The sequence below is a fragment of the Nicotiana tomentosiformis genome, chromosome 11 (genome assembly GCF_000390325.3).
Source record: "Nicotiana tomentosiformis chromosome 11, ASM39032v3, whole genome shotgun sequence".
Lineage (NCBI taxonomy): Eukaryota > Viridiplantae > Streptophyta > Magnoliopsida > Solanales > Solanaceae > Nicotiana > Nicotiana tomentosiformis.
The window spans coordinates 99,956,117-100,100,295 of NC_090822.1; the positions used below are offsets into that span (position 1 = coordinate 99,956,117).

Here is a 144,179-nt window from a genome sequence, read left to right on the forward strand (position 1 = left end):
GAAATAAAAAATATTTTCTCCCAAAAATTTATTGCTTTAACTATTTGAGATGAAAAATATTTAATAATTTTTTATATCGACTTCTTCTAATAATTCTTTTTTCGAATGATAATATAGCCAATTCATTTAATTTTTCTTGAGAATTGTTGATCTTAGGTAAGATTTTATCATTTTTTTTATATTAGAAAACTTCTTTCTGTTGAGACAACTATTACATAAACTGTACTATTATATTATAAGAAATATGAGCATTTACAAACGAATCAAGTCTTTTTATTTGATTAAATATGTTGATTAGATTATTATTTTCTACTTGTACTATTTTTTTAACACTTTTAATTTAGAATAAGTCTAAACCATCATAATCAGAGTGACTATTATATTTTAAAGAACATTCAAAGTTAAAATTGTATTTTTAAAATTTTCGTTACCCAATAATCTCCAATTTTTACCACTAAACTTTTGAAGTATTAAACTTTTAAACTCTTGGAGGAAGAAAGTAGGGAAGAAACAAAAGAAAAAGTATGTAATCTTACTAGATAAGTAAAAAAGGATAATTATGACTTAAAAAAGAAAGAAAGAAAGTGTAAAAATTTACAACTATTCATACATCCCATAATAATAATTCTAATATTGATGGTTTGTTCATAAATATAACAAAATTATCTTTCCTTTTATATAAAAAAATATTTTTCTACTAAAAGTACTTAATACTTTTTTTTTTAAAAGAAAACCTATAATCTATTATTGTTAAAAAATGAGGCCCCTCAAATTTGGGGGCCTAAAGCAAGTGACCTTGAAGCCGGCACTGAATATTGCCTAATGATAAGATTTACAGCAAAGTTATTGTGAAGTCATTAGAATTCAGTTTATTGTTTCTAGCTTATAAGATTGTAAATTTATACCCCTAATAATATAATGCATAAATTAAAGTATGTTCCTCAAACTAAAATATTTGAAGTATTCTCTCCCTATTTTGTAATTAACACCAATATATAGTATATAAAAAAAAAATAGTGGAAAAACTCAAAAGAGACGACTATGAAGAGAGAAGAAATTAATTAAGGCATGAGGCGCACATCGGGATGGACGTCGGTGTTGCGTTGTGTGCCAAAGGCTAAATAATGTCTACCTTTTGACCTTACAATTTACTGCTCCCTCTGTAAACATATTTTCTTGGTACGTTCCAAAAATAATAATTTTTTTTTAAATTTAGAAACAATTTAGCTTAAACTTACAATTCTATCCTTAATAAGAAACTTTTATAACCACACAAATACTCTGAGATCATTTTGACTTGTTTAGGACCATAAATTTCAAAAGTCTTTATTTTTTTTAAATTTCGTGCCCAATCAACTAGGTTCACATCAACCGAGAAAACAGTACTTAGAGATGTACCAAATTTCCAATATACCAAGTAAAGTAGTGCTATTTTATTTAATTTAAAATTTGTCTTTCTTAAATGTAATAACGTGAACACATGCTGGATGTCGATAGGAGCCGATGGGCCAATGTGGGGTTCTTCCGCACTTTTTGGTTGCTGCCTGCCTCCATCTTTGATTATATATTAGGATTTAGAATTCTACCACATCTTATATGTCGAGTTAGCAACTTAGCATATGTATTAGACGCACTTCTGGTATTTCTAATGAAGGGGGAAGGATCTCGACTTCCTATTACATTCCTCGCGCAATACGCTTTAATATAACTAGTTTTTATTTAATTTTATTTGGACATTCAATATTCATAATTTATTGATTCGATTTGAATTTGCATCTAGTTGGCATATTAAGAAATGAAGTGTTTACTATAAAATTACTCTATTCTCATAACAATGTTAATAGAATAATTTAAAAAGAGAAAAGATATTCAAACTTAAATAATGTAATATTCCGTTAGTTGTCAGCAAAAGTAGGGCATTGTCCAGCTAACTTTTAAGCTTGAACTCGTCACATAAAATCAAGATTTGTCATGGCAGCAACAATAGTGGGTTTTCCAGAAAACTATAATTGGTTGGATTATCAAAATTTCCTCAAAAACAAAAAAACTTATCTCTTCAACTAAATGCTTAATTATATTTTGCAGTGAAATTTATTATTCCCATCAAACTATTTCTTTCCTTTCCTTTCCTGACACTGGGCCTCTCCCATAATTGCCTGTGGATATAAAGTTTATTTTGACAAATTCTAAAAGTTGGTTTCTTGATTTGGTCCATTACAAAATTAATGGTTCCACCTATCTACTTAATTTTGATGGACGAAAGAATTGACAAGCTTCCTATTTATTTTATGTTTTTTAATCTTTTCTCCTATTTATTTTATGTTTTTTAATCTTTTCTTGCTTTAACTTAATGCAATTTTTTATTAAGTAACGGTCAAGTAATTAGAGAAACTTCAGGTTTGATTTGATGATTTCCAAAAGAATGGGGTAAGTAGCCTAGGTTAGAAGCATTCTCAAGGAAAATTAATGAAGTCAAAGACAAGCCCCTATTCATCTGATCCAGTAAATAAATAAACTATCAACAGCTTGTTTGAAGGGGCATCCCTGCTAGACAACCCCTGGATTAAAAGTGAAGTAAAAGCAATTCCTTTTCTTTAACCATCCGCTATTCGGTGTTTACTGTCGTGACTAATTTATATTTACACGAGTCTATGACTTATTTAAAGGTAAAGTTCTTTGTCAAAAGTTTTTTCGTTTAAAAGACTCGAACCCGAGACATGTAATTAATGATAGAAAAATTCCATCCATTTTATCGTATCCCCGGTGGTTACTAAATTCCTTTTTGAGGGGAACAACTTCTTCATAACTTGAATTTTCCGAGTTTTTACTCTTGGGAGAACGAAACCTAATAATTTATTAGGTACTAAAATACCAGTGGTAAATGAAAATGAGAAATAGCTTTAGAAATTCTTGTGGTTGTAGGAGTACATGAGGGGTATTGAATTTTCCAGAAAGTCTTTGCAAGTATTGAACATAAATTTAAGTGGCTGTAAAATTAGGGTGGGATCAAAAAGTCTCACCACAAATTGGTACATATTGTCATTATGTAAGGAAGAACACTAGCGTCGAAAACGATTAAATTTGTACACGGTTTGATTCAACACAAATAATCAAGAATATTAGATAAACGAGTTAAAGACAAAATAAACGATCAAATCATTTGTAATGTTATGGCCTAGCCCGAACCTAGGTTGAACAGTAACTTCGTTCTCGATTGGACCCTTGGTTCGAGCCCAGCTATGAATGAAGAACAAAATAATTAAATAAGAACTTTAGCAGTAGCTAAAAAGCAGAAAAATAAACTTGAATTGCTTTGATTTGCGTGTTATAATGTGTGTTACAAAAGAGAAACTTCCCCTTTATATAGTAGGTGACTTTCATCCCTAGTATAAGTCTAAAAATGGTAAACAAAATCTTCCTTTTTCGTTAATTACTGATCCATAACCGACATCGAGCGAGATCCGTGCCGTGATATCCGGTTAGGTGCGAATATCACGGCCCTCTATCCATCGTGCGTAACCCTTTACCGTGTTGTCAGAGGTCTTAGAACTCATTCTGGGCCCGGGCGCGTTGCTTTATCCTACCCGATGATGAGCACATCATTCACTTTTCATGGATCTCGATACAAAGAGTTTCTATCCTCGATCACAATCTCGTGCATCCGTGCCCTTCTTCCGTTTTTTCATTGGGGAATCGGGGTAGACATTACCCCCGATTTTACCCGTACACATATAGTCCCCTCGTTTTTCGGAGAGTAGGTTTACCGAAATGACGGGAAGCGATAGATGAACTTGGTTCCTTTCTTTGTACGTTATAATCGATATGACGGGTAAATCAAAACGTCCCATCAGTCGCGTTGTTTTGACTTCGGACACGTGTCAGTCACCAATTGACTGTCCTCGAATGCGAAACGTCGCGCATTGATTATTTCCCCTCTATAAAAGTTTCGACCTTTTTTCATTGCTTCCACTTTTCGATTTTAGAATTTACCCTCGAACTTTCTAATTGCTTTTGAACTCCTTCAAATCTTCATACATTGCTCCTTGAACCTTCATATCTTCATCTTCAATCCTTATACATTTTCTTTGAATCTTCAACCCAGACCTTCACACCTTCATACCATCTTCAAATCTTTATATTTTTCTTCAAACCTTCATATTCTTCTTCAAACTTTTATATTTCCCAGATTACAATGGCAAAAACCTCCAAGTCAGTGCCTCAGCAGGCTACTTCTTCATCTTCCCACCTGGCCGCAGACACCGAGGTGGCCGTTCCCGAAGTGGCTCAGGAGCCCCCATGAAGAGCTTCGTACCTGGGGGCTGCTCTATCGGGAACAACTTCAATGTCGAGAAGGCCTCTAGTTAACAGGACCGAGGCGAGGGAGCATAGAGATATATATGCCCCGTCACTGAAGAAACCTTACCCATAGTCCGAGCAGACTGTAAATGGGAGGGTAAGAATGTGGTTGTCCCCGGGCCCAATGACGACATTTATACTCACGTGAAGGGATATTTAAGTGTTTACACTTACCCTTTCACGCTTGCCTCGGTAGACCCTATAGTCCTTGCTTTATGTAAAAGATACTAGGTGTGCCTTGGGCAAATCCACCTATCCTTTTGGAGGATCGTGATCCTCTTACGCCATCTCATGAGCAATACCGAAGCCCCTCAGTTCACCCTCGACCAACTACTCCGCCTATACAGTCCCTAAATATTTTGAGGGGGGCTGATCAAGCTTTTTCACTGAGAAAGCAAGCCTCCTTTCTCGATCACCGACGAGGATCGAGTCCGAGGCTGGCAGGGGAGGTTCGTTCGGGTGAAAATAAAATACCTGATCCCTCTCGAGTTTCTGTCGTTCCTTGAGAAGTAGAACACATCTCGTAAGTATTGTCTTTCTTGAGTATTCACTTCTTTGTATTTTGTCTCGCATTGCATATGTTTGTTAACATACAACTGTTGCCCAAGTTCCTAATGTAATTCCCTGCTTCAAGGAGTGTATCGAGGGGATTTGCAAAAAGATGTCGTACTCCGAGCGCACATGGAGCAAGCTCTCGAAGGGTAAATGGGAGGCCCGGTCCCATGGTGAGGTTCTTTCCTCAGTAATTACTTCCACGTTTTTAGCTTACAAAGTGCTAACTCTTTCTCCTTTCTCACATGTTTGCCTAAGACCACCGAACTCAAGCCATTGGATGAGGACGATGATTCGCCCTCACTCGCCGAACCCTACATTTCAGGGCTGCCCGGGGCTGCCGTGAAGGAGGAGAAGAAGAAGAAAAGAAAGTCCCCAGGTTCCCCGGACGCCAAGGCAAAGAAGAAGAAGGTGACCATCCGAGTCCAGAAGCCCAAAAAGAGCACCAAGTCCAGGGTACCGGACCCCGATTCCCTTTACCGGCCAAGGGATGAGCCCAAAGACGATGACCTTTTATTGCTCATGGGTCGACCCTTAATAAGGGGGAGTAGGCGACGACCGAGAAAGAGGACCATCAGGTCGATCCCCCTAACCCGAAATAAAGGGAGAGATGGAGGTTGCGCCCCCCCAGGGAAGCCGCTCCTATCCCGAAGGAGGCAGCCGGTGTCATTAACATCGTGAAGACACCCTCCTATACCGAGTCCATGCTCGAAGAGGCCCAAGTGGGAAGAGAGAACTCAAGCGAGGTGGTGCAGGGCCCAGATGATGCCCTTAATATGTTCTTTGACGGCATGGATATGGCCGCACTGGCGGATTTTTCCGACCTTGGTCACTTGGAGGTCTCGAAGAAGGATGTTCCATCGGGAGCGGGTGGGCCGAGTTCGAGCCCTAAACTAGTGAAGCAATTTCCTGCTCTAAGCGTAGACCTCGAGCGCAAGAGAATGATCGTTCTTACAATCCCGGAGGATGCTCGGGTCTTGTCTGTTTCGATGGATGTAGCCAGCTACCTTCAATGCCTAGTAACCGAGGAGGACCAGGAAAAGATGAACGAAGTGGGCAAGTCGAGCCTCTTCAATGAGGAATAACGGGCGCTGAACCGGGTAAGGCGTCAGCCTTTTGTACCCCATTGTAAATCTCACTTTGGTTTTTGATGTCCTCTACTAACTTCATTGTTTTTCAGGCTTCAGTGCTTCACCATGAAGGCTTCCTCTGGTACCGCTTAGAGATTAGCCGACTCGAGTTTGAGCTCAAAGAGCAGGTCCAGAAGAAGGACATGTACAGGACTCTTAGTGAGCAGTAGGACGAGGCCCTCAAAGACCTCCCGATTCTCCAGGACGAGCTTGAAAAAGCTCAGAAGGAGGCCTCGAACCTGAAGCAAGAACACGCCGACCTGGTTGCGAAGGTAAAGATCTTTGAGGCTAAAAACAAGCAGCTAGTCGTGGTGACTAACAACACAACTTCGCAGGTCTAAGCGAAGATAAACCTGATCGACTAGCTTCGGGCTGAGATGGATGAGGTCAAGGCCACGACCGAAGTGTGGAAGGGAAATATGGACCTACTGTCTTCGGAGATGGAGGTTGCAAAATTAGAGCTAGCATCGGTCAAGAACCAACTCTGGGTGGCGAAGAACAAAGCCAATAAGTGTTCTCGACTAAATGATGATCTCCGGGCACAACTGAGCTCGACCGTCACGAAACGAGATGCTCTCGGACAAGAATATGCCGCACTGAGGTCCAAATTAGATGCAACCTCTGCTGACGCTGAGAAATGGTGGCCCAGTATAAGGTTGATGTGGTAGTAGCCGAGACCCGCTTAAAGACGAAAATTGAGTACATAAAGCGGTTATCCCGGAGAGAGACCCTCGAAGAGATCCGTGCCTGAGGTTTTGACCTATCGGTCAAGATAGAGGAAGCTAGGAGGCTCGAGGCTGAGGAAAAAGAGCACAACGAGCCTGAGGGTTCCGAAGGCTCCGAGGGTTCCGAGGGCTCCGACAGTTCTAGGGACGAGTCGGGCCCTGGTGAAGACGAGGTGTAGATACGTTCTATCGTGCCTTTATATATATATTTTGGAGTATATAATATTTTCCCCTTTCTTGCAATACCGTGTCTTTACTTTTCCAGCATCTACTTGCAATTTTCTATTTGCGTATTATTTTTAATGCCTTAGCATACAATCAGATGTAGTTCTGAAGCATCCATTTTTTGGAGGTTCGAACGGAGCCTGATTTCGATGCAACTTTGGTTTACTTGTGGCTTCAAACCCTCGGTAAGACCGAAGGTTTTTAAGATGCTTAAGTATTTTTAGACGATGTTTTTTGCTGAGGGAAACCTTTTAGTAGGTTTCGATTTTTCATAAGGGCCTTACTTTCTGGTTACAAACTTCAGACGTCTCCGAGCTATTTTTAGGTTGGCCGTAGCCTTTTATATTTGGGCACCGCCTAGTAGGTTTGGTGCCTCTGAGATTCGGTAGCCCGGGTCGTCCGAATTTTTATCGGGCGACAGTCCCCGAGTAGGGGTAGCCCGTGGGCTTGACAGTCCCTAAGCAGGGGTAGCCCGTGGTCTTTAGGATCTAGGATCGAAGAAGCAAAATGCGTAGTAACAACGTGTAAGGGAAGTAGAAATTTCTTTCATTGTTTAATATGCAAGGTACGTGATCAAAGGCACATAAAACTTGTGCCGTGGCTAGAGTGTACTATGTGGGCACGGTTCATATGACCGTTTGACCCTTACAATGAATCCTAACTACCAAGCCTTAACTTTTAGCACATAATTTGTTTTCCTTGCTAAGGATCTTAATCCGGGGGTAATGTCCCCTAGTATTCGAGGTCGAACTCGTGAGGGATCGGATACTGTTGATATGATGCAAACGACCATCGATTCTAGTTTAAAACTGGTCTTCAAATCTAAGGTAACACATTTTACTGTTGCCTCATCAAAAATCTTGCCGAAAAGCCCACTTTGGGACAAAACCAGTTCAAGGAAAAAATAGTGCAACACGTGCTTTCAGAACTAATAGCCATATACGTCCTTGGCTGATTACCTGTATACGTTAGTCCAACTATAATATTATTAAAAAGTTATTGAGTTCGTACCTTAGCAGTAGTACTGCTTTAAGTGTGTCACATTCCAGTTGTTTGGTAGTTGTACACCATTTTGTGCTTCGAGTTTATATGAGCCTTTGTCGGTTATTCTGACAACTCGATATAGTCCTTCCCAATTTGGGGCCTAGTTTTCCATCGTTCGGGTTCCTAGTGTGTAATGTTACCTTTCTTAACACAAAGTCCCCGGCTTGAAAGTGTCGGAGGCTGGCTCTTTGGTTGTAATACTTTTCTATTCGCTACTTCTGGGGGCCAACAAGACCAGGGTGGCCTCCCGACTTTCATTTAATAGTTCCGAGCTTGTGATCATGGCCTAACCGTTTGGCTCTTCGATCGCATACTGAAACATGAGGTTCGGTTCTCCCACCTTGACTGGTATTAAGGCTTCGACTCCATAGACCAAAGAAAATGGGGTGGCCCCGGTGCTCGATTTCGAAGTCGTACGGTATGCCCACGGTATGCCCACGGGACTTAGGGCAGGATCTCCTTCCATTTCCCTTTCATACCGGTCAACCTCTTTTTTTAGTTTTTGGAGTATAGTCTTGTTCGTTGATTCCACCTTCCCGTTCCCACTAGGATGATAAGGCGTTGATAGTATTTTCTTGATCTTGTGATCTTCGAAAAACTTACTCACCTTGCTGCCGACGAATTATATTCTGTTGTAGCAAATAATCTCGGTCGGTATCCCAAATCGACATATTATGGGGTCCCAGATGAAGTCAATGACTTCTTTCTCTCGGACCTTTTCGAACGCTTGGGCCTCAATCCATTTGGAAAAATAATCGGTCATGAATAATATGAATTGAGCTTTACCGGGTGCTTTTGGCAGGGGACTGACGATGTCCATCCCCCACTTCATAAATGGCCACGGGGATAGGACCAAGAGGAGCATTTCTCCCGGTTGATGTATCATTGGGGCGTGTCTTTGGCACTCATCACATTTCCGCACGAAGTCCTTTGCATCTTTCTCCATTTCGGTCCAGTAATAGCCGACCCTAATTAGTTTTCAAACCAAGGATTCTACCCCCGAATGGTTACCGCAAGTGCCTTCGTGAACTTTTATCATGGCGTATTCGGTCTCTCCTGGTCCTAAGCATCTGGCTAGTGGGCCAAAGAAGGTTCTCCTAAACAATGCCGCTTCGACCAAGCTAAATCTGGCAGCTTTGGTGCGCAAGGCTCTAGATTCTTTGGGATCTGAAGGCAATTTTCCTGTCTTCAAATAGTCTATATATATTTTTCTCCAATCCCAAGTTAAACTCTTTGAGTTCGCTTCGGCGTGGCCTTCTTCTATCACCGACTTTATTAGCTGCACTACTGCTCCCGAACTGAATTCATTGGAATCGACCGATGATCCCAAGTTAGCTAGTGCATCAGCCTCGCTGTTTTGATCTTTGGGTACATGCTGCAGCCTCCATTCCTTGAATTGGTGTAGGGTTACCTGCAATTTTTCCAAGTACCCTTACATCCGTTCTTCTTTTACGTCGAACGTTCCGTTAAGTTGATTTACCACGAGGAGGGAGTCTCACTTAGCTTTGATCACTTCGTCCCCAAGGCTTTTAGCCAATTCTAGACATGCAATCATGGCCTCATACTCGGCCTCATTGTTAGTCAATTTCACAGTTCTAATAGATTGCCTAATTATATTTCTCGCAGGTTATTTTAATATGATACCGAGCCCGGACCCCTTCACGTCGGAGGCACCATCTGTGAAAAGGGTCCATGTTCCCGAAGTGGTCCACGAGGTTAATAGTAATTCCCATTCGACTTTGGGTATCAAGGCCGGCATAAAGTCAGCCACGAAGTCTGCTAAAATCTGAGATTTTATGGCGGTTCAGGGTCGATACTCGATATCGTACCCGCTAATTTTCATGGCCTATTTGGCCAACCGGCCCGAGAGCTCTAGATTGTGCATGATATTCTTAGCGAGTAAGATGTCACGACATATATGGGGTGACATTGAAAGTATGACCTTAGCTTCCTGGAGGTGCTTAGCAAAGCGAGCGCCAATTTTTCAAGGTGAGGATACCTTGATTCGGCCTCGCCTAGAGTTCTACTAACATAGTAAATAGGAAATTCCTTACCTTCTTCCTCCCGGACTAAGACTCTACTTACCTCTACTCAGAAACCGCCAAGTAGAGGTATAACTGTTCGTCTGCCTTCAGAGTATGCAGCAAGGGGGGACTCGATAGGTACCGCTTGAGTTCTTCCAAAGCTTGCTGGAATTTGGGGTCCAAGAAAAGTTATTCTTCTTTAACAGTGAGAAGAATCAATGTCTTTTATCCGAGGACCTCAAGATGAACCAGCCCAAGGAGACTATACGCCTGGCCAGTCTTTGAACGGCCTTGATATTGTCCACTATGATGATGTACTCTATGGCCTTTATTTTGTTGGGGTTGATCTCGATTCCCGATTGGATACCATGTACCCGAGGAATTTGCCCGATCCGACCCCAAATGCCCACTTCTCCGGTTTTAGCTTCATGTTGTATTTCTTTAGTATGTCGAAGGTCTCTTGCAAATGTTACAAATAGTCCTCTGCTCGCAGGGACTTGATCAACATATTGTTAATATAAACTTCCATTGATTTTCCTATTTGTTCTTCGAACATCCGATTTACTAGGCATTGGTAGCTAGCACCGATGTTATTTAATCCAAACGGCATTACGTTATAACAGTAGGCGCCAAATTTAGTGATGAAAGAAGTCTTTTCTTGATTGTCTGGGTCCATCCAAATTTGGTTGTACCCGGAGTAGGCATCGAGAAAGCTGAATATCTCGTGCCCGGTCAATGCGTCGATCATTCGATCGATGTTAGGCAAAGGGAAAGAATCTTTAGGGAATGCTTTGTTTAGGACTTTGTAATCTACACACATTCTTAGCTTATTACCTTTTTTAGGCACTATCACTATGTTAGCTAACCAGTCCGGGTATTTAATTTCCCGGATGGATAAAATTTTCAGAAGTTTAGATACCTCATCCTTGATGAACGCATGTTTGATCTCGGACTGTGGCCTCCTCCTTTTCTTAACCGGGTGCAAATTTGGGTCCAAGCTCAACTTATGAGTGGTTACCTATGAGATCTATGTCATGTGAAGATGGGACCAAGTGAAACAATCTATGTTAGCTGTAAGAAAATCAATAAGTTTTTTCCTAAGCTCGGGGTTAATCCCATGCCCAGTATACCTTTTGATCTGGTAGGTATTCAAATAATATGACTTGCTCTAACTCTTCGACCATCAATTTGGTGGTGTCGGCGCTATCAGGGGCTATGAATGATCTCAGGACACCATAATCGTCCTCCTCATCTGTGCCTTGTTCCTTCGGTTCGACCGAGACCGACAATAGTGATTGCTATTTAATTGTTTCCTTTCTGGCTGGCTCTGCGTTCCTTGATGTCAAAAACGCAGGAATCAGGATTACCTCATCGACAACGAACATCTCCTTTACGGTCAGCTGTTCTCCGTAGACCATCTTGACTCCCCCCGGTGTGGGGAATTTCAACGCGTGGTGCAAGGTCGAGGGCACCACCCTTTTGTTGTGAATCCACAGCCTTCAAAATAGAGAGTTATTTCTCATGTCCTCCTCGATCACATAGAATTTGTTTTCATGGATAGAATTTGTTTTCATGGATTTCCCGGCGGTGTTTACTAGAAATGTTATCTCCCCTTTAGTGGTCTGACATGCCATGTTAAACCAGTTCAACACCGGGATTGCCGGCACGATTTGGTCTTCTAACCCCAATTGCTCTATGAACCTTGATCTAATGATGTTGGCCGAGCTACCTAGATCAATCAACATACGTTTAGCTCGAGACTTATTGATAAGTACGGATATTACCAGCGCATCATTGTAAGGTTACACGATCCCTTCAGCATCCTCATCGCTGAACGAAATGGTTCCAACCGAGGCATAATCCCAGGTGCATTTTTCTCTTGTGATAGATACTTTAGTGCGCTTTATCATTGGTCCTTGGGGGACATCGACTCCTTCGATAATCATGTTGATTATGTGCTGAGGTTCCTCTTTTTCGATCTGTTTGTGGCGTCCCTATTCCTGAAGTAGTTTTTGGCTCAATCACTCAGAAATTATCGGAGGTGTCCATTGTTGAATAACCGGGCAACTTTTTCTCTCGACTGTCGGCAATCCTCGGTCCTGTGACCATGAGTGTCATGATACTTACATATCAAGTTAAGATCTTTTTGGGTAGAGTGGGACTGCAATGGTCGGGGCCACTTGGTCTCTTTGATACGCCCGATGGCTGACACGATGATGGAAGCATCAACGTTGAAGTTATACTCTTATAATCTCGGTGCTTCCCTACTCCCGAGCGGCTTATCAAAACCATTTTTTCTCATCAAACCTCGGCTACTAGGCCCTCGCTTGCCTATCTTCTCGTTCCTTGTGGGGTGACGCCCAAACCCATTTCCCCTTCGGTCCGCACTGTATGGTTGGTACCGATCCCGGACCGGCCTTGGCTCATGATCAATGGCTCTCTTAGACCCATCATCGACCCTGATGGAATAAACAGACCCAGAAGGAGCTCCGAGTTAGTCATCCTCGACCCTGATATTTGACTGTACTTGTTGTGGACGTCGGCCCAGGTCACCACCGGGTACTCTACCAAATTTTGTTTTAGCTGTTGAGAGGCCAAGGAGCTTCGGGGGTTAAGCCCCTAAGTGAATGCCTGAATGGCCCAATCATCTGCAACCAGAGGCAGGTCCATCCGTTCCATATGGAACCTTGGTACGAAATTCCTGAGCATCTCGTTGTCTCTTTGTTTAACCTTGAAAAGGTATGACTTTCTGGTCTCGACCTTGATGGCCCCGACGTGGGCTTTTACGAAAGCATCTACAAGCATAACAAATGAGTCAATGGAATTTGGGGGTAAGTTGTGATACCATATCATTGCTCCTTTGGGAAAAGTCTCCCCAAACTTCTTCAGTAACACCAACCTGATTTCATTGTCTTCCAAGTTGTTCCCCTTGATTGCGCATGTATAGGAGGTCACATGCTCATTTGGATTCGTGGTTCCGTTATATTTGGGAATATCGGGCATACGAAACCTCTTCAGGATCGGCTTCGGTGCCGCACTCGGAGGAAAAGGCTTATGGATAAAATTTTTGGAATCCGGCCCCTTCAATATCGGGGGTGCTCCCGGGATTTGATCGATCCTAGAATTATATGTTTCCACCTTCTTGTCATTAGACTTAATTTTCTTCTCACCTGACTCCACCCGCTTAGTTAATGCTTCAAGCATTTTCATTATCTCGGGATTGACCCCGGGCTCGGGTTCACCCGGTCTCTTGGGATTTGTTCGTTTCTTCGAGTGCTTTCCCGGGATTGTTCGGGCTCGACCCTGTTGAGTGCGTGACTTTGTTTCTGCAGCTGCGCTATTTCTGCTTATTGAGCCTGCAATATTTCGAAGATTTGTCGTAGCCTTGCCCTATCACCTTCGCCTTCAGGCGCTTCTCGAGTTGTTGGTTGGGGTCTCTTCACGAACACTATTTTCGGGATTAGTTGGCAAATTGACGTCGATGGCCACCTGTGAGTTAGCATTGAACGAATCGTCAACTGGGATACCGTTGAGATCAGCATGAGGCACCTCGTTGCTAGGAACCAAATTATTATTTTTGCCATGATGGCCAGACTCAGCGTCAACGTTCAACTGGGCAGACTGAGAGTTTGACTTTTTTGAGCTGGCCTGAAATTAAGACTTTAAAGAATAAGCGCAAAATAGGGTGTGTTATGGAGATTCGTATCACCATTATTATCCTTAGCCCCATGGTGGGCGCTAAACTGTTTGCCCTTAAATAGGATAACAATTAAATTTAACGCGGTTTTAAGGATATGTGGTTTGATTCAATACAAATAGTCAAGAATATTAGATAAACGAGTGAAAGACAAAATAAATGATCAAACCAGTTGTAGTGTTATGGCCTAGCCCGAACCTAGGTTGAATAGTAACCTCGTCCTCGATTAGACCCTTGGTTCGAGCCCAGTTGTGAATGAAGAATGGAACAATTAAATAAGAACTTTAGCAGTAGCTAGAAAGCAGAAAAATAAACTTGAATTACTTTGATTTGCATGTTACAATATGTGTTACAAAAGAAAAATTTTCCCTTTATATAGTAGGAGAGTTTCATCCCTAGTATAAGTCTAAAAAAGGTAAAAAATCTTCCTTTTTCTTTAATTACTGATCCATAACTGACATCGAGCGAAATTCACGCCGTGATATCCGATTAGATATGAATATCACGGTCCTCTGTCCGTCGTGTGTAACCGTTTACCGTATTTTTCGAGGTCTTAGAACTCATTGTGGGCCCAAAGCGCGTCGCTTTATCCCACCAGATGATGAACACATCGTTCACTTTTCATGGATCTTGATACGAAGGGTTTCTATCCTCGATCACAATCTCATGCATCCGTGCCCTTCTTCCGATTTCTCATAGGGGAATCGGGGTAGACATTGCCCCCGATTTTACCCGTACACAACTAGAACACACTGATGAGACAATCAAATCAAAGTTTGAACAAATTTCTCATCTTCTGAAAGAGAAATTCACATTGACTAATATTTTATGTGTCGTATGAACTCCTTCAATTTTCCATAAAGTTTAACATACTCTTGTAATTTGTAACGTTTACAAATTTCAAGAACTTAATTTCTTTAATTTTTAATTAAAAATTAATAGTATATTTTCTTTAACAAATTAAATTTTTAATAATTTTATTATTTGTTCCACCAATTTAAAATAATACAAAAGTCAAATTAATAGTTTTAACTTTATGCTCAATCAAATCGTATTACTACATAAAACTATTACTACATAAAATAATAGGATTCAGATACACTTGTATTTTTATTGCGGGTATGGATTTGGATGGGGGTAATTGAGAGGAATGGCCCTTTGTAACAAGCAGGTGATCCGGTCTGATCTCTATTAACGACGCCAAAAATTGGTGACGTTCTATCCTATGCCTTTAATTGAAGCATAGCACGGTCTTTAGCAATAATAAATTCAATAAAGGTCATCAATAATCCCACAACGAGTAGATATATGTTAAAGTGTTAAACTGTATACAAACTTGATAATTGTTAATGTAATCTCCAAACAGAAGAGTGTTTATTCAATTACTTCTAAAATTACTACAAAAACTAGGCTAGAAATTTTATGGAACACCTAGAATGCAAGTAAAAATGGTTTGTTTTCTATAGATAGTGCCACCGGGATTGTAACGTCAATACGACATAAATAGTTCATAGATATGTTTGGCTTGCCTAAATACTTTAAGATTAGTGGTTATAGTTCAGTTATTAGCTACGCACTAGAATTTTTCAATTCTAGAAACATTACTAAAGAGTAGAAAGTAACAGACAAATTCTATAGTTAAACAAAAAAATCTGTCGTTAATCCTATTTAGTGACTGATTATAAGAAAATTCGGTTAGCTATGAGCAATTTAGCGACAGATTAGCGAAGAAGTTCGTAGCAAATTTCAGGTTTCTTTTGCAGTGCAAGCTTATCTCTAAAGAGTTCTTTCAAACCCAAAGGAATGCCTTAAAACCCAATTGATAATGACCAAATAGAAATCTCCCAATTCTTAGTTTGATTGCATTAATTATCAAACTTCATTAATTCATTAATAAGCTTAAATCCTTGCTACTTGTTAACTACTTAATCTAATATTTACTCTTTCAAGAAAGAAATAGATAATAATGGACTCAATCTAGTCTTTGTAACTACCAAATTAACATTAAAGCATAAATCTAAGTTGTCACGACCCAAAATCCACTGTAGGTCGTGATGGAGCCTAACGCCGCCGTCAGGCAAGCCAACAATGATTAATCAACTTAGTTACTTATTTTATTATTTTCGAAATCATGAATTCCATTAAATAAGTAGAGTAAAATCTGGCACCCGTAGAAAACCCGTGATTTTATTTTCTAATTTTCGTATAAAATATAAATTACAAGGTGAAATGATAATAATTTCGTGAAGTACAATAATGAACATCCAGTAAAAATCCCCAAAATCTGGTATCATAAGTACATGGGCATCTACTAAGGAGTACAATAATAATACAACATCTGTCTCGAATACAAATCAGACAGGAGAATATAAATAACTCTGATGGAGACTCTTTATGTTGCGGATCGTAACATGGAATGTAACTCACCGTAAAGTCCCCGCAACAGCCGCGCTTTTGCGCTCAAAAGACCACCACACACACACACACACACACACACACACACACACACACACACACACACATATATATATATATATATATATATATATATATATATATATATATATATATATATACATGTATAATAAGTGCAGCAAGAGTAGCATGAGTACGTAAATCAACGCGTACCTAGTAAGTATGTAGCCTAACCCCGTATAAGTAGTGACGAGGGGACGACATCGGCACTTACTAGTGGTCTAATAACTCAAATACAGTAGGAAGTAAGCAAATATACGACAGGGTAATAAACAATATAAAATAGGTACATGGTACAATCCTCCTCTGAACAGTAAATTCAAGCTCTCAATTATCTGTTACCTCCTCAACCGGAGTATATATGAAATGAACCTCACCAGATAGGTCGTCACAACTCAAATAAGGAAAACACACACATACGCTGGTTTCTTTTCAAATACGAATGGCCCGATCCCATAAGAGTATTTTATAGAAATGTTGAGGCATACAGACCAGTCCCATAATAATGTGTACACCACCGAGGGTCGCACGACAAGAACTATAGATGCATCTATTATACTACCGAGGTGAACGACCCGCTCCCATAAGAGTGTAGTACATAATCATGCTGAGGTGATCGGCCCGATCCCATTAGAGTAAGAAGCTTTAATGGGTCCTTGACCAAACTCACAAATAAACATGTGAGTTATGAAGTTTACGGAAAGCTTTGCGATGAAAACGCACAACGTGGGAGGAATTCATAAGGGAAGCACAAATTATTCCACGAATTATCAAGTAGCTCGTCACATCTCTACAATAGCAAGTCTATCACTCTATGCAAGTCTAGTCTCAAGTCGTAATGCGAAATAAAGGAATTAAACGAACAAAGATGACTCAAATAGTATAATTATAGCATGGCGTGAACGTAAGTCTACCCGGACATAATCAGGAATTCTTGCATACGTACATATACTCATAACCTCATACGTGTGTAGCTCCCACAACATGTAGCACATAAGAATATAACACCTATGGGATAAATTATCCCTCACATGGTTAGACAAGTGACATACCTCGCTTCGAAGTACCATAACCGGCTCCAACGCGACTTTAACACCTCAAACTGATGCCCGTTACTCCAAAACTAGTCAAACAATGTGCAAACCAATACAAATATACTCTAATACTCGTAATAAATCAATTTATAACAATTCTCAACTCCGCTCGAAAAAGTCAATAAAGTCAACCTCGGGGCCCACGTGCCCGGTGTCACACCTCCTTTTTCCCGAGGGGGTAGGGGATAAGGAAGTTTTTTCAATTAAAGTGACATTATTCGAAATGAAATTATTTATTTAATTCAGAGTCGCCACTTGAAATAATTTATGGTATCCCAAATTACCGATTTATTTTAGAATCCCAAATCGAGAAAAATTGACTCTTATTTATGATCTGCGAACACAGAAGACCGGGTAAGGAATTCTGTTAACCCGAGAGAAGGTGTGAGGCACTCCCGAGTTCCGTGATTTTAGCACGGTCGCTCAACTATTAATAATTGGCCTAGTTATTTGATTTAATACATGTTTTAAACCTATATGTGCATTTTTATTCCTTTTACCGCTTTTATTACATTACTGCATTTTAAACTTTTATGGAATTAATATTAGACGAGTTACGATGTCGTACACTCGTTGTTTATACACATCGCAAATCGCGTCACGTGAAACGCACCCGCAATCTACAACACGCTTAATTTTATTTATTATTGTTTGAAGTTGTGGTCGAGTCACGTGAAACGCACACTCGAATTGGGGATTACGTATCGTGACCTTGCCACAGGAACCGTACCCACAATCACGATGATTTATTATTAATCGCGGCTAAAGCAAGCTACGATGTTCGAATATTATTCAATTACTAATTTTGAGATTATTGTAAGGTCATGAGATATGTAATTATTTGTCGAAGAATTGAATTTATTATTTATAGAAAAGTGAGCTAGTTTAGAGAAAGATGGGCCAGCTATGTTATTTATTACTTTGGGCCTGATGAGACTAAATCTTTTGGCCCAAAATCTTTTCTTCTCCAACAGCCCAAAAACCAATTTCCTTAGAAATAAATCGTGGCCCAAGCAAATTATCCAACCCATTATCCCATATTCTGTACATTTCTTAAACAAAACTAATGACACCACAATCTCATGAACAAAATTAGTAAATAAGCCAAATTAAAGTGATTCAATAGACCCTTTATCCGGTTAAATCAACTCAGAACAAAACTTTACAATTCTAAAATTAACATCATGGTCCAATAAACATATGAACCCGGAAACAATCAGATTCAAATGATCCAAATATCAATAGAGTGAACTACTACTTCATGCTACCCAATAATCACACCAATAAACAAGAAGGTACATGGACAATTATAATCAGTAAAGAAAGGGAAATAACAGACCTTTGATATAAATTAACAAGACCGGTGATTTAGTGGCTTGTTTTTGCTGGGTTTAAAGCTATTTTTTGGGGGGTGATTTTGCTGGATTTTTTGAAAGAAAGACGAAGAAAGAATGACACGAGTAGAAATTTCCTTATCCTAGAAGAAGAAAATAAATTTCTCTCAATTCCTTCCTCCTTATTTTTTCTCTCTCTCTCTCTCTCTCTTTTCCTCCTCACATTTCTCTTCTATTTATAGAAAATCTTTTGAAACTTTTTCCTCCTCACATTTCTCTTCTATTTATAGAAAAAATTTCGAAATATTTCAGATTTATTTTATTTTATTTTATTTTTTTTATTTTTTTAATTAAAAAGAATTCCCACTTCTCATTTTTTTTAAAAAATAAAAAATAATTTTCCACTTTCCTTTACTTTTATTTTTTAATTTCTTACTTTTTTTTTACTTTTATTATATTTAAATTCCCAATTTTATACTTTTTTTTATTTTTCACTTATTTTACTTTTCTTTTTTTAATTTTCACTTAATTTTACTTTTTTTTAAAAAAAATTTCAGCTACCCTTACTTTTATTTTTTAATTCCAACTCTCTTTTACTTTTTATTTTTTAAATTTCCATATTCTTTTACTTTTATTTTTTTTAATTTTCCACTTTCTTTTACTTTTTTTTATTAAACAATTTCCACCTACTTTTACTTTTAATTTTTAATTTTATATTTCTACTTTTACTATTTTTTAATTCACATCTAAATTTTTTTTTTAAAAAATAATTAATTAATTTTTTTCGGTTTTTTTCATTTTATTTAAAAATAAAAATAAAAACAAAAATAAAAATAATACTAATAGTAATAATTGACCTTTTAAATTATTATTAATTTTTAGCCTAAAAAAAATATAACAAAGCTAAAAATATATATATTAAGTTGATGAAAATTTTTACATAGTAGAAGGTGATAAAAATTCAAATATAATCAAAAATTAGGTGCTCACAGCAGCCCCCTTTTGCTTGGAAACATGAATAGTTAAAGACTAGGTGAGCCATGTGACTAATTTTTGACCAAACCATTATTCAAAAGGAAAACAAATAAAAGATAAGGTGCAACCGAGTCCTGATTTTGGACAACCTACATATTCCGGGTTATAAGGGAATCAGGTCGCGTATAGTTCAAGGAGAATGGTGGAATGATGAGTTGAGGAGTCAGGTGACGTTCCGGTCCGATGTCCTGCTATTATATCAAAAAAAAAAAAAAAACTAAACAAGCCTATCTATTATGAGTTACAAGATTCCTATCTATGAGTCTTCTGAAACTTTATCTTGAGTCTTGACTGGTTCTTCATGCAGACTCTGATCTAAACCTTGATGCTCACTAGCTGTTGATTCCAGTTCATTGTTCTATAGCTTCTTCTAATCAAAACGGGACTCCAATGCTCGTGGCTTCAGTCATGTCTTGAGCATTCCACTTCTTTTTAACTGCTTTTGCATTTTGGATTCACTTATTTTTTCTTTTCTTTTATTCTGAATTGAGACTTCTTCTTTTGGTCATCTTGAAGCATGTGCCTCGAGGTAAAACCTACTTAGACACCAAAACTAACAAACGAACAAAATTATTCTATTTGCACTGGGAAAATTTCGTGAGTTATTGTAACAAAATTCTAAACTACTTCTCTATTGAAAGCAATAAAATGGTCGGGAATGGTGTACCCCAAAAAGATCATGATGATTTTTTTTTGGATGGTGTTTCTTTATTGTCAAACAGATGTCTCAACTAAGGATTGGTGTACCTTATGTTGGAAAAATGTGGCCAGGAGATGTTATACCCTATATTGATAAAGATATCAAGGAGTGGTGTATCCTATGCATTTAAGATCAAATCAATTAGAGAGTGGAGACCCTATGTTGGAAAAGAAGACTAGGGAGTGGAGACCCTATGTTTAAAATAAAATCAACTAGGGAGTAGAGACCCTATGTTTAAAATAAAATCAACTAGGGAGTGGAGACTCTATGTTGGAAAAGAAGACTAGAGAGTGAAAACTCTATTTTTAAAATAAAATTAACTGGGGAATGGAGACCCTATGTTGGAAAAGAAGACTAGGGAGTGGAGACCCTATATCTAAAATAAAAATCAACTAGGGAGTAGAGACCCTATGTTGAAAAAGGAGACTAGGGAGTGGAGACCCTATATCAAAAATAAAATCAACTAGGGAGTGGAGACCCTATATTGGAAAAGAGACTAGGGAGTGGAGACCCTATGTCTAAAATAAAATCAACTAGGGAGTGAAGACCCTATGTTGGAAAATAGACTAGGAAGTAGAGACCCTATGTCTAAAATAACATCAACTAGGGAGTGGAGACCCTATGATGGAAAACATCAACTAGGGAGTGGAGACCCTATGATGAAAAACATCAACTAGGGAGTGGAGACCCTATGTTGGAAAAGAGACTAGGGAGTGGAGACCCTATGTCTAAAATAAAATCAACTAGGGAGTGGAGACCCTATGTTAAAAAGGGCGACTAGGGATTGGAGACCCTATGTCTAAAAACGTCAACTAGGGAGTGGAGACCCTATGTTGGAAAAGCAGACTAGGGAGTGGAGACCTTATGTCTAAAAACATCAACTAGGGAGTGGAGACACTATATTGGAAAAACGACTAGGGAGTGGAGCCCTATGTCTAAAAACATCAACTAGGGAGTGAAGACCCTATGTTGGAAAAGCGACTAGGGAGTAGAGACCCTATGTCTAAAATAACATCAGCTAGGGAGTGGAGACCCTATGTTGGAAAGGAGACTAGGGAGTGGAGACCCTATGTCCAAAATAATATCAGCTAGGGAGTGGAGACCCTATGTTGGAAAAGAGACTAGGGAGTGGAGACCCTATGATGGAAAACATCAACTAGGGAGTGGAGACCCTATGATGGAAAACATCAACTAGGGAGTGGAGACCCTATGATGAAAAACATCAACTAGGGAGTGGAGACCCTATGTTGGAAAAGAGACTAGGGAGTGGATACCCTATGTCTAAAACTATCAACTAGGGAGTGGAGACTCTATATTAGAAAAGCGACTAGGGAGTGGAGACCCTATGTCTAAAACATCAACTATGGAGTGGAGACCCTATGTTGGAAAAGCGACTATGGAGTGGAGACCCTATGTCTAAAATAATCATCAACTAGGGAGTGGAGACCCTATGATGGAAAATCAAACTAGGGAGTGGAGCCCTATGTCTAAAAACATCAACTAGGGAGTGGAGACCCTACGTTGGAAAAGCGACTAGGGAGTTGAGACCCTATGTCTAAAAATCATCAACTAGGGAGTGGAGACCCTATGTTGGAAAAATGACTAGGGAGTGGAGACCCTATGTCTAAAAACATCAAGTAGGGAGTGAAGACCCTATGTTGGAAACATTAACTAGGGAGTGGAGACCCTATGTTGGAAAAGAGACTAGGGAGTGGAGACCCTATGTCTAAAATTATCAACTAGGGAGTGGAGATCCTATATTGGAAAAACGACTAGGGAGTGGAGACCCTATGTCTAAAACATCAAGTAGGGAGTGGAGACCCTATGTTGGGAAAGTGACTAGGGAGTGGAGACCTTATGTCTAAAATAATCATCAACTAGGGAGTGGAGACCCTATGTCTAAGAACATCAACTAGGGAGTGGAGACCCTATGTCTAAAATAATCAACTAGGGAGTGGAGACCCTATGTTGGAAAAGCGACTAGGGAGTGGAGACCCTATGTCTAAAAACATCAACTAGGGAGTGAAGACCTTATGTTGGAAAAGCGACTAGGGAGTGGAAACCCTATACTACCGTGATTTTGAACTTTTTTTTTCTTTCATTTCATCATCATTTTTTTCTTTTATATTTCAAAGAATGAGTAAATGCGGGAAAGAAGTTTTGGAGGAGACTTCCCTTTTGGAGTGGTTGCTGCAAAACTGTTTCTAGCCTTTGCGCAATTTCTATTTTGTTGTACCTGCTTCTTGCAAGGTTGCTTTTGGATTTCACCTGTTTCCTGTATTTTCAAACTAAGAACAATTTGTCAGTATGAAATGGTGGTTGGTTTTGTGGCCTTGATTGATTCAATTACTTGGTCTCGGCCCTTTCAGCTGCAACTAGTTGTTTCCTGAATATCGATTGCACTTTTTACCTTGGAGAAACTCTGGCTTTTCCAGACTTTGCCACGACGGTTAGTCACGTAGGACTTAACCATTCAACTTTATTTTGCCTTTGTGGGCATTCGACTTTGATTTTCCTTTCTTTTCAAGAGTTTTGATTTTGAAACATCGGCCATCATGACCAGTCGGAGTCGACTCGATGCACCTACCGAGGCTGGGTGCCTTCTTGAATATTGGCTCGTATCAGACAAAAACCCTGTAAATCAATCTTGTCGTCCTTTCTTTGTCTCAGTTTTGGAACAGAGTTAGACCGAAAGGGATTCAAAGAAAAACAAGCAATGGAATGGACAAATGAATTTAAACAAGAGGTGTCCCTTTCGGGGAAAGAGAAAAAAAGGGACTTATCTGGAGTGCATGCGGACTTCAATGAACATGACATGCCTCTTGGACTAGATGTCTGATATGTGTAAACCGTCTAACACTCAAAAATTCATCATAACTTATACCTCAAAATTGAGAAACCTTGACAGGACTCTGTCGATGCCGATGGCTGTGAGGATCCCCTTTTCGATCAGTGGCGCCCTTCGTGGGTTTTCACCAGCTGACCTCTCTCATTTCTCTTCTTACCATCTCCTTATAGTGCTCTTTGCGAGTTTTCACTAACAAGACTCTCTCATTTTAATTTCTATACTTACCATCGCCTTACGGTGATCGTGAAGGTTTTCACTATTAAGACTCTCATTTTATTTCTCTCATTTGGTTGTATCATATCCAAGTGGTTGTATCCTTCAATTATTGAACATTTTCGTTGCTTGATCGGAAGGACTTTGAAAAGGACTTGGGTGAAAAAGGATTTGGATTGAATTACAACTTTGGAACCTTTCAGACAAAACCATTGCCAAACCATTATAACATCTGCCCCAGTTTCACTTTTGGGGGAATTTGGGTTTTTGTTTTGGTGTGACTGAACCCCAGAGAGAGGCTGCCTACGTATCCTTTCGGAATCAAGTCGAATGTAGTTCAAAGAACTTTGTTTTGTTTTTTTTTTATTTTTGATTTTTTTTATCTTTTTCTTTTTTCTCCTTTTCCGTAGTAACTTCAAGGTTCCAAAGAGGGTGATCAAAGAAACAAAAAAGGGTCAAATATAATACCTCTTGACCGCATCTGCATTGACAACTGTTTCAGGGTCATTTCCTTCAATGTCTCCCAAGTACAACGCTCATTTCGGCAACCGTTTTCTTATAATGTACGGACCTTTCCAATTTGGAGAAAATTTTCCTTTTGCTTCCTCATGATGCGGGAGAATAAGTCTCAGAACGAGTTGCCCCACTTCGAATTTCTTGGGCCGCATTTTCTTGTTGTAGGCACGGGCCATTCTTTGTTGGTAAATGCCCGTGGCAAACTGCGGCCATTCACTTTTCATCAATAATAGTTAATTTTTCCAATCGGGCCTTGATCCATTCATCATCCTCGATCTCGGCTTCAACAATGATTCAAAGAGAGGGAATTTCAACTTCTGCAGGTATTACAACTTTAGTTCCATAAACCAATAAGTAAGGCGTAGCCCCAACTGATGTGCGCACAGTTGTGCGATATCCCAATAATGCGAAAGGCAGCTTTTCATGCCACTGTCTAGAACTTTGAATCATTTTCCTGAGGATCTTCTTGATATTCTTGTTTGCAGCTTCAACAGTGCCATTAACTTTGGGCCGATAAGGGGTAGAATTACGATGCATAATCTTAAATTGTTCGCATACCTCCCTCATCAAGTGGCTGTTCAGATTTGTAGCATTGTCTGTAATGATAGTTTTAGGAATACCAAAACGACAAATAATGTTGGAATGCACGAAGTCCACCACCGCTTTCTTGGTGACGGCTTTGAAAGTGACTGCTTCAACCCACTTTGTGAAATAATCAATGGCAACCAAGATGAATCTGTGCCCATTTGAAGCTTTCGGCTCGATTGGCCCAATGACATCCATACCCCAGGCAACGAACGGCCAAGGTGCTGACATAGGATGCAACTCTAAAGGCAGTGCATGAATCAGGTCACCGTGTATCTGACATTGATGACACTTTCGGACAAAACTGAAGCAATCCTTTTCCATGGTCATCAAGTAATAACCTGCACGAAGGATTTTCTTTGCAAGGACATATCCGTTCATGTGAGGTCCACATACTCCTGAATGAACTTCGTTCATGATCTTTTCAGCTTCTAGGGCATCTACACACCTCAAAAGATTCAGATCTGGAGTTCTTTTGTACAAGATTTCTCCGCTCAAGAAGAAACCGCTGGCAAGCCTTCTAATGGTTCTCTTTTGGTCTCCACTAGCCTGCTCAGGATATTTCTTTGTTTTCAAAAACCTTTTGATATCATGATACCATGGCTGAACATCTGGTTCTATTTCAATTGTATTACAATAACCATGCCTTTCTCGAATTTGGATTTCCAGCGAGTCAATATGGACATTGCCCGGATACGGCAGCATTGAGGCCAAAGTAGCTAATGCATCAGCTAACTCGTTGTGGAATCGAGGAATATACCTGAACTCGACGAACTTGAATCATTTGCTAAGATCTTCCACATGTTGCCTATATGGGATAAGCTTGATATCTCGAGTTTCCCATTCACCTTGGGCTTGCTGAATGATCAAATCTGAATCTCCCATGATTAACAATTCTTCCACATCCAGATCAATTGCCATATTCATGCCCATAATGCAGGCTTCATACTCAGCAGTGTTGTTGGTACATAAGAACCGAAGCCGGGCTGTGGCCGGGTGCTGACCGGTGGATGAAACCAAAATTGCCCCAATCCCGACACCTTTTGCATTTACAGCTCCATCAAAGAACATTTTCCAAGCATTGGTGTCTTCTGGAATTACTTCAACTGAATTTACTTCCCCATACGTAAAGTAAGTACTTAGGGATTGGTATTCATCATCAACCAGGTTCTCAGCTAGATGATCCACCAAGGCTTGAGCTTTCATCGTTGTATGGGTGATATAGACAATGTCGAACTCAGTGAGCAGGATTTGCCATTTTGCTAACCTTCCTGTGGGCGTTGGTTTCTGGAATATGTACTTCAGAGGATCCATTCTAGTTATGAGATATGTGGTGTAGGCCAAAAGATAATGTCTGAGCTTCTGGGCGACCCAAGTTAGGGCGCAACAAGTTCTTTCCAACAAAGTATACTTGGCTTTATAAATGGTAAACTTCTTGCTCAAGTAGTATATGGCCTTCTCTCTCTTCCCGGTCACATCATGTTGCCCCAGGACATAGCCAAAGGCATTTTCCAAGACTGTCAGATACAAGAACAAAGGTCTTCCTAGCTCGGGTGGAACCAACACTAGCGGATTTGACAGATATTCTTTGATCTTATCAAAAGCCTCTTGACATTCATTTGTCCATTTGATCGCTGCATCATTCTTCAGCAACTTAAATATGGGCTCACACGTGGTAGTAAGCTGAGCAATGAACCTGCTGATGTAATTCAATCTCCCTAGCAGATTCATAACCTCTTTCTTGGTTCTCGGAGGTGGCAAATCCCGAATAGACTTTATCTTTGTCGGATCTAACTCAATACCCCTCCAGCTGACTATAAACCCCAGAAGTTTCCCAGATGGAACTCCGAATGCACATTTGGCTAGATTTAATTTCAAGTCATACCTGCGCAGACGCTCAAAGAACTTTCTTAGATCTCGCACATGCCCTTCTTGTGTTATGGATTTAATAATCACATCATCCACATATACCTGAATTTCCCGGTGCATCATGTCATGGAAGATGGCAGTCATGGCTCTCATGTAAGTTGCCCCGGCATTTTTCAAACCAAATGGCATGACTCCGTAACAATAAGTGCCCCACGGCGTGGTGAAAGCCGTCTTTTTTGCGTCGTCCTCATCCATCAGAACCTGGTGGTACCCAGCATAACAATCCATGAAAGACTGTATCTCATGTTTGGCACAGTTGTCAACAAGAATATGAATGTTTGGAAGTGGAAAGTTGTCCTTGGGACCTGCTTTGTTCAAATCCCGATAATTAACACACACTCGGGTTTTCCCATCTTTCTTCGGCACTGGGACCACATTAGCCAACCACGTGGTGTATCGGACCACCCGAATCACACCAATTTTTAATTGTTTGGTGACTTCTTCTTTGATCTTATCACTGATTTCCATTTTAAACTTTCTTTGCTTTTGTTGTTCGGGTAACCGGGATAAGTTGGCAATTTATGTACTACCAAATCAACGCTCAAACCTGGCATATCATCATAGGACCATGTAAACATATCCTTGAATTCAAACAAAAGTTGGATCAATGCATCCCTAGTTCTTTTATCGGCGTGAATGCTTATCATGGTTTCTCGGACCTCTTCTGGACTGCCCAAATTAACTGGCTCAGTTTCATTTAAGTTTGGCTTAGGCTTATTCTCAAATTGTTCCAATTCTTGATTTATTTCCCTAAAAGCCTCATCTTCATCATATTCTGGATCTTGATTCATTATTTCACAGTTAGATAGCGTTTTAGGATCTGGGCATGAAGTCCGCAAGCATGTCATGTTATTTAAGTCCGCATTATTAGAACTAAAAAGGAAAAGATAAGAAAAATAGCAAAATTAGAATAAAGAAAAAGGAAAAATCCATTGATAATGAAATATTGATTTCATTTCATTGAATTGAAGATAAGAGGATTTACATCGAAATCAAAAGACAATAAAATAAAAATATTCGAGTTACACTCTGAAATAACTCGTAATGTAGAAAAAATGGCAAGACTCGACTACCGGGATTACTGCCTGACAGGGAATGAGGTAGCTTTCCAATTCTGCAGCTCGGCATTTGGTCCCATGTATAACACCTCAGCAGTGCTCGTTCCTTCCCCCGGCTGGACCATGTGGGACTCATACAACATTTGTTTCATGGCTTCACAAATATCCTCAATCTCTTCGATCGTGAAGGCCTCTTCTTCTTCTTCTTCTTCTACATATTTGGGATCAATAAATGAATTGGCGAGATGCGGAACGGGCTGAGGTAGGACCCACCCATTTTTCTTGCGCTCATCAGCCCATTTTCTATCGGCCTCTATAGCTTGGAAACCTACACCGAAGAACTTTTCCTTGGCGGTTGAAGTAACGGGCTCTATGATGCTTTGTAGAGATACCCCGAGCCCCTTTTCGGGCTTGTACCCATGTTTAATCATTTCAGTAGCGACCATGACCGAGGCATTAGATAAGCAAGGTTGAGGGAACAGGGCCCCTTCTTTGCATTGGTCAGCGACCACAATTTCGAAGGCTTGGTAGACAATGTGCTCACTTCCTTCTCTAGCTTCGAGACATGGGACTGAAGGGTCCCTATAAATGGATTGTTCATCCTCCCCGTGAACAACAATTTCTTGGTTTTCATGTTCAGATTTGACCATTTGATGAAGAGTGGAGGGCACAGCTCCTGCAGCATGAATCCATGGTCTTCCTAGGAGAAAATTATATAAAGTATCCATGTCCAGAACCTGGAAAGTTACTTCGAAATCCACAGGGCCAATGGTCAAAATCAAATCAATTTCCCCTATTGTGCCTCGGTTGACACCATCAAAAGTGCGCACACAGACAATGTTTGGCCGAATTCTTTCTATTCCAATTTTCATCCTCTGGAGCGTTGAGAGAGGGCAAATGTCGACCCCAGACCCACCATCTAACATGACTCTCTTCATATAATAACCTTCGCATTTGATAGTCAAGTGAACGGCTTTGTTATAGGCGGCTCCCTCTTGGGGCAAATCATCACGGCTGAAGGAAATCCTATTGACTTCGAAGAATCGTTCAGCCATTCTCTCCAGTTGTTCAACTGAAGTTTCAACCAGGACATATGCCTCGTTCAATGTTTTCAGGAGTACCTTCTGATATTCATTTGAGCTAAAAAAAAAGAGATAAAAGTGAAACCTGGGAAGGAGTCTTCCTGAGCTGGTCAATTATTGCATATTCCGAAGTTTTTATTTTTCGGAAAAAATCTTCTGCTTCCTCAGCGCTCACAGGCTTCTTAGGCGAAAACCGTTTATCCTTGCTCAGTTTTAACATATTTTGATCTTCTGGGTTGTGGTACTTCCTAGGTTGGTTCATTTCGTTCACCTCTCCCATAATCTCTTTCCCCTTGTAAGTAACCACTGTTTTGCTATAATTCCAGGGGACTGCAGTGGGGTCTCTCATAGGGCTCTGTGGTGCACGACTAATAACCACGGGCTCAGTCAGCCTTGGTGAAATTACTTCCCCCCGCGCCACATAAGTCCCTTTTGGCACATACAACTTTGGCACATTTAGCGTGACTTTCCTCTGCTCAAATCTTTTGGGAGTGTTCAATATAAGTTGTTCTTTCCTTAGGGTCCTAGGAACATAGAGAATTGCGTCCTTAGCAGGTGCTGCCCAAGTATTTGTTTCCACAACTTTTTCTGCAACTTAAGGAGTTGGAGTGATTTTCTTCTCATTTCTGGCTTATTTTGCCACCGCTTTAGGTCTTGCCTCTGAATTGGCAATGGCGATGATAGCTTTCAAAGCTGGATAAAACTCTTTATCATCACAAATCATTCCAATGACCGGCCCGTTGTTGTGAAACAGTAATGGATTGTTAGTCACATTGGGGACTTCCTCGTCCCTCAGCACCACTCATTTTTGTTCTATCAAATTCTCAACGGCCCTCTTAAGAGTCCAACAATCCTCTGTATCATGACCCTCTGCCCCCGAATGATAGGCACACCTGGTACCGAGCCAGTATGATGGAGATTCCGGATTTTGCCGGTTTGGAGGCACAAGTTGCAATAGACACATCTGGACTAATTTTGGAAACAGGCTAGAGTAGGACTCACTAATAGGGGTGAAGTCGTTTCTCCTAGGATGCTCACGAGGGCGTGTATTATGTTGGTAATTGTTTTGTAGGGGACGGGGGTTATATGGAGCTTGGTAAGGATGGTTATTTCTGGGAGGTGGAGCTCGATTTTGGTTGTAGTGTTGTTGTGTCCGTGTATAAGGTTGGGCATTCATCACCATATAGGGAGGCAGTGCCACAGCATATGCTGCATCTTGATAGGGGTAGTAGTGTTGTGGGGTTCTGGAAGGCAGGTAAGAATGATCGCGGGATCGATGGGGGCCTCTCAAACCTGAAGCCATCATGGCTCCTTCTTCCCTCTTCTTTCGATTTGCTAAACCTCCCGAGCCGTTCTGGATGGCTTGGGAGGTGGCTCTCAAAGCAGATTGACTTATGATTCGGCCAGTTTTCAGGCCATTTTCTACCATTTCTCCAATTTTTATGGCCTATGCAAAAGGTTTGCCCATGGCAGACATCATGCTCTGAAAGTAATTGGCCTCTTGGGCCTGCAAGAAAACATTGACCATTTCTATCTCATCCATAGGCAGTTTCACTCTGGCTGCTTGCTCACGCCACTTGATAGCATATTCACGGAAGCTTTTCGCGGTTTTCTTCTTGAAATTGGTCAGAGAATTCCTATCTGGAGCTATATAAATATTGTATTGAATTTGCCTGACGAAATCTCGGGCCAAGTCATCCCATATATGCCAATGGGAGATGTCCTGGTCTCTGTACCTTTCTGACGCAGTTCCCGTCAAGCTCTCCCCGAAATAGGCCATCAAAAGTTCTTATTTTCCACCCGCCCCTCTCAGCTGATTGCAATATCTTTTCAAATGAGCGATCGGGTCTCCGTGTCCGACGTACTTTTCGAATTTTGGCATTTTAAAGCCAACGGGCAAATGAACATGAGGAAACATGCACAAATCGGAGTAGGAGACACTCTTTTGGCCACTTAGGCCTTGCATGTTCTTCAGACTTTGTTCGAGGCTTTTCATCTTCTGAACCATCTCTTCTTGCTCGGGGTTTCTCATAGCTCTTTCCTGTTCCATAGGAGACTCAAACTGCGGGTACTGAGGTTAAGAGTTTCGGGTAACATGAGCATTGTCTAGCTGAAATTGCGGGAATTGAAAAGTGAAAGCTGAAGGCTAGAAGCATGGCCTGGGAACTGTTGGTTGTGCCGTAGTAGAGACTGGTGGTGCGGTGAATAATGTAGAAGGTACCCCTGAAAAATGGTGCCTGGGGGCGAACCTCAGAAGGCATACCGGTGAAATTGGCCGATATAGTGGGTTACCCAAACGGGATGAATGGGTTAGTTACGGGGATGGGGACATTGGAGGTTCCACTCGTCCTAGGAAGCAGTTCAGGAAATTCGGGGATTATATTGGGGGGCTGGGCGGTTCTTTGCCATTAGACCAAGCGTCCTACATTTCTAACATGCAGACGCGCAGCCTCCTATTTTCTTCAATGACTGCAGACTCTAACTGTGAAATAGCCGATACCGGACTATCCCCAGGCTCAATAATTGGTAGATGAATTTCGGAGGCCATAGGGACACTGCCTTTAGATCTCGTGAAGTAAGGATGGGAAGCCAGATTACAACAAAACCAACCACCTAAACAGGACCTTTGATATTTGCACACACAACAACCTGGTTAGTTTGAGATATTTAAATTATAAGGAATCGCATATTGGGGATCCAATACACTTAAACAGTTAAATGTTTGTAAATGTCTTTGCAACGGCTGTATGTTTCATCCCGTCTTTACTATCTCTTTTCTCAAATTTCGAATCTTGATTTATTTTTCCTTCCCTTATTGCTGTTTTCGCTCTTTGTTTTTCACTTTTTTTTCTTTCTTGTTCACTCAATTTTTCTACTTTTTCTCTCTTTTTCTTTATTTTTCACTCAGATTGTCTATAGCTACGATTGAATCCGATGGGGATTGCCTATGTATCATTACTCCGCATGAATCAGATCATTACGCAGTTCAGGAAATAAATGCAGAATAAAAGAAAAAAAAATTTTGGTTTTTTTTTTTTTCATTAAATAAAATCTTTTTGGGTTTTTCTATTACAAAGACTTTGGAAATACTGACGATTAAACATACATACTTAAAACAAAAAAAAACAGACTCGAAAAGGTAAAATACAGACTCAAAGCCAAAAATAATAAATAAATAAAAATTAGGAATACATAAGAGCCTCCAATACTACTCCAAAGCCTTGTGGTACATCTGTCGGTCTCGACGCGGGCCTGCGTGCAATCTCTTCTTGAAGGTACTCTAAATCATCCATCACCTGACGGACAAAAGTCATCACAGAAGCAAAGAACATGGACCTGGTCATATCTTCGCATTCATGGCATTTCATTGCGACATAATCAGCGATTTCTTTAATCCTCATTCTAATTACGCCTTTTTCTTGGAGCAAGCGTCCAATTTGATGAGACCAGGCCTCTAACACCTGCGTGGCCGTATGGTTTTGGTCTTGCAATTGCTGTATGTCTTCTTCCAATCGGAAAATCAATGTATAGCAATGCTCTCTTTCAGCTTTGAAATCCTTTGTCTGTTGGACCATTTTATTTTCGAGATTAGTCAGCTTTTCCCTTAAGATCGCGACCCCTCTATCATACTTTTGCTTTAAATGCTGAACACACCTTGCCCGTTCTTCTGCATTATTCGCCAATTTTGCCCGAGCTTTTGCCAATTCATCCTCGGCCTTTGTCAAATCAAACCCATAATCATGAACTTTCCGCCTCAGATTGCTTATGAGTCTTTCATCTTTTTTGCTTCTTACTAGGTTTTCAGCAACTATTTTTATTTTCTGAATCTGAGCTCGGAGGGCTTCATTTTCTCGGGCCAACCTTTTCTTTTCTCCTTCATCCTCGGCAGCCTGCAAACTACTGTTGAATTTGAGGTTTTTGATTTAGTCCTCTAGCTTGCTTATGGTGGTCCGGTATTCCTTCTCTTTAGCTAACCAAACCCATTGTTCTCGTGCTCCATCAGTGAATTGTTGGACATGGGGTCTTTTGGCGGCCTGTTCTGTCTCTTGATCGACTCAAACTCTCTTACCATACCAGGCTGTGTAGTTAGATTCTACTTCACCCGAGGATCAATCCCGTACTTGAGTCTGTGGCTCCAGAAACCTACATTGGTGCCAAATCTGGCGAACCTTTTCTTCTGGGAATGCGGCTTTTGGGCATAGTTCAATAACCTGTGGACTCAAATCTTCATCATAGGGGACTGTTTGGTATCTTCCCAATTGGCGTAGGACCCGATGCAGAGCATATGGCTGAATATTCTGAAGTCCCATCAATAAAAGAAATCACACTCCGGCAGACATGTAAATAATCTCGTTGATCGTGAGCCAAATCAGTAAAATTAAAAGTGGTTAATTTTAAAAATCCAAATCAGTAAATTTCGTAACAAAAAGTTTTTTTTTTTTTTGCAAATACGGCCCTTCAGCACTTGAGGAAAGTTTTTAGGGTTGTTTCTGCCAACTAAGGTTGGTTATAGGAGAAAAGACTGACTTGGGTTTACATTGTGGCTATTCTTGTGAAAGCAGCCTTCCGGCGCTCCAGGAAACTATTTTAAGGCTATTTTGACAAGAACGGCCACGAGTGATGATCATGTTTCAAAAGGTTCTTATTTTGGTTAATTTTGAAAAAATATGGCCGGACCTGATAGGGATTGCCTATGTATCTCACATCCGGTGAGAATCAGACCCGCGTAGTTCGGTAGGTTTCGGTGCAATAGGAAAATACGACTTATTTTGAAAATGACATTTTTTTTTTCAAAATTTCGGCAGAGTTTCAGTACTTTTCAAATACCTGGATTTTCAAAACCGTGTAATTTTTTTTTCCTACTTCACTCTTTGTTTTTTCTTGGTTCCCTTTCCCTATTCTAGAAGCCAGTCAACATGCAAGTCGAAACAAACATATGCACAAGTAGCACGTAAAATACATCAGGATGGTCTTTTATATTGGGTACACCTGTCCTAGATGGATCCAACCCATGTTGAGTCCCCAAAGTCAAATGCACGTGATGCAAATAAACGTTCCTACTAGGGATCCAGCATGAGGCTATATTATTCTAGGTTTAGATCCTGGGTGTGTTGTTCTAGACCTGGCTTATCCGAACGGACTACTCGAGCCGGGGGGGGAGGATTGCGTACCGGGAATACAGAAGTTTCACCGGTTTTGCAACGTGTCTGATCCTCGTTCTAAAATTAGGGGTATGATTCTAACAGAAAAGAAGTCACGTGAAGCGCACGCTTCCCAGAAGATTTAGAAGACTCAAAGAGAAGAGGGTTTAGTATCAGTTTATATACAGTTCAAGCAATATAAAAGCGGTAAAAAGCGGCATTTAGCACATTAGGCTCAAACAAGTAAAAATCAGATAATAAATAAAAGCCAAGTATAACAGCTATTCTAAGCTCGAATTCTGAACCATGAACCAGAGATTCTGGGTTCTTTTCCCTAGCAGAGTCGCCAGAGCTGTCACACCTCCTTTTTCCCGGGAGGGTAGGGGATAAGGGAGTTTTTCCAATTAAAGTGACATTATTCGAAATGGGATTATTTATTTAATTCAGAGTCGCCACTTGGAATAATTTATGGTGTCCCAAGTCACCGATTTATTTTAGAATCCCAAATCGAGAAAAAATAACTCTTATTTATGATCTGCGAACACAAAAGACCGGGTAAGGAATTCTGTTAACCCGAGAGAAGGTGTGAGGCACTCCCGAGTTTCGTGATTTTAGCACGGTCGCTCAACTATTAATAATTGGTCTATTTATTTGATTTAATACATGTTTTAAACCTATATGTGCATTTTTATTCCTTTTACCGCTTTTATTACATTACTGCATTTTAAACTTTTATGGAATTAATATTAGACGAGTTACATTGTCGTACACTCGTTGTTTATACACATCGCAAATTGCGTCACGTAAAATGCACCCGTAATCTACAACGCATTTAATTTTATTTATTATTGTTTGAAGTTGTGGTCGAGTCACGTGAAACGCACACTCGAATTGGGGATTACGTATCGTGACCATGCCACAGAAACCGTACTCACAGTCACAATAATTTATTATTAATCGTGCCTAAAGCAAGCTACGATGTTCGAATATTATTCACTTACTAATTTTGAGATTATTGTAAGGTCATGAGATATGTAATTATTTGTCGAAGAATTGGATTTATTATTTATAGAAAAGTGAGCTAGTTTAGAGAAAGATGAGCCAGCTATGTTATTTATTACTTTGGGCCTGATGAGACTAAATCTTTTGGCCCAAAATCTTTTCTTCTCCAACAGCCCAAAAACCAATTTTCTTAGAAATAAATCGTGGCCCAAGCAAATTATCCAACCCATTATCCCATATTCTGTACATTTCTTAAACAAAACTAATGACACCACAATCTCATGAACAAAATTAGTAAACAAGCCAAATTACAGTGATTCAATAGACCCTTTATCCGGTTAAATCAACTCAGAACAAAACTTTGCAACTCTAAAATTAACATCATGGTCCAATAAACATATGAATAAGGAAACAATCAGATTCAAATGATCCAAATATCAATAGAGTGAACTACTACTTCATGCTACCCAATAATCACACCAATAAACAAGAAGGTAAATGGACAATTATAATCAGTGAAGAAAAGGAAATAACAGACCTTTGATATAAATTAACAGAGATAAAATTACAAGAGCGCTAAACAATTCGACAAGTGTTGACTGGAGCTTTCACCGGCCACGAAACCTCGAACAACAAATCGCGACTTGCAACCCCGATCGACCTTGCAAGACCGGTGATTTAGTGGCTTGTTTTTGCTGGGTTTAAAGCTATTTTTTGGGGGGTGATTTTGCAGGATTTTTTGAAAGAAAGACGAAGAAAGAATGACACGAGTAGAAATTTCCTTATCCTAGAAGAAGAAAATAAATTTCTCTCAATTCCTTCCTCCTTATTTTTTCTCTCTCTCTCTCTCTCTCTTTTCCTCCTCACATTTCTCTTCTATTTATAGAAAATCTTTTGAAACTTTTCAGATTTATTTTATTATTATTTTTTAATTAAAAAGAATTCCCACTTCTCATTTTTTTTTTAAAATAAAAAAATAATTCCCCACTTTCCTTTACTTTTTTTTTTAAATTTCTTACTTTTTTACTTTTGTTATATTTAAATTCCCACTTTTATACTTTTCTTTTTTATCTCCCACTTATTTTACTTTTCTTTTTTTTAATTTCCACTTAATTTTACTTTTTTATTTAATTTTCAGCTACCCTTACTTTTATTTTTTAATTCCAACTTTCTTTTACTTTTCATTTTTTAAATTTCCACATTATTTTACTTTTATTTTTTTTTATTTTCCACTTTTTTTTATTAAACAATTTCCACCTACTTTTACTTTTACTTTTTAATTTTATATTTCTACTTTTACTATTTTTTAATTCACATCCGAAATTATTTTTTAAAAAATAATTAATTATTTTTTTTCGTTTTTTTAATTCATTTTATTTAAAAATAAAAATAAAAACAAAAATAAAAATAATACTAATAGTAATAATTGACCTTTTAAATTATTATTAATCTTTATCCTAAAAAAATGTAACAAAGCAAAAAAAATATATATATTAAGTTTCTGAAAATATTTACATAGTAGAAGGTGATAAAAATTCAAATATAGTCAAAAATTAGGTGCTCACACCCGGAACCCAACAAAATCACACAATCTGACAACCCATTCAATTACGAGTCCAACCATACTAGTTTCACTCAAATCAAACTCCGAATCGACGTTCAAAATTCAAGAATTCACTCTATGAAACTTTAGATAAAAATCTCAATTTCTCTTTTTAAATCATCAATCAAATGCCAAAAACGAGGATAGATTCATGAAATATAATCAAAACCGACTAGAGAAAACTTACCCTAATCTATATGGTGAAAATTCCTTCAAAAATCACTTCAATCCGAACTCCATAGCTCAAAATATGATAAAATGGCCGAAACCCCCGAAATATAGCTTCTACCCAGGTATTTACCCTTCGCGATTGCGACTCCTCCAGACAACCTCTAGTATAATGGTCATAACATTTTGTACAAAACTCCAAATGACAAATGGTTTTACTTTCTGAAAACTAGACACCAATGGGCTACAACTTTCACGTTTAGATCATTTCCAAATGCCTTATAGATTGTAAGATATGAGCTTCCAAAGTCAGCCCTGTATAGCAGAAATTTCTTCTTCGCAAACGCAAATCTGTCTCCCTGAACGCGATTCACAGACCCATTTCTCCCAGTTTGCTCTTCGCGAACGCGATCCAATGTCCGCGATGCACATTGTTATAGCCAAAAACTAGCAATTAAAAATGGCCTAGAAACGGTTCGAAACCACCCCGAAACTCACCCGATCCACTCGAGACCCCTTCCAAACATACCAACAAGTACCAATACCTTATACAAACTTATCCAAAGGCGCGAAATGCCCCAAATAACATAAAAATCATGAATCGACGATAAAAATCTTCCTTTCAACTTTTAAACTTTTAAACTTCGACGAACGCGTCCGAATCATATCAAATCATTCCGGAATGAGGCCAAAATTTACGCACAAGTCACTAATCACGATACAACCCTATTCCAAGACTCGAAACCCCAAATGGACATCGATATCACCAAAGTCCACCTCAAACCAAACTTAGAAAATTCTTAAACCTTAAAAATGCCAACTTTCCACAGTAAGCACTGAAATGCTCCCGGGTGACCCAATACTCAACCTGAATATATGCCCAAGTCCGAAATCATCATACGAACCTATTGGAACCTTTATATCCAGATTCCGAGGTCGTTTACTCAAAAGTCAAACATTAATCAATTCTTCCAACTTAAAGCTTCCGCAATTAGAATTTTTCATCTGAATCAACTCTGAATTTCCCGAAATCCTATTCCGAATACGCGTACAAGTCATAAAACAAGAAGTGAAGCTACCCAAGGCCTCAAACCGCCGAGTGACGCGCTAGAGATCAAAACAACAGGTCGCATCATTATATTCTCTCCCACTTAAACATAAGTTCGTCTTCGAATATGCCAAGAACTATTCCGGAGTTGTCCAAAATCACTATTTAACACCTCGTACACCTGCCCGTGCCACCATAACCCATGTGAGCACATTAGCTCGAGCCAGACTGAAGATCCTTCCTATAACCTTAGCAAACAAGCCTTATAACCAATTTCCAAAATATGAAATTCTCCATGAGACCCGATTCTAACATACGAACACTGCATCAATCACTACACACTGTACCAAAACATGATCATACACCTTTGCAGAAATCACACCACGCACCGCATAATTCACATGCCCATAATAACATTCTTCGACCACAATAGCTATAATTTCATGAATCCAATGCCCGCAATACGTCTCATAATACATGTAAGCCCTGTTCCAACTCTTGCAATACCGCCACGACGAAAGAGATGTGTACTCATAACCACCTGCCAAAATGATAATTCATTGAGTCTCTTCACCTAACAAGAACCGTTATCTCATTCTGAACTGAATAACGACATTTTCTCTTTAATATACCCTACTTAAATCCGATCGCGCCGATCTCAGGTCCAATAACCTCGTCTCACCCCGTACAAGCTGCTCGGGCAATAAGCCACCTCTAACACCGTCTAAAATCTCATACAATGCTATCAAACGCCAACAAGCTACAACTCGAATATGACTCAAAGGAAAAACGAACTCCAATAAGGAATTACCCACTCACGTAACAAATAAAACAGCCAAAAATATGCTATGAACCTTTCTCAGCGAATGAGAAACAAAATACACAGAAATAAGTATAGGGAACCATACTCAACATCTCATTGTTGCAGCGTGCAACCCGATCCACACATGATACCGTTGCGGCGTGCAACCCGATCCAAACAACATACCCGTGGCGGCATGCCATCCTATACACAAAACAACCAACAAGGAAACACCCATCAGTCGTAATTCTTATACTTATGAAATTCCCGAATATCGACCAGAAACATGCCATGTGCATAATACAACCTTGGGGAGACAGATAGCGTCATACGCTACAAAACCCAAGCACGACTAAGGTGAAATAAATGACCTGCATCTCGAGAGCCATCCATCTCATATAACACAACAAGATACGCGGGATCACAACACACATGCGAATAATCAAGTCGTCCCACAACCCACCTAGCACAATAGAGTATTACATGGAATAGCTGGCGACTGGAATAACATCCAATGCCCGAAGATTCCTCCGTAAGCAATGCTAGGCCGAATGAACACATCTGACTTGACGTAGAGCACACATTCATATTACGACCTTGGTTTCGCAGGAGCAAGTCAGAAAGATTGAGAAAATCCAAAAACGGTCCTCAACCCGATTCTGATCATACCATACTGGGCCACAACCTTCCAAGGATCCACAATGGCCCTATTCATGACACGCACGAGCAGTCGTCCAATCCGGAACGAACCCCCGCAGTCCACAACCAACGAATAGAACGCCTTCCAGGCATAAACTCTCACATTAGCGATAGTGCCATGATCTTCATACTTGATTTCAATCCTTAACAATCAAGTGACTAACATGTTACACTTATACGGTATTCCCGTGGGTTATACTCCCACGACCTTCCACACCAGGTAGCATAGTCTGCACATCCACACCTCCAACCGTACAATTTTGTAGTGCAAATCAAGAATCTGCAAATTAATACACAATGCCTCTTCCACAGAACACCATTCTCAGGTGACACTGAGATAATGCCAGCTTACTCTGAACACCTGAATTCTCCCCTGCCCATCCGAGCTCATGATATTTTCATCAACACCGAGCCACAACCTTGATCCTCAACTTCCAATTCCCATGCTGCTCACTGCACCTGTCATGCCGCTACACGAGAGTACAAGAATTCATCATAACCCCTGAACTACTTGTAGAATAGACACTTCATTGGCTAGAAATCTTTCACTTAACTTATTTCAGAAGAACCATTGCAACACGCAACTGAATCCCCATAACCGCAGAAAATAAAAACCTCAAGTCGTGGTCCATAACTCTTCCGGGATCCATATACAAATAACAAAGCCATTAGAATCAAATACCTCCCAAATCAATCAAATTATGGTGCCTGTCAAGCCCGCACGTACAACCACCAACCACCTGTATAACTTATGCATCGAAGGAACTAAACATTGCCACAATCATGCTGATTCAAACCATTACTACCCGACCCCACTTCTTTCAATTTACTCTTGACCTAATAATTATAGCTCCATTAGATAACATAACGAAACTCAACAACACTCCTCCTGAGTGACCCAATTCATGAGACCACATCGTCTCAATACCCATGAACCATCGCATACCCCCCTCATGCGCATAATAGCATCTCAAACTGGTACACCCATTCTGAAAGACCTTCCGCGAATCCGAAACTTTTTCTCCTATTTTTCCAATACTTCCCCATATACCCGATGATAATATAGAAAATTCCCCAAGTATTCTTCATTCTCTGCTGCAAAATCCTGGTCTTCAACCATATAACGAACCCATTAGAACCACTGTTGAGATTCACCCACTCTGACTTGGTCCCGAATTTAAGCCAAACTCTAGTGCGCTATCAGCACATGAACACTCCCAAAGAAGTAATCGAATAAATTATTTTTCTTGTACATCACATCCACAAGAAGCATAGACTATGAGTCTTCCCAAAACCTGCACATGAATCGATAAGGCAAAATAGAGCACACATTCATCCAGTCCTTTGCTTGAATTACCCCTGATGTTTTCTTTTCTTACTCATACATAATCCACCAATACACCGATAACCAGAAATCGCACAAGCAGATAACCACACGATCCAATCGTAGATGGTGGGCTTCCCCACTTAGCTTTAAGCTACCATCACATAATGTAGAACCCACAAAGATTTCTCCTTCTCAATTACCATGATCTCGCACCGTCAAATCACCAAATTTCTCATAGTCCCTTGTCAAACTTTTCATGAACATTCCGAATTATTAGCCACAATCATATGTTCGACCCTCTATCGGGTAGTAGGTAGAACTCTTCGTAGAAACTTCATCAAAATCACGCAACCGCTAACCTGCTCACAGGAGATAACCCACTCTTCATAGAAACTTCATCAAAATCACGCAACTGTTAACCTGCTCACAGGAGATAACCCACCTGTGAAATTCCATACCGACATCTTCCAACGACATTATACTGGGTACGACAACTACGAAATCAGTAAACCCTCCTGAGCCCATGCTCGTCCACCGACTGTATAAGCCTGCTTCCCCATTGACATCAACTGAAAGTCTGACAATACATTCTAAACTCAAAGTCATGTTGCATCCAAAACAATAATCAAGTTTTCACACCCCTCTTCATTTCAAGAAAACTCCTTTATGCCATATTCAATCTTCCTCAGTACAGTAGCCTCCATCCCAAATAAAATCCGTTGACCTAGTCACTTTCCACCATGACTCCCAAATCGCTCTAAACTTTCTCAAGGCACGTGGCTATCCTACCATAGAATCCATATGCGACTCTGTCACTCCCACTTCGGTTAAACCATCTCCTTAAGCAACTTCTCGACCTCTGTTGTTCACACTTGACCTTCTAGAAATTAAACCACTATGGGACACCTCCCACCATGTCCTTCCTCCTCTTTTGTTGCCAAAATACTGCTTCAAATCATAATCCATCTTTGTAGCACCCGAACGGGTAAATTGCCACCAACTCTAAGCCTCTTCAAGATTATTTTTCCCTAGCCATTCACTGTCGTGATCCATAAACAAGCAACATACCATTTACAACAATACAATACGGTAACAACGCACGAATATCATAAAAATCTGTGCATAGCCTGAAAACCATAGGCAATACTGATACAGGGCTGAGATGATAGAATACCCTTCCACAACAAGACGATAATAACTCACTCGACTACGCAAGGAGAAACATCCTGCTCCACGTCTGCAGTACCACTGCAACTCCTCGATGCCCAATTGGCACGAGCTCTCAACATCGTATAAGAATGAGTAGGAAGGGAATGAAGGCATAAGCTTCAATTGAAATCAATCGCACGATGAGGAATCAAGAAGGGAAGTGCTCCTAACAGCCATGTAAATCTCGAAGATAAGTACAGACGTCTCAATACCGATCCGCAAGAATCTACTAGACTTGTTCATGACTCGTGATACCCAAGTGAACATAGAGCTCTGATACCAAGCTGTCACGATCCAAAATCCATTGTAGGTCATGATGACGCCTAACGGCGCCATCAGGCAAGCCAATAATGATTAATCAACTTAGTTACTCATTTTATTATTTTCAAAATCATGAATCCCATTAAATAAGTTGAGTAAAATCCGGTACTCATAGAAAACCCGTGATTTTATTTTCTAATTTCCGTATAAAATATACATTACAAGGTGAAATGATAATAATTACGTGAACTACAATAATGAACATCCAGTAGGAACCCCCCAAACCCAGTGTCAAAAGTGCATGATCATCTACTAAGGAGTACAATAATAATACAACATCTGTCTGGAATAAAAGTTAGACAAGAGAATATAAATAACTCTGATGGAGATTCTGTATGTTGCGGATCATAACAATGAACGCAACTCACCGTAAAGCCCCCGCAACAGCCATGCCTTTGCGCCCAAATGACCACCAAACACACACACACACACACATATATATATATATATATACACACATGCACAATAAGTGTAGCAAGTGTAGTATAAGTACGTAAATCAATGCGTACTCAGTAAGTATCTAGCCTAACCCCGGAGAAAAAGTGACGAGGGGTCGACATCGATATTTACTAGTGGTCTAATAACTCAAATGCAGTAGGAAGTAAACAAATATACGGCGAGGGTAATAAACAATATAAATAAATATAGGTATGTGGTACAATCCTCCTCTAAATAGTAAATGCAAGCTCTCAATTATCTGTTACCTCCTCAACCAGAGTATATATGAAATAGACCTCACCAGATAGGTCGTCACAACTCAAATAAAGAAAACACACAGATATGCTGGTTTCTTATCAAATACGAACGACCCAATCCCATAAGAGTATTTTATAGAAATGTCGAGGCATACTGACCGGTCCCATAATAATGTGTACACCACCAAGGGTCGAACGACACGAACCGTAGATGCATCTATTATACTGCCGAGGTGAACGACCCGCTCCCATAAGAGTATGGTACATAGTCCTGCTAAGACGATCGGTCCGATCCCATTAGAGTAAGAAGCTTTAACGGATCCTTGACCCCACTCACGAATAAACGTGTGAGTTATGAATTTTAAGGAAAGCTTTGCGATGAAAACGCACAATGCGGGAGGAATTCATAAGGGAAACACAAATTATTCCGCGAATTATCAAGTAGCTCGTCATATTTCTACAATAGCAAGTCTATCACCGTATGCAAGTTTAGTCTTAAGTTGTAACGTGAAATAAAGGAATTAAACGAGCAAAGATAACTCAAATAGTACAATTATAGCATGACATGAACTTAAGTCTACCCGAACATAATAAGAAATTCTAGCATATGCACAGACACTCGTCACCTCATACGTGCGTAGCTCCCACAACATGTAGCACATAAGAATATAATACCTACGGGGTAAATTCTCCCTCACAGGGTTAGACAGGTGACTTACCTCGCTTTGAAATTTCATAACCGGCTCCAACGCCACTCTAACACCTCAAACCGATGCATGTCGCTCCAAAACTAGTCAAACAATGTGCAAACCAATAAAAATATACTCTAATACTCATAATAAATCAATTTATAACAATTCCCAACTCCGTTCGAAAAAGTCAATACAGTCAACCTCGGGGCCTACTTCGCCGAAACCCGACAAAACTCATAAAATTTGACAACCCATTCAATTACGAGTCCAACCATACTAGTTTCACTCAAATCCGACTCCGTATCGACGTTCAAAACTCAAAAATTCACTCTATGAAACTTTAGATGAAAAACCCCAATTTCTCTTTTTAAATCATCAATCAAATGCCAAAAACAAGGATAGATTAATGAAATATAATCAAAACCGAGTAGAGAACACTTACCCCAATCCATATTTCGAAAATCGCTTCAAAAATCACTTCAATATGAGATCCATAGCTCCAAATATGCTAAAATGGCCGAAACCCCCGAAATATAGCTTCTGCCCAGGTATTTACCCTTCGCAATCGCGGAAAATACTTCGCGATCGCGAAGCACAACTTTTCTCAGCTCAAAATTTCCCTTCGCGATCGCAAAAATCTAATCGCGATCGCAAAGAACAAGCTGCCCAACTCCTCCAGACAGCCTCTAGTATAATGGTTATAACATTTTGTACAAAACTCCAAATGACAAATGGTTTGACTTTCTGAAAACTAGACACCAAAGGGCCTTTCACTTTTGGATCATTTCCAAATGCCGTATAGATTGCAAGATATGAGCTTCCAAAGTCAGCCCCGTGCAGCAAAAATTTCTTCTTCGCGAACGCGAATCTGTCTCCGCAAACGCGATTCACAGACCCTTTTCTCCCATTTTGCTCTTCGTTAACGTGATCGCGATGCACATTATTGTAGCCAAAAACCAGCAATTAAAAATGGTCTAAAAATGGTCTGAAACTCACCCGAGCCCCTCGGTTCCCCGTCTGAACATACCAACAAGTACCGATACCTTATACAAACTTATCCAAAGGCTCGAAACGCCACAAATAACATAAAAATCATGAATCGACGCTAAAAATCTTTCTTTCAACTTTCAAACTTACAAACTTCGACGAACGCGTCTGAATCATATTAAAACATTTCAGAATGACGCCAAACTTTATGCACAAGTCACAAATTACGATACGAACCTATTCCAAGGCTCAGAACACCAAATAGACATCGAAATCACCAAAGTCCACCTCAAACCAAACTTAGACGACCTGATACTCAACGCGAACATACGCCCAAGTCTGAAATCATCATACGAACCTATTGGAACCTTCAAATCCCGATTCCGAGATTGTTTACTCAAAAGTCAAACCTTAGTCAATTCTTCCAACTTAAAGCTTCCAAAATTAGAAATTTTCATCCGAATCAACTCTGAACTTTCAAAATTCGATTCCGACTACGCGTACAAGTCATAAAACATGAAGTGAAGATACCCAAGGCTTCAAACCGCCGAGCGACGTGCTAGAGCTCAAAACGACCAGTCGGGTCGTTACATATGTAGATAATCATAATCAAAGTAATAGTAAGCAAGATAATCAAACAGTTATTCACATTAATACCATAAGATTTTATAACCCCAGATATTGACTTGAGAAGATAAATATAATTAAAGACTAAATGAGTAATAAGAAAATTCAAGCACTATGGATGAAGATCCTTCAAGTTCTTGCTATAGGAGACTAAAAGTTGTTGTCTTACACCAATGAATGAAAGATGGCCTAAGAAAATGAGCTAAGAATCTATTTATAATAGTCTAAAGTCTTGACAAAATTGCACTTAGAGTACTAAATTGTGGAAATAATTTGTCTTCGCATTTTTGCTTCTCTTCAGTTCATGTCTTGCTTTAGCTGATCCTAAAGTAAGCAAATTGGATTGATGTCACTGTGAATGTAGCTTTTGGCATGAACCTGGCAAAGCCTAACAGAAGCGATTTTGCATGTCTTTTCACGTCAAACTCGGACAACCCATGCAGGGAACTAATATGATAAGCGAGTTATCCATAGAGAGCTTACTCAAGAAAAACATGATATAATATATCAACCCAAATAGCGAATGAAATACGAACAACTTTATATTGAAGTAGGGTCTTTAATATCTTTTGTGACACAATAAATGACGTACAAACATTCTTGAGTTGAAGCGGGATTTTTATCTTCCTTTGTGATGATAATGAACAGATCAGGATGGATTAGACAGTGATAGAAGATGTTATTTACAAGAGTCCGGAACTAAAATAATATATTTTTGGACTCAAAGAACAAAAATATGTGGAAAAAATATACAGTGACCAAAATATATATAGCATCGTTTTAAAATACGCTATACCTTAACGGCCGTTTGACCAGTTAGGTATAACGTCTTTTAAAACGACACTATATATAATTTGGTTTAAGCGGGAACTATAGCGTCTTTTGTTAAGACGCTATATATATAGCGTCTTAACAAAAGACGCTATACATATAAATATACATCGTCTCCTTCCCTTCTCCAAAACAGAATCGCCTCCCCTCCCCTCCCCCCCCCCCCCCAAAAAAAAAATTTAAAAAATCTAAATATCCTCCATTTTTAATCCAAAAAAATTGTGTGGAGCCCACCCGTCCCACAAAAAGTAAAGATTCTCGGTCCCACGTGCTAGCTAAGGTGTTATCTCGGACATTGTTGCTTGTTTCGGCTCCAAATCACAAAATCTTCGACTTTCTAAAAATCTTAAATCGAGGTATTCCGACTTAGGTTTGGTTAAAACTTGTATAAAAAATACATATTAATTATTTTTTATGTGCTCTATGTTATTTTATGATTGCTTTGCGATTAAACTAATTTATTATTTTTTATCTGGACTATAGTTGTAGTGTGCTAAAAATATTCATAAAATAGAGAAATTGTTATTAGTTGTTAAAAAAATATTAATTAGTTACTTTTTACTATGGTATATGTATTTTCATGATTGTTTTGTGTTTAAATTGATTTGTTGTTTTTATCCGGTTTAGATTATTTATTTGCTAAAAGACTAGTAAACTAGATAAATTGTTACTTTAGTTCCCTGTAGTGGTATCTTGTGGCCTAATGTAGTGCTCGTATTTGTAATGTAGTGACCTTTTAGCATAGTAAAGCGTAGTGCCCTTTAGCGTAGTATCCTTGTAGTTATAGAAATTAATCATTTAAGTATCTCTTATTCCCAAAAATACGACAAAAAGCTGACAGTTCAAATACAAACTATCTCCAATTATAGTCAACAAACGTAAGAACATAAGAATTCAGGATACATTGGTGCTTCTAGGCCTCAAATATTGTGTCCGGAACTAAAATGTGAATATTTAATAATTAAATCTTGTATAGTTATGAAAATTAATTATTTAATTTTAGTATAGTAAACAATAAGTCAGTAACAAACAAACAAACATATAAAATAATAAAACCAATATATTAAATAATAAAACTAATATATTAAATAATAAAACTAACATATACAATAATAAACTAACATATAAAATAACCGACTTGTTGAGTAAAAAATTGAAAAAAAAATTCTCATCATAAACATAAGAATTCAGGATACATTGGTACTACTTGGCCTCAAATATTATGTCCGGAACCAAAAAGAGAATATTTAATAATTAAATCATGTATAGTAAAAAATAGGTGAATAACTAACAAACATATAAAATAATAAAACTAACATATTAAAGTAACATATAAAATATAAAATTATAATATTGAAAATGTATCAACCTAATTAACAATAGAGTAAAAATATCGAATAAAATTTAATATTCAAGGTATTGCAATATATTTAAGCAATGGAAAAGAAAAATAATGTAATTAATTTTGTTCAATTTACAGTAGTCGTCATGGAGGTTCCGCCTTTGCATCCCAAACCTGCCTCTCTAGAGCTACTATTGCTACAGGCCGAGCATAGGTCTTCCTACATATGGGAGGGGCGGTTATTATCCCAAACTTTACGTTCTGGGAGAGTAGATGATATGTGGGACTTTCTTAAGACCCGCCAGCTCCATCCGCGTATAGTCAGACGCCTGCAGGATACGGGTTTCTATAGGATCATTGAGATCGGCCGGCTACAGCTGGATTGGTCATTGATCACGGCTTTGATAGAGCGGTGACGGCCAGAGACGCACACATTCCATTTGTCCATTGGCGAGTCCACTATCACGCTGCAGGACGTGGAGGTTCTATATGGGCTGCCATTTGATGGACTTCCTGTTGCTTTCTCAAATCTTTCCATTGGTATTGGCATAAATTCAACACCCCTCTCCATCAATTCTGATGCACCTCTATGTCTTTCAACAAATCTCTCTGCCATCTATTTGAATGACATCCGCACCATGGCAGTGACAGGCAATCTACGTGCATACTTCAATAACCCGTTGAAAGACTCTGACACATTTGTAGTCAGGGTTCCCCATCGTCTGCCACCATCCGCATGCAATGTACACTTGTCAAGATCTTGTTGCATCAATCAATGATAAGCTCTTTCGTCTTCCTGTCTGATAGATTCCATGCTCCTCCTGAATTTGCACTCCTGGTGATCAGTTACAGCCATCCACATTAAATCCTGCAAGTCCTTATTGGGATGTGCCTTCTGGAAATTGGCCTTCAGGTGCCTCACACAGTAACGGTAGTATGCATACGGTTCCTACCATTCAGGAAAATGTTGTGCAGAACTTAAAATACCGCCATGTCGATCAGATATTAGATAAATACCTGAACGTTGTTTGACAACGCGCTCCTTCAAATGGTTCAAAAATAGCGTCCATGTCTCTTGAATTTTATTGGCACAAATAGCAAAAGCTAGGGGAAATATTTGTCCATTAGCATCTACTGCAACGGTGATCAACAACTTAATATCATACTTTCCATAGACATGAGTGCCGTCTATGGATATTACAGGCCGACAATGCACAAAACCATCAATTGCTGGTTTGAAGGCCCAGAACACGTATCTGAATATATATTCTGTTATTCCCGGACTCTGATCAAGCTTCCATTCAACAACCGTCTTTGGGTTAAAGTGTTGCAATGCGGCCATGTACCTGGGTAGAGATGCAAATGACTTATCCCAGTCACCGTAAATAATTTCAAACGCATGTTTGCCCTCGAGAAATGCCTTTCTTTTGGTAATGGTACATCCATATTTCTGGTGGACAGATGTAATACACTCTTTGATCTTGTACCTTATGGAGGCTTCAATGTGTGAAATCAAGATAAGAGAAATCAAGTCAACATCCAAGTTAAAGTGATTTCCGCTGAATGTGTCCATTTCACAATTGTGGATGCCAATATATTTACCCACAACCCACATATTATTTTTCTTCTTCCTGGCACGCAGCATCTAATTACAACCCGTAAACCATCTACGGCAAACAACCTTGTATACATCCGGAGATGACTCCCATACCATCATCTCACAACACTCTTTTACGCTGTATATTTTCACTGCGCTGATTAGGCGTGTCTTATCAGGAAAAAGCATGCCCTTTGACAGCACTGTTGGTCTAGATTCATCCCACATTGCTGACCGAATTTTGTCAATATCCCTTGTGAGGGCATCCACATCCGACATACTTGGCAAATGATCAAGGTAGGGAATATACCTCGAATGAAACGGCACGTGGGACTCATATACTTTTGGTCTAACGGGAGGTGGAGCATGCTCCCTCGTCAAATCAATTTCGGCATTCTCTTCCTCCTCAACATCACCCTCGTCAGGGAAGGGTGTGTCATCTTCAGACTCATCAGCGTTGTTATCATTCACTATTCTCTTCCTGACTCTGCGTATATACCAGATCCCGATTAAATATGCCGTCTTCGGGAAATTGAGTAAGGACAGGATCATCAAGTTGCTCGTTTTCACTGCACAACCAAAGAAATAATGAGTTACTCAAATTGGTCCAAATAATACATATAACTTTATATATGTACTTACAAATAATAATGTGTTGATATCCTATGATGCACATTATCTTATTGATGCTGACTCCCGGATGAACCACCATGATCCAACACACCAAAATTCGGCATATTCCAACTGACCATTGGTTCATAACTTGTAAAATTCATATATGGTCGGTACCCCCTGTGGAATATATGAGTGTTAATACAAATACAATACACAAAAATATACATCGTAACACAGTAGGAAAATTAAAGTTTACCACTCTGCTTATGGATTATGTATACTAGAGGAGAAATTATTTTCTCGCTCCTCATTTGCCCGTGGAGATAAGTTTAGATCCGGCCAAACTCTTTCAGCTCGAATCTGTTCGGTTAAAACTGCTCCAAAATAACCACTCGATGATTGAGGGATTTCCCTACTTTCCGCAACCATATTATTGCGAGCGTCTTCAGCCTTGACGTACATTTCCAACATTTTTATCACAATAAATTCCAAGTATTCATCCGTAGTCCTCAAAACATCTCTCAGAGTTTCATCATCTTCGATGTTAAACTCAGTATAACAAGCAACCCTTTGCGGAGTCATAGAATACAGATATCTTCCAGTTATTTTAAGATTCACCGAACATTTGCTCACACTTATTTTTTTTTTTACATAACAATGATACCAATGTATCGTACTCCATTGTAAGTGACAACTTAACATGAGACTGTAGAGATAAACTATAGCTTATTGAGTTATTCACCACCATAACTTCACTCCCCTCCTCCCCCCTCCCAATATAATGAATCCCTAATTCTTCGCTCTTCAGACATTATGACAAAATGCAAAACAACTAAACAAACAAAAATTTCACTAACACTTAGAGTAATTCTGAATGGATTTTTACAAAATCCTTAACGTCCTTATATAAGGCAAAAACCATTCCGGGGGATAAATTAGAGGGATGGGGGGTGAATTATTTGAGGTATAGCGTCTTAGCTTAAGATGCTATACCCAATTAAATTATTGTTATGTCAGTTAAGCCGAGATAAATTATTTGTGGGCCCACAATAATACATATAGCGTCTTTTAAAAAAACGCTATATATAGCATCTTCTAAAGGACGCTATACTTAACTGGTCAAAAGGCCGTTAAGATATAACGTCTTTTAAAACGACGCTATATATATTTTGGTCACTATGTATTTTTTCCACATAGTTTTGTTCTTTGAGTCCAAAAATACATTGTTTTGGTTTTGGACTCTTATTTACAACCATTAAGGAAAGTGGCCAAACTCACAGACACTGAACCGCATGTACCCAAATGCAAGCTGGCTAAACAAAATTAACGGTCTAAAGCCAAATTTTAATAAGAGAACTGCCAGATTTTAATAAAAGAATATATATATATACTATATTAATGGCACAAAATCCCTTAACGAAATGTCGTTCGCCCTTTTTACCCTTTAAAAATCGGTTTTATATTGTATAAAATTGTAAATTAAATTATTTTTCCAATATTTAGGACTTTAAAATCAAGTTAAATTTTGCTTACCAAATCTTTCCTTATTTGAAATAGATAAGAAGTCCTAAACCTTTCCTAAATTTTTTGACATTTTCAATAAATAAAAGAATAATGTTAATATCAATTTATGGTACACATTAGGAATATAATGATGAAAACTTCGTTTCAAGTTTTCATGTTCACGTTAGGTTAGTCTATTTCTTTTATTTTTTCCTAAAATATAATTATCATTTAAATTAGATTAGAATAAATTTATTAATGGTAAATATATATACAATTATGAAAAATAAATATATTAGCATAAATATACATTTTAGATATAATGATAAATGCCATTCATATTTTATATGTTAGATATTACAGTTGATTTTTTAAATTTTCAATGAGCTAATATCTTAATTCTATATATTTTAAGATCTTGGTAAAAATAAAAAATATAAATAGAGAAATATTAAGTACGAAATTATAACTAAAGTCGATAATATTTACCAGCACTTCTTTGATTTTCCTTGTTCCTTATTATTAATTTATAACTGGTCAAAAAATTAAAACCAATTAAATATTCTATATAATTTAATTATTTTAGAAAAAATAAGAAATAAAATAGAGAAACACTTTTGTGAAAACATATCTTTTGATCCTCTAGGTATATATAATAATATGTCCATTACCCTCTAGTCAAACACAACTTTTATTTCGGGTAAATGATTCATCAGTTCGTCAGTTCGGGTAAATGATTTTTATTCTCTAATGAAAAATGATTATTATAAAATCAGTTCGATACTATTTCATATTCTTCATCATAAATATCTTAAGGAGTGTTAGTTTTAAAGGATGGTGCAAAAATTTCTGTAAGGACCCGATCGGTCGTTTTGCTTTCTAGATCCTCTTTCCTCTAATTAAGACTCTTCGTCTGTGCTTTTACTATTTTATGAGGTCCGATTGGGATTCTGAGCCTGGGAATAGTTCCGTGTGGTGATTCGTGATTTGCACGCGATATTTGGCGTCATTCCGAATTGATTTGATAGGAATCGGATGCGCGGGAGTGTTTCCAGAAATATTTGAGTTTAATAATTCGATTCATGCGTTTTGGCGTCCGATTCGTATTTTTAGATGTTATTTTGGTATTTCGGGCACACGAGTGGGCCCGTATTATGTTGCGGGATGTGTGAGTGTAATTGGGTAGGGTCCTGGGGGGCCTGGATGCAAAACGGATTGAAATCATACTCGGAATTTGACTTGGGGGAGCTGCTGGTGCTCCAGTTCTGGTGCGTTTGCACCTGCGAGGTTTTGGCCGCAGGTGCGACCTCGCAAAAGCAGCCCATCGACCGCGAAAGCGGCCTTGAGCGGTATGTCCAGTGGTCGTAGAAGCAGAGGCCTTACCGCACATGTGAGCTCGCTAGTGCGAGGAAAATGGTTACATGTGCGGGCTAGGCCAAGGAGGCCTGGATTCGCAGGTGCGGGCAACCTACCGTAGGCACGTGTGCGCAGATGCGGACTAGCTCCATAGAAGCGAAAGTGCATGCACGCATTCTTCTCCGCAGAAGAGGACTTGGCCAAGCTGGGCGAGGACCACACCCGCGATGGAGTTTTCCGCATGTGCGGCGTCGCAGGTGCGCCCAGGATCCGCATAAGCGAAAATCGTTGGAGCAGTGAGGTTCATTTAATGTCGGGACTTAGGCTATTTTGGTTCATTTTTTTCACTTCTTGGACGAATGTAGAGTTCTCTGAAGAGGAATTTTCACCAATCACTTTGAGGTAAGTAATCTCTATACAAGTTGCGTTTAATACATGTTTTTTGGGTACATTCTTAACACATAAATTGTAGAAATTATGGGTTTAGTTGAAAAACCTAGGTTTTGATAAAAATGAGATTTAACTATAAAAATGATTATGGAATTGGGTGAAACTTTTATATTTGAATTTGTGAGGTTATGGGTAACATTTATCTTCGAAAGTTTTCAGAATCCAGGCATGTGAGCCAGGGAGTGAATTTTAAGAATCTTCCAATTTGAGTTGGGTAATTACTCTAATATCTAAATTATGAACTTGTGAGTATATATTAATTGATTTATATAATATTTGGCTAGTTTCGGATTGTTCAGCACCAAGTTAAGTCTTTAGAGTGGATTCGTGGGCCGGAAAGTGAGCTTTGAGATGAGGTAAGTCTCTTGCCTCACCTTGTAAAAGGGAACTCATCCCCTTAGGTGTATCTTGTTGTGTATTACTTGTGTGGGGAGCTACATACATACTAGGCGACGAGAGTCCGTGCGTAGCTATATTCCATGATATGCCCGGGTAGTCTTAGATCCACATCATGCCTTAATTGTACCATTGTGTTTATTATGCATATTAATTATTTTGACTAAAGCTGAGGCTAGAGATTTTAAAGTTGCAAATTTTAAATTTAGATTTCTTATTTTTGGGAAGAATTGAGGAAATACATAATAACTCTGAGAAATCCATGTCCTCTCGCATCGCAAGTACTTCCGCGAGCGAGGTAAACTTCTCTACTCTCATGGAAGCGGGCCGTTCGCCTCGACAATATAATATATGCATCTATGGTTCGTGTCATTCGATCCTCGGCAGTGCACATAATATTTTTGATCGAGCCGTACGACCTTGGCATAAATCGTGCGTGATAATACTCGGAGCCCGATTACACTTGATATTATTTTATGACTTGAGAGGTTATAATTTGTTTAATGACAGAAATTGATTTGGAACTAGTAAGTGTTAGTTGGAGACTTTGGAATTTACTATCAGTTAAAGTATTATTTATTCACTGCTTGCTATTGTGTTACTATTATTATTCACATATTCCATGCCTATTTAGAATTTCTGTATTTTATTTGCTGGCCCATAGTAAGTGTCGATGTCGACCACCCGTCAATACTTCTTCGAGGTTAGAATGGATACTTATTGGGTACATGTTATTTATGTACCGCTACACTTCTGCACTAATCGTGCAGGATCTGAGGCAGGTGTATCTGGTGTCCATTCAGGCGCGCACCCCATTATCCTGAGTGTCACGGGCCAAAATCCGCTATTGGTCATGATGGCGCCTAATGCCGCCGTCAGGCAAGCCAACGGTGATTAATTAACTTAGTTACTCATTTTATTACTTTTGAAATCATGAATCCCATTTAATAATTAGAGTAAAATCTGGTACTCGTAGAAAAACTCGTGATTTTATTTTTCAATTTCCGTATAAAATATAAATTACAAGGTGAAATGATAATAATTACGTGAACTATAATAATGAACATCCAGTAGGAACCCCCAAAATCCGGTGTCACAAGTGCATGGGCATTTACTAAGGAGTACAATAATAATACAACATTTGTCTAGAATATAAATGAGATAGGATAAATAAATAGTACGATTGAGACTCTATAGGCTGCGATACGTAGCCTGGAGTGCAGCTCACCATAAAGTCTTCTCAGCAGCTACACCTACGCGCCAAGATAACCACCAATTGAACCTGTCAGATCCTGCACATTTAGTACAGAAGTATAGCATGAGTACGTAAATTAATGCGTACCCAGTAAGTATCTAGCCTAACCCCGGAGAAGTAGCGATGAGGGCTCGACATTAACACTTACTAGAGGTCCAATAAAGCAATATAATAAATCATAAACAGATATGAAACACACTGCAAATCACGATACGAACCTATTGGAACCTTCAAATCCCGATTCCGAGGTCGTTTACTCAAAAGTTAGACTTTAGACAATTCTTCCAACTTAAAGCTTCCGAAATTAGAATTTTGCACCCGAATCTACTCTGAACTTCCCAAAATTCGATTCCGACCACACGTACAAGTCATAAAACATGAAGTGAAGCTACTCAAGGCCTCAAACTGTCGAACGACGCGCTAGGGCTCAAAACGATCGATCGGGTCATTACATTCTCCCCCACTTAAATATATGTTCGTCCTCTAACATGCTAAGAACTGCTCCGAAGTTTCCCCAAAATCACTGTTCAACACCTTTGGCACCTACCCGTTCCACCACAACCCAGTTGAGCACATTAGCTCGAGCCAAACTGAAGATCCTCCCTTTTATTTAGTCAATAAGCCTTAGAACCAAATTCCAACCTCCGAATTTCTCTACAAGACCTGATTCTAACATACGAACACCGTATAAATATCCACACGCTGAACCCACACATGATCATGCACCCATGCTGACATCAAACAACGCACCGCATAACTCATTTGCCCAAGGCAACTCCCTCCAAGCACAACAACTGCAAATTCACTAACCTGACGCCCATAGTATACCTCATAACCCATATAAGCCTGGTTTCAATCCTCACAATAATGCAACGATGAAAGAGATGTGCAGGAACTCATGAACACACGTCAAATCAATAAATCATGGAGTCCCTTCACCTGACAAGAACCATTGCCTCATTCTAAACCGATTAACGATATTTTCTCTCTAATATACCCTACATGAATCTTATTGCACTGATTTCAGGTCCAATAACCTCATCTCACCCAGTACAAGCTGCTCAGGCAATAAGCCACCTCAAACACTGACCAAGGTCTCATATGACGCCATCAATGCGGCAACAAGCTACAACTGGAATGTGACACATAAGGAAGAATGAATTCTGGAAAAGAACTACCCCGCCGCGTAAGGAATAAAATAGCCGAAAAGATGTTATGAACCCTTCTCAGAGAATGAGAAACAAAATACACAAGAATAGATATAGGGAACCGTACTCCACATCTCACTGTTGCGGCATTCAACCCGATCCAACTATGACACTGTTGCGGCGTGCAACCCGATCCACACAACATACCTGTGGCGGCGTACCACCCAATCCCAACATAACAATGAGTAAGGAAACACCCAACAAGCCGTAATGCTTATACTTACGAAATGCCCGAATATTGACCACAAGCACGCCAAGTGCAAAATACAATCCCTAGGGAGACGGATAGAGCCATACGTTACAAAACCCAAGCACGACTAAGGTGCAATAAATGACCTCCATCTCGAAAGCCATCTTGCTCATATAACACCACAAGCTACACGGGATCATAACACATGTCCGAATAATCAAGTCGTCTCACAACCCACATAGCATAATATAGTATTACATAAGATAGCTGACGATAGGAATAACATCCAACACCCGAAGACTCCTCCAAAACAATACTATGCTGAATGAATACATCTGATCTGATGTAAATCTACTAGCGGACCTCAAGCTGATTCCGCTTTTCCCATACAGGGTTAATAGCCTTTCAAGGATCCACAATAACCCTATTCATGACACAGAAGGATAGCCGTCAAATCCGTAACAAACTCACACGGTCCATAACCAAAGAAATAGAGCGCCTCCAATCATAACCTCTCTCATTGGCGACAGTACCAAAATCTCCATACCTGATTTAAATCTCTAACAATCGAATGACTAACACGTCATATTTATACTATCTTCTCGTGGGATATACCCTCACAACATTCCGCACCAGGTAGTAAAATCTGAACATCAATGGACATCGACCATGCTACATCTATAGTGCTAGTCAAGCATCCGCATTTCAATACCCAACACTTCTTCCCCAAATAGACCATCCTTAGACTGACCGAAAATAATGCCAACATACTATGAACATCCTAAATCTCCCCCCGCTCCTCTAAGCTCGTGACATTCTTATTAACACCAAACCTTGACCTTGGTCCTCAACCTCCAAATTTCCATACCGCCCGTTGCACTTACCATGCCATTACAGGAGAGTATAAGAAACCTTCATCATCTAGACACCTTTCACTTAACTCATTTCAGAAGAACCATTGTAACACGCGACTGAATTCACATAACTACAAAAAATACAAACCTCAAATCGTGGTCTAACTGCCATAACTCTTTCGGAAATCCACTTACAAAACAAGGCCATTTGAATCAAATACCTCCCAAATCAATCAGATTGTGATGGCTTTCAAGCCCGCACGTACAATCATAAACCACATATATAACTTAACACGCCAAAGGAATTGATTATTGCTACCATCATGCCGATTCAACCATTACTAACTGACCCAACTTCGTCCAATTTACTCTTGACTTGCCTTATAAATAATAATAATAATAGTTCCATTCAAAACATAACGAACTCAATCAGCGCTCATCCCGAGTGACCCGAATCACGAGAGCACATCGTCTCAATACCCACGAACCATTTCATACCCTCCTCGAGCGCACAATAACATCTCCAACTGGTACACCCATTCTGCAAGACCTTCCGCGAATCCGAAGCTACTTCTCCCATTCCTCCAATACTACCCCGCAGACCCGATGATAACATAGAAATTTTCCCAAGTATTATTTTACACTCTACTACAAAATCCAGGCCTTCAGCCACACAGCGAACCCAAAATTCTTAGACACCGTGCCTACATCCTTGAACCCACTAGAACCACTATTGAGAGTCACCCACTCTGACTTGGTCCCGAATATAATCAAACTCCAACGCTCAGTTAACATATGAGCACTCTCAAAGAAGCAATCAGATGAATTCTATTCCTTGTACATCATATCCACAAGAAGCATAAAATTTGAGTCTTCCCCAAACCCGCACATGAATCGACAAGGCAAAATATATCACACATTCATCAAGTTCTTTGCCCGAATTACCCTAATATTTTCTTTTCTTACTCATAAATGATCCACCAATGTACCGATAACAAGAAACCGCAAGAGTAGATAACCACGCGATCTAATTATAGACGGGGGGGCTCCCCCACTTAGCTTTAAGCTACCATCACATAATGTATAACATACAAAGAATCCTCCTTCTCAATTGCCATGATTTCGCCCTGCCAACCGTCAAATTTCTTATAGTCTCTTGTTAAACTTTTCATGAACATTTTGAATTATCAGCCACAATTACCTATTCGACCTTCTGTCGGGTAGTAAGTAGAACTCTCCGTAGAACTCCATCAAAATCACGCAATCGCTAACCCGCTCATAGGAGATAACCCGTCTATTGAATTCCCTACCGACATCTTCTAACGACAATGCACTGGGTACAACTACCACGAAATCAGTAAACCCTCTTGAGCCCTTGTTCGTCTACCAGTTATAAAAGTCTGTTCATTCCCCATTGACATCAACTGAAAGTCCGACAATACATTCCAAATTCGAAGTCGCATCGTATCCCACAACGATAATCAAGCTCTCATACCCCTAAACACTCCAAGCAAACTTCTTTTGTCATATTCAATCTTCCTCAACACAGTAGCACCATTCCAAATAAAATTTGTAGACCTAGTATCCACCCTTATTCCCAAATTGCTCTAAACTTCTCTCAAGGCATATGGCTATCCTACCGCATAATCCATATGCTACTCCGCCACTCCCACTTTGGTTAAACCATCTCCTTTAAGCAACTTCTCGACTTCTGCTTTTCACACTTGACCTGCTAGCAATTCAACCACCACAAGACATCTCCCACTATGTCCTTCCTCATCATTTGCAACCCAAATGTTGCCTCAAATCAAATCCATCTCTATAGCACCTGAAATAATAAATTGCTACCAACTCTAAGCCTCCTTGAAGATCATATTTCTCGAGCCATCGACATTAGAAATACTGATTCGATAACTGCTACATATCGCCATCTCAGACAACCGCTTCTTAGGCACCAATTCACAACACCCTGCCCCGAAGGCAAATCCATGAAGACCACACCGGCAAACCTTAATGCATTCAAATAAGGATGACAACACCACGTCACAAATGAGAATTCCACCATGCTCGAAAATATCAAGTCTCGTCACTCCATCAACCAAAGCCTGAACATCCATAAACCGATTGTCTTTCCTCCACTGGAATTACATGTCGAACCCCTAAACCATGCATTGAGAAATCCTCTTTTCGAGTCATTCACTTCCTCGACACATAGACAAGCAATCTACCATTATACCAACACTGTGCTATAACAACGCATGAACATCATAACAATCTATGCATACCCTCAAAACCATAGGAAATACAGATCCTGAGTTCAAATGATAGAACATTCTTTCGCAAGGCGATAACATCTTAATCATATATTCAGGGAGAAACATTCTGCACCACATCTGCAGTGCCACTATAACTCCTTGATACCCTATCGATAACAAGCACTCCACGTTGTGTAAGATTGTGTAGGAAGGAAATAAAGGCATAAGCCTCAAAGGAATCAAACTGCACGATGAGGAATCAAGAAGGGAAGTGCTTCAAACTGCCCTGTAGCCTCTCGAAGATAAGTATAGATATCTCCGTACCGATCCGCAAGACTCTACTAGACTTGCTCATGACTCGTGAGACCTAAGTGAACCTAGAACTCTGATACCAAGCTATCACGACCCAAAATCCGTTATAGGTCATGATGGCGCCTAACGACGCTGTCAGGAAAGCCAACGGTTATTAATTAACTTAGTTACTCATTTTATTACTTTGGAATCATGAATCCCATTTAATAAGTAGAGTAAAATCTAGTACTCATAGAAAAATCTGTGATTTTATTTCCAATTTCCGTATAAAGTATAAATTACAAGGTGAAATGATAATAATTACGTGAACTACAATAATGAACATCTAGTAGGAATCCCCAAAATCCGGTGTCACAAGTGCATGAGTATTTACAAAGGAGTATAATAATAATACAACATATGTCTAGAATGTAAATGGGACAGGATAAATAAATAGTACGATGAAGACTCCGTGGGCTGCAATACGTAGCCTGGAGTGTAGCTCACCATAAAGTTACAAGGGGTCGACATCGATAATTACTAGAGATCCAATAAAGCAATATAATAAATAATAAGCAGATATGAAGTACACTGCAATAATGGGGTAAATCTGTAAGTCACCAAATCTTCCAAATATTTCTTTTAAAATATGAATTTCTCAGTCTTGTATTCTACCTCAACAACTCAGATGTATCAAGAGCCAGTATCAAATGGATAAGAAATACCATATAAAAATACAGGCATCAATATAAAGATAATCTCGTGAATGCTCGAACTGCCAATGATATAATGTACGATTATGCCGAGGTCGTTCGACCCAATCCAGAATAATGTGTACACTACCGAGAGTCGAGCGGCACAAACCATAGATGCATCTATTATACTGCCGAGGCTTTCAACCTGCTCCACAGTAAATGAAGGAAATTATCGAATTACGAAACACGTGCTTACTATACAGTACGTGATCACAAGGTGAATATAACTTTTATCGTTTCTCAAATAATTCGCCAACAACTCAAGGTGATAAGGCTCGACCTAATATGTACATATATATCTAAATCAATTTCAAATATAAATTCAATAAAATAAGTCAGCAGAATGAGTTCGAATAATTCAAATATTACATGATAAAGTCCTAAGTCTACTTGGACATAAACATGTTTTAGCTACGTACGGACTCTCGTCACCTCGTGCGTACATAGCACCCACAACTAGTAGCACATAACAATTACATCACCTAGGGGGTAGTTTTCCCCTCACAAGGTTAGACATGAGACTTACCTCGCTCCAAAGTTCCATAACCGGCTCCAACGCCTCTCTTAACTCTTCAATTCAAAGTAAAACGATCCGAAACTAGCCAAACAATATGCAATTCAATCAAAATATACTCCAATGCTTATAATTAATCAATTTATAACAATTCTCATCTCCGCTCGAAAAGTCAATAAAATCAACCCTCGGGCCCATGTGCCTGCATTCCGAAAATGTTTTAATATAAACTTTGCACATAACATTACGAACTCAAATATATAATTTATTCCAAATTCCATGTCTAATTTCGTGGTAAAAATCTAAAAATACCAAACTCTAGGTTTTTTTTCAATATCCCACAATTTTTCACAAATTTCCATGTCAAATCCTTATAGAATCCGTGCAATTAACTTACAATATGCGGGAATAACTTACTTTGCCATAAATGATGAAAATCTCCCCTTGAAACTCTCCAAAAATCGCCCAAACCAAGAGAGAAATGAGAAAAATCCCGATTTAAAACAATCTGCCCAGGCACGTCCTTCTTCGCGATCACGAGAGTACCTTCGCGATAGCGAAGGCAAAAAAGTCACTACCTACAAATTTACTCTACATGTTCACAATCTTCATGTCGCGTTCATGAAGCCTATTGACTCCTGCCCTTCGCGTTCGTATAGGAAGCATCGCATTCGCGAAGGCTAAACGGCTCCAGGCCCAGCTCTCGATCCTTCTCCGCGTTCGCGACCGCCCTGTAGCGTTCGCATAAGTTCCCCAGGATCTTCTCCGCGTTCGCGACCTCTGTGTCGCGTTAGCGATGAGCAATTTCCACCTGCCCAAAAATCCTTCTTCGCGAACGCGATAACCACCACGCGTTCGCGATGAACGACACCAAAACCTGCATCAGCAGTAGCAAAACATGGGGAAATGACCAGAAACCATCTCGAAACACACCCGAGGCCCCCGAGGCCTCGTCCAATCACACCAACAAGTCCCAAAACATAATAGAACCTGCTCGATGCCTCAAATCACACCAAACAACATCAAAGCTATGAATCGACGGGCGAAACATTTATTTAAACTTTCAAACTTTGACGAACGCGTCCGAATCATATCAAAACATTCCGAAATGACGCCAAACTTTACACACAAGTCACAAATCACGGTACAAACCTATTGGAATATTTAAATCCCGATTTTGTAGTCGTTTACTCAAGAGTCAGACCTTAGTCAATTCTTCCAACTTAAAGCTTCCAAAATTAGAATTTTCCACCCGAATCTACTTTAAACTTCCTGAAATTCGATCCCGACCACACGTACAATTCATAAAATATGAAGTGAAGCTACTCAATACCTCAAACTGTCGAACGACGTGCTAGAGTTTAATACGACCGGTCGGATCGTTACACTGAGGCTTAATGGTGAGCTGTTGTCTGAGTCCGTTCTGCAATACCCACAGTCTCTATCTTTTGTATTTACTTTCTGTCTATCTCACTTTCAGACAGTAGCTTAAGTGTTTTGTATATTTTACTAGTTGTTCATACACTTGTGACACCGGATTTTGGGAACATGCTAGTAGACACTTTATGACTTTTGAGTTTTTATTTCTATCATATTTGCTCTTTTATTAGTTTACACTTTACTTTATTAAATTTTCCACTTTTTACTTACTTAATAATTAAAAATCAAATACTTTGAAATTATTAAAAGAAATAAATATGTGGCTAGTTCATCGTTGGTTTACCTAGCGACGACGTTGGGCGCCATCACGGCCTATAGGAGGAATTGGGTCGTGACAATTTATGTCTTATAATACAAAATTTTGCTAATAACTATAATTGTATTGCGCACGAATATAATTTATTATATTTTGAAAATTATATCCCATTAATTAAATTTAGGGTGGCTGTAAATAAACTACTTATAAGAAAATCTACAAATAAACCCTTATTTGATATTGATATGTTAATTTGTAAATAAACATTCATTTGATATTATAATTTTGTTTTGTAAAATACACTTGAATACTAGACAAATCGAAAATGGTGGTCTATGTATGTTCAACTCATGCAAATTAATTACTGTATATTGTAACATCAATGTATTTTTTTAATCTTTTCCATCCTTATTTTTTTTCCAAGTTATTCTTTTGCATCTATATATATTTGGTTTTAATATGTAAGTCTGTAAAAGTTTTGTTTGATATAATAAAAAAAATATATGCAAATATACAACATTTAGACATTGGGCAAACTTGAACAAAGATGGTGTATTTTATTCAACTAATATGAACTAATAATTGTATATTGAGCCGCCAGTGCATTAGAAAATAAACTTTCCTAATCTCCTCAATCCCTGTGTTGGAAGTCTTCTTTTGAATCTATATTTGATATTAATACGTAAATCTATAAATATATTTTTGTTTGTTATTCTTTAAAAAATCCATAAATAACTGTATATTATGGCGTTTGTTTGATGCATAAGGCAATAAAGTTTCCTTATTTTTTCAATCCTTATTATGAGTTAAGTCTATATTCATAATTTATTATTTTTCTCTATATTTTATATGCATATAGGATGAGCATGTAAAATCTTTCTCTTCTCACAATCTATGGTAGAGGGATTTATACGTGAATTTACCATTTTTTAAATATCTCATACTCAAAAATCCTTGTTCAACAGTGGTGTCTTTTGTTTACATAATAAGTTGAACAACTTATTGAAGTTCTCTACTTCGCAAATCCTGCATGTTTCTTCTGAAATTCAAGCCCCAAATGAGGAAGTTCATGATGACACAAAGGTTGAGCTTCCAAAGTTGATTCCACTAGTTGACTAACCCACAGGAGCAGGGCCTCCTGTAATACGAGATACAGATTATCAACAACATAAAGATCAACACACATGGAATTGTGCAAAACGAATATGGTCGCACAGACAAGAATTCAAAAATTTCAGAGAGTATGCAAAACGATCAAGACTGAAGCCTTGCCTGAAGTGCGTACTGCATATGAAATTGTGCGGCCGAAAAAGCTAAAGTGCAGCCGCAGATAAATTGTGCGGCTGCAGAATCTCTCAACTCGCAGACTCAAGCAAAGTGCGAACCGCACATGAAATTGTGCAACCGCAGAACCTCCTGAAGAGCATTTTTGTCTGCAAATTTTGGGCCACTATAAATCGATGGGAATCATTTTTATAGGTCAAGTTTTGAAGTTTTTTTAGCTGTAGCCGTTGTAGTTTACCATTTTTGGTAATTTGTGATTATTTTGGGATAAAAACACCATAGTTTATCATTTTAATTTTATATTATGGCTTTAATTAATATTTCTTCTTTATTTTTTTCAATTTCTACTATAAGTAACTAGACATTTACTAGGGTTGTGACCCAACCCTAGTGTGTAAACCTTATGGGTAATCAATATAACAGAAAAGGGCTAAAACTACCCTCAGACTATTCGATTTGGTACAAATATGCCCTCCGTCCACCTATTGAGCCAAAAATGCCCCCACCGTTATCTTTCTAGCTCACTTATGCCCCTATGACTAACGGTCAATGCCAAACTAAAAAAAAATATTTATTTAAATTACATGTGAAAATCTTTTATTGGTCCAATTTTAAACTATGACCCCAATTAAATAAACCAACCCTTAACCCCTTTTTTACCCAACCCCAAAATCCGACACACCTAAAAAAAAAAAATGGCCAAACTCTTGATTGTTAAAAAATTAACTTCTCCATCTTTTTAACTCTACCATCACCATAGCTACCATCCCCCCCTCCCTCTCCCCTTTCCTCCATAGCAATCACACTGCCACCACAGCCATGATTCTCATGTTTGCTCCATTCCTCCATTTTCGAATAATAACAACGAGAATATTATGCTAATCGAAAGGGTTCGATTAGAAAATCTTTAATTTTTTTCGATTGGATATCCTTTTTCTTGTTGTAAAATTTGGATTTTGTTCAAGGGGGAGTACCTAGTCCATAAAAATTTTATTTTCTACAATAAATTACCATTTGGGTCTAACAACTTATTAAGAGTTTGCAAAATTTACAAATATTGTGAAGAAAAAACTGGACTATTTTGGAATTTAAAGCCCATGAATTCATAATGGATTCTTTGATTATCTCATGTGATGAGAAAGGAAAAAAGATTCACCATTGTAAGTGACATTTGAATGTGAAAATTAGGGTTTTTGACGAACATTTTCGATAAATGACAGCTCCAATGGTAAATGTAAAATAAAGATAGATGATAAAAATATGGAAAAGGACCAAAATTGCCCCTATACTAAAAATGTGGAGGCAATGTGGTTGCTATGGAGGAAAGGAGATGGTGGCAGCTATGATGGTGGTAGAATTGGAAAGATAGAGAAGTTAATTTTTTTGACAATCAAGAGTTTGGCCATTTTTTAAGGTTGGGGCGGATTTTTTGATTAGGTAAAAAAAATGGATTAAGGGTGGGTTTATTTAATTAATGGTCATGGTTTAAAATTGGAACTAATAAAACGTGGGGGCATTTTTGTCTCAAAAGGTGGATGGAGGGTATATTTGTACCAAATCGAATAGTCTGAGGGCAGTTTTGGCCATTTTCCGTTAATATAATGCTTGTTTATGATTGGGTGTTTGTTATTTAGCCTTGTTCATGCTTTAATTTTAGAATTAATGGTTACAAATATTGATTCATGTCTTTTTGACTTTGTCTTTACTTGAGAAAGAGAGACTTAGAGTAGGAAAACTTGGCTAACAAACAATTGGGCTAGTTAAGCTTTTGATTAACCTAATTAAAGGGTTTGAACTAGAGATAGGGAGAGCCCGACTTGAGCTTTCATATCAACTATTTGGTTTGATACTCATTTGGGCTTGAGAAAGCCAAATTCGGCAAAATCACTCTATGGCCGAGAGGTATTGAGTGGGTAACTTACGAGTTGAGAGATATAATACGCCCCAATCACTAAAATAAGTGTTAACATAATTAACTCATTAGGCTAACACCTAGGTGGAGGTTACATCCCTAGGCTTTTTACCTATTTGAAAACAACCAAAAATAATTAGTCAATTTATAGTTTCATCTCTCTAGTTAATCATTAATAGTATAGTTTATAGAAGTAATTTGCAATACCAACTTATTTGGAAGTGTATTTAAGCTATCGTTTCTACACGCATCAAGTGTACACTCTAACAACCACATTTAGCTCTCTGAGAAAATCGACCCCGACTCATATTTGGGTATTATTCTTCCAACTACCTCTTCCACTCATTATTGTGTGTGGATTGGGAGTGGATCAATTTTTGGCGCTGTTGCCGGGGAGCTTTAACGGTGTTAGCTGTATATTTGAATGTGTTTTTGGAATATCTTCTTTCCTTTCCGTGTTACTAATTTGTTTAAGAAATTATAGGTACCAACATGGCGAACAATGATCTCGGAAATATACCTTTGGGGGACTTGGACGGCAAGGAGGAACAACTCGACGAGGTACCTCAAGTGCAACAAGCTAATCGGAGAGGCCGGGTATCACAAGACAACTTGCCTGTTCCACACCCACCTCCACCACAAGCGGCTCAACACCGGATATTTTCCAACAAAGGTTATGCTAGTGTAATAGTCGATCCCCGTATTAGGGCGGGCAACTTTTAAATCACCAACGTGATACTCACTCTACTTGAGCAACGGGTTTTTTTCACCGGTGCACCAACCTAGAATGCTTACAAACATTTGAAGGTCTTTGTAGATACATATTGGGGTAGCAAGCAAACTAGTGTTTCCGAGGATGCATTGAGACTAAGTCTTTGTCCCTTCTCTCTACGAGGAAAAGCTTTAGATTGGTTGGAATGTTTGTCGAACCATTCAATTCACACTTGGGATGAGTTGGCGGCCAAGTTCATAGCTAAATTTTTCTCTTTCGGGCACATGGCTACACTTCGAGATGAGATCTTAACATTCAAACAAGAGCCGAATGAACCACTACATGGAATTTGAGAGCGCTATAGAACAATGGTTAAGGAATGTGCAACAACGATATAACCGAAAATATGTTGCAACAAACCTTTTATCGTGGGATTAAAACAACCCACCAATGTGTAGTGAATCAACTAGCCGGTGGGAACTTGATGACTATGCCTTATGCGGAGGCGTGTTACATCTTAAATGATATGGCGGAGACGTTATCGGCTTAGCAATCCCGGGCCAATGTTCTACAAGGTGATCCGAACATGATCCACCTCCACAAAGAATTGCAAGACCATGAGCAAGCCATGGCCGAATTGACCAGTACCATGAATCAACTAGCAAAGTCCTAACTAAATCAAGTGCAAGCCCCTAATCAAGTTCATGCTATGGAGGGAGTGAATATTTTGGTGAACAAGAAGAGGACCAAGGGTCCATAAATGCAAACCCGAGTAGAGAACTATGTGCAAGATGATGACGGTTTTGATCAAGATAATTCTTATAATGAGCAAGAGGAAGAATTACAATATGTGAACAATTTTCAAGGGCAAAAAAACAACTTCCAAGGCCTAAACCAAGGCGACCACAAAACAACCATGGCAATTGGAGTTCTAATAATCAATGGAATTGGCATAACAATAACAATCAAACAAATTGGAGTAGAAATAACCAAGGCAATTGGGGAGGCAACAACCAAAGTGGTTGGAAGGTCGGTTTTCAAAGGCACCCAATGTATCAACAACCGAGCAACCTACCTCATTATCCCTCCCATGGTTCAAGTTCTTCAAACAATAAAATGGGAAATATTGAGAATATGTTCAAACAAATGATAGAAGAGAATGCCTATTCGGATGCCCAACTTGCCTCACACAGCACATCAATCCGAAATCTAGAAGTTCAAATGGGGCAAATCTTTCATGCTCTTAATTCTCATCCTAAGGGTGCACTATCAAGTGACACGGTGGTGAACCTAAAGGGTGGTAACAATACAGGGCATGTTATGGTGGTTATCACAAGAAGTGGAAGAGGCGGGAATGCACCCACCTCAAAGGAAAGGAGACTTGTCGACGATGACCAAATGATGCAAGAAGAAGAGACCCCAAACAATGTGGTTCAAGCAAATGAGGAAGTTCGGATTGATATTGATGATAGTGTGAAGGAGACCCAAGAGGAGCTGAACCCGTCTAGGGAACACATCATTGACATACTGGAACCGGTAGTGCAAAAGAAAAAGGCACCATTGCCTAAGCGTCCACCTCCATACCCTCAAAGACTTTCCAAGCAAAATAGTGAGAATAAATTCAAGAAGTTCATTCAAATGATGAAGAGTCTCTCAATCAATGTGCCATTGGTTGAAGCGTTGGAGAAAATGTCCGGTTATGTAAAGTTTATGAAATATCTTGTGACAAGAAGCGGTCGATGAATTTTGAGACTGTCAAAGTCACTCATCAAGTGAGTGAGATTGTACATTCAATGGTTCCTAAGTTGGAGGATCCCGGTGCTTTCACGATTCCTTGTACAATTGAAAGTGACGAGTTTGTTAAAGCTCTTTGTGATCTTGGGGCAAGTATAAATTTGATTCCCTATTCGGTTTTCAAGACGTTGAGGATTAGACAACCAAGACCCACTTCTATGAGATTGCAAATGGTCATTCATACCATAAAAAGGTTGTTAGGTGTGACTGAAGATGTTTTGGTCCGGGTTGATAAATTCATTCTTCCGGTGGACTTTGTAATTCTAGATTGTGAAGTTGATTATGAAGTGCTAATCATTCTTGGGAGACCTTTCCTTGCCACGGGTAAGGCTATTTGTGATGTAGAAGTTGGAGAACTCACTTTCTGGGTTGGTGATGAAAAAGTGGTATTCCATGTGTGTAAGTCCATGCGGCAACCAAATAGCAATAAAGTGTGCTCTTCTGTGGACTTGGTGACCGATGTTATTGTTGATGATACAAGTGCTACTATCAATGTTCGTGATATGTTGGAGGCTGTTTTGCTAAATTTTGATGATGATGAGATGGATGGTTTCGTGGAATGCGTGAACTCTTTGCTAGGAATGGAGTCGTACAACTATGCACCCCGAAAATTATCTTTGGAACTTGAAAATAGGAAGACTACTCCTATAAATCCATCTATGAAGAGCCACATACTTTGGAGTTGAAGCCATTGCCTTCACACTTTCGGTATAAATTTCTTGGCCCTTGTTCTACTTTATCGGTTACTCTTTCCTCTTGTTTGACTAACGTGCAGGTTGATTCTACATTGGCGGCGTTACAAAAGAGAAAGAAGGCTATTGGGTGGACCTTGGCGGATATTTGGGGTATAATCCCCGCCTTTTTCATGCATAAGATCAAGTTGGAGGATGGTGCTAAACCGTCCATTGAACATCAAAGGAGTCTAAATGAGGCTATGCAAGAAGTTGTCAAGAAGGAGATTATCAAATGCTTGGATGTCGGGGTTGTCTACCCCATCTCCGATAGTTCATGGACCTCTTCGGTTCAATGTGTCCCAAAGAAGGGGGGCATGACGGTGGTTACCAATGAAAAGAATGAATTGATTCCTACAAGAACGATGACCGGTTGAAGGGTTTGTATGGATTATTGCAAGCCCAACAAAGTAACAAGGAAGGATCACTTTCCACTTCCTTTATTAGATCAAATGCTCTATAGATTGGACGGGCGTGCTTTCTATTATTTTCTTGATGGGTATTCAGGCTACAACCAAATTCTCATTGCTCCGTAAGTTCAAGAGAAAACAACCTTTACATGTCCCTATGGTCCTTTTTCTTTCAAGAGGATGCCATTTGGTTTGTGCAATGCACCGGAGACTTTTCAACGATGTATGATGGCTATTTTTACGGATATGGTGGAGGACTACCTTGAGTTTTCATGGATGACGTCTCGGTAGATGGAGATTCTTTTGATTATTCTCTTGCAATTTTGGACAAAGTGTTGGCTAGATGTGACGAAACCAACTTGGTACTCAGTTGGGAGAAATGCCATTTCATGGTCGAGGAAGGCATTGTTCCTTGGCCAAAAAATCTCAAGAAATGGAATTGAAGTTGACAAGGTAAAGATTGAGGTGATTTCTAAGCTTCCACCCCCAACTTCGGTGAAGGGTGTGCGGAGTTTTCTAGGCCATGCGGGTTTTTACCGGTGCTTCATCAAAAATTTCTCTAAAGTGGTGAACCCATTGTGAAAGCTCCTTGGGAATGATGTCAAGTTCAATTTCAATGATGATTGCATGAGAGCGTTTGAATTGTTGAAGCTTAAGTTGAAAACTTCTCCTATCATTACCACTCCAAATTGGAGTGTGCCTTTTGAACTCATGTGTGATGTGAGTGATATAGCGGTTGGGGCTGTTTTACCGCAACATATCAATAAGATTTTCCATCTGATCTACTATGCTTGTAAGATCATGAATAGTTCCCAAGTCAATTATACCATTATAGAGAAAGAGCTCCTTACTATTGTGTTTGCAATTGAGAAGTGTTGCTCGTACTTGATGGGTGCAAAAGTTATTGTCCACACGGACCATGCGACGCTTCGTTATCTTATGAGAGAAAAGGATTCCAATGCTTGGCTGATGAGATGGATGTTCTTGTTGCAAGAATTTGATATTGATATCCAATATAAGAAAGGTAGTGAAAACCAAATGGCAGACCACTTGTCTCGTTTGGAGGAGGGGAGGCCGCATGATGGCCTTGAAATCAATGACTCATTTCCCGATGAGCAACCTTTGGCGATTTCAATGAAAAATGTGCCATGGTTCGCGGATTTGGCAAATTTTCTTGTGAGTGAAATCATTCCGGATGAGTTCTCTTCAAACTAAAGAAAGAAGCTCAAAAGAGATTGTCAAGATTATTATTGGGATGAACCATACCTTTTCCGGATTTGTATGGATGGGGTGATTAGGAGGTGTGTACCGGAAGAAGAGCAAGGTGATATTCTTGGAACTTGTCATTCTTCACCATATGGTGGTCATCATGGCGGGGCAAGAACGACGGCCAAAGTGCTTCATTGTGGTTTCTATTGGTCTACTGTTCACAAGGATGCTAGTGATTTGGTGAAGAGATGTGATGAATGTCAACGGGCCGGTAGAATCTCAAAGAAAAATAAAATGCCTCTTACAACCATCTTGGAGATTGATATTTTCGATGTTTGGGGCATTGACTTCATTGGCCCATTTGTGAGCTCTTGTTGAAACACCTATATCTTGGTCGCAGTGGATTATGTGTCCAAATGGGTTGAGGCTGTCGCTTTACCCAACAACGAGGTGAGAAGTGTAGTGGCTTTCTTGAAGAAGAATATTTTAACAATATTTGGTACTCCACGTGCAAGCATAAGCGATGGGGGGTCATACTTTTGCAACAAAGCTTTTGACACTTTACTTAGCAAGTATAGTGTTACTCACAAGGTCACGACTCCCTATCATCCACAAGCTAGTGGGCAAGTGGAAGTCTCCAACCGGGAGATACAGAGTATCTTGTCTAAAATAGTGAATTCTAATCAGACGGATTGGTCCAAGAAGCTTGATGATGTGTTATGCGCTTATTGGACAACTTACAAAACACCTATCGGAATGTCTCCATACCGGTTATAATTTGGGAAAGCTTGTCATCTTCCGATGGAACTAGATCACAAAGCAATGTGGGCTCTCAAGAAATTGAATCTTGATTGGGATATAGCCGCTAACTTGCGGGTTACACATTTGAATGAATTCGATGAGTTGTGGTACCATGCTTATGCGAGTTCATCCTTGTACAAAGTAAAGATGAACTATCTTCATGACAAATACAATTGGAACAAATTGGGCAAGGTGGACGATCTTGTATTGTTGTTTAACTCAAGGTTGAAATTATTTCCCGGGAAGTTAAAATCCAAGTGGAGTGGTCCATTTGAAATTGTTGGTGGGACATATTTTGGTGCATTAGACTTGAAGAACAAAAACATTGAAGTATTTTGAGTCAATGATCACCGGGTGAAGAACTACTTGGGCAAGGTTAGAGATAGCCACGTATGGTAATTATTTACTTCACTTGAGGGTACTTTGCGTCGTGCCGCAACGTTAAATCGGGTGCTTCTTGGGAAGCAGCCCATGTTCTTTTTCTTTTTCTTTTGTAGTTAGATGTTATTTGTGTTCTAACTTGATTTGAAGTATGCTACAGGGTTGAGTGTGACTTGAAATAAGGGTGAACTAAAGAAATGGCTAGGTGTTGAAGGATATGCGGACCGCACTTTATTTGTGCGGACCGCACAATTCTATATGCCACAACAGAAGGACATTCGGCGCCGCACATTTCACATATGGACCGCATAATTGGAAACTTGCCAAAGTGCAAAAATGTCAACTCTCTAAAGTTTGAGCCTGTCAATGCGGGGATAATCTACGACCGCAACTGGAAATTTGCAGCCGCACACAAAATTATGCAGACCGCACATTAAGATCATAGAAGTCCGACCCAGGTGATAGAGTACAGACAGCACATGGAAATCTACGACCGCACTCGACCCCTTTTCCCTCTTAGGACTCTTGGTATAAATAGAAGTTTTGAGTTCATTTTTCACTTTTCACTCTCCTCACAATCACTGTTACTCTGCAAGTTTCCTGAGAGATTTTTACTATCACACACACACACACACCTACATGTGATTATACACCCAGTACACTCACTCTATCTGGTATGCTTCATTTTACATTAATATTTATGTTAATTTAATTTTTGAAATTTTAGTTTCTATTTAGGCCATATGTTATTAGAGTTCATCCATGTGTCCATGTGAGGTAGATCTGAACTGGGTAGTTGATAATACATGCTTTATGGGGTTGGGTTAGTGAGATTTCATGTTTATACCATGTTGCCATGTCAATTTTTACAAGTAATTGCAAAATCTAAGTAGAAAAAGACAACATGTTCGTAATTTTTGAAATATATGGCCGCACTTGAACTTGTGCGGTCCGCAGTTTTGGTGTGTTGGGCAATCTGGTGAAGGCAAGTGCTTCTGCAGTCACACTTCAATAGTGCAGCCCACAGAAATCTTAGAGTGGTTGCACTCAAAAATGTGTGGACCGCAAACGAATTTTGTGGCTGCAAAACAGCTTCCGCACTATCTTCATAGAGGAGGCTTCTGAGCCTTTGATGTTCCTTGTCAGAAGTACGGCGGCACTTGCAATTGTGCGGTCCGCACTTCCATTCTGCGGTCGCACATAAAAAATGTGTGGACTGCAGATCCCAATTCCTGCAGCCTGTTGTTTTTGTCGTAACCTCACTTTGTCCACAATGTTATTCCTTCCCCACATGAGTCTTGAATGTGTTGAATGATGACTTGCAACTAACAATTCCCTTTGTTTTGATACATACAATGGTCCGATTGCGAGCGGCGAACTATAAAAGGAAGAGGTGAATCTTCTTGGGGTCGAGGTAAAGGTACCTTGCCCCTTAGCCAGCCTAAAACTATCCGGAAGAAGACCACTGCAGACAGAGGAAGGGGTGCAGACCTCTCCGAGCCTAGTTCCTATGTCCTGTCTAGTGAAGCTTCCGAGGGCAACTCAGCCTCTATTTCGGAGGAGCATTCAGCCATACAGTCTAGTTCAGAGGTTCAATTTCAGCTCATGGATGAGGCCTCTTCATCTCCCAGCACTTCCGAGGGGTCGAAAAGTGCTAGCCAAACCTCTGAACCAGCAGCTGCCCCAGACACAGATACACAAACTGTACAAGATATCCCTGATAATGGTAGAGGGGGATATAGTATATCCACTGGTGTGAGGAGCTCAAAGAAAAAGGATATATGAGAGGATAGGTTTGTTAGCTTGGCTGCCTTTACTTACTTCCGTATGTGGTGGCCGGTAAGATCCCTGACACTTGAACAACAGTTTCTCTTGAAGGATTTGGATAGATACAACCCGGCATTGTTTAGGCAATTCAGAGCAAGAAAGGGTTGGATATGGTTTACTAAGAGAGTTGAAGATGCTAAGGAGTACCTCGTCCGGGAGTTCTACGCCAATGTTTCTCACATCAGAAAGGGGACGAAGGTGACTAAAGTACGCAACCTCAAGGTGAGGTTTGATCAGCACACACTAAATATGTACTTGGGGTTTGAAAACTTGTAGTCGAGGGAGTATCTAGAAAAGTGTGCTATGAAAGAAGAAGTCTGACCATGGCTAGAGGCGATCTTAGCACCACCAGGGCCACCACCACCATGGATCACTGTTGGGGTTCCCATTTAGCGGAACACATTGAGATTTGAGGCGAAGGGATGGCAGACCTTTGTGTGTAGTAGACTTGATCCTTGCTAGAGTGAGACTCATTTGCCTCTTCCGCGTGTTGTTCTTGTGTCTTCTATCATGGCCGTGTACCTAATTAATGTGGGTGTCGTGATGTCGACCAACATTTCATTGGTAGCACAGCAAACCAGCATGGCCTACCCTTATCCCAACACTGTCACAGAGTACCTCACCGATGCAAAGGTAGAGCCAAGATCATATGATACCAAGGTGAAGCCAAAGAATCCATTTGACTGGTATTCATTGATGTATGCGACCAACCCAAAGAAGAGAGCTCAGCCTTCTACCACCACAGGCCAGTCCGATGAGCCGACAGTGGTAGTCTCTGAGACAACTGACATTCCGTCTACCTCTGTTAATCCCTCTTCTAGTGTTGCTGCTATGCCTCTACCACCATCTTCAGGTCCTACCACAGCCCCCAGGGCAGCCCCTACTACAGCCTCGAGGCTGGTGCCCAAGCTCCATTATCTACTCTGCGAGTCTCCCAGACATTGATGAGTCTCAATAACTAGATGTAGATAGCTACTTCAAAGTTATCTGACATATCTAGTACTTGCAATGAAGTTATCTATGCAGGCACCACATGTCTCCACTGATCTTGATGAGAAGTTGAAGAATATTATGGACTAGCAGAAGATGATCACGGACACTCTGGTACAATACGGGTTGGTTATTTAGGAGTTGGCCAAAGAAGTGAAGAAGATGAGAAAGTCCTAGGCAAGTAAGAGATCAGTTGATAAGCTCCAGAAGTAGGTGACTAAACTTACGACAGCTGGGGATTTTCCTTTTAACATGTTACTAGACCCAGACCAGTCTGTCTCTGCACCATCTGCATCGGTTGCACCAGATGGCCAGTCAGATGAGCCATGCCTTGCTGCCGACACTACTGAGGTAGTGCGTGCGATGTATGCTACTCCAGCCACTCCCAGATATGATGATGATGATATATAGCCACTCCCAACGGGAGATGATGTTGTTGGGGACACTGAGATGTCCAAGGATATTTAGGGAGTTTTCTTCGCCCTCTATCTTTTCACTCGTATTTTGTTAAGCATTGGGGATAATTCTTACTTTTATTTGGGGGGGGGGGGGGGGGAGTTTATTTGATTGAAACATTTGGATACATTCAGACTGTAATATTTGGATGATTCTATTTTTAGTTTTTATTTTTAGTTTATCTATCTTTAGTAGTTATTGTTCATTAGCTTATTTAATTTTCCACTTTAGTTTTTTTTGTTTTGTTAGTAGTTTCTTTTTATATTTTTCATTGTAGTATAGATAATAAGACTTTGGTTTTCTTAATGTCACGGTTCTTTCCAAAGGTAGTTTTGTGTGAATCGGGTGACTCGTCCCAAAGATGGATGGCATGACAACCTTTTTAAGGGAATGAGTCTTTTTGTGTCTAGGTAAAAATAATAGTAGTAGTAATGAATAAAAGGCCTAATCAAGTCATTCTCAAAAAAGAGTTATTAATACTTCATTTGGTACCAACACACTTAACTACGTGCTTATGGTTTGAAACACGGTTTTTGAAAGAAACATTGCTCTAATTAGTGACTTTGAGACTCTTGAATTGACTTTGGTAATAATCGAGTGGTTTATTGGACCATAGTGATCTTTAACTTGATTATGGTTGTTGTAGGCTCTCGAATCTATCCTCTTTACGATATAGTTGCGTGAGGGGGGAGGTGATTTGTTGCTAGTCCAAGTACCCGTACAAATGGTCTAGAGCTTGCCCCGAGTGTACTTCAAGACGAAATCCTAAGTTTTGCTTGGTTGGGGAAATGATTGTAGGATTTCCTTGGTCCGTTTGAGCTTTCTATTGCAAACCAATGTCATTATTCCTTTGAGCTTCTAGCCTTTCTCATTTGATAACCATGATATAAGTCTTTACCCATTTTGTCGTGATCCTCTATTAGCACCCGGACCTTCCTTAACACTCTTGTGAAATAAGTGGCTTAAGGCATAAGTTTGGGGGGAGAGTTAAGGAATTTGAAAGAGGTAACAAGGTACCAAAAAGAGAAAAGAAATGATCTCTATGAAAAGAGAAGGCATAAAAAGAAAAAGAACAAAAAGAAAAATGCAAGAAAGAGAATAAAAGGAAGGGTTGATGGAATCAAAAAGAGGTAATTATCCCTAACATGAGCATCAAGGGAGAAAAAGAATGAAATAAACAAGAAAGAGTGATGTCAAGTCTCTCTAACCCCCAGGAGAAAAAAGAGAATGCCTTTAAGAATTGGTAAATGCGAGCCAAGAAATGAAAATGTGGAGTGCTTAAGGAAAGGTGTAACCACTTACCCATATGATTTCCTACCCCAATACAAAAGCCTTCATTACAACCCGAAAGAAGTCTTACTTTATTTCGAATCGAGTGAGCTTACATTAATGGTGATCTGCATGAGGGGCAAGCCTATGGTACTTAAAGCCATACTTGTGACATTCTCTTGAGAGATAAGAGTGAACCTTTCATGAATCTTAAGATTGAGTGCTAACCTTTGACGTGAGCTTGGAAAATGGAAGGTAGAGGAAGAAAAGTTTGGAGTCCACCATGATCTACATGATAGAACAAGAGTCCTTGTTGAGTAAAGTCAATTCTTGAAGCTCAAATGTCATATTAGAACTACATGTGCATGATACTTGACTTGTCACCTTTTTGATAATGCATGAGTAGTGTGGGTAATTGTTTGTCCCAAGTGAGTATGAATGGCTTACCATTGACTCGTTGTAATGACCTTTCACTCTGAGAAGGAGGGAACTAATCTATTTGCTTGAGAATAAGCACAAACTTAAGTTTGGGGGAGTTAATAAGTGTAGATTTTGACTACTTATTAGTACCTTCTTGCTTTAGTTTTAGTATGAAAGTGTTGATTTATATTCCTAAAACTAATGAAAGTGTGCAAATTGCACGAATATTGGAGATTTGGACTCTAGTAAAGACATCCAACTCAAAAAGGAGTGTTCTGACTCATAAGGCAGGAAGGGACACATCAGACCAAAAGTGCGGTCCGAAGAAGTATTTTTGCGACCGCAGAAGAAAGCGCGGACCATAGAATTTTCTCTGCGGCCACAGATCTGGTGTTGAAGCTCAGAGGTGGATTGAAGAGAAGTGCAGACCGCACATAATTTGTGCGGCCGCAGAACATGGTCGCACTGACAAGAATTAAAAAAGTTCAGAGCGTGTGCAAAATGACCAAGACTGAAGCCTTGCCTGAAATGCAGCCGCACATAAACTGTGCAGCTGCAGAATTTCTCAACCTGCAGACTTAAGCAAAGTGTGGATTGCACATGGAATTATGCGGCCGCAGAACCTCCCTAATGGCATTTTTGTCAGTGAATTTTTGTCCACTATATATAGACGGGAATCACTTTTTTAAGTCAATGTTTGAAGTTTTTTTAGCTGTAGCCGTTGTAGTTTACTATTTTGGGTAATTTATGATCATTTTGGGACAAAACAGCATAGTTTATCATTTTAATTTTATATTATGGCTTTAATTAATATTTCTTCTTTATTTTCTTTAATTTCTACTATGCGTAGCTAGACATTTACTAGGCTTGTGAACCAACCCTAGTCTGTGTAAACTTTATGGGTAATTAATCTAATACTTGTTTATGATTGGGTATTTGTTATTTAGCCTTGTTCATGCTTTAAATTTAGAATTAATGGTTGCAAATATTGATTCATGCCTTTTTGACTTGGTCTTTACTTGAGAAAGAGAGACTTAGTCTATGAAAACTTGGGTAATAAAAAATTGGGCTAGTTAAGCTTTTGATTAGCCTAATTAAAGGGTTTGAACTAGAGATAGAAAAAGCGAGATCATATCAACTATTTGGTTTGATACCCATATGGGCTTGGGAAAGCCAAATTGGAAAATATTGCTCTATGATCAGGAGGTATTTAGTGGGTAACGTAGAGTTAAGAGATATAATACACCCCAATCACTAAAATAAGTGTTAACGTAATTAACCCATTAGGCTAACACCTAGGCGAAGGTTACATCCCTATGATTTTTACCTATTTGAAAACAACCAAAAACAATTAGTCAATTTCTAGTTTCATCTCTCTAGTTAATCATTAATAGTGTAGTTCATAGAAGTAATTTGCAACACTAACTTGTTTGGAAGTGTATTTAAGCTATATCTTCTACACGCATCAAAACTCTAACACCCACATTTAGCTCCCTAAGAAAATCGACCCCGACTTATAGTTGGGTACTATTCTTCCAACGACTTCTTCCACTCATTCTTGAGTGTGGATTGGGAATGGATCATACACATCGATGATTGGTCTAGGCACCCCTACAACAAGATAGATGTATCAAAGAGTGAGCTATAAAATTATTGATTTTAAATAGGGAACTATACAATTGTATACATGTTCCTTTATATAATGATTTATGCATACTTTTTTGTTGCATCCGCACGAATCCCACACATAATCTTGGCTACCTTACATGGGCACCTCAACGTGACATCACCCCACATCATCCTGCATGTACTATGGTATCCGCAATTATAGTGAAGTGATGTCGATCTCCACTATAAAATACATGTTAAATTAGACATTGAAAAAACATATGATCACATAAAAAAAAATATAGTTTTACAAGGTGATTTTGAAGAGGCCATCATGTAATATGATCAATTGTCCTATCATCACTGAAGAGGAAAATGGAGTTTTACAAGATGAATTTAGTGAACACGAGGTGCTGTCATATCTGAAGATATGTGCCATGGACAAAGCTCCTGGTCAAGATGGCTACACAATGGGATTCCTCGTCAAATGTTGGGATGTTTTGAAGCATCATGAAAACTTTCAAAAACTTTCACATTCATGAAGTTTTAGAGAAAGCTATAATGCAACCTATATAGCCTTGATCCCAAAAAAGAATGGAGCTAAGGAGTTGAGAGACATTAGAGCCATTAGCCTTGTAGTCTACAAGTTGATCTCAAAGGTGCTAATAGAAAGGCTGAAAAGATAATAAGCAAGCTGTTGGATGTCCAACAGAAGGTTTTCATTAAAGAGAGACAAATAATGAATGCTATTTTAATTGCTAATGAAATTGTGGATTCCAGGATCAAATAAGGAAAGCTCGAAATCCTTTGCAAATTAGACATTAAAAAAGCATACGATCATGTCAAAAAAAATATATTGACCTCTCCGATCGACTCTTGCAGTTCTTTGATCATAGCATCTTACTTTTTGGGAATTGTTTTTAATTTTTAGCTCGCACCAGAACTATTTATATTCGTTGGCCGAAAAAGTATATAAAATTTGTATATTTTTTGTATATAACATACAGAATATATATATATATATATATATATATATATATATATATACAATATACATAATATATACATATATAAAATATATATATTTTCGGCTATTATTTTGAGAGCGGTTATACAGTATCTTTTTACATTATTCCTCAAGCCTCATTAGCTCCTCTCTAATAACAACATCAACTTGAAAGTTCTAACAATAGTTTTACCAAGAAATCATCTGAGTTTACACAAAAAGTTTGTAACAGAAGTTTTATCTGAAACTTTCAGGATCATCTTTTACGCTTGTTGCCTTATTGCTCTCCTGCTCAAAGCCATAGCCATTGTAACGTCCTGACCCATCGCTTTGAGCTCTATCACGTCGTTCGGCAGTTTGAGGCCATGAGCAGCTTCACTTTAGGTATTATGATTGGTACGCATGGTCGGAATTGAAATTTCGGAAGTTCGGAGTTGATATGAAAAGAAAACTCTCGTTTAGGAAATTTTAAGTTTGAAGAATTGACTAAGGTTGGATTTTGAGTAAACAATCTCGGAATCGGGATTTAAAGGTTCCAACAGGTTCGTATGATGAATTAGGACTTGAGTGTATATCCGGATTGGATTTTTGATGACCCGGGAGCATTTCAGTGCCTATTGTGGAAGTTGGCATTTTGAAAGAATTTCATATATTTGGGTTGAAGTGCATTTCAATATTATCAATGTCCGTTTGGGATTCTGAGACTGGGAATAGCTCTGTATGGTGATTCTGGTATTGGGAGCACGTCCGGAAGTGGATTCAGAGTTCCGTAGATCATTTTGGAGTCATTTGGCTAAAGCTAGAAAATTGAAGGTTTTTGAGAAGTTTGACCGGAAGTGGACTTTTTGATATCTGGGCCGGAATCCGATTTCGAAAGTTGGAGTAGGTCCGTAATGTCAAATATGACTTGTGTGCAAAATTTGAGGACAACCGAACGCGATTTGATAGGTTTCGGCATCGATAGTAGAAGTTAAAATTTCAAAGTTCATTAAGTTTGAATTGGGGTGTGATTCATGATTTCGATATTGTTTGATGTGATTTGAGGTCTCGAGCAAGTTTGTATTATGTTATGGGACTGGTTGGTATGATTGGACGAGTTCCCGGGGGCCTCGGGTGTGTTTCGGGTTGGTTTTGGGTCAATTTTCCCATATTTTTCTGCTGCTGATGTTGTTTCTGGTATCCTTCATCTCGAACGCGAGGAGGAGATCGCGTTCGTGAATAAGGATTTTTGGGTTGGAGGAAATTACTCATTGCGAACGTGAGGTGTAGGTAGCGAATGTGGAGAGGTTGACTGAGGAAACTACGCGAACAAGAAGGGGCAATCGCGAACGCATAGAAGAAATGATGAGTTAGGCCTAAGGCTATTTGGCCTACGCGAACACGTAGATGGTAATGCGAACGCGAGGGGTCTGGGAAGCTGGCCTTCCCAAACGCGACCGGTATGATGCGAACGCGAAGAGGAAATTTGGGTCAGGAACCTTTGGCCTTCGCGAACGCGATCCTTTGGTCGCGAACGCGAAGAAGGGCGGACCTGGGCTGGGCAGACTATTTTTAAGCGGGGTTTGAGTTCATTTCACCTATGTTTTACACGGCTTGGGGAAATTTTTGGAGCTTTTGAAGAGGGGATTTCATCATCAAGCATGAGGTAAGTGATTTCTACCAATTGTGAGTTACATGCAAGGATTATACACGGATTTATACATGAAAATTTGTAGAAATTTGGGATTTTGAAGAAAAACCTAGAATTTGATATTATTTTGACCACGAATTTGGGCATGGAATTGGGAATAAATCATATGTTTGAGTTTATAAGGTTATGATTATTGATTATCTTCAAAAATAATTTCGGAATCCGGGCACGTGGGCCCGAGGGTAATTTTATTAACTTTTTGAACAGAGTCGGGAATGGTTGTAAATTGAATTGTTATGAGTATTAGAGTATATTTTCATTGGTTTGCACATTGTTTGGCTAGTTTTGGAGCGTTGGGCATCGGTTTGAGTTGTTTGAAGGGCTCGAAAGCCGGTTATGGAACTTCGGAGCATGGTAAGTCTCTTTTCTAAACTTGTAAAAGGGAATTTACCCCATAGGTGAAATAAATCACTGTGTGCTCCTATTTGGGGAGGCTACGTACGCACTAGGTGACGAGAGTCCGTGCGTAGCTACTATTATGCCTAAGTTCTGGTAGCCTAGGACTCAAAATCATGCTTTACTTGTAATATTTGAAATGTTGTTGTCAATTTAAAATGCTTAAATCATATCGAACTGTGTTAATAAATTTCTAAAAGGCTAGACATTGTTTTCTTGACTTTTAAAAGAGAAATTGCTTTTTCCTTGGATAATTTCCCCTTGATGAATTCTTGATTGATTATTTGAATGTGTTATCTTTTGTGGAACAGGCCGGACGCCTCGGTAGATTAAATAGATGCATCTATGGTTCGCGCCATTCGACCCTCTGGCAGTCCACCGTTTAAATATTTGTTGGATCGGGCCATACGACCTCGGCATAATTTACGCATGCTTGTATTGCTTTACTTGAAATTTATAAATAACGATATTTACTCCTTGGTCTGAGATAAATTGATAATTTGATATGAACTCATTGGCCGGAGATATAAATTATTGAAAGATAAAAATAAATTTGGAAATCCCCTATTAACAAGAGAATTATTTACCTGTCTCATGTTATTGTGTTTACTGTTGCCTCAGAAAAATCCATAATTTATCATATCATTGGTATATTGATTATAGCCCATAGTAAGTGTCCGAGTCAACCCCTCGTCACTACTTCTTCAAGGTTAGGCGGGATACTTACTGGGTACGCGTTGATTTACGTACTCATGCTACACTTGCTGCATTTATTTGTGTAGGTACACATATATTTAGCGGCCTTATGGGCGCAGAGGCGCGATTATGGCGGGGACATAGGTGAGCTGCATCTTATATACGATCCGCAGCCAACAGAGTCTCCTTCAGAGTACTTACATTTTCCTATCCAATTTTATTTCGGACAGTTGTTGTATTTTATTTTAAATTTCTAGAAAAGGCTCATGCACTTGTGACACCGTGTTCTGGGATTATTATGGGATGTTCAGTATTGAAATTGGAAAAATATTATTATTTACTCTGTGAAGTTCATCATTTATCATTTATGAAAATTTACGATTTCAAAAATATTAAAATTAGGATTTAATTAACTATTTAGTATTGGCTTGCCTGACAGTAAAGTCTGGCGCCATCACGACCTTTATGGATTTTCGGTCGTGACAATATGGTATCAGAGCACTAGGTTCACTTTGGTCTCACGAGTCATGAGCGAGTCTAGTAGAGTCTTGCAGATCGATACGGAGACGTCTGTACTCATCTTCGAGAGGCTACAGAGCTGTTAGGAGCACTTCCCTTATTGATTTCTCATCGTATGATTCGATTCCTTTGAGGCTTATGCCTTCATTTCCTTCCTATTCAATCTTACGCGACGCGAAGCGCTTATTATAAATCGAGAATTGGGGAATTTTAATGGCACTAATGATGTAGAGCAGGATATTTCTCCCTGCGTATTCGATTGGGGGCTAATGCCGTCGCCTTGAGGAAGGATGTTCTATCATCTCAGCTCAGTAGCTATATTTCTAATGGTTTTTGGGGCTATGTGCCAATTGGTATGACGATTCATACGTTGCTATCGCACCATGTTCGTGTAATGGAAGGATGCTTTTCTATGCGTCGAAGCAGTGAATGACTTGGAAGGAGGTTTACTCCGTGCATGATTCAGAGATCCAGTATTTTATTTCCGCCGAAGGAAAGGCAATCGAACCAGTAATGTTTAGATTTGGGTTGATGGAATAACAAGATTTGGTATTTTCAAGCGTGGAAGAATTTTCATCAATAATGTGGTATCGTCGCCCTTGATTGAATGTGTTAAGTCTGTCGGTGTTACGGCCTTCATCAATTTGCCTTCAGGGTAGGGTATTGTGAAATAGTGTCGGGGAAGCGGCTGTCAGAGATCGTAGTGTGTGGTGGTTCAGGATTGAATCGGTGTTTCGGGTATTGAGGGCTCAAGGAAGATTATCTTCGGGGAGGTTTAAAGTTGGTGGCGATCTATTGGTTCAAGTGCTACAAAGATGGTTATTGATTTAAGGCAATAACTGGGCAGCAAAGGATGAGGAAGGACATGAATCAATGATTCTTATTCGACCGAGTTCTAGCTAGAAAGATGTAGATTACACACCAGAGGTTGGTAAGAACTGAGGTTTGGAACCCTAACCTAAGTAGGCCTACTAGCAAAGCAACATGTACTTGATCGGGCGGGGGGCAGTTTGGTTTCAAGGCCCTCGCAGCAGGAAGAAGCAGTTGTCATTTGAATGTAAAGGGGCAGTGAAGGCTCATTTAGTAGACATCGAGCGAGCTGCAAGCACCTACTCCTATCAAAATGAGACTGTCACACCGGCAACGAGAGCAGTAAGATGGTAGCACCGAAAAAAGGAAAGAGCGATATGTGGAAGGTGTCTCGCGATGGTTAAACTTCTAGAAGGCTAAGTGTGAGAAACAGGAGTCGAGTAGTTTCTTAAAGGAGAGGGTTTGACCAAAGTGGGAGAGTGGCAGAGTATCAAATGGGTTCTGTGGTAGGATAACTACACGTCTTGGGGAAAGTTTGGAGTGATTGGGATTCATGGTGGACCGTGACTAGGTCTACGGACTTAATTTGGAATATTGGTTGTTATATTGAGAAAGATTGGGTGTGACAGGAGGGAGTTTCTTGATATGAAGAAGGATACAACATGACTTTGGATTGGAATGTATTGTCGCACCTTTAGTTTATGTCTATGAGAAGTGAACGGGCATGTACAACTGGTGAATGAGCACGGGCTCAGGATGGGTTACTGATTTTCGTAGTTACAGTACCTAGTGCAGTGGCATTGGATGATGTCGGCATGGAATTTCCACATGTGGGTTATCTCCTGTGAGCAGGTTAGCGATTGTGTGGTGTTGATGGGGCTGTCACGAAAGAATTCTACTGGTTAAATGGAAGGATTTCGAGGAATTTGGCGAGTGGGTTGTGCAATATCAGTTCAATGATGAAGAAATAATCTTAGCAGGTTCTAGAGTTATGCAATTGTAGCTTCAAGCTAAGCGGGAGAGTTCCACCGCCTACGGTTGGATTGCATGGTCGGTTAATTGTGAGATTTCTGGTTATCGGCATAATAGTGGGATATTATGACTAAGGAAGAGGGGCATCAATGGTGATTTGGGAAAAGAATTTGAGGAATGTATGCTATAATTGGCCTTATCGATTCATGCTCAGGCTTTGGGAAGACTCAGAATTTATGCTTTGTGTAGAGGCGAGTTACAAGGAAGATGATTCAGCCAGGTGCTTATCGAGAGAGTGTTCATGTGCTAGCAAAGCCTTGGAGTTGATTATATTCGGGACCAGGTTGGAATGGGTGACTCTCAATAACGGTCCTAGTGGATTCAAAAGTTAAAGTGTAGTGCCTAAGGATTTCGAGCTTGTAGTATGTTTAAGTATCGAGCTTTTACAGCAGATTATGAAAGAGGCTTGGAGTGTTCTATGTTATCTTCGGGTTACAGTATAGCATTGGAGGAATAGAAGAAAATAACTTTGGATTTATAGAAGAATCATCAGAATGGGTGTATCAGTTGAAGACGCGATTATGCGCACAATGAGGGTATGAAATGGTTCGTGGGATTTGAGACAGCATGGTCTCGTGATTCAAGGCCACTCAGGATGAGTGCGGATTGAGTTTGTTATATTGATAAAGGAGTTGTTGTTATTTCTAAGGAATATCCAGAGTAAATTAGGAGAAGTCGGGTTTGGTTAGCAATGATTGAATTGGCATAATGATGGCAATGATCAGCTCCTTTAGTGTGTTGGGTTTTCTATGTGATTTGTGACGGTACGTACGAGGTTTGATGGTAGCCGTAACCGATATTATTTGGAGGCTTTCGAGTATTATGGCATGTTATGTGCAGATGGATCCCGGAGGGGTTATGGTGGTTTAGACCACTACTTGAGGATTTGTGTGTTCTATGATTATGAGAATTCAATCATGTGTTGCAATGATTCTCCTGAAACGAGTAAAGTGAAAGGTTTCTACAAAGTGAAGTGTGTATCCTATTAGTGGTTTAGAAGCCATGATGCAATTCTTGGGCCCTCGCGTATTGGTAAGATAGGTGCGACGAGTGGCATGAAATTTGAAAGATTAGGGATTGAGGTTGCAATTCGGTATTGACAAGGATGTCACGAGCTCGGATGAGAAGGAAAAGGAATTTAGATGTTTAGAATAATCTGGTATTGTCACCAGCATCACCTGAGATCAGTGTCCTGTATAAGAGGCTTTGCGTACTGATTGCGAATTCTTGATATGCTTTACAACATTAGTGTGACCGGTAGTATGGATATGCAAACTTGTTACCTGGTGTGGAAGGTCGTGGAAGCGTGTTCCACGGAAAGATTGTATAAGTGTGACATGTAGTCACTTGATTGATCGAAGATTGGAACCAAGTATGAAGATTGTGGTAATATCGCTGATTCGAGAATTTATGCCTAGAGGGCGCTCTATTCACTGGTTGTGGACTGTGGAAGTTTGTTCCGGTTATGATGGTTGTTCTTGTGTGTTAAGGGGGAAAAGGGTTATTATGGATCCTTGAAAGGTTATTAGCCTAGTACGGTGCGATCAGAATTGGCTTGAGGTCTGTGGATGGATTAAAATATAAATACGGGCTCTATATCAGACTGGATGTGTTCATTTCAGCATAGCGCTCCTTATGGAGAAGTATTCGGACGTTGGATGTCGTTTCGTCGTCGGCTATTTTATGTAATACTATATTGTGCCGTGTGAGTTGTGAAACGGCTTGATAAATTTCCTATGTGTTGAGGTTCCGCGTAGCGATGGTGTTATGTGAGCGGGATGGCTCTCGAGATTCAGATCATATATCGTACCTTAGCTGTGCTTGAGTTTTGTAGCGAATGGCGCTATCCGTCTCCCCAGAATTTACATTATGCACTTGGCGTGCTTATGGTTGATATTTAGACATTCGTGAGTATAAGCGTTACGGTTCGAGGTGTGATTTCGTTAGAATATTGCGTGTGGATCGGGTGGCACGCCGCCACGGGTAACATGATTGGATCGGGTGGCACGCCGCCACGGGTATTATATGTGAATTGGGTTGCACGCCGAAATAGCGTGATGTTGGGCACATTTCCCTATATTTATTCATGTATATTTTGTTCGCATTTTCTAAGAGAGATTCATGACATCTTGTCAGTTGTTAAATTAGTTACGTGGTTGAGTAGTTCTTCCAGAGTTCACTTTTCCTTATATATCACATTCGAGTTTGTGGCCTATTGGCACATTATGGCATCATATGAGACTTTTGGCAGCGTCTGAGGTGGCTTGTTTCCTGAGCAGCTTATACTGGGTGAGATGAGATTTTGGATCTGGGATCAGTGCGATCGGATTATATGAAGTATATTAAAGATCAAATACCATTATTTGGTTCATAATGAGGTAATGATTCTAGTCAAGAGGAGAGGTTCAATGGTTTGTTGACTCGGCAGTTGGTTATGAATTTCTACACATCTCTTCCGTCGTGGCAGTATTGCCAGAGTTGAAACAAGACTTATATATGTCATGAGGTGTATTGTGAGCATCGGATTCGTGAGATTTCAGCCATTATGATCAGAGAATGTTATTATGGTCATGCGAATGTTGCGGTGCATGGTGTGAATTCAACAAAGGTATACAGTCATGTTCTGGTACATCGTGTGGTGATTGATACGGTGTTCGAATGTGGGAAGCCGGCCTGGCAGAGAATTTCGGATGTTGGAACTGGGGTCTAAGGCTTATTTGCCTAAATAAAAGAGAATATCTTCAGATTTGATCGAGCTAATGTGCTCAACAGAGCTGTGGTAGCACGGGTAGGTGCACGAGATGTTAAACAATGATTTCGGACAGCTCCAGCGCAGTTCTTAGCACGTTCGAGGACGAACATATGTTTAAGTGGGAGAGATGTAATGACCCGACCGGTCGTTTTGAGCTCTAGCGCGCCATTCGGTAATTTGAGGAAATGAGCAGCTTCACTTCAGGTATTATGACTGGTACGCGTGGTCGGAATTGAAATTTCGGAAGTTCAGAGTTGATTTGAATAGAAATTTCTCATTTCAGAAGCTTTAAGTTAGAAGAATTGACTAAGGTTGGATTTTGAATAAACGATCTCGGAATCGGGATTTGAAGGTTCCAACAGGTTCGTATGATAAATTCGGACTTGGGCGTATGTCCGGATCGGGTTTTGGATGACTCGGGAGCGTTTTGGCGCCTATTGTGGAAGTTGGCATTTTGGAAGAATTTCATAAATTTGGGTTGAAGTACATTTCAATGTTATCAATGTCTGTTTGGGATTCTGAGCCTCGGAATAACTCCGTATGGTGATTCTGGTATTAGGAGCACGTCCGGAAGTGGATTCGGAGGTCGGGAGGTCATTTTAGAGTCTTTTGGCTAAAGCTAGAAATTTGAAAGTTTTTGAGAAGTTTGACCGGAAGTGAAATTTTTGATATCGGGGTCGGAATCCAATTTTGGAAGTTGGAGTAGGTCCGTAATGTCAAATGTGACTTGTGTGCAAAATTTGAGGACAATCGGACGCGATTTGGTAGGTTTCGGCATCGATTGTAGAAGTTGAAGTTTCAAAATTCATTAAGTTTGAATTGGGGTGTGATTCATGATTTCGATGTTGTTTGATGTGATTTGAGGTCTCGAGCAAGTTTGTATTGTGTTATGGGACTGGTTGATATGATTGAACGGGATCCCGGGGGCCTCGGGTGTGTTTCAGGTCAATTTTCCCATGTTTTTCTGCTGCTGATGTTGGTTCTGGTATCCTTCATCGCGAATGCGGGGAGGAGATCGCGTTCGCGAATAAGGATTTGTGGGTTGGAGGAAATTACTCATCGCGAACGCGAGGTGTATGTAGCGAACGCGGAGAGGTTGACTGAGGAAACTACGCGAATGCGTAGAAGAAATGATAAGTTGGGCCTAAGGCCATTTGGCCTACGCGAACACGTAGAGGGTAATGCGAACGCGAGGGGTCTGGACAGCTGACCTTCCCGAACGCGAACGGTATGGAGCGAACGCGAAGAGGAAATTTGGGTCAGGAACCTTTGGCCTTCGCGAACGCGATCCTTTGGTCGCGAACGCGAAGAAGGGCGGACCTGGGTTGAGCAGAATGTTTTTAAGCGGGGTTTGAGTTCATTTCACCTAATTTTTAGACGGCTTGGGGGGATTTTTGGAGCTTTTGAAGAGGGGATTTCGTCATCAAGCATGAGGTAAGTGATTTCTACTAGTTGTGAGTTACATGCAAGGATTATACACGGATTTAGACATGAAAATTTGTAGAAATTTGAGATTTTGAAGAAATACCTAGAATTTGGTATTTTGGATTTTGACCCCGAATTTGGGCATGGAATTGGGAGTAAATCATATATTTGAGTTTATAAGGTTATGGGTATTGATTATCTTCAAAAATAATTTCAGAATCCGGGCACGTGGGCCCCAGGGTGATTTTATCGACTTTTCGAACGGAATCGGGAATGGTTGTAAATTGAATTGTTATGAGTATTAGAGTATATTTTTATTGGTTTGCACATTGTTTGGCTAGTTTTGGAGCGTTGGACATCGGTTTGAGTTGTTTGAAGGGCTCGGAAGCCGGTTATGGAACTTCGGAGCGAGGTAAGTCTCCTTTCTAAACTTGTAGAAGGGAATTTACCCCATAGGTGAAATAAATCACTGTGTGCTCCTATTTGTGGAGGCTACGTACGCACTAGGTGATGAGAGTCCGTACGTAACTACTATTATGCCTAAGTTCGGGTAGTCTAGGACCCAAAATCATGCTTTACTTGTAATATTTGAAATGTTGTATTCAATTTAAAATGCTTAAATCATATCGAACTGTGTTAATAAATTTCTAAAAGGCTAGAAATCGTTTTCTTGACTTTTAAAAGAGAAATTATTTTTTCCTTGGATAATTGCCCCTTGATGAATTCTTGATTGATTATTTGAATGTGTTATCTTTTGTGGAACAGGCCGGACACCTCAGTAGATTAAATAGATGCATCTATGGTTCGCGCCATTCGACTCTCTGGCAGTCCACAGTTTAAATATTTGTTGGATCATGCCATACGACCTCGGCATGATTTGTGCATGCTTGTATTGCTTGCCTTGAAATTGATAAATAACGATATCGCCTCCCTGGTCTGAGATAAATTGATAATTTGATATGAACTCATTGGCCGGAGATATAAATTATTGAAAGATAAAAATAAATTTGGAAATCCCCTATTAACAAGAGAATTATTTACTTGTCTCATGTTATTGTGTTTACTGTTGCCTCAGAAAAATCCATAATTTATCATATCATTAGTATATTGATTATAGCCCATAGTATGTGTCCGAGTCGACCCCTCGTCACAACTTCTTCGAGGTTAGGCGGGATAGTTACTGGGTACGCGTTGATTTACGTACTCATGCTACACTTGCTGCATATTTTTGTACAGGTACACATATGTTTAGCGGCCCTGTGGGCGCAGAGGCGCGATTATGGAGGGGACTTAGGTGAGCTGCATCTTATATACGATCCGCAGCCAACAGAGTCTCCTTCAGAGTACTTATATTTTCCTGTCCAATTGTATTTCGGACAGTTGTTGTATTTTATTTTAAATTTCTAGAAAAGGCTCGTGCACTTGTGACACCTGATTTTGGGATGATTATGGGATATTCAGTATTGAAATTGGAAAAACATTATTATCTACTATGTAAAGTTCATCATTTATTATTTAATTTAAGGAAATTTACGATTTCAAAAATATTAAAATGAGGATTTAATTAACTATTTAGTGTTGGCTTGCCTGACAGTAGAGTCCGGCGCCATCACGACCTTTATGGATTTTGGGTCGTGACAATCACATCACTGAGCAATGATACCTAATAACAATATACATCGACGATAATAGGATTTATAAGAAAAATATATCAACGACTATAGGTGTCCACCAGATTGCAGACAAAGACTCCACCACTGCAACAAACAATGGAAAAACATAAGCAGATGCATTTTGGATGATTTGGCTACAAGACTGGTCTGGAAAAAAGATGATACAACTATTAAAAATGCATGAAGATGCTCCATAAATATTTTTCATGTAAATCAATTGATACCCACAAACAGGCAACACCTTCTTTACTGCAAATACTGAAATCAACAACTTATACAAATGTGTAATTGTATAGACCATAAAAGAACTTGTTCAGCACAGTGTTATCCAATGGTAAATAACAAGACAAAATTATATATGCATCAGGTACTGATATCAGTATATTATAAATAGATGAGTATCATCCTAGTCAGCTGGATTAGTTAGTTGGTTAGGAAATAGTTAAATTTTATTTGAGTTAGTTAGACATGGTAATATGTGTGTGTGTGTTTAATTGTACTTAGTACTATTATTATTTATATTAAAAGGATTAATTAAGTTAATAAGTTGTTAGCCATGTGTTTTTAATACATTACCCTTGATCTTGTTATGAAAACAATCATTTACTAATATAAAGTTTTTAAGTAGTTTAATTTAAAATAATAAAATATTTCTACTATTAAAAAGTAAATAGTCTTTTTAATAGATTTTATACTTTTTTCTACAAACTTCAATATCCTCTCAGTGGGAGGCTTTACTGCTGTCACGACCCCAAATTCCCTCTGTAGAAAGTCTTGACGGCACCTAGTCTCTAAAACTAGGTAAACCTATCAACATGCGAAAAAATTGAAATAACAACTTAAATATCTCAAAACTTCAACAAGTGCATATAAAATCTGTAACTCAAAATGTATAACTCCCAAAACCTTATGAAGTATAAGTCATTAGCTCTAATAACAATTCTAAGCAATCCTATACATCACTGTCTAAGATAGTGTAATGAAATAAGGAAAAACAGGATAGAAAGGAACTTCGAGGCCTGCGGACGCGGGCAGGTGTACCTTGAAGTCTCCAAAACGACCTCAGCTCACTAATGCCTGGACTGATAGAAAGTACCTGGATCTGTACAAAACGATGTGCAGAAACATAGCATGAGTACACCACAACGGCACCCAGTAAGTGCCAAGCCTAACCTCGTTAGAATAGTGACGGGGTCAGGTCAAGGCCCTACTGGAGATAAAAAGAAACAAGGTGAAAGTGTGATGACCCAAAAGGTCATCTTATATTTTAGAACTTGAATCTACGCTCTTAAGCCTTAAATATCTCATTTTTACCCTCCTCGATTTGCGTGCACAGCCCGGGTAGTTTTCCAGAAAGCTTTTATTTTGAAAACTAATAAAAATAAGAATTTTTACCTTAAAAGCTGATTTTAGTTGACTTCGGTCAATATTTTTGGTAAACTGGCCCGGATCCGTGCTTTGACGGTCCCAGTAGGTCTGTATCGAATTATGGAACTTGAGCGTATGCCCGAAAAAGAATTCGGAGGTCCCTAGCTTGAGTTATGAATTTTTGATGAAAATTAAAAGTTTGAAAATTATTTGTTTTTAAGAATTGACTGATATTTGGCATTGTTAAAGTGTTCTTGAGAATTTTATTTGATTTGGCACTAAATTCGTAGTTCTAGGTGTTGTTTTGGCGATTTGATCGCGCGAGCAAATCCGTATGATATATTTAGACTTGTGTGCATGCTTGGTTTGGAGCCCCGAGGGCTCGGGTGCCATTCAGGCGATGCGCGAGTTGAGTTCAAACCTCAAAAAGGTTGTTGGTGCACCAAATCTGGTGTGCCCGCACCTGCGAGCCTTTGGACACAGGTGCGAGTGATAGCCCCGCAGGTGCGACCCTGGCCTGGATTTCATTTTTTCGCAGATGTGGACTTCTCTCCGCAGGAGCGGGACAGCAGAAGCGGAACCCTGTCTGCAGGTGCGGCCCCAGTTGGCCCAGTCCTTTTTCGCGGGAGCGCACGTCCTGTCCACACGTGCGGATGCGTAGGTGCGACCAAAGCACCACAGGTGCGAAGGTCGCTGGGCAGTGAGTTCATTTAATTCGGACTCCAGCCATTTTTCTTCTAGTTTCAAAAGGATAGGAGGCCTAGGGCGATTTTTCAAGGATATTTTCTTCCCCAAAACATAGGTAAGTGTTCCTTAACTCGTTTCGTTCAATTTTTTACTTCAGTTTACAAGAATTCAACCTAAAATCTAGATTGTTCATGATAGAATTAGGGGTTAGGGTAGAAACTAGGAATTCGGGAATTTAGGGATTTAGACCTCGATTTGAGGTCGGATTCCAAAACCAATTACATATTCGAGCTCGGGGGTGAATGGGTAAATGAATTTTGGTCCGAACCTCGGGTTTTGACCAAGCGGGCCTGTGGTCGATTTTTGACTTTTTGGAGAAAAATTTGGGAAATCTGTAATTATTCATTAAAGTTGATTCCTTTAGCACTGTTTGATGTTATTGAGTCACTTTTGAATAGATACAAGTGGTTTAGAGGTGAATCCCAAAGGAAAGGCTGTGATTGAGAATTTAGTGGCTTCGGAGCGAGGTAAGTGTCGTGTCTAACTTTGGCTTGAGGGAATAGATATTATGTGTTCATTTGTTACATGTTTGGTTGTTAAATATGATGTATAGGTGAAGTGACGAGCATCTATGCGTCGTTGTCGAGTCATAGCATCCGAGTGAAATTCTATTCTTGTCTATTTTGTAGCCTTAAATTCTACTATCCATGCTTATCAGGTTATTTGAAATGATGGGTGACTCATATCTGGTTTCACTAAGATTTGGTAATTATCGAATATTGATTCAAGGTTAAGATTACATTGTGCTATTGATTATGGGTTAAATACTGGTTTTTTTGTGATACTCTTATCTATCCATTGTTATTGATTTTGTGATTTGTGAGGAGGAGTGTAAAGCACGAGGGGTGATGTCGTGCATGCATTATTTATATTGTGAGGAAGAGTGTAAAGCACGAAGAGTGATGCCGTGCACGCATTATTTATATTGTGAGGAAAAGTGAAAAGCATGAAGGGTGATGTCGTGCCATTCTATTTATTTATTTGGTGAGGTTGAGAGTAATAGTACGAAGGGTGATGACGTGCCGTTCTATTTATTTATTTGGTGAGGTTGAGAGTAAAAGAACGAAGGGTGATGTCGTGCAGTTTTCCTTAGCCGTTTTAATTGCTCAATTCGTTTAAGGATTTTCTGTTTAATTCTGTCTTTTTATTATTCTCACACTTTATGTTATATTCCCCCACTGTATGTCCCCTTCCCATTATTTCTGTGTTATTGCTTTATTTACTGTTGTTGCCACTAGCATGATTATACTGTTCAGGTTATATGTGGGTGTCTTGTCCTAGCCTCGTCACTACTTTGCCGAGGCTAGGTTCGACACTTACCAGTACATGGGGTCGGTTGTACTGATGCTGCACTCTGCACTTTCTGTGCAGATTTTGATACCGGCTCAAGTTGATCAAGATTTGCAACTGGTTCGGTGTCTGGTGACTCAAGGTAGATCTGTCGGCGTTCACAGACCTTGAAGTCCCCGTCTATCTTTTATGTCCTACTGTTTTCTTTCTTTCAGACAGTTGTATTTCTTTCAGACTATTACTTGTAGTAAATTCTAGAATGATCGTGAATTATGACTCCAGATCCGGGTGGTAGTAATTAATATAATTTTATGATATTTCACACTTATTATATTTCATCTTAGTTAATTATTGTTATTTACTGAATGGAAATAAGGAATTAGTTTAACGATTTTCTAACGTTGGCTTGCCTAGCAAGTGAAATGTTAGGCGCCATCACGGTCCCGTCGGTGGGAAATTTTGGGTTGTGACAGTTGGTATCAGAGCACTAGGTTTCTTAGGTCTCACGATTCATGAGCAAGCTTAGTAGAGTCTGGAGGATCGGCACGGAGACGTCTGTGCTTATCTTCCAGAGGCTATGAAGTTTAGGAACAAGTTTCACTTCTATTCTTCTTTGTCGTGCGATTTTGCTTTCTCAATACTGATTGAACTCTTCTACTCTTATTCTCTCGTAGATGGCGAGAACACGTACCGCTTCCTCAGTTGAGCAGCAGCCAGAGCCTCCAGTGGCAGCTCCTATGCAGGGCAGAGGTCGATGCCGAGGTCGTGCCAGAGGCCGAGGCAGGGGCAGGGCTCAGCCTAGAGCCCCACCAGTGGAGCCTCAGATAGAGCTTGACGAGGAAGTTCCAGCCCAGACTGTTCCTGCCGGACCAGCTCAGGTTTCGGAGGGGTTCATTTCTACCCCAGCACTTCAGGACGCTTTAGTCCGTTTGGTGGGCCTTATGGAGAGCGTGGCCCAGACTGGTGCATTTCCCATGGCACCAGCAGTCTCTCAGGCTGGGGGAGGAGCCCAGACTCCCACCACTACCGCTCCGGAGCAAATAGCTCCCCAGTATCAGGCTCCAGCAGCTCAACCAGTCGGATTAGTTCAGCCGGTTATTTCGGCACAGGCCGGAGATGGGCCAGCTATGTCTTCCAAGGCTTTATGGAGATTGGACAAGTTTATCAAGCTCTTTCCTGTTCATTTCAGTGGTGCTCCTTCAGAGGATCCCCAGGAGTATCTTGACAGCTGTCACGAGGTTTTACGGAACATGGGTATAGTGGAGACCAATAGGGTCAATTTTGCTGCACTTCAGATGACTGGTTCCGCCAAGAAATGGTTGAGAGATTACTTGTTGACCAAACCAGTTGGGTCGCCTGCTCTTACTTGGTACCAGTTCTCTCAGCTCTTCATAGAGAAGTTTCTGCCTATCACATTGAGAGAGGAGCGTCGCCGTCAGTTTGAGCATCTCCAGTAGGGTAGTATGACTGTTACTCAGTATGAGACCCGTTTTGTGGATTTGGCCTGTCATGCTATTCTTCTGCTTCCCACCGAGAGAGAGAGGGTGAGGAGGTTTATTGATGGACTTGCTCAGCCTATCAGATTGCAAATGGCTAAGGAGATGGGGAGTGAGATTTCTTTTCAGGCGGCTGCTAATATCGCCAGATGAGTCGAACTGGTTCTTACTCAGGTTGGTCGTGGCCCTCAGATGCATTATTCCGACTAGCTAGCCTACAGTGCACCACCAGCTCCTATTAGTGCACCTCCACTCCAGAGTTATCAGGGTGGTTATTCAGGTCGACAGGGCCAGCTTCAGGGTCAACAGTCACAGCAGTCGAAGTTATGTTATACTTGTGGTGATCAGAGGCACATTGCTAGATTTTGCCCTCGAGCAACGGGCAGCTCACAGCATCAGAGTTCGCGTGCCATAGTCCCGACACCAGTTGCTGCACCACCTGCTCAACAAGCCAGAGACAGGGGTCAGGAAGCCAGAGGTAGAGGCCAAACTATTTGAGGTGGAGGTCAGGCCGTTAGAGGTGAAGACCATCCAGTTAGAGGTCATCCCAGGGATATAGTTCATGGTGGTGGGGCCCAACCCCGGTGTTATGCTTTCCCATCCAGGCCTAAGGCTTAGTCATCTGACGTTGTTATCACAGGTACTGTTTCAGTTTGCAGTAAAGATGCTTCAGTTCTATTTGATCCGGGATCTAGTTACTCCTATGTGTCATCCTATTTTTCTTCCTATTTGGTTGTGCCCCGTTATTCTTTGAGTACTCCTGTGTATGTTTCCACACCAGTGGGAGATGTTATTGTTGTAGATCGTGTTTCTCGTTCGTGTGTGGTCACCCTTTGGAGTCTTGAGACTCGTATAGATCTTCTACTTCTCGACATGGTTGATTTTGATATCATACTAGGTATGGATTGGCTGTTACCTTATCATGCTATACTAGGTTGTCACGCCAAGACGGTGACCTTAGCCTTGCGGGGGTTGCCTCGATTAGAGTGGAGAGGGAATCTTAGCCATTCTGCCAGCAGGGTTATCTCTTATGTGAAGGCTCGGCATATGGTCGAGAAGAGGTGTCTAGCTTATTTGGCTTATGTCCGCGATTCTAGTGCGGAGGTTCCTTCCATAGATTCAGTGCCGGTTGTTCGTGAGTTTCCAGAGGTGTTTCCTGCAAACCTGTCGGGGATGCCACCCGATAGGGATATTGATTTCTGCATTGATTTGGCTCCGGGCACTCAGCCTATTTCCATTCTGCCATATCGCATGGCCCCGCCAGAGTTGAAAGAATTGAAGAAGCAGTTGCAAGATTTACTTGATAAAGGCTTCATTAGACCTAGTGTCTCGCCCTGGGTGTACCTGTGTTGTTTGTGAAGAAGAAAGATGGATCGATGAGGATGTGTATAGATTATCGGCAGTTGAACAAAGTCACCATCAAGAACAAGTATCCATTGCCGAGGATTGATGATTTATTTGATCAACTTCAGGGTGCCAAGGTGTTTTCAAAGATTGATTTGAGATCTAGCTACCATCAGTTGAGGATTAGGGTATCCGATGTTCCTAAGACAGATTTTCGGACTCCGTATGGGCATTATGAGTTTCTAGTGATGTCATTTGGGCTGACAAATGCCCCAGCAACATTCATGGATTTGATGAACCGGGTGTTCAAACCCTACTTCGATTCCTTTGTGGTTATGTTTATTGATGATATCTTGATCTACTCCCACAGTCGAGAAGAGCATGAGCAGCACCTTCGGATCGTTCTTCAGACTCTGAAAGACAGCCAGTTATATGCTAAGTTCTCAAAATGTGAGTTTTGGTTGAGTTCGGTTGCTTTCTTGGGTCACGTTGTATCAGCAGAGGGTATTCAGGTGGATCCTAAGAAGATTGAGGCAGTCCAGAACAGGCCTAGACCACATCAACTATAGAGATCCTTAGTTTCCTGGGTTTGGCGGGCTATTACCGTCGATTTATGAAGGGGTTTTTATCCATAGCAGCCCCGTTGACCAGATTGACCCAGAAGGGTGCCCCGTTCAGGTGGTCAGACGAGTGTGAAATAAGCTTTCAGAAGCTCAAGACTGCTTTAGCTACGGCACCGGTATTGGTGTTACCCACATGTTCAGGATCTTATATAGTATACTGTGACGCATCCCATATTGGTCTGGGTGCGGTATTGATGCAGGGTGGCAAGGTTATTGCATATGCTTCGCGGCAGCTGAAGGTTCACGAGAAGAATTACCCTGTTCATGATCTAGAACTGGAAGCCATTGTTCACTCGCTGAAGATTTGGAGGCACTATCTTTACGGCGTGCCATGTGAGGTATTCACTGATCATCGGAGCTTGCAGTATTTGTTCAAGCAGAAGGAACTCAATTTGAGGCAGAGGAGGTGGCTGGAGCTATTGAAAGACTATGATATCACTATATTGTATCATCCTGGGAAGGCCAACATGGTGGCCGACGCTTTGAGTAGAAAGTCAGTAGTATGGGTAGCCTTGCATATATTCCAGTTGGTAAGAGACCGCTTGCATTGTATCTTCAGGACTTGGCCAATCAGTTTGTGAGGATAGATGTTTCTGAGCCCAACCGTGTTCTAGCTTGCACAGTTGCTCTGTCTTCTTTGTTTGAATGCATCAGAGATCGGCAGGATGACGATCCTCATTTACTTGTCCTTAGAGACACAGTGCGGCACAGTGGTGCCAAGTAGGTTACTGTTGGAGATGACGGAGTTTTGAGGATACAGGGTCTTATTTGTGTGCCTAATGTGGATGGACTTTGTGAGTTGATCCTTGAAGAGTCCCACAGTTCCCGGTATTCTATTCATCCGGGCACCGCCAAGATGTATCAGGACTTGAGGCAGCATTATTGGTGGAGGCGAATGAAGAAGGACATAGTTGCCTATGTAGCTCGGTGCCTAAATTGCCAGCAGGTAAAGTGTGAGCATCAGAGACCTGGTGGTTTACTTCAGAGGTTAGAAATTCCAAAGTGGAAGTGGGAGCATATCACTATGGATTTTGTTGTTGGACTCCCACGGACTCAGAGAAAGTTCGATGCAGTTTAGGTCATTATGGACAGGCTGACTAAGTCAGCGCATTTCATTCTTATGGCAGTTACCTATTCCTCAGAGCGGTTGGAAGAGATTTACATTCCTGAGATCGTCCGTCTTCACGGTGTGCCCGTGTCTATCATTTCTGATCGAGGTACGCAGTTTACCTTGCACTTTTAGAGGGCAGTTCATCGTGAGTTGGGTACGCGGGTTGAGTTGAGCACAGCGTTTCATCCTAAGATAGACAGGCAGTCTGAGCGTACTATTCAGATCTTGGAGGATTGTGGGATCAGTTCTTTCCCCTTGCAGAGTTCATCTATAACAATAACTACCAGTCGAGCATTCAGATGGCTCCCTATGAGGCATTATATGGTAGGCGGTGTCGGTCGCCAGTTGGGTTGTTCGAGCCAGGAGAGGCACGGTTGTTAGGCACAGACTTAGTACAGGATACCATGGATAAGGTCAAGATTATTCAGGATCGACTTCGCACAGCTCAGTCCAGGAAGAAGAGTTATGCCGACCATAGAGTTCGTGATGTTTCGTTCATGGTCGGAGAGAGAGTGTTACTTCGGGTATCACCCATGAAAGGTGTAATGAGGTTCGGAAAGAATGGCAAGTTGAGCCCTAGGTATATCGAACCTTTTGAGATTCTGGAGAGAGTGGGAGAAGTGGCTTACATGCTTGCGTTGCCACCTAGTTTAGCAGTTGTTCATCCGGTATTCCATGTGTCCATGCTTCAAAAGTATCACGGTGATCCGTCCCATGTGTTAGATTTTAGCTCTGTCCAGTTGGACAAGGATTTGACTTATGAGGAGGAGCCGATGGCAATTCTAGCCCAGCAAGTTCGCCAGTTGAGATCAAAGAGTTACCCTTCAGTTCGAGTGTAATGGAGAGGTCAGCCTATTGAGGCAGCTACTTGGGAGTCCGAGTCCGATATGCGGAGTAGATATCCCCACCTTTTCACCAGCCCAGGTACTTTTCTATGTCTGTTCGAGGACGAATGGTTGTTTTAGAGGTGGAGAATGTGATGACCCAAAAGGTCATCTTATATTTTAGAACTCGAATCTGCTCTCTTAAGCCTTAAAAATCTCATTTTTACCCTCCTCGATTTGTGTGCGCAGTCCGGGCAGGTGTCCGGAAAGTTTTTATGTTGAAAACTAATGAAAAAAAGAATTTTTGCCTTAAAATTTTATTTTATTTGACTTCGATCAACATTTTTGGTAAACAGGCACGGATCCATGCTTTGACGGTCCCGATAGGTCTGTATCAAATTATGGGACTTGGGCATATACCCGAAATCAAATTCGGAGGTCCCTAGCTTGAGTTATGAATTTTTGATGAAAATTAAAAGTTTGGAAATTATTTATTTTTAAGAATTAACTGATATTTGGCATTATTAGTATCGGGTCCGTATTTTGGTTCCGAAGCCCGGTACAGGTTCATTATGATATTTAAGACTTTTCTATGAAATTTGGTGAGAAACAGAGTTGATTTGACGTGATTCGGACTTCCAGTTGAGAAAATAGAAATGTTAAAGTGTTCTTGAGAATTTAATTTGATTTGGTGCTAAATTTGTAGTTCTAGGTGTTGTTTTGGCGATTTGATCGCGCGAGCAAGTCCGTATGATATTTTTAGAATTGCGTGCATACTCGGTTTGGAGCCCCGAGGGCTCGGGTGCCATTCGGGCAATGCACGAGTTGAGTTCAAACCTCAACAAGGCTGTTGGTGCACCAAATCTGGTGTGCCCACACCTGCGAGCCTTTGGTCGCAGGTTCGAGCACACAGGTGCGAGCAATAAACCCGCAGGTGCGACCCAGGCCTGGATTTCATTTTTCCGCAGATGCGAACTTCTCTTCGCAGGAGCGGGACCGCAGGAGCGGGACCCTGTCTGCAGGTGCGGCCCCAGTTGGCCCAGTCCTTTTCCGCAGGAGCGCACGTCCTGTCCACACGTGCGGATGTGCAGGTGCAACCAAAGCACCGCAGGTGCGAAGGTCGCTGGGCAGTGAGTTCATTTCGGACTCCAGCCATTTTTCTTCTAGTTTCAAAAGGATAGGGGGCCTAGGGCAATTTTTCAAGGATATTTTCTTCCCCAAAACATAGGTTAGTGTTTCTTAACTCGTTTCCTTTAATCTTTTACTTCAGTTTACAAGAATTCAACCCAAAATCTAGAGTGTTCATGATAGAATTAGGTGTTAGGGTAGAAACTAGGAATTTCGGGAATTTGGGGATTTAGACCTCGATTTGAGGTCGGATTCCAAAACCAATTGCATATTCGAGCTTGGGGGTGAATGGGTAAATGAATTTTGGTCCGAACCTCGGGTTTTGACCAAGCGGGTCTGGGGTCGATTTTTGACTTTTTGGAGGAAAATTTGGGAAATCTGTAATTATTCATTAAAGTTGATTCCTTTAGCAATGTTTGATATTATTGAGTCACTTTTGAATAGATACAAGTGGTTTAGAGGTGAATCCCAAAGGAAAGGCTGTGATTGAGAATTTAGTGGCCTTCGAGGCGAGGTAAGTGTCGTGTCTAACTTTGGCTTGAGGGAATAGATATTATGTGTTCATTTGTTATATGTTTGGTTGTTAAATACGATGTATAGGTGAAGTGACGAGCATCTATGCGTCGTTGTCGAGTCATAGCATCCGAGTGAAATTCTATTCTTGTCTATTTTGTAGCCTTAAATTCTACTATCCATGCTTATCGGGTTATTTGAAATGATGGGTGACTCATATCTGGTTTCACTGAGAATTGGTAATTATCGAATATTGATTCAAGGTTAAGATTACATTGTGCTATTGATTATGGGTAAAATACTGGTTTCTTTGTGATACTCTTATCTATCCATTGTTATTGATTTTGTGATTTGTGAGGAGGAGTGTAAAGCACGAAGGGTGATGCCGTACATTCATTATTTATATTGTGAGGAAGAGTGTAAAGCACGAAGGGTGATGCCGTGCACGCATTATTTATATTGTGAGGAAGAGTGAAAAGCAAGAAGGGTGATGTCGTGCCATTCTATTTATTTATTTGGTGAGGTTGAGAGTAATAGTACGAAGGGTGATGCCGTGCCGTTCTATTTATTTATTTGGTGAGGTTGAGAGTAAAAGAACGAAGGGTGATGTCGTGCAGTTTTCCTTAGCCGTTTTAATTGCTCAATTCGTTTAAGGATTTTCTGTTTAATTCTGTCTTTTTATTATTCTCACTCTTTATGTTGTATTCCCCCACTGTATGTCCCCTTCCCATTATTTCTGCATTATTGCTTTATTTACTGTTGTTGCCACTAGCATGATTATACTGTTCAGGTTATATGTGGGTGTCTTGTCCTAGCCTCGTCACTACTTCGCCGAGGTTAGGCTCGACACTTACCAGTACATGGGGTCGGTTGTACTGATACTGCACTCTGCACTTTCTGTGCAAATTTTGATACCGGCTCAGGTTGATCGAGATTTGCTACTGGTCCGCTGTCCGGTGACTCAAGGTAGATCTGTCGGCGTTCACAGACCTTGAAGTCCCCGTCTATCTTTGATGTCCTACTATTTTCTTTCATTCAGACAGTTGTATTTCTTTTAGACTATTACTTGTAGTAAATTCTAGAATGCTCATGAATTGTGACTCCAGATCCGGGTGGTAGTAATTAATACAGTTTTATGATATTCCGCACTTATTATATTTCATCTTAGTTAATTATTGTTATTTACTGAATGGAAATAAGGAATTAGTTTCACTATTTTCTAACGTTGGCTTGCCTAGCAAGTGAAATGTTAGGCGTTATCACGGTCCCGTCGGTGAAAAATTTCGGGCCATGACAAAAAGATATAATGATATACTAATAAAGACAATGGAAATGAAGCAATAAGGAAATTTACAGAAATTAACAACACAGAATCAAGACAGTTAAGAGAACAAACAACCAAAGCAACTACAACAAATAAAGAAAGATCAACAAGGGGCACTACCGAGGTACCGCCTCGTAGTCCCAAATCATAAAAATAATTCGTAACCTTTCCTTATATTACCGGGGGAGCCTTTACATTTAGTTTTTAAAATTATTTTCCCGAAATAGCAACCCGCGTTTAGCCCTCCTTATCACATAGCATGGCTTCTAGTAGTCCCTCTACTAGTTACGCATATCAAGCCCACCTTATCTCACCGCATACGTTTCAACACCTAGATCTTATATCACCGCATGCATATCAATATCACAACGTATCACAATTCGCACCTCAGGTGCCCGAATATCACAACTTGCCAGAAAACCAAACAATAACAAATTTCACAATAAGGAGCCCACATCTCAACCACAATGTGCACAAGTCTCAAAAATAACAACCTCAGAGTAACTCAATAAAATGAGGTCTCACAACTTGCACTTTGCCTCAATAGGAACCATGACCTTTGCAACTCAATACCAAATTCAACAACATAATATTCCAAGAATAACAATTTCAAGTAAGAATTCAACAGTTAAATAATGAATAGGGAATAAAAGAAAGACAGTAATTCAACAAAACATGTAGGCCAAATTATAAATAAGAGATAAGACAAGTAGGCATGTGAAATTAAACTAGTTATGAGGACTACAACATGTTAAAGTAACTCAATTAAGGCATGAAAGAAAACTACATAGCTAAAAATCGGAAATTTTACATTTAGCCCGTGTATGCACCCGTCACCTTGCGTACACAGCTTTCACATATCACAATTATCATAACAATACCAAACCCTAAGGGGAGTTTCCCCCACACAAGCTTAGACAAGTCGCTTACCTCAAACCACGCTAAATCAATTAACTAGAAGGCCTTTCCCTCGATTCTCCAACTCCGAACGGCTCGAATCTAGCAAAATAATTTCATACTATAAATATAACTATAGGAAACTAATTTAAACAATGAAATTACGATCTTTGCAAAGAATTGAAAAATCGACTCAAAAAGACACCCCGGGCCCGCGTCTCAGAACCCGACCAAAATTACAAAAATCGAATTCGATATCGAGTCCAACCATACAAGAATTATCCAAATTCGGCCTCATTTTTCCTTTTAAAACCCAAAAATATAGTCTAAGAAGTTCTACCACTTTTACTCAATTTTTCCATCTCCAATCCTTAATTACATGATAATAACAATGATAGATTAGTTTAATTTAACTAAAATCGAGTTAAGAATTATTACCCCAACAATTCCTCTGAAAATCCCTTGAAATTTCGTCTCCCACCGAGCTCCCAAAATTGTCACGACCAAAATCCCACCACAGGCGTCGTGATGGCACTTAGTCTCTAAGACTAAGTAAGCCGATTTTAATTACAATTCAAGCCATTTTTTAAAAAAAAATAAAAACTAATAGCGGAAATAATTACAAATATAACAACCTCCCAAAACTGGTAGTACTGAGTCACGAACTCTAACTGAATACATGAAATGATCTCAAGGATCGAATACTCAATACTGTTTGAATAATAAATAACAGTACAATAAAATAAAAATATTCCAAGGAACTGCGACGACCAAACAACTCTACTTTGAATCCTTGCGATCCCACTCTAACTTTGTCCGAGTCCTATATCTCCAATACCTGGCTCTGCACAAGAATGTGCAGAAGTGTAGTATGAGTACACCATGGTCGGTACCCAGTAAGTAGGGGTGCTCATAAACACCCGAAAAACCGAACCAAACCGACCAAAAAAACCGATACTTTTTAGGTTTGGTTTGGTTTTGGTTTTAAATTTTAAAAACCGACCAAATTTGGTTTGGTTTTGATTTTAATCAAAAAATAACCGAAAAAAACCGATAATATTTAAATTTATTATTTTATATATATATATATATATATATATATATATATATATATATATATATATGTATATTTTTATATAAAGTTTCTAAAATTTTATGGTACATATTAGTCATTTGTATTTTTAGTCTAATTCTTTGCTATTATAATAATCTAATTCTATACCTTCTAGTTAGATTGGTAGTTTTCTTTTGCTAAGTACAAGAATTTATTTCATGTTAAAAATAATCAATTTTTAATTGAGTACTTAAATTATTCATCGCTATTTGAGTCAATTATCATCAATATATCTTCGTAAATGATAGATTTCTCAAAGAGCAATTAGTTTGATAGTGTTACGTTGAAAATGTAGTCGCCGGAATATGTGTTTGGTAGTGTATGTCTCATATTTAAGAAAAAATCGATAAATAACCGAAAAACCGACAAAAACCGAATCGATAAAAAACTGACTTAATTGGTTTGGTTTGGTTCCAATATTTGAAAAACCGACTTACTTGGTTTGGTTTCTTTTTAGAAAAAACCGACCCAAACCAAACCATGAACACCCCTACCAGTAAGTATCAAGACTAACCTCAGTGGAGTAAAGACGAGGTACAGTCAAGACACTCACTAGTCTAATAACATGTGCAATATAATATACAAAATAATAGGAACAAATAACAATAAGGGCAACATAAAATAACCATTGATATGCACAGTAAGACAACAAAACACCATTAATATCGCTCAACAAATAATAAATACAAATACACCCAATTAAATCAAATTCTTCAAATAAATGTCTTTCACATATAGTTCTTCCAAATAACTCTCTTTCAAATATAATTTTCTCAAATAATTATCTTTCAAATATAATTCTTTCAATAAATCTCTTCAAATATAATTTCCTCTAATAAATATCTTTCAAATACAATTCTTTCTAAATAAAAATCCTTTCAAATAAATATTTTGAATGTAATTCTTCAATTAAAAAGTTACCATGTGATACCTCATTTCGTAATCATAAAAATACGGGTCTCAGCCCATTTTCATATTTTTCGTAAATACGGGTCTCAGCCCATTTTGCATATCTCCACGGCACTTTGTGCCCATAATTAAATCATCATATTTTTCCGGCACCTCGTGCCCTCATTTCATACCACAACTGCACGGACAATTCACGTGCCAAGTATCATTATTATTTAATCACAGCACCTTGTGCCCTCATTTCATACCACAACTGCACGGACAATTCACATGCCAATATCCTCATTATTTACTCACGGCACCTCGTGCCCACATTTCATTTTATAATCCGCCTGGCAATAGCCACAGGCTCCCAATTTCAACATAAATCAGATTGTTATCAATTTACCAATAATAAGACAAATTGCATAAGGTATAAAAATAAACACAAGAAAATCACATGAAAATTATCAACACCACATCATCACATATCGTCCCTGACAATAGCCACCCTTATCTCTCCTATAGCCACCCTTATCACTCTTATAATAGTCTCCCTTATCCTTCCGCCCTGACAATATTAATAGCCACCCTTATCGCTCCTATTGCCACCCTTATCCCTCCTATAGCCACCCTTATCGCTCCGCCCAGGCAATATTCCAACAAACACAACAATAGTCAAATACCACCCTCATGCCCACATAATATCAACGGTGAAATGTCACCCTTATATCTTCAAAATAATAACTCACAAAACACAATAATTTACATAGAAAATTATCACAGCAACATAACAAAATTAATTCATGTCACAATTTGCCCAATGGCCACAAACAATTCCAAAGATACAACCAAATCAATTAATTTCACAACAAATAGCCTAAGGCTCCACACAATGTATATAAAACCTCAAAAATAATCAACAGAGATAGAAAATAATCAGCATAGGGCAACACCTTCATTAGTCCAAATTTAGATAATTATATTAACATTTCTTTTTAAACTTGCTTAATTAAATATTTGCATAGGGAAAATTCATAATGAAATTAAATTCCAAGAAATATCAAACCAGCAAAACTCACGAAATTACATACATTTTCAAGTAACAATCATATTAAATTGTCATATAAAAATAAATTCAACAACAAAGATTTAGGCATGGCAAATAGATGATTTAATAAATGCCAGTAATTATCCAATTTACTACACAATAATGCCTAAGACTTTAATTCAATAAAATTTGCACATATAAACCCGAGTACATACTCGTCACCTCGCGTACACGGCTTTTTATATTTCCCAAATGGCACATAAGACTCGATGCCTATGGGGTAATTCCCCCACTCGAGGTTAGGCAAGACACTTACCTTTTTGAAGTTATGCCGATATTCCAAAATTGCCTTCTTGCTTGAATTGACCTTCGGACCGCTCGAATCTAGTCATAATTATTCGATACAGTCAACAAAAATTATAGAATCAATTCCATAAGAAAATACTATATTTTTCAATAAAAATCAGAAATTAACTCAAAAATTCGCCTGTGGGGCCCACGTTTCGAAATCCAGCAAAAGTTATGAAATCCGATAACCCATTCAATTACGAGTCCACCCATACAAATTTTATCAAATTCCAATAACAACTCGACCTCCAAATCTTAAATTTTCGTTTTTGGAAAATTTTGCAAAAATCTTGATTTTTCTTCCATAAATTCACGGTTTCTTGATGTAAATGAGTATGGAATCATAAAATAAAATCAATATAAGATAAGGAACACTTATCCCAATGTTTTTCCATGAAAATCGCCCAAAAACCGTGCTCCAAAAATCCAAAACGAAATGAAGGAAATGACCATTTTTTGTCCTTAAGTTTCTGCCCATCCGTCACTAAAAGTCCATTTTCCGTCACTAAAAGTCCATTTTCCATCACTAAAAGTCCACACCAGAATTTGCTTGCACTAGCCTTAATTCAATCGATCATAACTTTATGTACAAATGTTCAAACGATGAATGGTTTAACTTTCTGGAAACTAGAATCAAAGGACTACAATTTTCATGTTTTGATAACTTTATGATTCTTTTGAATTGCGAGATATAAGCTTCCAAAATTAGCTCCACGCATCAGAAATTTCTGGCGAAATTTCTGGTGAAACTGCCCTATCAGCCTTCATTCAATCCATCATAACTTGCTGTACAAATGTCTAAATGATGAATGGTTTAACATTATGGAAACTCAAATTAAAGGGCTACAACTTTGAAGTTTTATAAATTTTCAGTTTCCTTAGAGATTGCGAGATATAAGCTTCCAAAGTTGGCTCCACGCACCAGAAATTTCTGGCGCACAGCTCTGCAACAGAAATTTTCAGCAACCCTCTTTGTCCGAAATCCATTCCGTTTACCTTCTGAAATTCACCCGAGGCCCTCAGGACCTTAACCAAATATACCAACATGTCCCAAAATACAATGCGAACTTAGTTGAGGCTTCAAACCACGCCGAAATTACGTATCGCGCATCGAATCGAATTATGAGTTTTCAAATCTTCCAACTTCAATATTTTATGCCGAAACATATCAAATCAATTCCGATTAACCTCAAATTTTTCACACAAGTCATAAATGACATAAAGGAGCTATAAAAATTTTCAGAACTGGATTCCGACCCCGATATCAAAAAGTCAACCCCCGGTCAAACTTCCCAAAAATTCATCTTTTGCCATTTTAAGCCTAATTCCTCTACAGACCTCCAAATAATTTTTCGGACATGTCCCTAAGTCCATAATCACCAAACGGAACTATTGACATCATCAAAAATCTATTCTGGAGTCCTTTGCTCAAAAGTCAACTCTCTGGTCAACTCTTTCCATTTAAGCTTCTAAATAAGGATTGTTCATTTAATTTAATTCCGAATCTTTAGTAATTCAAACTCGACCACACCCGCGGGTCATAATACATATTGCGAAGCTGCTCGAGACCTTAAGTCACTGAACGGGGCGTTAATTCTTAGGTCGTTACAAAAATCCCAAAATGAAATTTTATTCAAAGCCCTCGGAAATTCCCTTTTTCTACCAGTTAAAACGCTTATGCGGCCTTAGGTCGCTTCTGCGACGCCGCACCTGCGGAAAAACCATCACATGTGAGGAAAACACTTAAGTCCTTAATTTATTCTTCTGCGGACCATGGCCCGCACCTAAGAACCCGCTCATGCGGAGGATTCTCTGCGTCTGCAAAGGATGAGCAGGTAGCCCCTCTTCCGCATCTGCGACCACATCTCCGCACCTGCGGACGCGCAGATGCGGTCCGCATTTTGCACCTGCGATCCTAGCTCGGCTAAGCCACTTTCGCACATACGATCATAAGCCGCACATGCGGCCAGTCCCTCCGCATATGCAATGACACCAGAAGTTGGAAAAGTTCAGCAACTCTACAAGTCCAAATTTTGATCCGAATTCAAATGAATCACACCCGGGGGCCACTAGGCCTTCGGGGCCCCGTCCGAATATACCAACAAGTTCTAAAATACATAACGGACCTACTCGAGGCATAAAACAACATCAAACAACGTAAATTCTATGAATCGCAACCCAAATTCAAGCCTAAGTAATTATGAACTTCCGAATTCTGAAACTAACGCCGATTCATACCAAAACAACTACTATTGACACCAAATTTTGTACACAAGTCATAAATGATATTGCGGACCTATTCCCATTTTCAGAATCTGAATCCGACCCCGATATCAATAAAATCCACTCCCAATATCAACATAGACGAGTAGTCTTATAGTTTCGTTATTTCTACTTTAGTCCCATAGTATTAAACATTTTAATTAAGTCCTCTTGCCCTTAGTGGATTCTAGAAGTAGGACATGTGTCTTTTTCTTAGAAGGTTTTTACACAAACCTTGTTGTCACTATCCAGTAGCATATAATGCCAATCAATGTAATCATCTAGGAATATTCAAAAAATATGACAATTGTTATTTTTAATTAATTTCTTCATTCTCTGTCCTATTGCTTTCTTCCTTAAGTTTACATAGTAGCCGATTGCTACAAATTTGGTATCGCATAGTAGCTGATTGCTACAAATTTGGTATCGCATAGTAGCTGATTGCTACAAATTTGGTATCGGAGCCTCGGTTCTGGATATCGAGGATGGTTGATAAGCAAAAAAGTCAGTCCGATGAAGAAAATGGACTGAGAAGGGTTGAAGTTCAGCTGCAAAAATTCATGGAAAAATACAGAAAAGGATGAATAGATTTTAGGAGAAGCAGTAGAGTTTTGAAGCAAAAATGGTGGAAATTATTCTAAGAGAATTGAGGAGATGTTGCTGCAAATGAGCAGCCAAAACACGGCAAAATCCTCATCTTCTGTACGAGCTTCAGTTGCCGGTGTTCATAGTGGATCTACCGAAGAAGCTGATTTATCTTCCGTCAGCGGTAACACACAAAACTTTACCCCTCCATTTTTACCTCATAATACCACTGGACTTCGAGCTGTGCATTTATCCTCACTACCTCTGTTGGGTAGTACATCGGCTCATTCACGAAACCAAGTTGAGACCATCACTAGCGCTCCCCTAAATCCTTCAGCGGCAGCTTTTAGACCACCAATTCGTTCATACCCTCTTACCAGTCAACCTTATAACAATCAGATAAGCTCGAACCCCATGAATACCCAAGCTATAAACCTCCAATTTACACATACCAAATGACCACCCAACTATTCTTTCCACAACCAAACCCTTATCCAATGTCTACTCAGCCATATATACCCCAATCATACCCTCCTCTAGTTAATTACGGCATAACAAATTCCTCGGGGCAATTTTCTACTAGTCCTTTAACCCAACCCATTTCATACTCACTGACTATGAACCCAATATCACAACCTTTTATCTATCATATTTGGAACCCTTCAACCAACTTCTGTAGGCTGGACTCCACCCAGCCATAATGGGATTGACTCCCTTGGATCTATGTCCAAGCTGCAAAAGGCCAATCTATTATTCCCTAAGTTCGACGAGATAAATCCCCGAAGCTGACCGAGGCGGTGTAAAAATATTTTTAATATATATCAAGTGATGGATGATGAGAAAATTAATTACGTGGACATTCATTTGAAAGAATATGTTGATCATTGGTTCGATGGTTATCTTGCTGACCATGGGGGTATTGTTACTTGGGGCTAATTTTCCTATGACATATACGAAATATTTGGACACAATGATCCTGTGGATATTGTTAAGGAATTTAATCGCCTTGAGCAAATTACTGACGTGGAAACATACCAAAGTAGGTTTGATGAATTAAAGTGTTTAATGGTGATACTTAATCCTGCATTGAAAGAACCTCATTTTGTATCATGTGTCATTGGTGGACTTAAGCCCTATATACTTCCACTTGTATAATTTGCTCGACCTAGAACCTTGTTAGCAGCCTATAAATGTGCCAAGTTACATAAAACATCTTTTATATCATTGTATAAGCAAATAGATAATTAATAGTTTTCCAAGACTTACACAAAACACATTCAACCCACCCAGACCACTTATAAGTCCACAAACACAAGAAATCCTACATACAAAAAAAATCCACCTGTTGTGAATAATAAAAATTTAAACCAAAGAAACATGACTATCGAAATGATGAGGGAGCAAAATTTGTGCTGCAAGTGCCATGACAAATATTTTCCTGGGCATATTTGTAAAAACTAAACTCTAAATGCTTTGGAAGCCGAAGAGTTTATTGATGCTGTAGAAAAGATTAAAGAACCAGAAGAAAGAGTGGTGGCTAAATTTGTCCAAGAACAGACAGAAGTAATATTGAACGTTATAATAGGCCGTAGAAAGGCCCCAGCAATAATTAAAATTATAGGCTGGGTCAAAGGCCAAAAAGTGGTGGTGCTGTTGGATAGTGGATCGATCCATAGCTTTGTGGATCCACAGTTAGCAAGAATTAGTTCATCAGGAGTAGAGGATTTGGGCCGACCCATGAGAGTTAAGGTCGCAAATGGTCAGTATCTTAAATGCAGACAAGTGAGCAGACGTTTTGAATGGAAAATGCAGGATAAGAAGTTTGCCTTTGATTTTGGGGTATTGAAGGTGGGAGGCTGTGACATTGTTCTTGAAATGGATTGGATCGACATTGTTGCTCCAATAGTGTTGCACACAAAATCATTCGGGGTATCTTTTATTTACGAGTTAGAACTGGTAACATTCATGAGCACTACTATTGATGAGAAAGTCACTAATGTGGACACCAAAGTTATTGCCAAGCTGATCGGTAAAGGGTAATGCAACTTTGTGGCCCAAATATTTTTGTTGAAACTGGACGAAAAGAAAAAGGTGGTGCCTCAGGAAGTGGAACTGTTATTGAGCCAATTTGGGGAGCAGTTTCAAAAGCCCAAAGGATTGCCTCTTAGCCGTGATTATGATCATGCTATACAATTATTTACAGGTACTAAACCTATTAATCTGAGGCCTTATCGATATTATTTTGAACAAATGAATGCCATTGAAGAGATCATGGCAGAAATGTTAAAGGCCGAGACAGTTGCCAAAAGTGTTTCTCCATTTGCTTCACTAGTACTTTTAGTAAAAAAAAAGAAGTATTCTAGTTGACGGATATGTGTTGATTATCACAAGCTGAATGATGTTACAGTAAAAAACAAGTACCCTATACCAGTAGTAGAAAATTTGTTTGATGAATTACATGTAAAAAAATTATACTAAGTTAGATTTAAGGTCCGGATATCATCAAATTCGGATGAAAGAGGGTGAAGAGTACAAGACAGTTTTTCGCACTCACCATGGGCTGTGAAAATTTAAAGTTATGCCCTTTGGACTAACTAATGCGGCCGCTACCTTTCAGGCACTTATGAAACAGATTTTTGCCCCTTACTTGAGGTAGTTTGTGCTTATATTTTTTGATGGCATACTCGTGTATAGTGCATCTTTACTAGAACATCTGAAGCATTTACAAGTTGTATTCAAGTTACTAAAGGCAAATCAATTGTTTATCAAGAAGTTAGAGTGCAGTTTTGGCCAAGGCAAGGTGGAGTATTTGGGTCATGTTATCTCAAAAGAAGGGGAAAGCACAGATGAATCCAAGGTGAAGGCTATGCTCAATTTGGGACAGCCTAAGTCAATAAAATATCTAAGGGGATTTTTGGGCCTTACAGTTTACTATTGAAGGTTTATAAAGAATTTTGCTACAATTAGTAAACCTTTGACCAATCTACTGAAAAAGGGTAATTTTAGTTGGACCATAGAAGCAACTCAAGTCTTTGAGGAGCTGAAGCAGGCTATGGTCCAGGCTCCTGTACTAGCACTACCCAATTTTTCAATCTCCTTCATTGTTGAAGTAGATGCAAGTGAAAAAGGGATAGGGGCAATTTTGATTCAAGGAGGAAGGACCATTGCATTTATCAGTCAAGCATTGAGTTCAAGGCATCTTGGTCTATCAACCTACGAAGAAAAACTGATTGCCTTAATGTTTATCGCGAAAAAATGGCGACATTATCTACAACCCAACCACTTTATCATAAAGACAGATCATTTTAGCCTCAAGTTTCTCAAAGACCAAAAGATAACTACCTCATTATAACACAGAGGGGTCACTAAATTATTGGGTCTTAGCTATGAAATCCAATACAAAAAGGGAAATGAAAATGTGTCTGCAGATGCACTCTCAAGAAAATTTAAGGAAGGAAACTGTTCTGGGCTCTCAGTAGTCCATCCTAAGTGGGCTAATGATATAATTAAAAGCTACCAAAATGATGCAGTGGTTCAACACATGATTACACAACTGAGTGCGGATCCTAATGCTTCTCCAGGAGCGCAACTTCAAGATGGCATTCTCGGGCAAAATGGAAAAGTATGGGTAGGTAGTCATGGATCTTTAAGGCAGAGGCTAATTAATGAGATGCATTCCTCTCCATGGGGTGGCCACTAAGTCATACATGATACTCAACAGAGACTTAGATCTCTATTTTATTGTCCTACACTATTACAAGACGTCAAAAATCATGTGAAAAAGTGTAAGATTTGTCAAAGAAATAAGGGTGAAAGTGTTGCTTACTCGGGTCTTTTACGACCACTGCCAATTCCCTCATGAGCCTAGGGACATGTAGAAATGGATTTCATCAGTGGTTTGCCAAAATCCCATGGGAAAGACTCAATACTTATGGTAATTGATAGATATACAAAGTTTGCTCATTTCTTTGCATTAACTCACCCTTACACTACCAGTCAAATTTTACAAGTGTTCTTAGATAACGTCTGCAAACTATATGGAATGCCTAGTTCTATAGTTTCAGATCGGGATCCAATTTTTATTAGCGGTTTCTGGAAAGATCTTTTCAGGGGATTACATGTACAACTAAAGAGAAGCACTGCTTACTACTCACAAACAGATGGGCAGTCTGAAAGTTTAAATCGTTGCTTGGAGACATACCTCAGATGCATAACTGGCCATAAGACATTTGATTGGAGCAAAGGGTTATCCTTGGCAGAGTTCTGGTACAATTCAAACTTTCACTCAGCAATTGGGATGACCCCCTTTAATGCTTTCTATGGCTATGATCCACCGCAACTAACATTCGAGCTAGTGGCCCAAACAAAGCTTGATTCAGTTCACTTAGTATTGAGGGAAAGGCAGTTGATGTCCAAAGTCCTTCAAGACAATCTCACCAAAGCGCAATTCAGAATGAAAATTTATGCCGATGGGAAAAGGAAAGAAAGGAATTTTTCAGTTGGGGATTGGGTGTTCTTGAAACTACAACCTTATCGGCAGACCTCAATAGCAGTACGAAGAAATCTGAAGCTTTCAGCTAGATACTTTGGTCCTAATGAGGTAATTAACAGAGTTGGTCTAGTAGCTTATGAGCTCCGACTACCGTTGGGATCAAAGATACACCCTGTCTTTCAGGTTTCACAATTAAAGAAGAAAATTGGAGAAAAGACTTTCGCCACTCAGGATCCACCTTATTGCACTAATGATGGTCAAATTTTGACAAAGCCACTGAAGATATTAGAAATGATGATGGTTAAAAAGATGAATAGGGCAGTGGTTGAAGTATTGGTGCAATGGGCTAATTTGGCCCCTGAAGAAGCTACGTAGGAAGAATATTCCTTTTTGAAGAGTCAATTTTCCGCCTTTAAACCTTGAATTGCATCAAGTTTCTTTGAGGGGATGGAATGTAGCGGTGGTCGTGGATATGTTGATTGATCGAAGATAGTTTGGAAAGGAGACTGAAGAGGCTTTTGTTTATAGACGAGTAGTCTTATAGTTTCGTTATTTTTACTTTAGTCCCATAGTATTAAGTATTTCAATTAAGTACTATTCCCCTTAGTTGATTCTAGAAGTATGACATGTGTCTTTTTCTTAGAAGGTTTGTTACACAAATCTTGTTGTCACTATCCAGTAGCATATAATGTCAATCAGTGTAATCATCCAGGAATATTCAGAAAATATGACAGTTGTTATTTTTAATTAATTTCTTCATTCTCTGTCCTATTGCTTTCTTCCTTAAGTTTACATAGTAGCCGATTGCTATATTTGACTTCTGAGAAGACTTCAAAAGTTGTTTTGACAAATAAAGTTTTACAACATATGCTTGCAGATTTACATCATGAAATTTTACAATCAAATTTTACAATTATTTTCCTCAAATGAGATCAATTTTTTTCATAAATTCATCAGTTTGCCCTCCCTGTTTGTGGATTATTATTTTGATCAGTTGAATCATTTGTTTCCTATGGGCATATGATATAGAAGTTTGACTTTGATGGTAACTTAAATAGGTGTGCTTCCTCTTACCACTAAAAAAAGAAAGAGAGATTATTTCCTTGGATCTGCAAATTTGCACCTAGCAAGAAAGTTTGGATGTTGCTATTGTGTGTTGTATCGGTTGCAATGTTTATGTGGATCTTGTATATTGGTAATGGTTTGATCTATAAGGGGGTGTATTTTGAGTCGGATAGTGTTTTTTTAAAGTGAACCGGGTTAAACAAAAAGGGAAAATGGGACAATTTAATCTTGTGCAGCCACGTGGAATTGCGTCCAAAATGAGGGTATATTTGTTCCATAGTATAATGGTAGGGTCTGAAATAACTAGATAGTATAACGAATGGTATATTCAAAATAGTTTCGATAGTACGGGGATATATTTGACCATTTTTCGTATTCTAAATGACCCAAAATGAAGGACATATTTGATCCCACGTGCATACTTTGTGTAACGACCCGGCCGGTCGTTTTGAGTGTATTAGCCTCGATTATCTATTTATTGTATTCTCTATGTTATATTGTGGTTACGTGATTTGCCGGGATATTTGGTTTTTGTTTCGGGTGAGTTTCGGATTGAAATAGGACGCATAGTCCCTAAAATGGAAGTTTAAGTCGTAGAAGTCGACCGTAGTTGGACTTTTGTGAAGACGACTCTGGAATGGAGTTTGGACAATTTCAATAGCTCCGTAAGGTGATTGTGGTCTTAGGAGCATATTCGGACATTGATTTGGAGGGTCATAGGTCGTTTCGGCGTTAATTAGCGAAGGCTGAAAAGTTGGAAGATTTTAGGAAGTTTGACCAGGAGTGGACTTTTTGATATCGGGGTCGGACTCTAATTCTGGAGATTGGAATAGGTCTGTAATGTCAATTATGACTTGTGTACAAAATTTGAGGTCAATCGAACTTGATTTGATAAGGTTCGACATCGAATATAGAAGTTAAAAGTTTATAAGTTCCTTAGGCTTGAATTGGGGTGCGATTCATGTTATTGATGTTGTTGGATGACATTTAAGGCCTCGACTAAGTTTGTATCTTGTTTTATGCCTTGTTGGTATATTTGGTTGAGGTCCCGGGGGGCCTCAGGTGTAATTCGGACCATGTTCGGCCATTTCGGATCATTGAGGAGTTGCTGAATCTGGTGCTTCTGGTGTTCTTCTATACGATCATGATTGGGCTAACGCGATCACGAAGGGTAATTTGGCATTGGGGATTATTTGTTCTATGCGATCTCTTGAAGAGTCCTGCGATCGCGGAAGGTTGGGTTCCAGTGAATCGCGAACCGTGAAGGCAGACGTGATCGCGTTGAAAGATTTGGGGGTTGCATGTTCACTCGCGTTTTTTTATCGCGGTTGCGTGGTGCGTTCTACGAGCTTGATGAGGCAGTGTTTCGTGTTCCCGTGTGGTCTTTCATGATCGCGTAGTGTTAATTTGGCAGCCTGTGATTTTGTGCTTCGCGATCGCGAAGAAGGATTTATACTTGGCTAGAACTTAAATTTCAAAACGAGGGTTTATTTTCTTATTTCATAATTTAGACTTTGAGAGCTCGGTTTAAGGCGAATTTTCGAGGGATTTTCAGAGGGGTTGTTGGGGTAAGAGTTCTTAACTCGTTTGTTAATTAAATTTCACTAATCTATCATTGATTTCATCATGTAATTAGAGATTTGGGGTGGAAAAATTGAAGAAAAATGTAGAAGTTCTTAGACTAAATTTTTGGGTTTCGAAAGGCGAATTGAGGTCGGATTTGAGTAATTCTTGTATGGTTGGACTCGATATCGAATGGGTGTTTAAATTTTATAATTTTGGTCGGGTTCCGAGATGCGGGCCCAAGATGCCTTTTTGGGACGATTTTCCAATTCTTTGTTAAGATCATGATTTCATTATTTAAATTAGTTTCCATAGTTATATTTATAGTATGTAACTGGTTTAGCTAGATTCGAGTTGTTCGGGGTTGGAAAATCGAGGAAAAGGCCTTCTAGTTGATGGATTTAGCGTGGTTTGAGGTAAGTGACTTGTCTAACCTTGTGTGGGGGAAATTCTCCTTAGGATTTGGTACTGTTGTGATAATTTGTGATATGTGAAGGTCGTGTACGCAAGGTGACGAGTGGGTACACGGGCTAAATATTGAGATTCCGATTTTAGCTACGTAGTTTCTTTTTTTCATGCCTTAATTGAGTCATTTTAGCATGTTATAGTCACCATGTTTAGCCTAAATTCATATGTCTACTTGTCTTATCTCTTATTTGCAACGTGTACTACATGTTTAGTTGAATTACTTGCTTTCTTAATTCTGTATTCATTATTTACCTGTGAAAATTCTTTACTTGAAATTTGTTATCCTTGAAATATCTTGTTGTTGAGTTTGGTGTTGAGTTGCAAAGGCCACGGTTTCTATTGAGGCAAGGTGTGAGTTGTGAAGTGTCATTTTATTTAATCGTTACGTTTTGGCTTCCGTGTTATTGTTGAGGTGATTATTTGGTTGTGTGCACGAGGTTTCTGTTGTGCTATTGTTATTGTTTGCATGAGGTTTCTGTCATGCGGTTGTTACTATTTGCACGAGGTTTTTGCCGTCCCATTGTGATTATTGATACGCATGCGGTGGTATAAGGTCTGGGTGTTGAAACGCATGCAGTGAGATAAGGTGGGCTTGATACGCGTGGATAGTAGGGGAACTACTATAAGCCATGCGGTAAGTTGGGCTAAAACGCGGGGTGCTATTTCGGAAAAAATAATTTTTAAAACTAAATATAAAAGATCCCGCTGTGATATAAGAAAAAACTATAATTTATTTTTATGATTTGGGACTATGAGGCGGTACCTTGGGAGTGCCCCTGTTGATCTTCTTTATTTGCTGTATTGTTTGGGTGTTGTTTTCTTAACATGTAAAATCATTATTTTCCTTTCGTGATTTTATTATCTTCCTTGATTTCCGTGTTGTTACTTTCTATAATTTCTTTATTGTTTCCCTTCCATGTTATTTCAGTATATCATTATATTTTATGCCTTGCTTCTTATTATCTTCAGTAGGACCTCGACCTGACCTCGTCACTACTCTATTGAGGTTAGGCTTGTCACTTATTGGATACCATTGTGGTGTACTCATACTACGCTTATGCACATATTTTGTGCAGATCCAGGTACATCCTATCAGTCTCGGTATTAGCGCATTGAGTTGCTTGCTTTCGAGACTTCAAGGTACACCTGCCCGCGTCCGCAGGCCTCGGAGTCCCCTTCTACCCTATTCTTTCCTTATTTCTTTACACCTTTATAGACAATGATTTGTATGAGTGTTCAGTACTGTATCTAGAGCTTGTGACTTATATTTTCACTTGGTTTTGGGAGATGTACATGTTGAGTTACAGATTTTATTTCATATAGTTGTTGATATTTTTGAGATTTAAATTATCATTTCAGTTACTCCGCATGTTTGTTAGGCTTACCTAGTCTTAGACATTAGGTGCCGTCATGACATACTACGGAGGAAAATTGGGGTCGTGACAAGTTGGTATCAAAGCTCTAGGTTCATAGGTGTTATGAGTCACAAAGAGGTTTAGTAGAGTCTCGCGGATCGGTACGAAGACCTCTATACTTATCTTAGGGAGGCTATGGAACTGTTAGGAAAAGCTTCACTCCTTTGATTCCTTATCGTGCAAAATCTTTGACTTCAGGTTATAAATTTTTGTCTTTCTATTCTCTCAAAGATGGTGAGGACACGTACAGCTGGATCAGATGACCAGACACCCGTACCCCCTTCTAGAGCCGCGTTAGTCCGGGGCCGGGGTAGAGCTGAGGGTGTCCACGTGGTTCAGCCAGAACACCCGCACGAGCTGCTACAGAGGATCCACCAGTAGCTCCAATTGGAGGGCAGGCACTTGAGACGCATGTTACTACACCAACCCTCCAGGAGACTCTCACCCCGTTTCTGAGCATGTTCGACACTTTGGCTCCGGCAGGGTTGATACCACTTGCTACTGCCACATCTTAGGTCGGGGGAGTAGCACAGACTCCTACCGCCCGTACCCCAGAGCAGCAGGCCTAAGTTGACCAGATCCCAGTGGTCATACCAGCACAGTCGGTCGCCCTAGTTTAGCCCGAGTTTAGGGCAGCAGTTTCTGAGGAGGAGCAGCTCAGGCTCGAGAGGTATAAGAAGTATCACCCTCCTACTTTCAGTGGCTTGGCGTCAGAGGATGCCCAGGGTTTTCTTGAGGAGTGCTACCGTATCCTCCATACTATGGGTATTGGGGAGTCTATTGGGTTTGCTTTCACTACGTTCCAGCTTAAGGGAGCGGCCTATCAGTGGTGGCGAGCATATGAGTTGGGTAGTCCAACCCTGGAAGCTTCACTCACTTGGACTCAGTTCTCGGATATATTCTTAAGGGAGTTTGTTCCCTAGATTCTCATAGATGCATGGCGCGTAGAGTTTGTGCAGTTGCGCCAGGGTTATTTGACCATGTCGGAGTATGCGGTTTGGTTTAGTGAGTTGGCTAGGCATGCACCAGCCTTGGTTGCTACTGTTAGAGAGAGAGTTCGTCGATTTATCGAGAGGCTCAACCCCAGTATCAGATTTAGCATGGCCCGAGAGTTGGAGATGGACATCGCATACCAGTAGGTAGTGAGGATAGCTAGGAGTTTGGAGGGTATTTTGACTCAGGAGAGAGAAGAGAGGGAGGCTAAGAGGTCTCGAGATTCTGGCACATATAGTGGTACCCGTGCCCCAGTTACAGATCATCATGGTAGGGGTTATGTGAGTCGCCCTGTTCATTCAGCACTTCCAGTCTCCATCAGTATTCTGGCCACTCCTAGGCCTCAGGCTCCCTATTATGCACCGCCATTGTCTAGTGCATCTCCTGCACAGGGTGCTTGCAGCGGTCAGTCCAGCCGATCAGAACTGAGCCAGCCACATCCTCTGAGAGCATGTTTTGAGTGTTGTGACACTCTTCATATGGTGAGGGATTTCCCTAGACTCAGGAGGGGTGCACCTCCACCGACTACTTAGGCTCCGCGTATTCCACCGGGTCATCAGGCTTCTCAGTCCATGGTCGCTGCACTAGTTGCCACCCCACCTACACAACCAGCTAGAGGTGGAGGTCAGGCAGGCAGAGGTCGCCCTAGAGGGGGAGGCCAGGCCAGATATTATGCTCTTCCTGCTAGGATGAAGGCAGTTGCATCCGACTCAGTCATCACAGGTATTGTTCCGGTCTGTCATAGAGATGCATCAGTCTTATTTGATCCAGGCTCCAATTATTCCTATGTGTCATCTTATTTTCCTCTGTATTTGGATGTATCCCGTGATTCTTTGAGTTCTCATATCTATGTGTCCACACCTGTGGGAGATTCTATTATTGTTGACCGTGTGTATCGGTCGTGTTTAGTTGTTCTTGGTGGTTTTAGACCAGAGCCAAGCTATTATTGCTCAATATGGTAAATTTTGATATTATTTTGGTCATGAACTAGTTGCCGCCCTATCATGTTATTCTCGATTGTCATGCCAAGACCGTGATAATGGCTATGCCAGGATTACCACGGATAGAGTGGAGAGGTGCTTTAGATTATGTTCCTAGCAGAGTTATCTCATTTCTAAAGGCTCAGCATATGGTTAAGAAGGGGTGTAATGCTTATTTAGCTTTCGTGAGGGATGTCAGTGTTGATACTTCTACCGTGGAGTCAAATCCGATAGTGAGGGATTATCCAGATGTATTTCCGATGGATCTTTCAAGCATACCGCTCGATAGGGATGTAGATTTTGGCATTGATTTGTTACCGGACACTCAGCCCATTTCTGTTCCACCCTATCGTATGGCCCCAGTAGAGTTGAAAGAGTTAAAGGAGCAATTGCAAGAGTTACTTGATAAGGGCTTCATTCGGCCCAGTGTGTCACCTTGGGGTACTCCAGTCTTGTTTGTAAAGAAGAATAATGGTTCTATGCTCATATGTATTGATTATCGCCAGTTGAACAAGGTTACAGTGAAGAACATGTATCAATTTCTACGTATTGATGACTATTTGATCAACTACAGGGTGCCAGAGTGTTCTCTAAGATTGACTTGTGCTCAAGCAATCATCAATTGAAGATTCGAGAGCCATATATCTCGAAGACTGCCTTCATGACTCGGTATGGACATTACGAGTTCCTTCTGATAACTTTTGGGCTGACCAACACCCCAGCAATATTTATGCACTTGATGGACAGTGTATTTAAGCCCTATCTTGACTAATTTGTCATTATGTTTATTGACGACATTCTGGTGTACTCCCAGAGCTGGGAGGATCATGAGCAGCACTTGAGGACTGTGCTTCAAACCTAGAGAGAAAAGAAGTTGTATGCAAAATTTTCAAAGTGTGAATTCTGGCTTGATTCGGTGGAATTTTTGGGTCATGTAGTGCCGAGTGAGGGGATCAAGGTGGATCTGAAGAAGATTAAAGCAGTACAGAGTTGGCCAGACCGTCTTCAGCTACAGAGATCCAGAGTTTTCTTGGTTTGGTGGGGTATTACCATCGATTTGTAGAGGGTTTCTCGTCTATTGCGGCACCTATGACCAGACTGACCCAGAAAGGTGCTCCGTTCAGGTGGACCAAGGAGTGTGAGGAGAGATTTCAAAAGATCAAGATAGCTTTGACCACAGCCCAGTGTTAGTGTTGCCTTCGGGTTCGGGGTCTCATACTGTGTACTGTGATGCGTCGCGTATTGGTCTAGGCGCGGTGTTGATGTAGGACGGCAGGGTAATTTCCTACGCGTCTAGACAGCTGAAGGTGCATAAGAATAACTACCTTGTTCACGACCTCGAGTTAGCAGCTATTGTTCATACCTTGAAGATCTGGCGGCACTATTTGTACGGTGTCCCTTGTGAGGTCTACACCGACCACCGGAGTTTACAACATCTGTTCAAACAGAAGAATCTTAACTTGCGGTAGCGGAGGTGGTTAAAGTTACTTAAGGATTATGATATCACCATTCTATATCATCCCGGGAAGACCAATGTAGTGACCGATGCCTTGAGTCACAAGGCGGAGAGTTTGGGCAGCTTAGCATATCTACTGGTAGCAGAGAGGTCATTAGCCTTGGATGTTCAGGCCTTGGCCAACCAGTTTGTTAGATTGGATGTTTCCGAGCCGAGCAAGTTTTGGCTTTTATGGTTTCTCGGTCTTATCTTTTTGATCGTATCATAGAGCGTCAGTATGACGACCCACATCTGCTTGTCTTCAAGGACACAGTTCAGTATTGCAAGGAGGTCACTATCGGAGATGACGGCGTATTGCGGATGCAAGGCAGGCTATGTGTGCCCAATGTAGATGGTTTGTGTGAGTTGATTCTCCAAGAGGCTCATAGTTTGCGGTACTCCATTCATCCAGGTGCTGCAAAGATGTATCAGGACTTGAGGCAGCATTACTGGTGGAGGAGAATGAAGAAGGATATAGTGGAATATGTAGCTCGGTGCCTAAACTATCAGCAAGTGAAGTATGAGCATCAGCGGCCAGGTGGATTACTTCAGAGGTTAGAGATCCCAAAGTGGAAATGGGAGCGAACCACTATGGATTTTGTTGTTGGGCTCCCACGGACTCAGAGAAAGTTCGATGCAGTTTGGGTGATTGTGGATAGATTGACCAATTCAACTCATTTCATTCTAGTTGTGACTACTTACTCTTTAGAGCAGCTGGCTCAGGTTTATATCCGCGAGATTGTCAGGCTTCATGGTGTGCCAGTATCTATCATCTCTGACCCGGGTACGCAGTTTACATCGTGGTTCTGGAGGGTCGTGTATCATGAGTTAGGCACGCGGGTGGAGTTGAGTATAGCATTTCACCCTCAGACAAATGGACAGTCTGAGCGCACTATTCAGATATTGGAGGATATGCTTCGTGCGTTTGTGATGGAGTTTGGGGGTTCTTGGGATCAATTCTTATCACTTGCATAGTTTGACTACAATAATAGTTACCAGTCGATCATTCAGATGGCCCCGTATGAGACTTTGTATGGTAGATGGTGTCGGTCTAGGGTGGGTTGGTTTGAGCCGGGCAAGTCTAGGCTATTGGGTACACACTTGGTTCGGGATGCTTTGGAAAAGGTTAAATTGATTCAGGATTGACTTCTTACAGCCCAAGCCAGACAGAAGAGTTATGGAGATCGAAAGGTTCACGACATGGCATTCATGGTTGGGGAGCGGGTCTTGCTCTGAGTTTCGCCCATGAAGGGTGTTATGAGGATCAGGAAGAAGGACAAGCTGAGCCCTAGGTATATCGGACCTTTTGAGATTCTTGAGAGGTTTGGAGAGGTGGCCTACAGACTCATACTACCACCTATTCTAGCAGCAGTTCATCCATTGTTCCATGTTTCCATGCTCCGAAAGTATCACAGGCATCCATCCCATGTGTTAGAATTCAGCTCAGTCCAGTTGGACAAAGATCTATCTTATGTTGAGGAGCTGGTGGCAATTTTGGACAAGCAGGTCCGAAAGTTGAGGTCGAATAACATTGCTTCAGTGAAGGTTAAGTGGAGGGGTCAGCCACTCGAGGAGGCGACTTAGGAGACCGAGCATGATATGTGTAGCCGTTATCCTTATCTTTTCACCACTTCAGGAATGTCTCTATACTCGTTCGAGGATGAACGTTTGTTTTAAGAGGCAGAGGATATAACGAACCGGCCGGTCGTTTTGAGTGTATTAGCCCTGATCCCCTATTTATTGCCTTCTATGTGTTATACTGTGGTTACGTGACTTATCAGGATGTTTGGTTTTGGTTTCGAGTGTGTTTCGGAGTGAAATGGGACACAGAGTCCCTAAAATGAAAGTTAAAGTCGTAGAAGTCGGCCGTGGTTGGAATTTTATGAAGACGAGTCCGAAATGGAGTTTTGACGGTTCCAGTAGATCCATAGGGTGATTTTGTTCTTAGGAGTGTATCCGTACATTGATTTGGAGGTCCGTAGGTCATTTCGGCGTTAATTGGCGAAGGTTGGAAGATTTTAAAAAGTTTGACCGGGAGTGGACTTCTTGATATCGGGGTCGGACTCCGATTCCAGAAGTTGGAATAGGTACGTAATGTCAATTATAACTTGTGTGCAAAATTTGAGGTCAAACGGACTTGATTTGATAAGGTTCGACATCGAATGTAGAAGTTAAAAGTTTATTAGTTTCTTAGTCTTGAATTAGGGTGTGATTCGCATTTTTATGTTGTTGAATGTGATGTAAGGCCTCGACTAAGTTTGTATCGTGTATTAGGGCTTGTTGGTATGTTTGGTTGAGATTTTGGGGGACTCGGGTGTAATTCGGACCATGTTCGGCGCATTGAGGAGTTGCTGAATCTGGTGCTTATGGTGTTCTTCTATGCTATCGCGATTGGGCTAATGCGATCGCGAAGGATAATTTGGCATTGGAGAGAATTTGTTCTATGCGATCGCTTGAAGAGGCATGTGATCGCGGAAGTCTGGGTTCCAGCGAATCGCGAACGCATGAAGGCAGACGCGATCACGTAGAAGGATTTGGGGGATGTAGGTTCACGCGTGTTTGTTCATCGCAGTCGCGTGGTGTGTTCCGCGATCGTGTAGCTTGATGAGGCAGTATTTCGCGTTCGCATGTTGTCTTCCATGATCACGTAGTGTTAATTTGGAAGCCTGTGATTTTGTGCTTCGCAATCGCGAAGCTGTTCTAGCGATCGCGAAGAAGGATTTATACCTGGGCAGAACTTAAATTTCAAAACGAGGGTTTATTTTTTTATTTCATAATTTGGACTTTGAGAGCTCGGTTTAAGGAGAATTTTCGAGGGATTTTCAGAGGGGTTGTTGGGTAAGAGTTCTTAGCTCATTTTTTATTAAATTTCACTAATCTATCATTGATTTCATCATGTAATTAGAGATTTGGGGTGAAAAAATTGGGGGGAAATGTAAAAGTTCTTAGACTAAATTTTTGGGTTTCGAAAGGAGAATTGAGGTCGAATTTGAGTAATTCTTGTATGGTTGGACTCAATATCGAATGGGTGTTCGGATTTTATAATTTTGGTCGGATTCCGAGACGCGGGCCCAGGGTGACTTTTTGGGGCGATTTTCCAATTCTTTGCTAAGATCATGATTTCATTATTTAGATTAGTTTCCTATAGTTATATTTATAGTATGTAATTGTTTTGGTTAGATTTGAGCCGTTCGGAGTTGAAAAATCGAGGGAAAGGCCTTCTAGTTGATTGATGTAGCATGGTTTGAGGTAAGTGACTTGTCTAACCTTGTGTGGGGAAAATTCCCCTTAGGATTATGCACTTTTGTGATAATTTGTGATATGTGAAGGTTGTGTACGCAAGGTATAGGTGTTTAACGGGCGGGCTGGAACGGGCTGGACACAAAAAAAATCAGCTCGTCCGTTTAACGTTGCAGGCTGTTAGCGGGCTGTACTTTTTCGGGTTTTTTTTGTCCGTCCGGGTTCGAGCTTAGTGGGCTGTTAGCGGGCTGTGGAATTTTACTTTTTTTTTAAAGTAAATTTTATTTTTCTTATTCAATGTTATTGATACTTAAGTGTTTGAAAACTTTTAAGCCTTAGAATTAAACTTTGAAGTTTAAAGTTTTAAATTTGAAATTTAAATTTTATAATTTTAAAATTAAAATTTGAAAATAAGTGGCTACAAAAAATTATTTAATAAGACCAATTGGCAATATGTAAGGATCAAGCTCCGAAGACTTTCATTTAATATTTTTATTGAATAATATATAATACTTCAAGTTAAGTTGCAAGTTCTTTTTTGATTTTGTTATTTTTGAACTTGCAAATTAAAAGTTTACAACAATTATAAAATAAAAAAAAGTACATCACATGCTTTGCATCATTTTTGTAAGTTCATCCATGTCAACATGAGGTTCTTGGTTTCCGGTATTGGTTGAATCAGCACCATAAACCATTATATCTCCAATTTCTTGATTTCCGGCATTGGTTGAATCAGCACCCTTGATTTCGTCGTTATGATCTTATCCAATCTCTGAAGCACACTAGAATTTCTAAAGCGTTGCTACCCAATGAATGACGGGTATCTCCTAGTTGCTGCCTTGCTTGGCTAAATGCGTTCTCTGATGCGACTGTTGAAATCGGCACATTTAGCACGTCTCGAGCCATGGCCGAAAGAACAGAAAATTTATTTGAGTTGCTCCTCCACCAACCCAGTGGTAGAAATTTCTTTGTACGGGGCTCTGCTGACTTTTGCAAGTAGAATTGAAGTTCATCAATATTCCTGCTGCTGGTTTGTTGATGCTCCCCTAGTGTAGACCAAATCAAATAATCTTCAATACCTATCATTCAAAGCACTGGTCCCAGATGTTGAAACTGAACTTGAAGGAATATTTGCATCTACAGCAGAAGAAGCATCAACAATATTAGCATAATAATTATATAATGTTTCTAAATATTTGTGTAGATCAGAAATACAAGTGTCAATATCAGGAGTTTCAGTTGGTCCATTAAAAAAAAATTAAAAAAAAATCGTTAAAAAATGGGCTGAACCGGACTGTAGCCCGTTAACAACCCGTTAACGGGCTAAACCGGGTTATAGCTCGTTAACAACCTGTTAACGGGTTAACGGGCTTAGCGGGTTCCGGTGCACCGGTATCAAAAAACTGTTCGTTTGAAACCCGCTCCCCGCCCAACCTGTCCCAGCCCCTCCCCCCCTCCCCCACGCTACAGTATCGGGCTAACCTGGGCTGAACTGGGCTGTAAACGGGTCAGCCCGGCCCGATTAACAGGTATAATGCAAGGTGACGAGTGCGTACACAAGCTAAATATTGAGATTCTGGTTTTAGCTACGTAGTTTCTTTTTTTCATGCCTTAATTGAGTCACTTTAGCATGTTATAGTCACCATGTTTAGCCTAAATTTACATGTCTACTTGTCTTATCTCTTATTTGCAACTTTTACTGCATGTTTAGTTTAATTACTTGCCTTTTTAATTCCATATTCATTATTTAACTGTGAAAATTCTTTACTTGAAATTTGCTATCCTTCAAATATCTTGTTGTTGAGTTTGGTGTTGAGTTGCAAAGGTTGTGGTTTCTATTGAGGCAAGGTGTAAATTGTGAAGTGTCATTTTATTTAGTTGTTAGGTTTTGGCTTCCGTGTAATTGTTGAGGTGATTGTTTGATTATGTGCACGAGGTTTCTGTCGTGATGTTGTTATTGTTTGTACGAAGTTTCTGTCGTGCGGTTGTTACTATTTGCACGAGGTTTCTGCCGTGCCGTTGTGATTATTGATACGCATGCAGTGGTATAAGATCTGGTGTTGAAATGCATACGGTGAGATAAAGTGGGCTTGATACGCGTGGCTAGTAGGGGAACTACTAGGAGCCATGCGGTGTGATAAGGTGGGCTAAAACGCGGGGTGCTATTTCGAAAAAAATAATTTTCAAAACTAAATGTAAAGTCTCCTGCGGTGATATAAGGAAAGACTGTGATTTATTTTTATAATTTTGGACTACAAAGCGGTACCTCGGGAGTGCCCCTGTTGATCTTCTCTATCTGTATTGTTTGGGTGTTGTTTCCTTAACATGTAAAATCCTTATTTTCCTTTTGTGATTTTATTAGCTTCTTTGATTTCCGTGTTGTTACTTTCTGTAATTTTTTTATTGTTTCCCTTCCCTACTATTTCAGTATATCATTATATTTTCTGTCTTGCTTCTTATTATCTCTAGTAGGGCTTCGACTTGACTTCGTCACTACTCTATCGGGGTTAGGCTTGGCACTTACTGGGTACCGTTGTGGTGTACTCATACTATCTTTCTGCACATATTTTACGATCCAGGTACATCCTATCAGCCTCGGTATTAGCGCGTTGAGTTGCTTGCTTTGGAGACTTCAAGGTACACCTGCTCACGTCTGCAGGCCTCGGAGTCCCCTTCTACCCTGTTCTTTTCTTATTTCTTTACATCTTTATAGACAATGATGATCAGTACTGTATCTAGAGCTTGTGGCTTATATTTTCACTGGGTTTTGAGAGATGTACATGTTGAGTTGCAGATTTTATTTCATATAGTTGTTGATGTTTTTGAGATTTAAATTATCATTTCAGTTATTCCGCATGTTTATTAGGCTTACCTAGTCTTAGAGACTAAGTGCCGTCACGACATCTTACATAGAAAAATTGGGGCCGTGACACTTTGAAGGTACATTTGAGCCTTCAAATTCTTAAGCTTTTATATTATTGAGTTATCTTGTTTGGTTCATGGTAATGTAACGTGAGTTATAATGATAAAATTCCCTCAAATCGATTGATTTCCTTCTATAACTCTTAGATACGAACAAAGAGAAGCAAAATGTAGAAAAACTACACTATTTGCTGGATCACCTATATCAATAAATGACCCATATAACTCAAAACACCACAAAATAATCACTCTCGATATCACAATAATACAAACTAGTACTCTCTCTGTCTCAAATTATTCGTCGTAGTTTCTAAAAATAGTTGTCTCAAATTATATGTCATTTTATTTATCATTTTAGAAGTTCAAGACTAAATTAATTATCTTTTTCCTATTCTACCCTTAATATTAATTGTTCTTGAATACTACGAATACCTCAATTATGAGTAAATTTTAAATGAAAAGTTTTTATATCTTAAGACATAAACAAGGGTAAAACAGTTAAAACATCTCCTATTTAATATTTTTTTAAAAGGCGTGTAAAAGAGAAATACCACAAATAATTTGAAACGGATGGAGTACAATAAACAAATCTAACCACCATAATTATCCAAATTTAAAACGTGAAGATTTAAAGAAAGATGCAATTAATTCTTCCATTGTATACTCCCATTTGATTCAACGATTTATTTGTACTTTCAGACTATCGAAGCTAAATTAAAGGCAAAATACATAAACATACACTTAAAGTTGGTCTTGGCCGTCACTTAAACACTTTAAGTTATCAAATAATCATTAGACACTTCAATTCGCCTCCGATGTTTGTCGGGGACAACTATATCAAAAAGACAATATAAGTGAGATTCACTTACGTCTAACGTCTAACGTGTCAAATAACCAAATCAACTAATGACATGTGTATTTTTTAAATAAAAAGTGCAATAAGAAAAGAAAAAATTTAAACTCCTCCGTTTCCCCCTTCTCCATTCCTTTGCCCACCCCACCGACGAGGCCAACAACCTGTGACTCATTCGTCTACTTCCCCTTCTATTCTCTTTTCTTCTTATTCCTAATCATATTACCACTCTCTTCCCACTTTCTTCTTCCTCTCGTCTCTCTCCGTTTCTTTTTTAATTTTCCGGGTGCGTAGATTGCGGAAAATTTTTCCGATCAGCAATGTCGTTTCTTGTCAAGTGTACTTTTTCTTCTTCTTCCTACTATGAAAACACATTTTTGGTGTGGAGAAGATGATTCCACTAGTTTTGTAAGAGCGATTCAGTCGATTTAATAGTGTTTTTTTTTTTACTTTAGTAGTATAATTGCAGAAATAATAACCTGGGTATTGCTACGCCATTACATATAATGATTTTAAGGGTTTTAACTTTTGTTTTTTGTGCTTTGTCGTTTATTAACATTTTGCTTCTTCAAATATGCCCTGCTTTGTGAATGGTGGTCGATAAGATCGAGAATATAGGTGAAGTATGCTTTGAAAATGAAGTTTTACTAGTTTTACATATTGTTTATTATTAGATTGTTGTTGAAAATTTTGTCGCATTGCCTTTAATCTTCGGACAGATTCAAAGGCTGGTCTATAGTGTTTTAATGGTGAACGAAAATTTGAAAAAGAAGTGTGAGGAAAAGGGTGAAAATGTGGGACCCACATAATTTAAAAAAGATTAAAACAAAATTACATTTGTCACGCCTCAATTTTGTTTGAGAGCTAAACACTTTGCCATGTCAGCATCGAGTGTCCGGGCAATAAAGTGAGGAGTTGAGGTGTCTAGACGATAAAGGGTTTAGACAAGTCAACTTTTAAGTGTCTAATGCCTAAATTAAATGTATTCCCGTTCTCGATCAAAAAGTAAACTTTGCCTATTTCCGGTTTCTTTTTGTTTTTGACTATAAAAAGGGACGTGGGAGAAAGATCCAAAAGGTCTAATTTAGAGCATTTGTTTTGAAGCTATTTACTATTTCCTCAATTTCAATTTAGTTGTCGTGCTATAGAATGATATATTTGTATAATAAGTATGTATTTAGTGTGGACGTTTTCATTTTATTCTTAATGAACACCATATTATATGATAGACAAATTGTTTATCCTTAAAATCGGATAACAATTAAATTTGTAAATAATTTTAAGGATACGCGGATTAATTTGATATAAAGCGATAAATTAAGTCAAATCGAACAAACAAAGATAAAATGGATTCAAACCATACAAGGAGGATAGTTTCAGCCTTAGTGAAATATTCGGTCTCGATCCGGGCTCGCTAGGGCCAACTCTGATGAACAAGAGAAAAAGCTAATAACAGAGAAAATAATAATATATTATCGTAGAATGCATGTTACAGTGTATTTAATGAATTATCATACCCCCTTTATATAGTAAGGGAATCCTACTCTAGGTACAACTCTATAAAAGGTAAAAAAAATTCTCCGATTAACTAATTGTCGGTTCTTCACCGATACGTGCCGAGATCCCCGTCGTGATATCCGGATGGTCACGGATATTACGGCCTTCCGTTGGCCGTGCTCGATTGCCTAACAATGTTCTTCGAAGTCATTCAAGGCTAAGACCGGTTCTGAACCATGACCCCGATATTCTCGAGGGCGAGCATCATGCCCCGAATTCTGACTCGATGAGACTTTTGCCTCGATTTCGGTCCTCTGTCATTGTGTCTCGAGCTTGGCTTATTTTGTCGGAGATCAGAGTGTACCATGGGCCCGATTTTACCCGTATACACAAAATATGTTTAAAATCACAAGATTCAAAAAATATTTTTAATTATACTCACCTTTAGTTTAAAATTACAAAAATCAAAAATCTTCTTTATATTTTTAAATTTCGTGCGTAATCAACTAAGACAAATAAAATGAATTGAAAGGATACTATTTATGATTTTGGGATGTCTGGTGCGAGGAGAGAAAGGAAAAGATTTGATAACTAATTAGTAAAGTGTCAAATGTTACAAACTTTAAAATGTAACAGTTCTATCAATAAATTGTTATGATTTTAAGGGGCTTATTTTACAACCGAATTTCAAACCTCGCCCTTCGTCTCCGCTCCCCCTCCCCCCACACCAACCCCACCCCCACCTCAAAACAAAGAAAAAAGAAAGAAAAAGAAAGAATACACCATTATTATGAAATGAATATAGATAAGATAAAATTTTCGTATTAGAGGAGTCATTTAGCAACTATGAATTAAACTGGGGTAGATTTTTCGTATTAGAGTAATCATTTATAAGTATGAATTCAAATTGTTATATTCATGTACTACTATTATGTTACATTCACATGGTCTCTTTACTTCCTGTTTTTCTCTCTTGAAGTTAAGCAATTGAGTCAATTGACTGTTAGTGGTTTTGATTTTTTTTCTTGGATTTTTTTTACTTTTAACCATGCTAGAAACTGCTCAATGCATGTAGGAGGCTGGGGCTTTTCCCCCACGACCACTTTTAAAGGAGAACTAGAAAAATAACAACGAACTCAAAGCTAATGAAGGAGATCTGCAACTTGAACAAGGTAAACGGGATCTTTCCTACCCCTCTACTTAGTTGTCTCAATATTACATCGATCCGGAACTCCGTCCATCGCCAGGGGCGGACCCACATGGAGTCAAGAGGGTTCATATGAACCCATTTCGTCGAAAAATAATACTGTGTATGTAAGTATATTTTTTCTGTCTTCGAAAACGTAATGGTATAAAGATTATTTTGAACCCACTTCAAACAAGTAAATCGCTTAGCCTGCCGGTAAAGAGGGTTCAAATTTTCCATATGGTCCTGAGTTTGAAACCACTTAGTCGCATATGCTCCTCTATTTTTGGTTTTTTTAATATAGGTCTCTTTTCTCATAAAAACGACGACGTTTATGTCTTTTTAAAATATTTCCCAAATCAGAAAACGATCAGAATCTCTAATCCCAAGCCCTTCGGTGCCCCTCTCTCTCTCAATTTCAAAGAGAATCGCTTTCATAGTCACCACTCACCTCCTCCGTTAGTTAGCCACTGCCGAGAAGGTCATCTCCCTCAAAGACAAAGGGTTTCATCTTGGTATCTAACTAAAAGTTCAGGTAATCAATAACAATAAGAACCAATTCTAGTTTTCCAATTTCTAGTATTTATTCCTCTTTTGCATAAAGATTTAATCCCAATAAATTTCCTTCACCTCTATGTGCTTTCTTCTCTTTGTTGTAGTTCAATTTCAAAGAACATTGATTCATAGTCGTTTCCTCCATTAGCCATAAGCCAATGTCGCTTCTCGAATCTCGTTGGGTCGCCTCTCGCAGTCAGCCCGTCAATTGTCACTATCAGGTTTCTCACTTGCTTATATTGTAGATTTTTGTAATTTATGCTTTGGAAAAAATTCAGATTGTTTTAATGGGTTTTGGCTGAGAAACTCAATTTCAATCCATGTTAAATGTTTTTTCAATATAATTTTTAATCTTAATGGAAAATGGGAAAAGGTGAGAAATTGAGAGTAATAAACTTGCTTATATTGAGAAGTTAAGCACCCTTTCTCTTTAGTTATGGAAAATCTCATACTGTTGTTATTGGTTTTGAGTGAGAGATCCTACGTACACATGATATTTTTTTGGGTGTCTCTACTTTTGATATGGTCATATGGAATGAAAATCAGTAATGTTTTCTTGATGCAGTCAAGGACATTTTCCTTGGCTCGTTGTTGAATCAACAGATTTTCCTTTATAAAATAATATTTAGCATATTGTTATCCATGAATGAAAGTTTCATTGCAATAGTTCTGTAATCTGATGAGTGATCATTGCTTGGTTGTCTTCGACCACATTATTTCTTCTAGTTTAAATTTAAGGTTAAACATATACAAAATTATTTTTCTACTTCTAATTCTAATTTGGTAATCCAGTTTGTGTTACAATAAAGAGATTTTACCCTCCATTATCTTTCAAGTTGCCACAACCAAGTTCATCCTCTCCAATTGCTGCTCCCATGGAACAAAATTTGAACCAATTAGAAGAGCAACCTCAATCCTCTAAAAGACAAAGACAAGGAATAGATCTTTATTCTTTACCAGTTGATCCAAAGGAGAGAATACCCATTAGAGATTATCATCCAAATGAGCGTGATGAGATTAGAAGAGAATATCTCCAAAGAGGTCCTTACCAACTCCGATATCATAAGTTTCCTCAAAGAGATTTTTCGGGCTTAAAGCGTCGTTTCAATCCTAAATGGTTTGATGAATATCGTAATTTATTGGAGTATAGTGTGATAGAAGATGCAGATTATTGTTTGTGTTATTACTTGTTTCAAGATGAAGACATTCATCAAGGTGGAGGCGATGTATTTTCAAGTTTAGGATTTAAGAGTTGGCAAAAAAAGAAGAGATTCGATATTCATGTTGGTAAGTCGAGTAGTATTCATAATCATGCAAAAAGGAAATGTGAAGATCTATTAAAACAAAAACAGTCAATTCAAACTTCATTTGATAGGCAATCCAGTCAAACCAAGCTCGAATACAAAATTCGCTTGAAGGCTTCAATTGAGGTTGTGAGACTCCTATTGAATCAAGAATTGGCATTCCGTGGACATCGTGAAGATGAATTATCATTAAACAATGGTAACTTTCTTGATATTCTTTCATGGTATGCAGAGAGGTGCGATAAAATCCGTGATCTTGTGTTGAAAAAGGCTCCAAAGAATAATCTGTTGACCTCTCATAAAAATCAAAAAGACATTATCATTGCATGTAAAATTGAAACATTTAAAGCAATTATGGAGATCTAAATGGAGACTTTTTTGCATTGCTAGTTGATGAATCATGTGATGTATCACGTAAAGAGCAATTAGTTATTGTCTTGCGATATGTTAATAGACGTGGATCTGTGGTGGAGCATTTTATTGGGATCGTTCATGTTCGTAATACTAGTGTTTTATGTTTAAAGAAAGCAATTGTTGATTACCTTGCTCAACATTCTTTGAGTTTATCTTATGTGCGTGGACAATGCTATGATGGAGCAAACAACATGCAAAGGGATTTACGTGGCCTCAAAACTTTGATTCAACAAGAAAGTAAATCTGCTTATTCCATTCATTGTTTTGCACACCAACTTCAATTGACTCTTGTTGCGGTATCCAAAAAGTATCTTGAAGTGGGAGAACTTGTATTGTTGGTTTCTAATGTATTGAATATAGTGGGAGGTTCTTTTAAACGTATGGATGATCTTCGAGAATCTCAAGCAGAAAAAGTTCAAGAGGCATTAGACATGGGTGAACTTGAAACTGGTAGGGGTTTGAATCAAGAACTTGGTCTTGCCAGAGTTGTCGATACTCATTGGGGTTCGCACTACAAATCTTTTAAGAACTTTATTTTTATGTTTGGCTCAATTATTGATGTTCTTGATACTATCGTTGTTGATGCCCAAACTTTAGAAGGAAGAGCTAAGGCAAAGGGATATCTTAGCACTTGTCAAACATTTGAGGTTGCTTTCATGTTGCACCTAATGAGAGATATTTTGGGGATCACAAATGAGCTTAATACATCCTTACAAAAAAAGGAGCAAGATATTGCAAATGTTATTCTACTTGTTGAAGTGGCAAAGAAACGGTTGCAAAAGCTAAGAGAAGAAGAATGTGATTCACTTATTGATAAGGTGTCTGCATTTTGTGTCAAGTATAATATTTTGATACCAAACTTTGATGACTTCTATGTTAACTCCGGAAGGTCTTGACATAAAGTTGCTGATTATACTATTTTACATCACTATCGTGTTGATATATTTTTTAATATTATTGATTGGCAAGTTCAAGAACTCAATGCTCGTTTTAATGAGGTGACAACGAACTTGCTTGTTGGAGTAGCTTGCTTAAATTCAGTTAATTCATTTTTCAGTTTTGACATAAACAAGATATTGATGACGGTTGAATTGTATCCTGATGATTTTGATGAGAATATAATGATTACGCTCAAGAATCAACTTGAAACTTATATTGTTGATGTTCGTGATGTTGATGAAAGGTTCTCAAATCTACAAGGACTTGTTGATCTTTCTGATATACTAGTTAAGACAAAGAAGCATTTGAATTATGCATTTGTGTTTCGCCTTGTGAAATTTGCTTTGCTTCTACCAGTTGCCACTGCTATAGTTGAAAGAACTTTCTCGGCGATGATGTTGATCAAGAGTGAATTGCGAAACCGAATGAATGACGAATTCATGAGCGGATGTTTGGTACCTTATGTAGAAAGAAAAATATTTAACACCATTTCTAATGAGACTATTATGAATACGTTTCAGGAAATGAAAACTCATAGAGGACAGTTGTAATAATATATTTTATTAATATATAGTTTTTGTTTACCTTGCTTCTTTGTATTTTGAACCCGCTTGATAAAAATCTTGGGTCCGCCACTGTCCATCGCGCCTTCTTTCAAAGAGAGGAGGACGGGTTATTCACATTTCATTTGATGGTCAGAAGCGAATTGAAAGTTAAGCAATGAAAATTCTAAAGATTCCCCGATCTATGCTTTTTGAAGGTGAAGTTTGGAAATAGAACAATTCCTTCTGGACCATAACGGAATTTCGGTCTATACCGGATTTATATTATGTAACCGAATAAGTGTATAAAATTTGTATAATTTTTGTATATAACATAAAGAATGTATATATATACAAAAAATATACAAAACATATATATATTTTCGGCTATTATTTTGAATGTGGCTATACAATGTCATTTCCTTTTTTTTTAACCTAATACACGGTGAACCAGCCAACAGTTTGTTATTTCACGAATCGTAATTTAGGATGCTTAGTTAAGTATTAGCTTCTCCTCACAATCACGAGGAGAAACAAATGAAGAAACGTCGATCTAAATTCTTCTAATTAATCAAAATTCCTCACAAGATGGAGAAATTTTTCTACGGCTTTGCTCATTGAAAAAAGAAAATAAGGAATAATATATCGAGTTAATTTATTTTCCATAAAATTAGTCATGAAGAACTTTAACGACGGACTATTCTTCCAAAATTGGGCATTCTTTATGACCTTTTCAATATCATCTTTCTGTAAGTTTTCTTTCAATATAAGCAGTGGCGGATCCACCTCTGATTATATAAGCGACTAAAATAGACATACCTAAAATGGAGAAGTAAAATGTATGTTTTTGTACTTTCAAAATTCAAGTATATATCCAGCTTATTAAAATTTTCTCGTACTCATCCAAGAATGAATTATTACTACTAGAAAATAGGAAAATGGGGATGGGCGGAGAACCTAAAGCCTAAAGATATATCGAAGATCTCCTAATAGAAGAAACACATGCAAATCACATTGTAGCCTATCATTGTGAGTGCATGGCTGCAAATACAAAGCATTAACTTCCTAGCTGGTTCTTGATGTGGACCTACAAATGATTGAATGTAAAAAAACAAAAGGAAAACAGAAACAAAAGAAAAAGCTATTAAAGGCATGAATGATTAACTAAAAGTGAAATAAAAGGTAACAGTGTAATGATAAAAGAATTGTTAGTCCCCACCAACGGTGAAAGCAGAATTTTTATTCAAAAAAATAGAAACAGTAACTACACGTAAAGAAACTAAGACGATTAAACATCTAATATATGTATATAAAAAAAATTGACCTTATATATGTCGTGTAATTTTTGGACGAAAGGGATCCGGATGAACCCGTTCTTCCGCTCACCTAGCTCCGCCCTTGTACCCCACTCTTTGTTTAACCATTTGACGTCTGGAAATAACTAGCTTGATTTAGATTTGCATTGCATAAGCTCATTAAAGAGAAAACGTTCTCAAAAAAAATATTTTGAGAAAACAAATCTTTAATTAAAATTGAAGGAGTCACATTCACTCTACGACGTCTCCTGACGATAATTGTTAGTCCCATTTGGATTCAAAACTTTCTACCAAAAGTTTTCAAAATTTAAAAAGGATTTGGAAGAATAGGAAGGTATTAATTAGGGAAAGAATGTCTGAATGGGCATTAAAAACACTCTCTACCTAAAATGATCCAAAAAGGGCACATAAATTATTTTAGGGAAATTGAAGAAAATATGACACAGCATTGAGGTTGTGCATTAGAAGGCGAGGGATATATATTATTTAGACCACCCGGTGCAAGTTTGAGTTGGAAGCTTGGATTTAGTGGAATAACGGTTATGATATTTTTTAATTTAGTAAAATTCAATTTCCACCCTTCAAGTTTGATTTAAGAAACATAGGCACTCCCCACGTTTTAGTAAAGAACAAATACCTCCATTCCTCGGTAAGAAGACTATTTTTTTATTTTTTTTAAAGTTGGAGGTGGAAAAAATATTATTTTGCTATCATGTCTACACTTTTTTTTTACTTGCATCTAAATTCTCCTTTATTTGACTTAAATTTTTGTGTCAGTTGATTTGATTATTAATTCAATTATATATCATTTTTGTCAAATAAGAAAATAAATTTCAACCCCTCCCCTCCTTCTATCCCCTCATCACTTCCCTTTATTACATGTGTTATAAAAAGCCAAGTAGGCCATTGATCACGCCCAACTCTAGTTCTAAAAAGGATAAGTCGTCGCTATAAATATAATCCGGTCTAAAAGTTAGGAGTCGAATCCCACAGAGAACTAAGGTTTAGCTACAACCTTTCACTATCACTAAGAATACAAGTTTGAATAATTCCTAAGTTATAAATATAAAGATTCTTATTTTAAATTAATTAACTAATAAATTAAATGAGTGAATTAACAACTAAAGATACTAAGGGTTGGAGACAAGATTAAGGAGGTTTAGAGTTATGATTTCCCCAATTTTCGGAATCCTTCTCGCTATGTCTCCTATAATTTCGCCTAAGTATTCTCTACCGATCATGAGTACTTCGGGTGTCATAATTCTCTTCCGAGCAACTACCACAAATTATGTAACGACCCGACCGGTCGTTTTGAGCTCTAGCGCGTCGATATAGGGTTTGAGGCCTTGAGTAGCTCACTTCAGGTATTAAGAATTTAAGACTTGTACGTGTGGTTAGAATTGAATTTCGGGAAGTTCAGAGTTGATTTGGAAAGAAAATTCTAAATTCGGAAGCTTTAATTGGAAGGTTTCACTAAGGTTTGACTTTTGAGTAAACGACCTCGAAATCGGGATTTAAAGGTTCCAATAGGTTTGTATAATGATTTCGGACTTGGGCGTATGTTCGGGTTGAGTATCGCGTGGTCCGGATGCATTTCGGTGCCTATTATGAAAAGTTGGCATTTTGGAAGTTCTAGGATTTCATAAGTTTGGTTTGAAGTGGATTTTAATGTTATCGATATCCATTTGGAGTTCCGAGCCTTGGAATATGTTCGTATCATGATTTGTGACTTGTGTGTAAAGTTTGGCGTCATTCCGGGAATGTTTAAGTGTAATTCGGACGCGTTCGACGAAGTTTGAAGGTTGGAAGAAAGGTTTTTGGCCATCGATTCGTAATTTTAATGTTGTTTGACATGATTTGAGGCTTCGACTAAGTCCGTATCGCGTTTTGGAACAGATTTGTAATCGATTGGAATTCGGATTTGAGGAGATGTTGTTGCTGCTGAAGACTAGTGTAATCGCACCTGCGGAAGGAGTGGCCGCAGATGCGGTCACGCATAGTCGACACTGCCCACCATTATAAACTACAACCACCTTCCTCAATCACAACACAACAACCTCTACCAACCACCATTATTAATTATTTCCAACCACCACCATTCTCAACCATAATCGACATCACCACCAATTACCACTAGCTACTACTCAGAACCACAATCAATCAAAATCACCACCAACCATCGCATCTAGTCGATATTCACAAGCACTTTTATATATATATATATATATATATATATATATATATATACACACACACACATTATTGATAGAATATTAGATTAATTAGTATTTTATTTGAATTTTATACATTCAGATGTTAAAAAATAAATAGTCTTAATCATTTAGTATTCAGATCTTTATATACATTTTAATATTCAGATATGTCTTCAGATTCAGATGTCTTAATCTTAATGCACATCTTGATATTCAGATGTGTATTCAGATTCAAACGTTTTAATCTTAAAAAAAAATTAGGCCTAAGCCTTACCCCTATCTTGAGAGGGTAGAAGGACTGTTTCTGATAGACTATCGGCTAAAGAAAAGATGAAAAGAAGCAGTGATAACAAATAGTAACAACAATAAAATATTAAAAAGACTGAAACCAAGATAGCAATGAAAATATTTTACTTCCTATCATGTGTAAAAATAGTTTCTAATCATAAGTGACTAAATTCACACTTTTCATCTTTAGGTAGAAATATGTTTCTTCAATAAATCAAAATGATCAAACATTGAAAAATTATGATTTTTCTCAATTAAACTCTTAGCTTTATTTACTTATCACCCCCAATCTTTCTAATATATCAAAAAGCACCTCATATTTCCTCTAATTGAAACTACACCTCCTCCAAAGTGTCTATTTCCTCTTTTCGATTCCAAAGAATCATTTGCCGACTTTCCACACATTCCAATTCTCCTGCAATAAGTCGACCGACCACTACAAAACCACCCCACTCCCCCCCGCCTTATGCTCCAACAAATTCTCTGCCATGAACGACCCCAATAGACCACCAGTTACCGGTTACCCCGCCGCCGCCCCTCCGAACCATAACGGTTACGGCGGTTACGCTCAACCCCCACCTCCCGGCACCGCCTACCCATACGCCGCACCCCCACCTTCCTCCACCACATACTACAACAACAACCCATACTACCAACAACCCAATCCTCACGCCGTCCAACGCGCCACCTTTCTCCGCCGCATAATCGCTATAGCCATAGCTGCTATGGTCATCACTGGAGCCTTTATTTTTATCGTCTGGCTCATACTCCGCCCCCGTCTCCCCGAGTTCCGAGTCGACTCGCTCTCAGTCTCAAACCTTAATCTCTCCAATTCATTGATTTCCGCCAACTGGGACCTCCGTTTTACTGTCCGAAACCCCAACAAAAAGTTGACACTTTACTACGATGATGTAGCAGCAGCGGTTTTTTATGATTCGGCTTCGCTTTCGGACACTACAGTCCCGCCGTTTTTTCAGGATAAACGGGCTGAGACTGCCCAGAAAGCGAGTTTTGCTACTTCAGGTTCGTACGTTGAGAATCGAGCTTTTGATGGGATGAATAAAGAAAGGGCTCGAAGTAGTGCAATTGGGTTTGATGTGAGGATGGTGGCTAGGGTTAGGTTTAAAGCTGGGGCTTGGAGAGCAAGGAGGAGGTTTATAAGGGTTTACTGTAAGGATTTATCTGTTGGGGTTGGGCCCAATAAGTCGTCCGGGAACTTGCTTGGTGGGCCCCGACAGTGCCGGGTTGGACTCTGACAGTTGGTGATCTTTCCTTGTTTTAAGGTGAAAATTCTAAGTATTGAAGTTTATAGGAGCATTAGCTTATTTTGTTTATGATACTTAGTTGTTTTTTATGGATGGTTTCTTTTGTTATTGGCAAATGCAACGTGGTTATATTTGATTAATGGCAGTGTGATTTATCATACACAAACTTATTATGAGGGTTCATTGGTTTACAGTGTGCAGTTTTCTTTCAGTTTTTGTTGTTTCGCTGAGGGCCCGTTGCCTTGCGGTGCCAAAAATAGCAAGCTTTGAAAAGTTGCTATTTTTCTCTTATGCCAAGGAGATTTAACAACTTATCTTTAATCAAAAAGTTCATTTTTCTGTATTTGTGCTATATGTTATTCAAAGAAAGGGGATTTTTTCAACCTAGCTCCGGCCCTGGTCCCAGTGCATATTCAACTAATAGCTTTCCTAAGTTATTGTTTTATCTATTCTTCGTTTGCTTCTGTTCATAGCATAGTGAAAGAAGTAGACATGGATGTAAGATTGATATGTTCTGTTAAATATGAGTCTGATTTATTTAGCTGTACATCACGGTCTTGAGGCAATGATGTAGAGAGGCTCTTTAATGTGATTATATATTTTGTTTCTGGATCATTCTATTGCTGGACAAAGTTGGTTATTGACATCAGCCTATATAACTTAAATCTTTTGTCCTGGTACTTTGACATGTTCCTTCAGGTGCTAAATCATTAGAAAGTCTATGTGCTTTTCTTTTGCTTCATCGGATGAAAGTGTATCTCTGTGCTTTCCAAGTCCTACGGAAGTTCTTGTGGAATATAAATTACTCGAAAGTGATATGTTATAGTTCTAGGAGAGTAGGAGTGATTTAGTTCATATGCAGTTTCCTTATATGTTACTTTCATCTCCACTAGCTGGTAGAAGTTCTCTCGAACGGCGACAATTGTGTGAATATGAAGCACTAATGTAGCTTTGAAGCGTGTGCTGCTTTTGGTAGATAGTAGACTGGCCAGTAATGTGGTATAGACCTTATATTTTTGGGTGAAATAGCGGATAGCACCTTTCTTAAGGTCCATTCCAGACAACAGACATTCTGAGCCAGGTTAGGTAACACTCTGTAAGGAAATATGCCTGTCTCTCTTCAAATTTGAGATCTCTATTTTTATTTTTATTTTGGGTTTGATAAGTAAATTAGGGACCTCTGTTTGGGATGAGCAAAGACTGTCACAAACCTGAAAGTTTAGATTCTTGGTCCTAAAGTAACCTAGCCCTAGCTGTTACTAACGACTTTGGCTTAGTCTTAGAAGCTCCCCTATCTCCACGTTTGATTACCTAAGGAGATGCTTGTATTTGAGAAAAAGATTGAATAGGGACTAGGGCCGAACTTTGGTAACTTGGTAACTGGAGATGTTTATCATACAAGAGTTAAGATGATTCACTTTCCGGGGTCGTTTGGTATGAGGTATAAGAAGGTATAGTGCTGGTATAAAAATTTAATACCACCTTAATACTTTGTTTGGTTAGCAAACCTGGTATAAATTATCCCGGGATTAAAATTAGTACCAGGATAACTTATACCTTGTAGAGGGTGGGGTAATTAGTGCCGGGATAACTTATACCTTCTTCTTAGAAATTATGCAATTGTCATTTTTAATACAACATGCCAAACAGTGGATAAAAAACAATACCAGGATAACTAATCCCAGCATAACTTACCCCGGCATAAGCCTTATTCAAACCAAATGACCCCTCAGTGGTTTAAGAATTCTGAGATGTGCATTTGCTAGTGGTGTCTATATATGCTTGATTTTAATATAAGAGTCTCTATAAAAGATTAGTTGAGCTGTAGGGCATATTCAACGGTTTGCAGATCTATCACTGCATGTATGACTATATACCTCCCATCAGGGGCGGACCCACATTGGGTCAAGCGGGTTCAAATGAATCTGCTTCGTTGAAAATTTTGATATTTTGCGTAAGTTAAATTTTGTAAAATGAGAATATATGAGTTATTTGAACCCACTTCATACAAGTTCATTCGGTGGAGGAAGTGGTATAGCGGGTTCAAGGTTAACTTAAGGGTCCCGAGTTCGAAACGGGATGGCACTCTTTTAGTTTTGTTCCCGTGTGCATCCTTAAGTCCACTAGTTTATTCCTTTAGTTTGTTTTTATTTTCTTTTATCTCTATTTTCTAATTTATATCTATTTTATTTTATATTTGATCTCCTAATGAAATCCAATAAGAATTAATCTACAGTTTATTTAACTTAAGTAGATGAAATCTTACAATATTTTTTGCTAAAATATGCAAGTGCATATCTTGAAATTATTTGTAATGTGTTAGTTCATATTAAACTAGGTTATCCTAAATTGTTTATTTTTGTTACAATTAAATTGTTAGTTCACTTTATAAGCTATCTTCTTTTATAGTTTGTACTAGTTTATTTTAAGTTATAACTCTTTATTTTTTGTTGTCCTATTATTTTTGTAAATTAATAACTTTATTTTTTTATTAGATTTTAATAAAACTCTAAAATATAAATTGGGTAAATAGAATATTTTTTTAAGTTTAAATAAAAATGTAAAACTAAGTAACTGTTAACATTTTTAGTTAAAGTAATTAGTTTTTGTTAAACGTTTTAAGTTTCAAGCCCTATTTTTTTGAAAGAAGAACAGAATTCGGACCTCTTTTTATTATTATTTAATTATTCATTTTAAGATACCTTTATGAACCCCCCCAAAAAAAAGCGGGGACAAATCCCGCTTATTACAACCATCGTATTGGTTAACGTCGTTTTAAATTGAACCCGCTTGCGTAAAATCCTGGATCCGCCACTGCCTCTCATCTATCTGGGGAAGTGGAAATGTGCTTGTCAGGTATTTCAATCTAGTGTATTCTCTCCTAACAATATAATTACAGAAGCATCTGAAAGAAGTGGATTTAAAAAGATATAGGAATATATTCTATAATGAGAGTTGCCCATGTACGGACTTCTGGTTGGGTCAACCTTAAATGTTTAGGCAGGTTGTTCGTCGTGATTACTGGCTTAGTTGATGTCATCTTTGCTTCGATCAGTATAAGCTTTGGAATAGACAACTTCATCCACTATGTATTTATTTAAATTTGGTTGGCATCAATGTGATTTTCTTTCTCTGCTTGTTTATTTGTTCTCCTCATGTTTAAGAAAGTGATCAAGGAGATCTCCTACGCAATATGCACTCATCAAATCAATGATGGAGTTCTCTGTGTCGTTTTCTAGCTGATAGTAGGTTTTCGTCATCTTTGGATATGTAAGGTCATCATTCATCTTATAGTTCGTGGCGTGTTCAGATCTTCTAGTTAGGGGAAACGAGATCCAACTTTGAGATTTTAGGTTTTAGTTTCGCAGAATGTAGCTTTTGTTCAATACTTACTGCGTCTTAGCTATCTTGTTATCCTCGATCGAAAAGATACTAGTATTTTCATAGAGCTGTTGTCAGCCTCTGTCGCGTATGAGCAAGTGGCATTGCTCAATTTAAATCATTTAAATGTTCATAGAGTTTCTGATGGACTCTTTCTTTTTGCACCCAATTTCATGTTGTACTCCTAAGTCCTAATGATCATTTAGTATCTATTTACCACAGTTACAAATTAAATTATCTTAGGCTAAATCTCTATACTTGATCATAACTACTCTGAATTAGAAAAATGATAACTTTTATACTGCAATTCATAATGAGAAAATTAAGGAACAAGCGGGATCCTCAATGAATCAATATATGCCATGTAATGAACAGAGCAGCGAACTAAGACATAATAAGATACTTTGCTAGGCTTGACCTAGAAAATATGGGTAGACTGTTTTAGAAAATTTCACTTTAAAAGATAAAAGGTCTATGCATCGAGTCCTTGTAATATTCAGAACATAATTTGAAAAATTAAATCTTAGACGGTGGGTGGATGTTTACATCCTCACCTTAATGTCCCTGGTCTTACTAAGAAATCAAGAAGAGTACTTCATAGGTTTCAGACCTTTTATATCTCAAGATCAGTTAATTGAACTGTTGGCAGTAGTAGCAGGTCAGTGGGCATACCTGGTGTTTGTAGCTTGGCATCTGAAATGAAATTGTAATACTTTCTTGTATTCATAAACAGATCATTTTGTCTTTTTTGGTCTTTTTCAGCCACGTAGAAGGAAATTTTTTAATTTGAGACTTGCAGTGATACTTTCATTCCAGCAGAAACTGCTCCCACAGATGCAGTGAGGTTCCTTAAACTTCATGCGTAGAATTTTAAAATGTGGTGTTTCTGATGATGATTTTAAATCACATTGAAGGAACCTATTAAATAGAAATTAAACTTTACATGCATAACCTTGTTGCGCAGATGTGGGATTGGATATCTCTGCAGGTTCAGGTGAGTTAACTCGTGGCTTGGAACTTTATAAG

At 39.2% G+C, this 144,179-nt stretch overlaps 5 protein-coding genes across 5 annotated transcripts in view; 3 read left to right on the forward strand and 2 right to left on the reverse strand.

Annotated features, from left to right (window-relative positions):
• Nucleotides 1–27,560: 27,560 nt before the first annotated feature.
• LOC104100076 (uncharacterized) lies at nt 27,561–30,051 on the reverse strand. The gene is made up of 3 exons (XM_070189719.1): nt 29,916–30,051; nt 28,708–29,180; nt 27,561–28,664 (listed from the first exon to the last, which is right to left on the reverse strand). Exons 1-3 carry the CDS (start codon nt 30,049–30,051, stop codon nt 27,561–27,563), a joined length of 1,713 nt encoding a protein of 570 aa, XP_070045820.1.
• An 18-nt stretch (nt 30,052–30,069) lies between these two features.
• LOC138901919 (uncharacterized) lies at nt 30,070–30,402 on the reverse strand. The gene has a single exon (XM_070189720.1). It carries the CDS (start codon nt 30,400–30,402, stop codon nt 30,070–30,072), a length of 333 nt encoding a protein of 110 aa, XP_070045821.1.
• Nucleotides 30,403–67,075: 36,673 nt separating this feature from the next.
• LOC138901920 (uncharacterized) lies at nt 67,076–70,109 on the forward strand. The gene is made up of 5 exons (XM_070189721.1): nt 67,076–67,495; nt 67,690–68,342; nt 68,529–68,598; nt 69,228–69,359; nt 69,480–70,109. The coding sequence occupies exons 1-5, from the start codon at nt 67,076–67,078 to the stop codon at nt 70,107–70,109; spliced, it is 1,905 nt and encodes a 634-aa protein (XP_070045822.1).
• Nucleotides 70,110–138,877: 68,768 nt separating this feature from the next.
• On the forward strand, nt 138,878–139,912 carry LOC138891350 (NDR1/HIN1-like protein 10). The gene has a single exon (XM_009608683.4). It carries the CDS (start codon nt 138,996–138,998, stop codon nt 139,761–139,763), a length of 768 nt encoding a protein of 255 aa, XP_009606978.1. The 5' UTR covers nt 138,878–138,995; the 3' UTR covers nt 139,764–139,912.
• Nucleotides 139,764–144,179, forward strand: part of LOC104101241 (uncharacterized) — a 5,070-nt gene continuing 654 nt past the window's right edge. The window contains exons 1-3 of the mRNA XM_070187913.1: nt 139,764–139,790; nt 143,916–143,992; nt 144,118–144,147. Of these exons, the coding sequence (XP_070044014.1) occupies nt 143,988–143,992; nt 144,118–144,147 (35 nt within the window). The 5' untranslated portion in view covers nt 139,764–139,790; nt 143,916–143,987. The remainder of the gene's footprint in view (nt 139,791–143,915; nt 143,993–144,117; nt 144,148–144,179) is intronic.

What these genes read in the sequence shown, in the direction of transcription:
- LOC138891350 (XM_009608683.4), top strand. Translation starts at nt 138,996, where the DNA reads ATGAACGACCCCAATAGACCACCAGTTACCGGTTACCCCGCCGCCGCC.
- LOC138901919 (XM_070189720.1), bottom strand. Translation starts at nt 30,402, where the DNA reads ATGGCCTATTTCGGGGAGAGCTTGACGGGAACTGCGTCAGAAAGGTAC.
- LOC138901920 (XM_070189721.1), top strand. Translation starts at nt 67,076, where the DNA reads ATGGGAAATATTGAGAATATGTTCAAACAAATGATAGAAGAGAATGCC. An exon ending in GACCTTGGCGGATATTTGGG is followed by an intron (nt 68,599 to 69,227) that starts GTATAATCCCCG and finishes TTTTGGACAAAG; the next exon opens with TGTTGGCTAGATGTGACGAA. An exon ending in TTGACAAGGTAAAGATTGAG is followed by an intron (nt 69,360 to 69,479) that starts GTGATTTCTAAG and finishes CCATTGTGAAAG; the next exon opens with CTCCTTGGGAATGATGTCAA.
- LOC104100076 (XM_070189719.1), bottom strand. Translation starts at nt 30,051, where the DNA reads ATGGTAGAAAATGGCCTGAAAACTGGCCGAATCATAAGTCAATCTGCT. An exon ending in AGGAGCCATGATGGCTTCAG is followed by an intron (nt 29,181 to 29,915) that starts GTTTGAGAGGCC and finishes ATACTTGGGCAG; the next exon opens with CACCTGCTAAGGACGCAATT. An exon ending in TCAGGAAGACTCCTTCCCAG is followed by an intron (nt 28,665 to 28,707) that starts GTTTCACTTTTA and finishes AATGAATATCAG; the next exon opens with AAGGTACTCCTGAAAACATT.